The sequence below is a fragment of the Herpailurus yagouaroundi genome, unplaced genomic scaffold (genome assembly GCF_014898765.1).
Source record: "Herpailurus yagouaroundi ecotype Mexico unplaced genomic scaffold, PumYag 77, whole genome shotgun sequence".
Taxonomy (NCBI): domain Eukaryota; kingdom Metazoa; phylum Chordata; class Mammalia; order Carnivora; family Felidae; genus Herpailurus; species Herpailurus yagouaroundi.
This window is the reverse complement of record NW_024412388.1, coordinates 99,080,363-99,217,109: the sequence shown is the minus strand read 5'-3', so window position 1 is coordinate 99,217,109 and position 136,747 is coordinate 99,080,363. Positions and strand designations below refer to the sequence as shown.

General features: G+C 44.4%; 2 protein-coding genes and 1 long non-coding RNA gene across 3 annotated transcripts in view; 1 reads left to right on the top strand and 2 right to left on the bottom strand.

Moving 5' to 3' along the window:
* The first annotated feature begins 61,499 nt into the window (after nucleotides 1-61,499).
* Nucleotides 61,500-120,010, top strand: TSPAN2 (tetraspanin 2). The gene is made up of 8 exons (XM_040471401.1): nucleotides 61,500-61,636; nucleotides 77,250-77,352; nucleotides 89,596-89,693; nucleotides 91,202-91,276; nucleotides 92,534-92,632; nucleotides 93,891-93,962; nucleotides 114,890-114,973; nucleotides 117,471-120,010. Exons 1-8 carry the CDS (start codon nucleotides 61,568-61,570, stop codon nucleotides 117,534-117,536), a joined length of 666 nt encoding a protein of 221 aa, XP_040327335.1. The 5' UTR covers nucleotides 61,500-61,567; the 3' UTR covers nucleotides 117,537-120,010.
* Nucleotides 120,011-132,957: 12,947 nt separating this feature from the next.
* LOC121018721 (uncharacterized) lies at nucleotides 132,958-133,771 on the bottom strand. The gene is made up of 2 exons (XR_005785304.1): nucleotides 133,728-133,771; nucleotides 132,958-133,114 (listed from the first exon to the last, which is right to left on the bottom strand). It is a non-coding gene; the product is annotated as an uncharacterized LOC121018721 (long non-coding RNA).
* A 461-nt stretch (nucleotides 133,772-134,232) lies between these two features.
* The window catches only part of TSHB (thyroid stimulating hormone subunit beta), a 4,948-nt gene continuing 2,433 nt past the window's right edge, over nucleotides 134,233-136,747 (bottom strand). The window contains exons 2-3 of the mRNA XM_040471400.1: nucleotides 134,981-135,143; nucleotides 134,233-134,568 (exon numbers count right to left, since the gene is read on the bottom strand). Of these exons, the coding sequence (XP_040327334.1) occupies nucleotides 134,314-134,568; nucleotides 134,981-135,142 (417 nt within the window). The 5' untranslated portion in view covers nucleotide 135,143 and the 3' untranslated portion in view covers nucleotides 134,233-134,313. The remainder of the gene's footprint in view (nucleotides 134,569-134,980; nucleotides 135,144-136,747) is intronic.

Sequence of the window (136,747 nt, the reverse complement as noted above, 5' to 3'; positions counted from 1 at the left end):
GCCTCTGAGAGACCCCCAAAGCACAAGGCTCAGCTAAGCCACATCCTGAGTCCTAACCTACAGAAAACTGTGAGATAAGCAATGTTGCTGTAAGCCACTAAATTTAGGATAATTTTCCTACACAGCAATACGGATCTAACACAGAATGGGTATGGGCTTTTTTTTTTTAATTTTTATTTATTTATTTTGAGAGAGAGAGAGAGAGAGAGAGAGAGAGCATTCGCACATGCATGTGAGTGGGGAAGAGACAGAGAGAGAGGAGAAAAAGAATCCCAAGCAGACTCCATGCTGTTAGCACAGAGCCCGATACGGGGCTCAATCCCACAAACCATGAGATCATGACCTGCGCTGAAATCAAGAGTATGACACTTAACTAACTGAGTCACCCAGGTACCTCAGGATGGGTATCTTTGATAAGGGATGCTTGCACATGACTCTAGTTTCAAAATTTGTTGTTCTTAAGAATTACCTTGGCATCTGTCAAAATGCAGATTCTGGGCACCAGACCCAAAAATTTTTATTTAGGCACTGGGGATACAGCACTAACTTGACAGCACTCTTTGGAAAAGGACCCAAGAAATCACACCTGTGAAATACTGGGAATGATTCTGATACAAATGGGGAAGGAAAGGTTACATCCAGTGGGAAAAAAACAAAAACAAAAACAAAACACCAGGAGATGCAATTCAGAGATGGGGGTCTTGAGGTCCTAGAGCAGACACAGCAAGAATCCATGAGAAAGCTAGCCTTCAAGTCTTGACTTATTCCTCCGAAAAAGCAAGGAAGAACAAAACTATGGGGAAAGACACACAGAAATTTTGAGATGGGAAGGAAGAAAAGTCTCAGTCATCTCTGAAGGAAGGACACGGAGCCATCTACAAAGACTGAAGAAGTAGAAATATTGTAGAAGGTTTAAAGAGAGAAGAAAGGATTGGGAAGAACTAGATTCCTTGAGGAAGCTTTGGTGATTCAGTAATGATTTTTTACATAATAGATAGCAAGGACCAGAGGATGACTAATGAGCATAATTTGGAGGGAAATGAAAGAGCACACTCACTTCACTCTCCTCTCTCTATGAGCCATTCCTAGTGGGAGGAGGAAGGTCTCTGTTGGAGAAAGTTGCGGGAACAGTATCCGGGGAAAAGGCCACTTTCTGCTGTGATAAGGAGGCAGAAAGAAGGCTTTAAGAAAAGGTGAGGGAGGAGCTTGTCCTCAACAATACAAGGGTTCTCCTGGACTCGGTAGAAGAGTCCCATAGAAGCAAAGCAAAGGGGCCCCGGGTAGGCCTGGGACTGACCTGGATAGAAAAAGAGGAGGACAGGAGGCACTGCCTGAGGAGGTGAAGGCTGAAGATGGGCTACAGATTCCCGATCGTAATGGGAGGACACAGCAGATACCAGATACAGTCACTGAATTCACTTGTCCCCATAATCTGAGTTAAATATTGATCCATCATCAACGTCCTTGGCTCCTCTAAGAGCAGGTCCAAGAAGAGGGCTGACAGTGCATGCCCCTCGCAGGGAGGCCTGCCTCTGAGATCTGGTTCAGGCCTCAGGAGAACATTGAAACTGTCCAGACTCAAAATGTTTCAAGTCCTATATCTATTATTTACAACATCCCCACGCATCTCATACAGGTACCTGCCTGTAGTTAAACTGATAGGGAGGAAAGATCCCTAGGCTGAGGGTTTAGAGACCTGAGTCCTTGTCCCAGCTCCAGCCCGACAAGCTATGTGACCTTAAAAAGCTATTCACCTCTGACACCATTTGTAGAGTGGAGGGGGGCTGAACCAGATGTTCCCTCAAATCCCTTCCAGCTCCAACATTCTAGGAGCCCGAAAACACGCAAACCTAAACCAGGTCTAGGAATCATGTGGTTTCGTTTTTGGAAATTTAGCTTAAAAAAGAAAAAAAAAAAGGAAAAAGTTTTAGCCCTTATCTGTAAACCTCCTGGAGACTTTCTATCCATTGGTAGGATTCCCTGTGGGAGATGTTTTGAAATAGCGGACATTCCATGAAATGAAATTCTGGGGATTCATCTGCAATAGGGGCTGAAAATTTTCTGAGTGAGCTTTCCCAAATGTATGAGAAATCTTTATCCAATTGGATATGGGGCAGATTCTCCTCTGAAGCATCCTGTTTGCATTGTCAAGGCAGGGTTTGGTAGGAAAAAAGCACTGAGGCCCAGATATCTTGCCACTTACTCATAAAGCTGTAGGGGAAGATGCACTGACAATGATTGGTGAATCACGTCTGGGTCATCTCATGTCTAAGGTTTTAAAGCATCTCCAAGTATTGCCACACACACATCCACACACACCTCACACCACCAGAACCATAAGGCGGATTGTGAAAGAGCTTCCATCACATGGCAGAAGTGAAAGTGGGACTTTCTCCTGACCTCCAGCATCCCTGAAGAATGCTCTCTCCCGCCACCACTTACTTCTCTGATGGAAACCCTGAGGTCATTTAGTTCCATCTTACATCTTGGAAACTCAGGATAACCCAATAGATGTCCCAACTCATATCCCCAAACTTTACATGAAAGAAGGGATGAAAAACAGACGTGGAAACTTCTTTTGATTTCCCAATGCAGGAATTTTGATTACCCTGGCCAGGCCCTTGGGACTCTGTTTACTTTTTCACAATATATTACCCGTAAAAATCAAAACACCCTTTACAATGGTACACTGCATTTTTTTTTTATATTTTATCCTTTTTTTTTTCAATAATTCAACAAATACATATTTAGCACTGTGCTAGGTGCTGGGAGGGAACTCAGTATTGAAACTATGAATTAACTACAACGCAGTGAAATAAATTCTACAATAGTGGCATCTGAAAAGGGGTTGGTAACTAATTCTGCCTCAGGGCAGGGAAGCTGAGGAAGGCGAGTCTTAAACAGTGAGTAAGAATTTGAAGATGAGTCAGAACTAGCCAGGTGATGAATGAGACTGAAGGGCATTCAAGGCAAGAGAAATAGGGGGAAGAAAAAAAAAAAGACACAGAAGTGTGAGCCTACCTGAGCAGTGTTTGGAGACCTCCTACTAGTCTAATGTGGCTAAAGTGTAGGGTTCAAAGCAAGAACACAAAGGGATACAGAGGAAGATAAGCAGGTTTAGGCCAGCCTGTGAAGGAACAACAACAGACTAAGGGCTATGGTCTTCACTTTTTTAGGTAACAAAGAGACAAAGATAATACTGATCATGATCGAACTGTATATTAGAAAGGTCATTCTGATAGCAAGGAAGACAATGGATTGGGAGGGAGAGAATAAAGAGAAAGATCAAGATCTACTATAATAGCTAGCAGAGAAATGATAAATGTACAACATACCACGTGTTACTGTCACTCGTTTTTGTCTCCTTCCCCAACCCCACATACAGATAAATCCCTGTGGATACCACGTCCTATTCGCGTTGTATCCCAGCCCAGAACACAATGCCTGGCATACATAGCGTAGGCAGGCAATAAATGCCATCCATAGATGAATGGATGAATGGGGACTTAAACTGGGCAGCAACAGTGTGGATGTACAGAAAAGGACATATTCAAGAAATATTTTCTGGGGAAGATTCTAAAGAATTTGGTCTGAAAAAAATGGAAAAAATCCAAAGTTTCCGTGTTGTCTGACTAATAAGGTCTTTAAGATTTTTTAAAATATAGGAGGCTGAGTAGATTGAGAGAGAAAGGCAATGAGTTAAGAACATGTTGAGTTAGGGGCACCTGGGTGGCTCAGTCGGTTGGGCGTCCAACTTCGGCTCAGGTCATGATTCCGTGGTTCGTGGGTTTAAGCCCTGCGTTGGGCTCTGTGCTGACAGCTCAGAGCCTGGAGCCTGCTTCGGATTCTGTGTCTCCCTCTCTCTCTGCCCCTCCCCTGCTCACACTCTGTCTCTCTCTGTCTCTCCAAAATAAATAAATGTAAAAAAAATTAAAAAAAAAAACAACATGTTGAGTTGGAGGTATCTGTGGGCCAGGGTCCTAAAGTTCAGTAGACATTTGTAAATATGCATCAGGACATGAGAAGAGTTCATTGGCTGATTTATACTCATGACCACTCATAGACGCAGGTGAACCAAACTCTTCAAAATCTAGGTTTTTTTAAAGGTGTGCTGAAAACTTTGTTTCCAAAGAAAAAAGTAACTAAGAAAATGAAAAGTGTCTTCAAAGATCCCTGCTTCATTACTCATGAAACAAAAGCAAAGACGAGAGAAGCCAGAGGTAATCTTCCACCCTTTCATCTCTGAATTGGTCATAATAAAGTCCTCATATCTTCAGAATCCCAAGGGAAAGGTTCCCATGAACAGCAGTAGTCATCCAAACATTAGTTAGCTGGATTACTGCAGAGCATAAAAAACAATGAATGTTTCAGCAGAAAAGCCTAAGATTCTTCCCTTTGTTTTCTTCTCACGCACTGCCACTGAGAATTCTCAGATAGGAAATGCTTTCTTCAAGGCATGAACATGATAGAAACCTAAGGCTATATGGTACCTGGAATGTGCATTGAATAAAGAGTTGGAAGAAATGGATTTACTCCCTTCTCCACCACTAATTGGCCACGTGACCTTAGGCAAGTCTCTTTATCCTTCTGAATCACAGCTTCCTCACCTGTAAAATGAGCCCAGTCTTGATTTTCTGTGTGTGTGTGTGTGTGTGTGTGTGTGTGTGTGTTTTCTTAAACATTTACTACCGATCTAGATCCTTCCATATGTGTTCATCATTAACTCAGCCCTACATCCCTAGAGTTTTGCACATCCAACTCCAACTATTCAGGGTCTCAAGATGAACCCAGATGACCATTCCACTGAAAGAATCAGTGTATGCCAAGGCACTTCTCGATTATCATCCTTGGGTGTATTACACTGCCCCCCAAGAAGCCCTAAAAATACGCACCTTCTAGTGGTTGAACTGGTGCAAATGTTGGTACCTGGAAATGAAGTGCTACCATAATAAAAACATAAGATGTAGGAGCGGTGTGGAAACCACTCAATGGGCAGAGCTGGAATGGCTGTAAGGACGTTAGGAGAGCAGTACTGAAAGCCTAAATTACCTTGAACACACTTTGAGGAGGTAGCTGGTAAGGTGTTAAAGGAAAATGAGGAAAATCTTGTTGGAAGCTTGAGACAGGAGGGGGGAGGATCCTTGTTATTCGTGGCAGAAAGTTTAGCAGCACTCTCTCCTGCAGTCATATGAAGGGGAAGTTAGCTAAGAAGCTTTCCAGCCACAGTGTTGAAGGTGCCATTGGCTTCTTGTTACTGCTCATGTTAAAATGTGAGAGGTGACAGACGAGCTAAAGGAAGGGCTGTTAAACCAAAAGAAGATGGGAATTGCTGATTCTGAAGATTCTGAGGCTCCCCAAATGGGAAACAATAGTAAACTTAAGAAATTGCTCCCACGCAAAGATCAAATCCAGGACACGCTCAGGAAACAATGTTCCAAAGGTAAAGCCAAGAATATGTCTGTAAAATCCTTTGTTAAGACCTCAGAAAGTTAAAAGGTGGATCTTCAGGGTTACATTCAGACAGACAAAAGGCCCTCTAAAGAGTTTAAAGATTTGCCTCACAGCACCTATAAATAAAATAATATGGATCCTCGGAAGCTTACGGGCTTTGTCCCTCATCCATCTTAGCATAAGTCCAAAGTAGAGAGGATTTATCTCAAAGAGATTTGTAGGTGTGGATTTGTTGAATGGAGCAAACCTCAATGCGATTCACAGGAGGACCACAAAGTTTGAGAGAATTGTATGACCAGAAATACTGCCAGGTTGAACTGAAAGTGACAAAAATAGTATAAAATAAAAAAGAGGCCTTTGAACCCCCAAACTTCTACAAACAAGAAACAGGCTGAGAAAACCACTCAGCTGCAAACACATGGTAAGTTCCACGAAAAGAGAAGGATGATTCCAAAGGAGGACTAAGAGCCCAGAGAACAGAACCAAAAACTATGGAAAGTCATTTCCAGGCAGGCGTAGTGCTGAGTCCTAATCAAGAAACTTACAACATTTGTCTGGCTAGATTTCAGGGTGACTATGAACCAGTGTCTCCTTTGTGCCTCACTTGCCCCCTTTTTGAACAGGAGTGTCTATATAGGCTATCCTCTGCTGTGCCAACATTGTATGTTGTAAGGACAAGAGACAGCCAACTTGGTTCCATCATGCACAGGTCTACAGATTGAGAGGAATTATGCTCATGAAGCTGTATTTAAGGGAATTACATCCAAGAACCTGGATCTGCTTCAGAAGATTAGATTCTGAACTTGGAGCTAATGCTATAATGGGATGAAACTTTTGTGGGCCTGGGGAAGGGATGAGTGTATTTTGTATGTGTAAGGCAGATGGGTTACCAGGGACTAGAGGACAGACTGTGGTAGGCAGAGTCCAAGATGGGTCCTGCATGATGAGCTGCACTTCCTGGTATTCACATCCCATGTAGTTCCCCTTGCATGTTGCACAAAGGTTTGTCTGTGTGACCAATGACACGTGGCAGAAGTGATAGGATATTCTCTTGCTCTCTCAGATCATTCACTCAGGGGAAATTCAACTGCCATGTCATACACAATTTTATACAGAGGCCTATGTGGTAAGGAACTGACACTTCCTGCCAAGAGCCACTTGAGTGACCTTAGAAAATCATCTAGCCCCAGTTGAACCTTTGGATGACTGTAGCCTTAGCCAAGAGTTGACCGTAACTCATGATAGATTCTGAGCCATAATTACTCAACTAGGTCACTCCTGGATTTCTGACCCTCAGAAACAGTGCTTATTTTTTTAATATGCTAAGTTTGGGGGCAATCTGTTATACAACAATTGATAACTAATAAGGCCAATATATAAAAATCTGTTGTATTTCTTCTGTGTGGCTGGAAAGCAAATGGAAAATGAAATTTTTGAAATTTGATTCACAGTGGCATCAAAAAAACATAATATATACTCAGGGATAAATCTGAAAACCTATGTAGAATATACATTGCTGAAAGAAAGTAATGAAGATCTAAGTAAATGGAGAGATATACCATGTTCATATCTGGGAAGAGTCAATATTTTTAAGATGTCAGTTTTTCTCAATTGATCTATATATCCAAAGTCCTTAAAAATTTCTTTGTAGAAACTTATAAGCTGATTATAAAATTTATATGGAGACATTAGATAGCCAAAACATTCTTGAAAAAGAACAGACATGGAGAACTTATTCTACCTGATTTCAAGACTTTTTTTTTTTTTTTTAATTTTTTTTTCAACGTTTGTTTTTATTTTTGGGACAGAGAGAGACAGAGCATGGATGGGGGAGGGGCAGAGAGAGAGGGAGACACAGAATCGGAAACAGGCTCCAGGCTCTGAGCCATCAGCCCAGAGCCTGACGCGGGGCTCGAACTCACAGACCGCGAGATTGTGACCTGGCTGAAGTTGGACGCTTAACCGACTGCGCCACCCAGGCGCCCCTTCAAGACTTATCATAATCAAGACAATGTGGAAATGGCATGAAGATAAACAACTAGATCAATGGAATAAACAGAGTCAAAAAATAGACCCATACTATATAGTCAGTTAGTATTTATCAAGGTGTCAAAGCAAATGAATGGTGAATGGAAAGGTTTTTTTTTTTTAATGATGCTGGAAAAATTGCCTTTCCATGTCCGAAAAAAGAACCCATATGCAAAAATTAATTATATATGGATACACCTAAGTGTAAAGCGAAAGCTGCAAAGCTTTTGGGGGACAAGATAGAAAGAAATATTTACAGTATTTAGGTTTCTTAGACAGGACCCAGAAAACAGTAACCATAAAAGACAAAAACTGGAAGCGAAATTTTAGCAAAATTTAAAACCTATGTTCATCAAAAGACACTGTGAAGAAAATGAAAAGCAAGACACAGACTAGAAGAAAAATTTCTAATATGTATATCTGACAAAAGACTTATAACAATAATATATAGGAACACATGGGGTGCCTGGGTGGCTCAGTCGGTCAAGTGTCCAACTCTTAATTTCAGCTCAGGTTATGATTTCACAGTTCATGAGTTTGAGCCCTGTATTGGGCTCTGTGCTGACAAGCGTGGAGCCTGCTTGGGATTCTCTGTCTCCCCCTCTCTCTGTCACTCCCCCGACCACTCTCTATCTCCTTCAAAACAAATAAATAAACATGTTTAAAGAATATATAGGAGTAGCGCACCTGGGTGGCTCAGTTAAGCGTCCGACTTTGGCTCAGGTCATGATCTCATGGTTCATGAGTTCAAGCCTCACATGAGGCTCTGTGCTGACAGCTCAGAGCCTGGAGCCTGCTTTGGGTTCTGTGTCTCCCTGTCTCTCTGTTCCTCCCCTGCTCATGCTTTTCTCTCTCTCTCTTTCTCTCTCTCTCTCTCTCTCTCTCTCTCAAAAATAAAAAACATTTAAAAAAAAAGAATATATAGGAGTATATTTTCAACACACAACTCAATAATAAAAAGACAATCCATTTTTCTTTAAATGGGCAGGAGACTTGACAAATGACAATACATAAATGGCCAGCAAGTTCATGAAAAGATGCTCAAGATCATGAGTCATCAGAGAAATAAAATTAAAACCATAATAAGTTACAAATATATCCATTGGAATGACTATAATTAAAATTGAATAGCAATACCAAATATTGGTGAAGATGTGTAATAAGTGGAACTTCAAACATTGCTGATGGGACTGCCAAATGGCACACGCACTTTGGAACTAAGTCTAGCAGTTTCTCATAAAGTTAAACATAAACCTACCCTAAGACCCAGGTACTCCTCTTCTAGTATTTCCCCAACAGAAATGAAACATATATTCACACAAAGACTTAAACAAGAATGTTCAGATCAGCTTTATTCATAACACCCCAAAACTAAAAATAGCCTAAATTTTCACCAACAGGAAAAAGGAAAATCAAATTGTGGTATGTCCATTCAGTGGACTACTACTTAGCAATATAAAAGAGAAAGAACTACTGGAACACACACCAATGTAGGTGAACCTCAAAATATATACTGAGTTAAAGAATATGGATACAACAGAGCACATACTGTTTTATCCCACTTATATTTCTTTTGAACAGGCAAAAGTAATCTACAGTGAAAGAAATATGAACAATAGAATAGTATTACCTCTGGTGGGGGAGGAGGGAAGGATTGACTCAAAGGGAGAAAGGGGATCTCTCAGGGGTGAAAGAAGTGTTCCATTTCTTGGGTTATACTGGTACATACAATTGTCAGAATCCATCTAACCATACGCTGAAAACCTATGCATTTTACTGTTTATAAATTAAACCTCAATTTTAAAAAGGGAATGTGAGGGGCGCCTGGGTGGCGCAGTGGTTAAGCGTCCGACTTCAGCCAGGTCACGATCTCGCGGTCCGTGAGTTCGAGCCCCGCGTCGGGCTCTGGGCTGATGGCTCAGAGCCTGGAGCCTGTTTCCGATGCTGTGTCTCCCTCTCTCTCTGACCCTCCCCCGTTCATGCTCTGTCTCTCTCTGTCCCAAAAATAAAAATAAACGTTGAAAAAAAAATTTTTTTTAAAAAGGGAATGTGATTTATTAAGCCATTAAACATATCAGATATCTAGAAATTATTCTAATGACAACTGTGTGAACCTTTCACAGAGAAGAAAATGCAAATCATCACTGAGATAAACTGAAGAAGACCTAAATAAATGAAAAGATATTCCATGTTCACAGCTTGGGAGAACCATGTAAAGTTATCAATTCTCCGTAACGGATCTTTAAATTCAACACAGTTCCAATAAAAATTCCAGTATGATAAAGGAAATTTTCAACTTTTAACATTTGTGGGGCCTGTTCCTAGGCTCCCAGGGAAGCTATGCCTTCACATTTACCAAGGTCAAAATGATTCAGCAAAACCTCAAAGCATGGGCTCTATTTATGCCCCAAGAACACATTATACATCTGCTTCATTAAAGAAAATAATAAAAAAGAATCACTCTGAACACAAAAGATAAGAAAAAGTAAGAAACTTCCCTGGTTCCTATCAGATTAAAGGCATAGAGCCCTGCATATACTAGAAACTAAAGATAGGGTTTACAACTTTCTGACATGTTCTTTGTCTAATAATCTGCAACTTTTTATGAAAAAAAAAATGTATATAACCCTACCCCAAATGTTCCCTTGCCAGAGTACTTTCTTCTTTGTGAAGATTGTATATCCTGGGTAGCTGTCCTAACTCAGTCTTGAATAAAGCTCTCATCCTTTTTTTAGAAATTCTAAAAGTTTTGTCCATTTTGCATCAACAAGTAGGCTTTCTTTTTTCTTTCTTTCTTTCTTCCTTTTGTTCTTTCTTTCTTTCTTTCTTTCTTTCTTTCTTTGTGGAACTTAATAAGCTAATTCTAAAATAAGTATGGAAACTCAAAGGCCAAAAATAGCCAAGACACCCTTGACAGAGACAAAGAGGGAGGACATTTTTTCCAGATATCAAACTTATTCTAAAACCACAAAATTAAGAAAATGATTTTTGAGTAGGAATAAACAAACAGAACAATGGAATAACATAGCAATTTCAGAAATTCACACAAGAAAAACCACTTGATTTGTGACAAAATGATACTTCAGATAAGTGGGGAAAGTATGATATTTTTCTTTCTTTTTTTTTTTATTTTTTTTAATGTTTATTTATTTTTGAGACAGAGAGAGACAGAGCATGAACGGGGGAGGGTCAGAGAGAGGGAGACACAGAATCCGAAACAGGCTCCAGGCTCTGAGCTGTCAGCACAGAGCCCGACGCGGGGCTCGAACCCACGAACTGTGAGATCATGACCTGAGCCGAAGTCGGCCGCTTAACCGACTGAGCCACCCAGGCGCCCCTGATATTTTTCATAAATGGTGCTGAATTGATTGGATATTCATATGAAAAAAAAAACTGAACTCCACATCACACCATACACAAAAATCAATTCCAAGAAGAATGTAGCTTTAAATGGAAAAGGCAACATCAAGTTTCTAGACATTAATATACAGAATATTTTCGTGACTGTGAGGGATATATTTCTTAAACAGGAGGTTAAAGAAAAAGAATTGAAAAAGAATAAAGAAAAAGATTGATAAAATGGGATACATTAAAATTAAGAACATCTGTTCACCAAAAGACACAATTTAGAGACTAGAAAGGCAAGTCAAAAAGTAAAACAAGGTATCAGCAACTTAGGTAACTGAAAAGGTTTGCATTCAGAAAAAATATAAAGTATTCCTACATGTTAATAAGAAAAAGATATACAGCCCAATAGAAAAATGTGAAAGAGATCTGAACAAGCACTCTACAAAATATAATACCCAAATGGCCAGTAAATAGAAAAAGTTGTTCAACTTCATCAGTCATCAAGAAAATGCAAAATAAATGAAAATGTAAAAATTTTAAGTTAAATAAAAAGAAAATGTGAAATAAAACACTAGCACTCTACATTGCCACCAGCATAGCTAACGTTTAAGAAATTAAAAATAATTAGTGTTGGTACAAATTTAGGACAACATAATTTCTCATTTGCATAAATTGGCATAGCCACTGGGGAAAACAGTTTGACATTAAGCAATAAAAGTAAAGACACTGCTATCCTATAACCCAGGCATAGATCCAACAGAAATGCATGCATCTGGGCACCAAGAGACATGGTCAAGAATGTTCATGGTAACTTTCTTTGTCATAGCGAAAACTGAAAACAACCCAAATGTCCATCAACAGTCAATACGTATAGGTAAATTACAGCGTATGTATACAATGTAGCATCATACAGCCACGAAACTTATAAACTCCAGGTACCTTTAACAACATAAATGAGCCACAGAAGGCAGGCACAAAAGAAAAATTAGGGTGTAGTTCTAGTCAGATAATCTTTGAAACAGGCAAAAGTAAACTTAAAGCATTAGACGTCAATGGTTAATTTCAAGGAAGTTTCCAGTGTGCAAACAGAACAGTTTGTTTGGTGGTAACAGTGTTCTTTTTCTTGACCTGGTGGGGGTTACACAGGTATTTGCTTTGTTATAATTTATGGTGCACACTTATTTCTTTTTAAAATATGTATGTAGTATATATATTGTGTATATATATATATATATATATATGTGTGTTATATTTCTTAATAAAGAAGTTAAAATAAAATTAATTAAAGTACCTGTAAGCACACAGTAAGCACACAGAAAATAGTTTCTACTACTATCCTCCCAGGACCCCTGTCACCCCTGAGCTAATACACAGACTTTGTTCTCCCAAAACAAAAAGCTGTCGCAGGCAAATATTGACCTTCCTCTCCCTCTCCGTTTGGGACCGGGTTCTAGATGATGGAAGGGGCCCAGAGGCAGATTCCTTCATTGTTCCAGCAGGCCCAAACTAAGGGGGGGGGGGGGGCAGAGGGGGGCTCACAAGCGTCCTCACAAGCCTCTGCCTTCTGTTCCACAACTCTGTAAACTGGGGCAACCAACCTGGAGGATGACTTAGCTCTGCTGGTAAAGTTGAAGATGCACATCTCCAGTGACACCACAATTCCACTTCTAAATATGTATCTCGGAGGATCTCTTGCACAGTACCCAGGTACAAAGGTATGTCACGTGGCATTATTTGTCGTCGCAAAAAAAAAAAAAAAAAAGAGACAGAGAGAGAAAATATAAAAACACAAAACCTGGAACCACCTACATATCCACCAATCCAGGCACAGATCTATAAATCACAGAGCAGTCGCTGAGTGAGCAGTTGTTTCAATGAGTGAAATGGATCTAATTTATTAACAGGAATAAATCTCAAAAATATATAGTGGAGTAAAAAAGGCAAGTTGTAGTAGGATGCCATTTATACACGTTGAAGCATTTCAAGAGGAGGCATGTTGCTTATGAAGATGTAGCAAAATTACAGAGAGAGGGAAAGAAAGTGGTCACTTAAGAAAGGTCCTGGGACTTGGGGAAGATGGCTAGAGCTGAATCTCTAACGTTTTATTTCTTTCAATAAGTATCTGAAACAAATACGGGAAAATATTCACAATCTCTTAGATCTGATGGTGGGCGTATTGAGTGTCTATTACATTATTGTGCAGTATCATGTTTGAAATATTGTCTAACTTAAGAAAAATGATGGATGTAACTCACCACTCTGAAAACATTCTCCAGGCTCCTTCCTCCTTCACAAAGGATAAATTGTCTGATTCTGCCAGATTTTTCTGCTTCTTCAAGAAGCAAATGGAAATTTATGATGAACGAAAGTTGGCAGTAGGGTCGTCGACTCTCCTCCAGGCTGTTCCTGACACAGAAGCGTCTCTGACCTAGGCAGACCCCCCTCCACCCTGCTCTACACCCTGGGAAGCTGACCTGTAAAGACAACCGGTCCCTGCCTCTGGCTTCCGATGGCGCTTGGTAAACAGGAGGCAGAAACTGAGATGGCTAGACAGAAAGGAAAAAAAGGACTGGGTACTCATTCCCCGGCTTACTTCTGTAGGCCTACCGGTTGGAAGCTGCTGTCTGTCTCTACTGAAGGCCGTATTTCCTAAACGTGGGCCTCTCCTGGGCTCTGCCATGGCTCTCACTAGGTTGCACCCACCCCCACTTTCCCCTCTCTTCTTCTGACCTGGTGAGGGAGGCAATGGCTCCCTGCCATCACCAGCCCCGGTGGCTTCACCATCCCTTCGATTTCCCTTCATTCTGACCACTTCTTTATAAATAGTCCCCTCCTTAAGCTCTCCTTCATTTCCCAGTTGGATGTGCCTTCTCTTCCCTACGGGCACCCTGACCTCACAGAGCACAAGTGAAACACGTGAAGCATGAAGGACCGTGAGAGGCCAAGCCTCACAGAAAGCTGCAGACATAAGGCTCATACCTGAGCAAAGGCTTGAAAGAGGGCCAGAAATTTGTCAGTTGGTCAAAGAATTAGGACAGGGGTCGGGGAAGATGACAAGAGCAGCAAGAGTGAGGGAACAGCTTCGGGAAAGGCCTTATATACTAGGTTGACCACATGGAATTGCCAATATTAGACCATTTTTGGACATACCAAATCAAAAAGGCAATTTCATATGGTTCAACCTTATAATAGGATTCAAGCGATGATGACCTCAATGATGGTCAGACTGTGATGAATATGGCACCCCCTTGTTGGGGGCCTACAGGAGCAAGAAGAATGAAAAATGACCCTGTCCCTACAAGGGTAGATGTCAGGAAGGGTGCAGATAACATTAATCTGAAGAGGATGAAAATCATCTTTGCAAAGAGAGATAAAGTGTGCTCTCTGTGTTTTATTGTTATTCAAACAGAACCTCTTTGTGTTCTCCTTATATCTGCGTCTGCAGTCAAGTTCTTACAAAGAAGGTAAATGCATACAGGCTTCCACATCTTGAGCCATAGCCCTGAGACCAGACAGGCCCTTAATATTCTACCCTCTCATTTCAAAGATTAAAAAAAATAATGAGGCACCAGAGTTAAGAGTCTTGCTCACTACCATACAACTATGTGATCCTCCAGTTGGTTGTCTTGATAATGGAAAACTTCCAGAAGGAATGCGTTTGGGAAGATTCCAATGACACAATTCTACAGAGAGGGGGTGAAGGTCATTACAGGGAAGAGTCAAACCCTGCCAGAGGTGAAGGAATACAACGTTGTCTGGGGAAAGAGGCAGCTAAGAGCCAATTAGCTTGGCTGGAAGAGCAAAGAATGCATATGGCGGATGATTTTATTAATCTTATCCTTGGACCCAAATTAATTTTTTTCCTAGACTTGTCAGGCTGACCAAATTTATTAACCTTTATAAACCTTCCCCACTTTGGGCTTTGGGAAGAATTAAAAGACGTACGATACATTTTTCCTGAGCTCGTTCCCAGGCCCATAGTGCTGCTCTTCAGAACTAATATTTTGACATTTAATAAGCCAGAGAAATTAGATGTTAGGCCATGTAGTTGACATTAGCCAATTAAAAAAATAATAAATGCTGGCAATATTTCAAGTTGGAGTTGTATTCATCTCATTATTTCTTTCCTGACATTTCAGTTAATATATACTCTGGAACCAGATTTTCAGAAGCCTGTGTTGAGGCTGAGAGCAGCCTTTCTGTATTCCACAGTTTGGCAACCTTAACTAGCCAAAGTCCCAGGCTTTATCTCAACATCCAGCATGGCGTAGCGCCTGGGCCTTTTGTTTTGTTTTGTTTTGTTTTGTTTTGTTTTGTTTTGTTTTGTTTTTATGAAGGCTTCCCATCCACCCTGAAGCGCCAAACAGAGCTTGAACTCACAACCCTGAGATCAATACCTGAGCTGAGATCAAGAGTCAGTGGTTTAACCAACTAAGCCCCAGGTGCCCCATGTCTGGGCCTTTTGAAGCGTTGCCCAGACCATTATAAGCAAGAACTGTAGTGGAACTTTGTGCTTTGAGAGTAAAGAAAGAATAAGGCGAACTCTTAGAGGAGCAGGGGGCAGGGATAGGGACTGGTGGCTAAGCCCTACTCTAGGTTGAGGAACTTGCAGACGTACCTGTCTTGGTGGACAGCTACAAACATCGGCATTATTCCAAACCAGGAAGAAATGCAGATGAAAGTCCTCCAGGAGGATGTCACTTGTGTGCCTCCGTCTGTTAGCTCAACATAAACTGGCAGGCCTGTTGTGCTTATTATCTCTAGGACTTATATTTACAAATAAGCTACTGAGTTACTTATTTCAGAACTGAATCACCAATCATCACCCCATTCCTAAGCCTTTGGGCTTAGCAGAGCTAGAAAATGACCACAAGTCAATAATACAATAAGAGAATTCTCCTCTAGAAGGGACCATGGTGATGATCTAGGTTTTAATTCTCACCCTGAAAATGAGGAAACACAGGCTCAGAGATAGCGAATGACTTGCTCAAGGTCCTATAACCAGTAAGTACAGTACTGTGCTTGGTAAGTATGGTACTGCGCTTGGTAACTAAGTACAGCACTGCACCTGGTAAGTATAGTATTGCACTTGGTTGCAAGTGCATGGACTACGATCTTATAGTGCCTAGAAAGTTCTTAATCCTTTTCTTTTATACAAATATTTTCCCCTCCTTTGTTCAGTGATTTGTTTTATGGCTTTGTACCTGGCTTTGTGATTACTTGGGGGCCTATGAGTGCACATATTAAGCGCTCAGTCAATACTTATTTAACTGGACTATATATGGGAAGCCATTCTAGAATGAGCGCACGGAAGAAGAGAAAATGTGAGGGAGAGTAATAGGAAAGATAACCATGCTAGTGCACGCATCACAACATAATTTGGCCCTAAAAGAAAATCGTGGTGGTCACGATAGGAATAAAAATCATAGAAAAAAAAAGGTGGAATTCATTTCAGAGTAAAATTGGATGTCAGGAGAGGAATGATAAGAAAATTATATTTTACACATTTCAGATGTGAGGTACCAACTAGGCACGCATTTGGAGAAGTCCCACAAACAGGGGGAAATGATTTAAGCAGTAGAAGCAAAGCTTGCCTTTCCGGAAGTTAGCACATCTCTCTGCTAAAATTCTCCTGCTGCTTTGAAATATGTGAATAGATCAAGAAATGGCAAAGATAGCAGAAATAGAGAAAATGAATAGGAAAAGACCAGCAGCCCATGCAGGCTGCCCCAGACGCAAGGCCAACCTTTGCCCTTTGGCCCAGCCAATATTCTTTCTACCCATCATTCCAAATGCCTCATCTCCTCCAGGAAGCCCTCTTGTTTTGATAAGATGAGAACCACTAGCTTACCTGCCACTTTTCTTAGATTTCTTAGATTTTCTTAGTAACATCCCCATGTTACTATTAGTGGTATACTTGGGCACTTCATGCTAAATGATGTGATCTGGTGATACTGATGGTTACTACAGCAGCCACGTGCACAGTTCCCTCCTTTAATTGTCCGTCCTCTCACTGTTGCCCCTGCTCCCAACGCCTTTCCCCTCCAGGCTCCTTGAAGCCCTCAAACTGACCCGTATCCCTGATAAGTTCCAGCGAAGAACGAGTTTCATAAAACAAAATTTAAAAAACTGATTTATGTCACACAGGAGAAACCTGCTTAAAATAGACTTTGGCTTTGCAAATATTCTGCATATGTTAGAACCTATATTCCCTGAATGTGGCAAAGATCTCCATTTGATAAACCTCGAGCTCAATCTCATTTTAAATATTTGTAAAATTTCCACTAGAACATGCAACAATGACTGGTGGCAATGATGATCAAAATAGAAGCAAGGAAATTGGATAAAAACAGCAGACCACTAAGGCCACCCAAGTGGGGAAGCCAAACCACAGAGGAGCAGGAAACTTCAGGGACACAGCCCTCCGGGAAAACCTTCAGCTTCCTCTTCTCCAGAACAAAAATGTACTCATACGGTGGTTTATCTTATCATGAAAGGGGTGCCCGGCCCGAATACTGGAAGGGCAGGGGCCTTGTACCACGATCTACCACAAACAACCAGCAGTATGTTGGAATTCATCATACGTGGTCTTCTAGATCACTCAAACCTACAAAAACTTCACCAACAACATCCCATGACTGGGTCTGATGAGGAAGAGCTTGAAATCTGAAATTCTCAAAGCCCGTGACTTGAGGAGGTATCTTCCCATGCACTTAGAATTTCCTTGTTGATACAACACATCTTCGGTATACCAGAGTGTAACGAGCAATTTCACCATCTCAACCATTCCTTGGTTTGGAGCTTATATGAAGTCAAGGAGAGTTCCCCCACAGGACATTTCCCACCACCGCAGCTAACAATAGCATCTTGTCTCCGAAGGCAGCCCCTCCAGTAAGAGCCCAGGCCAGACCCCACCACACCCAGTAATGGGAACTTTGCGGACAAATGCTTCTCATCTGAACCCAATCAGTTTATAGGGCATTATACAGACCTACGAATGTATCCCATATGCGCTCCGTCTCTGAAATCCCGAGGCCTCGGCCCCAAACCAAAATCAGATTACTACCATTGTTGTTGTTATTTAACATTTGTTCTTTTTTACAAGTGCAAAGTGCAGCCCAATCATTTCATTAGTGTCTTATCATCTGGAGCCCAGCCCCTGTTCACTGCGGAGACTGGCAACAGAGGTGAGCTGGAGAAATGTATTGGCCTTGTTGTAGCCTTAGTACTATTTCCCCACCCTTCCCATCCGCCCACCATTACCTTCCAAAGAAAGGGCAGAAGCATGCCTGCGCTGCTCCAATCAAACATTAGCAGCTTTCCCAATGCACTAAAAAAATGTGAACATTGACAGACTTTTCTCAATTGTAGGCATTTCTCCCATAAATTTTTGCTCTGCCTTGCTGCCTGTTACCACTTGCCTATTAGCCAGAGCTAGCATAAGACAAAATAAATGAATGAGCAGAAACTATTAATGAGAAACTCCAAAACAAATACCCTTGCATCCTTCAACAGCTTGCTTTCTTGTGGCCCTGGCTGCTGGTGTTTGTGGTTTAATACGATCATGTTTGCTGGGGGAAATCGCCCCTTAATCATTTGAAGGAATTCGAGAGATCGTATTTTATGGCATTCAGAAAAAAAAAATAAAATAAAATAAAAACGGATAGACTCTATAACAAGACATGCGTGGAAGGGGAGTTTGAGCCTGGTCTGGTTCCCACCCAGGGCAAGCTCTTCAGTTGACCAGATCTCTTCCAGCTATGGTTTCCACATCAGTAAAAGGGAAACAGAACCTTCTGGGGACTAAATGTAACCGTGTATTAATGTGCCTTGTGTGAGGTAGGCACTCAATAAATGTTAGTGATTGTTATTATCAGGATAAATGAATGTGCATTTTAAATATGCGTAGCCCGGGGCGCCTGGGTGGCTCAGTCAATTGGGCATCCAACTTCAGCTCAGGTCATGATCTCATGGTTTGTGGGTTTGAGCCCCGCGTCGGGCTCCGTGCTGACAGCTCAGAGCCTGGAGCCTGCTTCGGATTCTGTGTCTCCCTCTCTCTGGCCCTCCCCCACTCACACTCTGTCTCACTCTCTCTCTCAAAAAATAAATAAGCATTAAAAAAATTTTTTTTAACAAAAAAATTAAATATGCCTAGCCCAATTCCTCACACTTGCAAAGTGATCCTCAAATGCCACTCCTTTCCCTTCCCCACAGCCATAGGGCTGTCACCCCACAGCTGCTCTGCCCTCAGACCTCCCCAAGCTCTGGGAAATGCTTTACACCACTTGGTTTCCAGGCTGGTATGGGAGCTCCTGCCCAGAACCACCAACTCACAGCAGCCACAAACAGCACCCCCGCCCCCCGGCAAAGGGCCCCAGGGAGCTGAGGCTCCAGCACACGTGAAGCCAGAGGGACAGAAAGTGTCTGCACACCTACAACCAAAGGGCTCCTGCTGTTTTCCTCAAAAGAGAGCCCAGAGCTTTCTCACATGTGGTCCACCCAGGCCCCAGGATCACCCTCTCACAGCTTTGCCTGGACCAGACCCAGGAGTCTGCCACTCCTGGAGTTTTAATCAAATGCAAAAAAAAAAAAAAAAAAAAGTAAACAGTTCTCCCTTAAACAAAGAACAAGTACCATGCAGAAAGAGCTAACCCCTTGGAAATGCACAGCCTGGTGCTTCATCACAAGGTGTTAATCAGTTGGCAGAAGGGCACAGATGGAAATGGCTCTTCTCGAAGAGAAAAAAAGCTGGCTGGGCAGGAGTGCGGGCCCCCAGCCCCCTCCCCAAAGTGGTTCCATATTTGGCTTCCTTAAGATGAATCTAATTGTTTAAACAAGATTAAACAAGCATGGAATTTGGGAGGGAGAAGGAAGAAATTAAAAAAAAAAAAAAAAAAGCGAGAGAATTTTTCTTACCAAAAGACCCAAAACAAATCTAAACTGTAAAAACAGCTTTGGCTCTTAGCAGCTAAAAAAAAACCAAACCAAACAAAAACAAAAACAAAACTTCTAGGCTGAAAGTGTCAGTGTCCAAAGGAAATTAATTTCCTGGGGTCAGCGTATTACAGAAGAATTACAAAGGAACAATGAACCCCGAGCCACCACGTTCGCTTTGCTTTAGAAAAAAAAAGACAAAGAAACACACAGAAAGCTTCCTAGCTCTAACATATTTCTACTTGGAACACCAGTTTCGGCCACTATAAAATAAGAAAACCATGTGCTGGGAGAGCCCTGAAAACTTCATAATAGAGCCCCACAAAAGGATTCAGGGTCAGACTCTTGATTCATACATGCATCAATTTCGTCATCCCACAGACATTTTCTGGACATCTACTCTGTGCTGGGTACCATGCTAGGCATTGGGGACTATAACCAGGCACCACATGGAAATGATGCCTTCCTTCAAGAAGCTTCAAGACTCATGGGGCAGAAGACTTATAAACCTGCCATACTGTGTGCTGTGCTAACAGAAGTAATACAATTGATTCTGCCCAGAGGGGTCACTGAGGTAACATACTGCTTCAGATAAGAGATGACCTCTACCCTGGACCTGAAAGAAAGAGTAGGGGTTCTTTAGGAAGAAGAGTATCAGGAGCTTTTTAAATGACACAACAGAGGTGTCCCTAGGCATGCTGTGTGCTGGGGTCCTCCCTGGGGAGGAAAGACGGCTGTGTCCAGACTGCCAAAGCTTTATCTACTATTCTCCAGAGCCCCAACTTTCCCCTGTGCATATTGGAGCTTCTCAGAAGGTAGAATGACATCATGAAGAGAACACTGGATTAAGAGCCAAGAAAACAAAGGCATTTCCTAGCTGTGTGACCTTGGGTAAGGGACTGTCCCACTCTGATCCCCAGTTGCCTTCTCTGTCAGTTGAGAGAATTGAGGGAAATAAAAATTTTTTTTTTTAATTTCATGAGAGGCAAGGGAAACAAATTAAGGACGGAAACAAATTAAGGACGGACAGTACATTGTCAGTCTGACCACTGGGAAGGCCCCCACATCCGTAGGCCTTTTGATTAATGTCATCCCGACCATGTACATCCAGATATGTGCATTCGCACTCAATCACACCTCTCCAAGGCGCCCTCCATTTGCTCACCAAACACTGACAGGATTAAGATGCTTCTGGGATCCAAAGCCCCAGTACGATAAAGCCAAAGTCCCTTAGCAAGGAAGAGAAAGACCTTTATAACCCCACAGTCTGACACCATGAACTTTGTAACTAGAAGTTCCAGCCTGGACGGGGCCTCTGCTTCCCTGGCCCCAAGGCCCCCAGTACATCATGTGGCCTCACATATCTGCTCCTTGGCCCATGGGACTTCATCTGTCTGGAATGCCCTTTCCCTACCTTTGCTCACTTGGTAAACCCTTGTTCACTCTTTAAAACTGGCTCAAGAATGATCTCCCCAGCAAAGCTTTTTGTCCTGCTCATCACCCCACCTTGTGCATACTTCTATCCATGCCCAGGACACTGAATGCAGCCACTGGCTTACGTGACTCTCCCCCCACGGAAGATGAACTCCTCTAGAACAAGGGTTGTGAGGAAATGCAAATCAAAACCACAGTGAGATACCACCTCACGTCGGTCAGAATGGCTGCTATCAAAAAGGTAGGGAATAATTAGTGTCGGTGAGGATATGGAGAGAAACTTCGTGCATGTTGGTGGGAATATAAATTGGTGCAGCCACCATGGAAGACAGTATGGAGGTTCCTCAAAAATCTAAATATAGAACCACCGGGGTGCCTGGATGGCTCAGTCAGTGAAGCATCTGACTCTTGATTTCGGCTCAAGTCATGATCTCATGGTTCATGAGTTCAAGCCCTGCATCAGGCTCTGCACTGACAGCGCAAAGCCTGCTTGGGATGCTCGCTCACTCTCTCTCTCTTAAAAATAAATAAGTAAACATTCTTTAAAATAAATATAGAATTATATATGATCCAGTAATTCTATGACTGTTTACCCAAAGAAAGCAAAAACATTAATTCAAATATGTGTGCCCCTATGTTCATAGCAGTATTATTTACAATAGTTAAGAAACAGAAGCAACCCAAGTGCCCATCAACAGACGAATGGAGAAAGAAGATATTCCATAACCATATCCATATCCATATACATACATACATACATACACACACAATGGACTACTACTCAGCCATAAAAAAGAATGAGATTTTCAACAACAAGGATGGACCTAGAATATATTCTACTAAGTGAAATAAGTCAGAAAAAGACAAACACCATATGATTTCACTTGTATTTGGGATATAAAACAAACAAAAAACAGGAACAGACTTATCAATACACAGAACAAATTAGTGGTTGCCAGAGGCAAGGGGAGGGGGGGTGAGCAGGGATGAAATAGGTGAAGAAGTTCAAACTTCCAGTCGTAAAATAAGGAAGTCAAGGAGATGAAAGGCACAGCATAGGGACTATAGCCAACAATATTGTAATAACGTTGTATGGTGACGGACGGTGATTACACTTATCATGGGGAGCACTGTGTAATGTACAGAAATGTCGAATCACTATGTTGTGCCCCTAAAGTAATATACCATTGCATATCAACTATACTTCAATAATAACTTTTTTTAATAACTAAAATATGTTAAAGAAGGGAATAAGGACTGTATCTCAGTGACACTCACACCCCTAGCTCCTAGGGCTGTCCTAGGAGCTAGAAGGCATGCAGCAGACCTCTGTAGAGCTGATCACTTGCCTCTTATTTAACTGTTCTGATTGCACGCACAATAACACAGGATGATCCTTCAATGGTCTTTTGGGAACCAGGGTCTCTTAGAGCTAAATTAGAAACCAGAAAAAAACCGCCCAGCATAGCTTGGAGGCCCATCATCTCCGTATATATTTCCACATATATATGTCAAGTATAAACTCCACATCAGACTGGGGGAGGACAGGTGAGAAGGTGGGCCCCCCCACACTTGCCCAGCGATTTGTCATTTTCATGTCACTGTCATTTCCTAGAAGCTACTGCAACGTTCCCCACCCTCACCCCAGCAGAACACCTCTCTGCAGCACCCTGAAGTGCTGCTCATCCCAATTCAGCACGTCCCACCACATCATGAGGGAGCCTATCCTATTCTTGACCAATTATTAGAAAATGCTTGCTCGTGTCACCCATATAATAATCATAGACTTTCCTGCGCTCCAGTCACAATAACATCGTATTCGAGTGAGACAGTCCAACAACCAACAATAGGTGAAGATACAATTCTAAACTGGCCTGGAATTTCTCAAAGATTTTATTAAAAGGCCATCAAGTAATCAACGACCATGTCTCACGGTCCTCTTTCTACATAATTCTCTTTCGATCTCCTACTCAGTGCAGAAACCCCCAAAACCCTCCCTTTGAACCATTCCCAGCAAGCCTGCCCGTGGACCTCAGCGCCCCTCCCCCAACTGCCTTCTGATTGTACAACTCTCGTGGATAATGTTAGCTTCCCTAGCTCTCTTACTTTCTGTTGTTTTCTCTCCTACCCACCACCCAGATTCTGCACTACAAAAGAAGGCCCAGAAGCTTCCTTGATTTTGAAAACACTTGTTTTCTATTCCTCTGTAACATGTTGGTGGAAACAGAAGCACCCCCACGCCGGGAATCTATCACATGTTCCCTACCTCTTTTCTTCTCCTGTCTACACAGCCCCCATGTCCCCATCAGACCCCCAAATGGCACAACCCCCAGAGCCTCCACCATTCTGATCACCCTCCTTTTGATATTATCCTTAAATAATCCCCATTGCCTTTAAAAAGAGGGGCTCGGAACAGAACGCAGTAATTGAAGTGGGCTTTCACAACGCAGAGCGCGGTGGAACTTTTCGTGAAGAAGAAACTCCCTCAGTGAAGCTAAAGAATGCATTGCTTTCTCAACATCTACGAATCGAAAGTACCGCCTGGTTCAAACCTGGATACTAACTGTCAGAGGTGGGCACAACTCTCCAGACGGCAGGCGTGCTGCGGCTGGTCCGCGGAGGGACGTGCGCCCTAGCACATCAGTGTGGATGGAGCACTGCGAAAGGCCGCCCTGTGGGTGACTGGAGGGGCTCCGAGAGCGTCCCGGTCCCCCCCCCCCCACCAAAATATGGCCACCACCAGGGCACCCACCATGTTACTCAAAGGCCTTGAAAGCAATTGTTAGGATGCAGCCACGTCACCAGGAGGATGCCCCCCTCCAACTTGTTACAATTAGGGTCTTAGCTGGGGTTACAGAAGATGCTACTGGCTACCGCCAAAGGAAGGAAGGACAGGTCCCCAATCTGCCACAGGTGAGGGTCGTCTACATCCAGGGGAGCAGGAGGTAAGGAAGGGTAGTACGCAAAATAAAGGATACATGTGACAGGAGTGACTGGAGGCTGGTAAGGGGCTGGCCCGAGCCCAGAGCCCCCGGGCCGACGGCACTCACCAAGACGCGCTGAGGCCACACTGCAGAGCCGAGCGGGGCCGGCGAGGCCGTCGGAGGCGGAGCCACACCCGCCCGGCTCCCAGCGAAGCGCACGGCGAGAGTGCCCTCTAGCGGGGGGAAGTAGCGCTCGCCACCCCTCAGGTCTGCGCGCCGCGGCGTGGATCTGACCTCCGTCACCTCCTCTCATCATTCATTCCGCAAACACTGCTTGCACCTCCGCTACGCGCTGAACACCACGGTAGACAGGCGAGCGGGACGTAATCGCTCCCTCGAGAGGGCTTCGGGCTGGTTGGGGAAGCTGGACAAGTCGTGGTAGCTGAGTGTGTGTTGAGGCCATGGCCACGCAGAGGCAGAAGTCGGGGCACAGGAAGGGCTTCGCCAGAGAGGCGACCCTCGGGCTGTGACGTTTGCCAGATAAGTGAGTGGGAAACAGGCCTTCCAGACAGGATAGCACGGACTGGAGGTGTTCCAGTCCCCCCCCCCCCCCCCGGGAGAAACAGAAGGTGGGGGCCACAGCCAGAGAAGAAGCTGGAGGGGGCAAACTGGGTCAGATAATGGAGGGCTTGGCCTTCATCCCAAAGGTGATAGAAGCCAGAGCGACATCAGTCAATTTTACAGATTTGAAAGGATTTCTCTGGTAAAGGGGGCAGATGTTGAACTTCGAGCAAAAAAACGAAAACAAAAAAACCAGGGCATAACTGAGGATGAAGATGGCACGGAAGAGGAGATGGGAAGGAAGGGAATTTACAGGACTTGGTTAGACGGGGTGCGGAGGGTAAAGGAAGCAGGTTAGCATGACCGTGACGTCATCTGTCAGACCAGAAACGAAGAGGAGCCGATCGGGAAGAAAGAAGGTGAGCTCAGTTCTGAACACCTAGAATTGGATGTGTCTGGAAATTCTGGAAGGTAGCTGTCAATTGCCTGGTTTAGTCTGGAGCTCCGGGAACTGATTTGGGGGTTGGCACTGGAAGGGAGTATGTCTGCAGGTGCACAGTCAACCCGAAGAGAGGAAAGAGCTGAGGGCAGATCCTTAGGGAAGCTAACTTGTAAGAAGCACGCAGAAGAAAAGCTGCCCCGCCCCACCACCAGGAGACCAAGAGGAAGGACTGAAGTTGAAGGAGAACCAGAAAGGACTGAAGCCATGGGAGAGACAGCTTCAAGAGGCATGCGATCAGTCTCCACCAATGACCACCAGGACCACAGGTCTTGTTGAAGAGTACCTGAAGCTGAAAGAGGGAGTGTGGTCTCACACTTGGCTTCCTGATCATTTCGATTTGCATTCTGAAAACATCGGTCTTGCCTCCTTCTACCACTCAGCATCCAGGAATACCCAGGTAAAATATTTCCAAGAGGATGCAAACCCTTGGCTTAATAACACCCCTCACAGGACCACCAGAATTCAATGAGATCATTTATATCGAGCACCTAGAAAATTGCCCCGCCTAGTAGTCACTCAAAGCTAGTTCCATCCCCCCATACACACTTGGATAAAACAATTAGGAAAATAAATCTAACAGAATACAGACCCACATTGGATTAGCTGGTGTCTAGGCCAACCAGGACATGACTCCCTCCTGAACAGAGTAAGAGAGAGTGGGCTCAGCTCGGATAGACGAACATCCACCAAGTAAGCATTGTGGTCAGATAGGGTCAGAAATTGGGTCCTGAGATATAGATCCATTAGTGACCTCAATGGTGGTATGAGGTAAGTGTTACAATTATTCCCTTTTTATACATCAGGACATTAAATTTAAAGATTATGTAATTCTCCAAATGCCACACATTCTTTCTCATGGACTGGGGTCTGTTTTTAAACTATGTCATTTCTGGGGCGCCTAGGTGGCGCAGTCGGTTAAGCGTCCGACTTCAGCCAGGTCACGATCTCGCGGTTCCTGAGTTCCAGCCCCGCGTCGGGCTCTGGGCTGATGGCTCAGAGCCTGGAGCCTGTTTCCGATTCTGTGTCTCCCTCCCTCTCTGCCCCTCCCCCATTCATGCTCTGTCTCTCTCTGTCCCAAAAATAAATAAACGTTGAAAAAAAAAATTTAAACTATGTCACTTCCAATGTCCTTTTTGAAGATTTAGGAGGACCAGAGAGGAGCACGCGCGCGCGCGCACACACACACGTACACATGCACGTGCACACTGTCCTGGATGGCAGCCCCTCTGAGCAGGAGCCCAATTTTTTCTCAGCTCTGTAGCGAGCTCATTGCCTGGTCCTTAAACTCCTCCCATTCCTCGGTTTCTCCATCTGGAAATGGGATGAAACAGTCCTATGCCTCCCGCGTCCCCCCAGGGAGTGGCCCTGATGAGATCATGTCTGGATTCTTGGCTTGGACAGAGGGAAGGCCGGTCCTCCTCCTAACTTCCAGGGGATGTGCACATCCAGAAGTGCAGACCAATGTCACATGGCTGCCTGATCACACTGCTCCCTTCTGAGGCCTAGAACGAATGGGAATGAAGGGGGTTGACGATGAGGCTCCACAACAGCAGCAAGGAAATAAAGCTCAGTTTCAATGATAAACCTTCAAAAGGAAAGGTGCTAGGCCAACTGGCTGGGTCTCAGCCAAATTCTAGTAAGATCTGTAAATCATCATATGGATCTTTGCACCCAGGTTCTTTACTCTGCCTTATCCCTGCTTCTGATTTTAATCTCACCCCAAGTCCAGGTTCTGAATCCAAACACAGAAGCTGGGACATCTTTATTAGACATAAAGATAGCTCTTGATGAGGTTCCTCTGAAATATCTCACACCTGGAGTTGATCAGTCTCACACTTTCTTCCTCACTCATCAATCTTTCTTCTCCCACCTCACAGTCTCACTGCCCTCCTCCTTGTCTGCTGCACACACGCACACACACACACACACACAAAGGCACACACGTGAGCATGCACACACACACACAGAAACACATACCTCTAGCCACTCCAAGGAGTCCAAAGGAGTGAACCACCCTGAGGGCATCTCAGCACCTCAGCCTGCGGAAACAACACTCATGTGCCTGGAATGTTCCCTGGCCACCTCTTCACCAAGCCTATCCCTTTCTCCAATCCATCTGCTCCTGAAGGCCCACTTCCTCTGGAAGGTCTTAGATTAATCACAGAAGCAGTTTCCCCTGCCCCACCCTGCACCAATCTGTGTCTTAAAGTGGTTCCCGCAAGCTACTTTCTTACCTCAATTATTCACTCATCGCTTTTTCTGACCTCCAGAATGCACTTAACCTTTAGGTGTAACTGATGTGTATTCTCTACTGGCGAGTTACGTAACTTTCTGATGCCTTCCCATGGTCATGTGTGCATCCATATTCATATGTCAGCATCGTAGGGTGGGAGAGCTCTCTGTGCAGCACCAGATGGACACTAATAAGGAATCTGTGAAGATGACAACAACAATGACCACGTTCAACAACTATCGATTGAGCTGCTCCTATCTGCTCGTCAGTGTGCTAATTGTGTTGGGGTTGGGACTGTGATAGAGCCAGTAGAAACTATAAAGCAAAATCCTTACAAGGAGAACATAATACCAATCCTCGGATGTCTTTGTTCCCATTTTACAGATGGAGAAATCGAGGCTCAGACATGGTCACAGTTTGCCAGAGGTCCCACAGCACAGAGTGCCCCAGCAGGGACTCCTGAGCCCAGCCCCAAGGTTCAGGGAAGCAAAGAAAGCTTTCAACTTGCCAACACGAACACAAACCCCCATGGGCAACGAACCGCAGGTGGTGGGGGCCAAAAGGGTATGTAGAGACAACACATATTCAAGGTATTTGAAGAACTACAGTGACGAGCAGTCCGCCACAGTGGAGGGTCTCAGGACAGCCGAGAGAAACACTGCCCACTGAGCTGCCGCCCTTCTGGCCACATGTCCCCTGCTCCGGGACACCATCACACTGCTGGGACACAGAGAACAGCGTTAGCATTCCCCAGTAAATCATTTGCTGGGCACAAGTATGAGGAAATAGTTTGACTTTAAATGACATCTACATCCTGAAGGAAACTAAAATTAGCAGTTTCTCCTGCCATGACCCATTTGTTCTTCCAACTGGACTATCCGGCCAGGGAGCCTTGCTTGCCTTGCTGATCCTGTCCATGCCCCATCACGGCTCCCCTGCCCCACACTTACAGCACTTCCGGATCGCGACCAAGTCTGTAAACGTGTGTATATTCATGCACGTGTGTGCATGCATGTGTACGCGTGTTCGTATGTGCACGCGTGGACGTCCACTGACCAGCTTGCTAGGAAGCTAGCTAGTGAGGCTAATGTATCTGTTGTTTGCATGAAGACTGAAACTGACCAGTGCTTCCTCTCATCATGGGGTTTTTTTGACAGCTACATGGATGCAAGAACCCAGGAAAGCCAAGCAGCCTGGCATCAGGGGAGGAGCGGCACCCTGGGGTCGGTCCTGGATCTGCAGCAGCCCTCAACGGCAGAGTTTGTATCTCTTCCAGCTCATGGGCCACCACTGACATGATTTGGCTTCCTTCTGTGCCTTCCTGTCATTTCTCACCACCGAGTGGCTCCTGGTTACCTCTGCTCTTTGCAGCTGTTCCCCACCTCACAGCTTCTGCTTCTCAGAGCGTCTTTTTTTTTTTTTTTTTAATGTCTATTTATTCTTGAGACAGAGACAGAGCATGAACAGGGGAGGGGCAGAGAGAGAGGGAGACACAGAATCTGAAACAGGCTCCAGGCTCTGAGCTGTCAGCACAGAGCCCGACGCGGGGCTTGAACCCACGAACTTTGAGATCAAGACCTGAGCCGAAGTCAGACACTTAACTGACTGAGCCACCCAGGCGCCCCTCAGAATGTCTTGCATGTGTCCATCCTGGCCACTCTCCAGCCCCACGTCGTGATCTTGCAGCTTTGGCTCTCACGGCTAGCCCATTCTTCAGCATTTACTGGCTCAGAGCAGTGAGAGGGTAATCTCACTTGGCCTGGCTCATCATTTCAAACAAACCAAGGTATGCACAGGGGTAGGGGTTAGTTGCATTTAAGGCAGATGCCCTGTGTGATTGGGACCAGCTTTGTGCAAAAATGAAAGCCTTGAGCTATTTCCCAGAGCAAGGAGTTCCCAGAGCAAGGCCAGAAGAGCAACACAGTGATGGCCATGTCCAGTGCACTCAGACTCAGGTGACCCACAGCCAGACCCTTTGTCCTTCTCACCCAGGACTCCCCAGCAGCCTCTCAGCCCCCACACTGGGCCAGGATTCAAACCCTAGCTTTGAATTTTTTTTCTCTCTCAGCCTTTAGATTATTCTCTGGTGCTTCCACTTGTCCATGTTCATTGTCTAGTTGACTCATCAACCGAACTGCAAAATCCTCAAGGCCAGGGAGGATCTCACCTTTCCTGCATATGACAAAGCACTGAATATAACATGCCATGCAGGCCAGAGGCATGAATGAATGAACACATTAATTTAGGGAGAGAAAAAAGACTGGCCAGATAACTTTCTAAAGCCAGTTAGCCTGGAGCTCCCTGGACAATGGCATGTTCCACTGGCCTGCTCTGGCCTTAGGCCCCTGCTCTGCTTCCCTGGGACCCTCAGGCTGCAGGCAACTGAGCCCTCACCTACCCCAGACACCCAAGCCTACAGGGTCCAAGGAAAAGGCTCCCTTGCCTTTCAGATCATGCTTAAAGCCCACGTGAAAAATTAGCCATCTAATTTGATTACTGGAACTCAGGCCAAGTCCAGAAAGAAAGGGGCACAAGAAAAGAACGTCCGGTGGGGTGTGGGGACGAGTTGGGGGCAACGAGAAGGCCACCCTGGGGAGTCTTCAGCTCAGCCCACAAGCTGGGCCTGGTCTTGTTACCACCCCAGCTGTGCACCCTCGGGGAGCCTCTCATCAGCAGTGTCGTTCGCCTCATTAGTCCTTCCTGCCTCCCAGGAGTGGCGGAGGGGGTGACTGGGGAAGTCAGGTGCAATCATAAATGTCAGATGGTTGCTCTTAGCGTCACTGTCGTCATCGCGAGGCAGATAATTGAGCCTGGTGTGGCCCTGAGTTCCTCCCGCTCTGCCATCTAGGACAGACACACTCATCCAGACATACATGTGGGAAACACAGACAGTGGGAAGAAATCAAAACAAGATGCAAACACTCGTGTGCATGTGTATATATCGTGTATCAAATGAAGCTACGTGGCTGTTTTTTTTTAAATGCAGGATCGTTTACAGTGTGAAGCCCGTACCTACTCCGAGCACCCAACTGACTTGAAGAGAAGAGGGGGAGTAATAGCAAACCACCATCCGAGTTTCAGGTGCCCTGTGTGCAAGGCTCCATTTATTCCTCAGAGCAGCCTTGATATTATTAGCTTCTCTCTTGCAGAGAAGGAAACCGAGTGTGTGGGAGAAGCGAGGCTTGAACCCAGGTCTGTTGGGCTGCAAAGCTGGCACCCGTCCACTCCAATGACTCCCCCGTAGAATCTCAGGTCAGGAAGCTCAGAGATTTTCCTGGCCAACCACCCTTCAGAGCAGTCAGTGAAAACCCCAGCAGGTTCCTCTGATGACAGTCAGCTCGCTGTGTCCTGGGGCAGCACAGACCACACTCGTGGACACCTAGGGACCGTTAGAAACATGGCTGTCCACCAGCACGGCACAGGGGCCACCTTCACCCGCAGGGAAAGGACAATGCTGTGGTCTTCCTCCACACTCTGTACAAAGGGACATGCATCAGTCCCAGGAGAAACCTTAACCATTTGATTTTCATGACTCCCAAGCAGCATGTTCTGTTTTATGAATGACCCTTGTTTTATTTCTAATTTTTGTTTAACGTTTATTTATTTTTGAGACAGAGAGAGACAGAGCATGAACGGGGGAGGGGCAGAGAGAGAGGGAGACACAGAATCGGAAGCAGGCTCCAGGCTCTGAGCCATCAGCCCAGAGCCCGACGCGGGGCTCGAACTCACAGACCACGAGATCGTGACCTGAGCTGAAGTCGGACGCTTAACCGACTGAGCCACCCAGGCGCCCCATGAATGACCCTTGTTTTAAAGAATGAGAACACCAGTGATATAAACACTTAAAGAAAAAAAAAAAAAACACCCAGGAAGGGAGGGACTCATGACCCAGTGTTACAGGATCTAATAGTCTCCCCAACAGCCAAAGGGGGGTTGGTGGGTGACTTGTGAATCAGTCTCCACGTCGGGGCCTTGGTGAAACACCTACATTCACAAACTGGCCCTTTTCATAGATCCTAGAGCCAAAGCCCTGCTCTTCTCCCCTCAGAATCAGGCATCTTGGGGCGGGAATGTGAGCCTAGTGGTGAGGAAGGTGCAAAGTCAGAGTCCAAGAGGAAGTTGGAAAGGTCAGACAAAGGAGCTTCTAAGGGGCAGCTGGAGGCACTTCACGCTGAGGCCCCAGGACTCTCGATCCAGACATGGCCCTGTGTGTTGTGTGTTCCTGATGTTTATCATCAGCAAATCCATTTTCATGGAGTTGGCTTGGTTTTGCTCAATCAACCAGCACCTCATACTTTTCAAATATGTGGAAAATAATGAAAATGGCTTTAATAACTGGGATGACTTTTTTTTTTCCCACAGCTTCCCCTCAAAAAGATGTCTGGAACCCACAGAGAATGATGGTCAGATAGGAAACAAGTGGGGACCCATTCAGGACCAAGATGCAGGACAGCCGGTCCCCTCTCAGGATTTGGCAGGCCCACTTGGGCCCCTGGCCTGCTCCCCTCAAGTGACCCAGGCAGAGGAACTTTCCATCAAGACAGGACCTGACTCAACCTCTCCCAAACAAACCAGACACCAGCCACCAAACTGCCAGCACAAGAGTTTCCATAATGAGAAGCTTCCAGGAAAGCCCCATAAAACCTTTACTGTAAATTCAATAAACTGGATTTCCAACATGGTGGCGGGGCTGGGGAAGCCTGGAGCCACACACCGCCCTCCACCCCCTCCACCATCCCTGCACACACAGAAGTAGGCCATTCCTGCCCTGACAGGGATGCTGCCCCACCCTTCTGTCCGCCAGTCCCCCAGTCTGCTTCTCCATGCTTGCCCGCACCGGCCGCAGCACCAGAGCAGCTCGGGCCAGGCACGTGGAGGAACCACCCAGTAGAACTTCCAAACAATGCTCAGCCACTCACGGTGTAAAACTCCTGCCCCTGGACTCCCTCAAGCACACCCGGGTGCATCAAGGACTTAGCTCCATGACACCTGTCAGAGCCCTGTGCCCACCTTTCCTGTGCCCCATGCCATTAGCCCTGTCAAGAAGCCAGCCATCTGAGACCATAAAAAGGACATACAGCCCCCAAATCACTGAATCTAAATCCAAATGACACCTGGCCCAGGATGACCAAGTGACAGCCTCTCCCCCTGTTCTGCTCGAAAACCTCTCCCCTCACCATGATTCTCAGATGGGTGCCTCACACCACCCCCACACCGAGACCCCGATTTTCCTTTCCACACAGCTTTCACCCCAACCCAGCCTCACCCTGCCATCCCAGGGGTCAGGCAAGAGATCTAACACTTGCGGAGTGGTGTGGGCAACCGGGCCAGGGCCTGGGTGGGCAGGCAGAGGCAAAAGCGGGCCTTGAGCCTCCAGGTCTGTGCTCAGCCCGCTTCACCAGGGCCAAGTGGGTACCAGGAAGGGTCACGGCAGAGTCTGTGCGGGACCAGTGACTGAATGGACTGGGGAGGTGATGGCTGCATTGGCAGGGGCTAGCCAGCATGGGTTTGAAGCGTGGGTTTGATCGGGAAATTTAGCGCCTCAAAGCTTGATAATGGGAAGGAGCTCAGACTTCAGAGACTATCCCACTCCACACTTAACGTTGTGCAGATGAGGAAACTGAGGCACGGAGAGATTAAAGTGACTTGCCCAAGGTCACACATTCATTCTTTCACACAATCAAGAGGCCACCTATGGGCCAGGCACAGTGCCACAAAGGTCAGGCTCCTGACCCCAAAGCCCTCACCCCCCAGCACCTCCCACTTCTGAGATAATGCAGCAGGGACCCATAGGGTGTCTAAGGTGCAAGACTTAGGGGCAGCACACGCATGGTCTAGGAGAAAGGACACTGGACTCACGGGAGACTGAGGTCTATGTGGCCCTAAGCAGACACCTCCCCTCCTGAACCTGAGTCTCTCTTTTGTACAACAGACCCAGTAGTATCCTGGGTCTATACCTCACCTCCTCACTCACAGCAAGTGTCAAATGAGATCATGTGTAAAGCGGTGAATCACTGCATAAGGTAGGAAGTGAGGATTGGTCACAGAGAGTCCCAGCATCCTTGAGAAAATAGATGCATGTTCCAGGTCCCCACTGAGCATCTGGGGACCAGAGCAGGTATCCTGACTCACCCACCCACTGAACCCCTGCCGTCCAAGGCAGCCCCTCAGGAGGCAACAACTTCCCAGCATGACCCATGCCCCCCCTTGCCTCCAAGCGCAGGCAGAAAGTGAAAGGCACACTGCGCATTTTTCCCCCTTCGGGTGATAGGGTTTCACATTCCTTCCCTGCCTCTTCGCAAGAGGACCGCGGAATCTCCGGCTGCAAGCCCGTCTAGGAGACTTCCCGCCCCCGCTCTGCAGACACTTGGGGTGTGGATATTTTCCACATTTTTTTAAGCTGCTTTTTTGGGAAACTATTTTCCTCCAGCCCTGGACCAAGGACAAACGAGTCAGCGCTTGCAGTTGTGAGCGCAGAGGGCAGCCAGGCATTTGCCTGAAGGCCTGTACTTTTCCATGAATGGAGGAGACGGGGCAGCAGCCAGGGCGGTCGTCCCTGCGGGCAGCTGCCCGAGTGGCCTAGCACCCTGGGGGTTTTCCCAGCTGGTTTTGGGGAGGTTACTCTAACCTGATCCAGCTGTGGCCGAGGCCCCGATGGGCACGAGGATTCAGACTGTCAGGCCTGCTCTCAAAGCAGGAGGTGGTCCTGCCTCCCCCAACCAACTTTCTCTCCCTGCTGGACCTGCGCGGTCCTCCATGAGCCTGGGGTTCTGGCATTTGTCTATCTGCCTTCCAAACACCTACCCCTTGTTTGCACGTCTTAAATACCCACAGCGTTAGGGCTGGTTCGGCCTCACCAGTAACCTGGGGTCATACCTCAGCCGGGCCCAGTCCCCGAGTCAGATGGAGAGCGGGCACTTCTGCCACCAACAAAACAGGATGATAACAGAGTGCTCTCGGGCGACACAGTCCGTGTGCAGAAGAGGTTAAACACATGGAGTGTGGGGTCTGACATCCTTAGGTTCACTGGCTCCGCCACCTTTCCGGCTGTTGTTACATCTCTGAACGTCAGTTTCCTCAACAGTCAAAGGACTGATGCGACTTACCGCAGAGAAGTGTAGGTTGGAGTAATTAACATGACACATATAAAAAGTACTTGTCACCATGCCTGGTACAAAACCGTGACATCCTGTAATTATGAGCAGGTGGGGTAGGCCGAGGTATGTGATGGGTAGCATCCTCTCACACCAGAATCGTGACCTAGGGAGCGCGGAAGAGAGGCCCGCAGAGCAGCACAGGACAATCTCCCACATTATGAGTCGCACGGCACAGCTGGGTCTTTGTGGAGAAGGCCTGCAGCGAAAGAAAAGGTGTTGGCTCTCTACCTGTTCCCTGGAGAACTCAGGGAGACTCAAATCTTCAGGGAGCTCACAGGTGTCTCTCAAGTGGAGCCCTAACCCCATGGCCCAGACCCTGACCCTGTCTTCCTGCTGGGAACACCACAGGCTTCTCTCCAGCCCCCAGCCAGCCCCTCAGGTTCTCCTCTGCTGGACCGAAACCACCAGGTGACACTCTCTGTTTCTTAAGGGCTGGTTGACAAAACAATGTGTATAGGGTGATCGTTCCAACTGGGCTACAGTTAGAATACAAACATTCATCGATGATTGGAAAGCTACATGCCAAGGTAGGGGCGCCTGGGTGGCTCAGTCGGTTGGGCGTCCGACTTCAGCTCAGGTCACAATCTCGAGGTCTGTGAGTTTGAGCCCCACGTTGGGCTCTGGGCTGATGGCTCAGAGCCTGGAGCCTGCTTCCAATTCTGTCTCTCTCTCTCTCTCTCTCTCTCTGCCCCTCCCCCTTTCATGCTCTGTCTCTCTCTGTCTCAAAAATAAATAAACTTAAAAAAAAAAAAAAAAACTATGTGCCAAGGTTAACAGCAATTACCTCTTGTCTTCAGGCAGTGGGATTAAGGGTGATTTTTATTTTCCACTCTGTGCTTTTCTGTGCATTCCAAATGAACAATGTGTGGGTTTTACAGCCATAAAATGTAATTCGTGTATTTTTCAAAAATAATAAAATTCATCACTGGCTTTTCTGGGGTGTTTTTAAGTTTTTAATTAAATTTCAGTTAGTTAACCCACGGTGTAATATCAGTTGCAGGTGTATGAAACAGTGATTCGGTGCTTCCCTACATCACCCTGTGCTCATCACAGCAAGAGCACTCCTAATCCCCCTCACCTATTACACCCCTCCCCACCCACCGGCTTGTTCTCTGTAATTAAGAGTCTATTTCTTAGTTTGTCTCTCTCTCTCTCTTTTTCCCTATGACCATTCGTTTTGCTTCCTAAATTCCACATATGAGTGAAATCATATGGTATTTGTCTTTGACTGACTTATTTTGCTTAGCATTATCCTCTTTGGATCCATCCGTATCGTTGCAAATGGCAAGATTCGTTCTTTTTACAGCACAGTAATATTCCATCGTATATATACACACCACATCTTCTTTATCCATTCATGTCAGTGGACACTTGGGCTGTTTCCATAATTTGGCTATTGTCAACAACGCTAGTATAAGCATCAGGGTGCACATATCCCTTTGCATTAGTATTCTTTGGGTAAATACCTAGTAGTGCAATTGCGGGATCATAGGGTAGTTCTATTTTTAACTTTTTGAGGAACCTGCATACTGTTTTCCAGAGTGGCTGCACCAGTTTGCACTCCCACCAACAGTGTAAGAGGGTTCCCCTTCCTCTGCATCCTCACCAACACCTGTTGTTTCTAGTGTTGTTGACGTTAGCCATTCTGACAGGTGTGAGGTGGTATCTGATTGTGGTTTTGATTTGTATTTCCCTGGTGATGAGTGGCATTGAACATCTTTTCATGTGTCTGTTGGCTATCTGGACGTCTTCTTCAGAAAAATGTCTATTCATGCCTTCTATGCACTTTTTTAATTGGAGTATTCATTTTTGGGGTGTCGAGATTTATAAGTTCTTTATCTATTTTGGATCTAACCCTTTATCAGATATATCATTTGCAAATATCTTCTCCCATTCTGTAGGTTACCTTTTAGTTTTGTTGATTATTTCCTTCACTGTGCAGAAGCCTTTTTATTTTGATAAATTCCTAACAGTTTATTTTTGCTTTTGTTTCCCTTGCCTGGGGAGACATACCTAGTAATTTCACTATGGCTGATGTCAAAGGGGTTACTACCTGTGTTCTCCTCTAGGATTTTAATGGTTTCCTGTCTCACATTTAGGTTTTTCATCCATTTTGAATGTATTTTTGTGTATGGTGTAAGAAAGTGGTCCAATTTCATTCTTTTGCATGTTGCTGTCCAGTTTTCTCAACATCATTTGCTAAAGATACTGTCTTTTTTCCATTGGATGTTCTTTCCTGCTTTGTCGAAGATTAGTTGACCCTATGGTTGCGAGTCCATCTCTGAGTTTTCTATTCTGTTCTATTGACCTATGTGTCTATTTCTGTGCCAGGACCATACTGTTTTGATCACTACTGTTTTGTAATGCATTTTGAAGTCCAGAATTGTGATGCTCCCAGCTTTGTTTTCCTTCTTCAAGGTTGCTTTGGCTATTTGGGGTCTTTTGTGGTTCCATCAAAATTTTAGGATTGTTTGTTCTAGCTCTGTGAAAAATGCTGTTGGTATTTTGATAGGGATTGCATTAAATATGTAGATTGCTTTCTGTAGTATAGACATTTTAACAATATTTGTTCTTCCAATCCGTGAGCATGGGTGTCTTTCCATTTCTTTGTGTCAATCAATTTCTTTCATCAGTGTTTCATAGTTTTCAGAGTACAGGTCTTTCACCTTTTTGGTCAGGTTTATTCCTAGGTACTTTATTATTTTTGGTGTAATTGTAAATGGGATCAATTCCTTAATTTCTCTTTCTGATATTTCATTACTGGTGTATAGAAATGGAACAGATTCCTGTATATTGATTTTGTATCCTATGACTTTACTAGCTTTTCTACTTGTACATGACATCATGCACTCTCCTGCTTAAATCTTTTCAATAGTTGTTCATGACAGAATAAAATTTAAACTCCTTTTCCATGGCCTACAAGGCTGGACAGGACCCGGACTCTCTTCCGAGCCCCAGCCCAAACCTCCTGTGGATCCTGTCCTCATTCTCCGGTTCCAACCTCAGGGGCCTCCTCCCGGGTAAGAATTGCAGCTCTACCATTCACTGGCTGTGTGACCTTGGTCAGCTTCCTTAACCCTCTCTAGCCTTGGTTTCCAATTCTGAAAAGGAAAAAAAACAAAAACAAAAACAAAAAAACCATAATACCAGTAACTACCTCACAGCATTGTTGTGAGAACTAACTTTTTTTTTTACATTTTTTAATGTTTATTTTTGAGAGAGAGAGACAGAGCATGAGTGGGAGGGGGCAGAGAGAGAGGGAGACACAGAATCCCAAGCAGGCTCCAGCCTCCGAGCTGTCAGCACAGAGCCCAATGTGGGGCTCGAACTCATAGACCATGAGATCCTGACCTCAGCCGAAGTCAAATACTCAACTGACTCAGCCACCTAGGTGCCCCAAGGACTAATTTTAAGAACGCCTGGCACATAGTAAGCACCACGTGTTTTTATTATTATCATTTTCTCCATTGCAGCGGCTCACATGGTCTTCCCCTGCCCAGATGCTCTCCATTCCATTCTTCACCTGGCTGACTCCTTTCCCCTCTTGGTCTTGGTTTATGTGTCCCTCCCCCAGAGATACCTTTCTGCTCACCTGCTCCCAAACCTGCCCCTCCTATTATTCTCTCATAACATCTTACTCTTTTTCTTCAGCACATTGAACAGAATTTATAATTACATAATTATATGTTGGCTAATTTCATGTAATGCTTGCCTCTCACCAGACTATGAAGCTTCATGACGGTTGGTATCATGGTGAGTTTATCCATCTATGAATAGCCAGAGCTTATAAAAGCCAGGCACACAGCAGGTACTCAATAGACGTTGGCTGAAAGAATGAATACAATGAATAAATGAATACTTGCCTTCAGGCCTCTCTGATGGACCTCAAAGGTTTACTTTTTTATTTAGAAATGCATTCGTACTTTGGTGCTCACTTTCAATCTGCATGCTGAAACATGGCTACGTGACATTCCTTAGTCACAAGGTGGATGTGTTCTCCCTAACCTTGTGAGGACAAGTGACAGAAGCCCAGCTGAAATGAGGCCAGGCCAAAAGGGAAAGTTATTGGGAGGATGCTGGAGCCACGTAACCAAAGGAAGGCTGCACACCACACCCAGGAGGGGCCAGCCTCAGGGGTGGCTGGCCAGGTCACCATCCACTGTCTGCCCTGCTTTTCTCTGCCTGCTGCTTCATTCTCTCGCTGACTGCACATCCCCCATGGGTGGCCTAGCGGCTGAGGGCCCAAAAGTTTCAAAACCTTTGGCTCCTACTACTAATTCCAGCTTGGAAACATTCTGAGGAATAACTACCAGGCCTGGCTTGGTGAGATGATCATCCCTGTGGTCAGAGCCAGGGTCTTATTCTCTGACAAGCACGGAGGGGTCAGGTGTTGACCTCTAGATCAGCCAGCCAGACCCTGGGCCTGAGACAGGGCCACCCGGACTCACCTCCGCTTGTCCCCAGAAAAGGAAGAATGGCTCTGAGTCGAGCAGCGCTCCCATGAATCTACCACAGTGAGGTATTCATGTCTCCAGAGAGCCCTTGAATATCAGGACTGCTCCCAGAAAGTGGCTCTGGGCTGCTCCCACAATGCTGTTGACTCTCTGACTGACTAAAACTTAGACTATTCTTTTCCCCTTTTTTATTTTGTGTATTTACTTTTTTCTATGTATTCATTTTATATTATTTGTCATTTTTATTCTAATAAATTATATTAACATATAATAAACATTTGATTTGTGAGCCCACCCAGGGTTGCCATCTTGTACAACTCTGGAAATACCACTCATACTATGATTTGGAGTGGTTCAAAATCTGGTTAGTAGATGACCCTCCCTACCACCCAACCCAGCAGCTAGAGCATTAAGCCAAGTACACACATGTTCCTTCTTATTCCACCTTTCTGCCTCTTCTTTCCTAAAGAGCTAACATAACCTTCTTGTGTAATACACTTGAATATGTTTGCCGTGGCAGATTGTATTTTCCAAAGATGACCTCAACAATATTTTCCACTCACAAGCTGTTCTTACAAAGTGAGTTCGATACTTCTCCCATCAAAGTGGGGGGTCCATGTCCTCTCCTTGAACCTGGGCAGATCTTTGGGACTGCCTCGATCAGCAGAGTATGACACAAGCTGTGTTGTGTGACTTCATACAATGCTGTGGGCTTCGTCTTGCTCTGCTCAGTGCAGTCCAAACAAGCCCATGCTGAGTGATGGCCTAGAGGGTTCTTCAAACCACACAGAGAAAAGGAGACACTCAGCCACCTCACATCCCCACCATCTCAGCGCCAGCCACCGGACGGCAACCTCACCAGAGACCCTGAGACAGAACTGCCAAGCCGTACCCTTTCTGCATCCAGAAGAGACAGAAAATGATTGTGATTTTAAGGCACTATGTTCGGGAGCAATTTTTTATGCAGCAGTGGTTAACCAGAACAGAGCTGGGTACCTGGAAGTGGGGTGCTGATCTCACAAAGCTAATTTTGCTCAGCAGTGGCTTTTTAACTGGGAAGTGGCTGGGGGTTGGAAGAACCTTGAAGATACTGTTCTCTGCGAAGCCTGATTGCCTCTAGAAGTCTGGCAGTGAGGGCTTAAAGGAAAACGCTACGGGCGCTGGAATAAAGGGCACTGTTTCTCTGCTGTGGCACAAATTTTGGTAATACGTTCACCTGCAGTAGCATGGAAACTAGGACACATACCTAACGAGCTTGATGATCTGCAATTTCCAGGCAGAATATTGGTGGTGCCATCTGGCTGCTGCTCATTCCCGGCGATTAAATGTGAATGGAGAGAAAGGAAGTAAAGGATGAACTGCACATATAATGGAGCATTTGAAAATAAAACTTCCTCACTCCCAAACTCTCCACGGCCAACAATTCTCATAATAAGAAATGCATCAGGGGTGCCTGGGTGGCTCAGTCGGATAAGCAGCTAACTCTTACCTTCAGCTCAGGTCATGATCTCAGCGTTGATGGGTTTGAGCCCCACGTTGGGCTCTGTGCTAACAGCTCTGAGCCTGCTTGAGACTCTCTCTCTCCCTCTTTCTCTGTTCCTCCCCCACAAGAATTCACACTTTCTCTCTCTCTTCTCTCTCTCTCAAAATAAATGAAGAAACATTAAAAAAAGGAGGAGGAGGAGGAGGAGGAGGAGGAGGAGAAAGAAATGCATCAAATCCAGGAGGAGGCTGTAAGGTCCTTTGTCAAAACTTCAGGAAGGAGCAAGATGGTGACATTAGACCAGTGTCTCTCCACCAGGGGCTTTTTTTGTCCCCCAAGGCACATATGACAATGCTTAGAAACATTTTTGGTTGTCACAACTGGGGGATGCCACTCGCCTTGACTGGGTAGCAGCCAAGGATATCACTGCACCCCCTCCGATGCACAGGACCAGCCACAATAACAAAGGATTCTTTGGCCCAAAACATCAATGCTGCTGAGTTTGAGAAACCCACCATAGACAGAAGAAAGAGCTTCTAAGGTTAATTTTTTTGAAGTATTGTTGATACACAGTGTTACATTAGTTTCAGGTGCCCAGTGTAGTGATCGGACAATCTGTACCTGATTGGACAATCTATGCATTTATACCCACAAGTGCAGCAATAAGGATACTTTTTTTCATCCCACCAAACTTTCAGGCCCTCCCACTGTACTAGGCACTGGAGATACAACAGAGAGTATAAGCGGGAGACTTACACTGTCCTCAGGAGACTAACACTCAAGTTGGGTAAGAAAAAAAAAAAAAAAAAAAAACCAAAACCAAAAAAAAACGCTCTAAAGGCTATAATAGGAGAAGAAATCCAATATTGGTGAGAGTGACAACGGTCATATGCTTGGCCTCACACTGCCTTCACTGTCACCCATGAGTTTGGGTGTATTGTATCTTCATTTTCATTCATCTCAAAGCAATTTTGTGATTTCTTCTTTGACCCACTGGTTACTTAATAGTATGTTACTTTATTTCCATTTATTTATAAATTTCCCAAGTTGGCCTCTGTGATTGACTTCTGATTTAATTCCATTATGGTCAGACAACAGATTTTATATTATTTCAATTGTATTAAGTTTATTGACTTTTGATTATTTCCAAGAGCCAAATTATGGAAGCAGCCCAAGTGTCCACTGACAGATGAATGGATAGAGAAGATACGTATACGTATACAATGGAATATTATTCAGCCATAAAAAGAATGAATTTGCAATGTCATTTGCAATGACATGGATGGATCTAAAGAGTATTATGCTAAACAAAGTAAGTCAGTCAGAGAAAGACAAACACCATACGATTTCACTCACATATGGAATTTAAGAAACAAACAAAAATAAAAAAAAAAAAAAAAGAGAGAGAGAATCAAACCAAGAAACAGACTCTTAACTATACAGAAAAAACTGATGGTTACTGGGGGTGAGGTGGGAGATGGGCTAAATTGGTGATAGGGATTAAGGAGTGCACTTGTTGTGATGAGCATTGGTTGTATGGGAGTGTTGAATCACTATATTGTACACCTGTTAATATAATACTGTATGCTAACTATACTGGAAATAAAATAAAATAAAATAAAATAAAAATTTATTGACTTTATGATTTTTTCTTATTTTTATTTTTTTTTAATTTTTTTAAAACATTTATTTATTTTTGGGACAGAGAGAGACAGAGCATGAACGGGGGAGGGGCAGAGAGAGAGGGAGACACAGAATCTGAAACAGGCTCCAGGCTCTGAGCTGTCAGCACAGAGCCCGACGCGGGGCTCGAACTCACGGACCGCGAGATCGTGACCTGAGCTGAAGTCGGCCGCTTAACCGGCTGAGCCACCCAGGCGCCCCAGGTCTTATTTTTAAATTAAAACCATATTACTTTATGGTTTTATGATCTATCCTGGAGAATATACTGTGTGAACTTGAGAAGAATGTGAATTCTGCTATTGTTAGGTGTAGTGTTCTACAGATGTCTGTGAGATCATGTGGATCTATAGACTCTCCAAGTCCCTTCAAATCTTTCTCAAATGTCACTTTCTCAATGACATGTACCCTGACCTACTCCATTTAAATTGAAACTTACCCCGCCAACCTCGCCAACCTGCTCCATTGCCCTTACCTTCCTCTATCTCCCTTGATACTAGATAACTAGCTAATTATTACTTTTATCGTTCATTGTCCCTCTCCCCCCAGAAGAATGTAAGCCACGGCAAAAACTGCCATTTTTATCTTTGTGTTCACTGTTATAGCCTAAACACCTAAAAAAAGGACCTCGTGCAAAGTAGGGTTGAAGGAGTTTTTATTGAATAAATGAGTACCTGGATCTTTTCCAATTCCCTATATTAACAGACTTCGTAATTGTTGCCAATTAAACAGATAAGTGTTAACCCACCGTTGTCTTAATTTATTTTTCCTTGATAACTAAAGATGTTGACTACCTCTTCATGTGTGCATTAGCCACACGTATTTCCTTTTCTGTGAAACCCCTATTCATGTGACTTCTCTATTTTTCTCTTGAGTTGTTTGTTCTGTTTGTATTGAATTGTAGGAATTCTATATAATCTTGATACCACTCTCTTGCAAGTATATGCACCCCAAGTATCTTCTCCCAGTATGCAACTTCTCGTTAAGATGTCTAATAAATGGAAATTCTTTATTTTAATCTAATCAATGGTGTCGTAAATCCTTTTTATGTCTTATTTAAAAATAAACTATTCTTCTCACACCAGAGCATCAGGGTTGAGGGTCAGTCATTTCTAAAAATTTCTTTTTAATTAAAAGCTTACTTTATTGACCACAGAGGGGTCCCATGCGTGAAACTCAAGATGTTACAAAGGACCCCGGTCGGGCCCCTCCAAAGAGACAAGCCCACGCACTCCCAAACCCAGGCCCCCCCCCCTCTCATTTAGCATCCTCTTCTCCCCTCTAGCAATGAAGCGAGAGACAACGCCATTAATCACTCTCTACGAGCTGCCAGGTGGGCAAGAGGTGGGGGAAAGTGGGAAAGAGCCCAAGGGAAGGGGCTGCAGTTGAAAAATACCAACCAGCACAGTAGCCCTCCCCCTGCCAGAGGAACTGGGCAAGTCCCAACACAGGATTCTGGGGGGGGGGGGGGGGCCCTTGGGGATTTAAAAAAAACAAAAAAAAAAAAAAAAGATGATAATAAAGGAGGGTGGGGGGTAACGCACTAAGGAAAGCTCAGGAGAAAGCAGGAGAGGCTATGCTTCTACATACAGAAAGAGGTACCCTTTCAGATGGGCCCCATTGAGGCAGAGGACAGTTGGGGTGACCTCCGTGCCTGTAAGAGAAACAGCATCGGGGTGATCTGCACATTGGCACAGGTTCCTGAAAATGAGCGGACATCACGGGCAGAGGGGAAAGAGGGAATGGGGTTGTCTGAGTCCAAAGGCTATCTATCAGTACTGCTCAGACCTGGACGTTGTCACTCACCCACCACAGGTTTCCAGAGGCTTCCTCGACTTCCCACCTAAGGATAACAGTCATTTTTCCTGCAGGGAGGAGAAAAGGAGAAATTTCAAAACGTAAGCACCAGAAAATGCCCCTGTCCATCTTCCTAAGATTAGCCGAGCGATCAGTGTATAACCTGCAGGGATTCTCAGAGTCCTGAGTTGCCCACGACCGATGAGTCACTAAATCTTATTTGAAGTGTTCAGACTTTGCCTCCAGTGAATATTTGGCTTTGACACCTTCTGTCATCTCTGCTGAGAAGAGAAGCAATCACCAGTCAGCGCTGCCAGAGCCTGGGCCTCGGGTAAACCTCCCCCGCTCAGGTCAGCGTCCTCGGCCTCCCCGTCCCCAGCACCCCAGTGAGACAGCCTCGTGCTGTGCACCGGACCGAGAGCCACCAGAGCCAGATCCTGGTCGAGCTACTTCCTCTCGTCCATATAAAGAGATTTTGAAATGAAGCACAAGCCAAGAAATTGAAAGGTCACCAGGCAAAGAACAAAGACCGGGCCTGATATTTATCCTACACCAGCTGCCACAGACGAGTGTAAAGGGAAGCTGTGAGCCCTGCCAAAATGACATGAGGCACCCAGAGGATGCTCGCTTAGCTCAGAGCTGTATCTCCCAGCCGGCGGGCATCACCAGACCTGTGATGGGGGGCCTCTCCCCTCCAGGCTTCCCTGCTGCTCACCAGCCCACGACCGTTTCAGGAAAAGTGGTCCCTCGAGCAGGCAGAACGCGTGTGGGCTTAGCTCCGATGGGTAACTCTGCAGGAAAGGGAGCCCCACACCCAAATTGCTCACAATGAGCCAAGCCCTCAGACCCTAGCTGGAGACCCTGCACACATAGCAGGGCTAACCTGGAGCCTCTCAAGGGTGGGAGTGGGAGACAGGGGCACAAGTCCTTTCTCCAGGGAATCCCCCCGTCTAAGGAAGACATCATGGGTGACAAGTCTCTTAATCTAAAGGTTGAGATGAAGCCCCTGCTGTCAGGAGCGGAGCCTCCCCCAGAAAGTTCCCAAGCCCCTAGAGGACCCCGATGGGGCAGACAAGAACAGAGTTGCGAGACTTGGCCAATAAAAATACAAGGCATCCAGTTAAACTTCAATTTCAGATAAACAGGGGATCTTTTTTTAGTATAAGTATGTCCATGCAATATATAGGCCACACTTAAACTAAAAAAAAAAAAAAAAAAAAAAAAAAAAAAAAAGATTCCTTGCCTATTCAAAGTTTAAATTTAACCGGACATTGCGTATTTTATCTGGCAACTCTAGAACAGAAGCAAGTCACAAGGCCCATACCTAAGTCTATGTTTGTGGCGACAAGCCAGCAGGTAGAAATTAACCAGCCACAGGGTCGTAATGCTGTGAGGACAGAAAAGAAAGGGTGGCTCAGAGTTAGTAGGGTGCTGCTGGGTCTGTGGGCTGCCCGGGAAGGCGTCAGACTCTGACCCGTCACCACGGGCGGATGCTGGCTGCGTCCCTGCGCGGTCGGCGGCTCGGAACCCAGAGAAAGAAGGCCAGGCAGTGGCCTTGCACGCAGCTGTGTCCGCTCAAGCCAGAGACGAGGCCAAGCACACTGGGAGAGAGATCGTGGGCGGGCCCCGGGGGAAAGAGCGCCAAGATCTGGGGGAATGCAGCTGAGTGCCCAAGGGACAGTGTGTGCTTTCAAAATGAAGAATGATGGGAAGTCTTCTACATCGCCAGGAAAGAAGCCTCCAGGAGACGGCTGCTGCGAGGGGTGCTGGTATCACGGGAACCTGACAATGGGGGAAGCTGGAGAACAGGAAACGGGCACCGTCCAGAGCTGATGCCACAGAGCCCGAAGGTCTGAGCTCCCTGAGATGCTAGGCGACCAAGGCCCTGGGATCCCGGCTCCAGGAAGCCCCCAGGCAGGTGTCTGCACCCACACCCACGGCTCCCCAGCACCCACCGTGTGGGGCCCACACAGTGAGGCAGAAAAGCAGTTCACCCAGGCAAGAGCTAGTTTGAAATATCTAACCTCTGTTCTCCATCAATCAGTTAACTCGGCATGCCTCCATCTAAGGAGGCCAGGGGTCCCGTCTTGTCAGAGAGGACCCAGGTGCAACCTTCAGAAAGGCAGAGGTAGTTTGAGCAACCTCAGCTCCCAGGGCTGAGGCCTGAGAATCACCAATACTAAACAGGTAACAGACCAGATGCTAATGTCCAGGGAGCTGCCTGGCACTCACCAGCCCAGCCTTCCTCCTCCTCTCCTCCTCCTTGGTGTTGGGCACCAGGCTCCTGGCTCCTGGTGCACTCCGGTGAGGAGGCCTGAGAACGTCTAGAATGTCCCCAGAACATCTGGAGTCAGGCCATCTCTCCCCACCACTGGAAGTGCCACCTAGGGCTGCCTCCTTTGAGGAGCTTTGAGAAGGATTGCTACTGTTATTACTACTTACCAATCACTAACTGCATACTCGACAACACTAAGAACTTTATTTCCTTCCTCGAAGAATGCACAACCTGCAAAATGGGCACTGTTGATGCTATTTCACAGATGAGGACCTGACAGCCACGGCCGTCGACCAATCTAGACAGTTAACACTCAGGGGTGGAGAAGACCAGTGAGACAAAATCCTCAGACTTGGGAACTGATCATCAGGGCTAAAACCCCCAATTCTTGAGAGAACACTGTCCAGACAGAAGATGCTAAGGGCAGGCTCCAAGTCCTTGCAACACCAATCGCTGACAGCAGGGGGCGACAATGTCTGTGAAAAGCTACTTGCCACAGAAAATGTAGGCCCAGTTGGTGCAGAGGAATACAGATACCAAAGGGAAGAAGGGGGAATGATCCCCTGATCCCCATGGGCCCCAGGAAAGAAACCTGAAACAACTGGCCTGTGCTGCAGGCCCAGATTTAGAGAGTGCTAGATTCCAGGGTTATTGAGACTTCTCATCAGCTTCCCCACAGCTCAGCAAATGCTCCACAGAGAAAACCAGCCTTGCCTTTGGGGCCCCTCTGGTTTCTCTGTCCTGCCAGCCTATCGAGATGGCCACAACCTCTGTGGTTTCCCTTTCCTTCAGTAGAGTCTCAGCCCACTCAGGTCAAGTACATGCCTGTGCTCAGACCGGGCAGATGCCCCCGGGGAAGAAAATGAGGCAGGATCAGCGGGCCAAAAGGTTCTTTTCTAGATTAATCGTTCCCGCTCATGGCTTCCAAGGCTCTCCACTGTCTCTCGCATATGTTTTGTACAACGCATCCAGTTTTCTTCCAGTTACTGCAATAGTTGTGGTGGCCTGTTGTAACTCTCTCTCCTACCCGGAAGCAGATGTCCAAGTTCTCTCTCTCTTTCTCTCTCTCTCAGCCACCGCTCCCTCAATTGTGAAATGATGATGACGGTGTGAACTTTAAATGAACAGAAAGTATGTCATGGTGGGCACTTGGCAGAGTATGACCCGGGGTCAGCCATCTGAGAGATTTGCAGGGGAGAGGCCCTATAGGTCCTGGGGAAGGGCACTAGCTTTGGAGTCCATGGGCTCAGCTCCCCAATTTATAAGCTGTGTGACCTTGAGTAAGTGGCTAAAGCTCTCCTAGCTTTTGTTTTCTCCTCAGTCAAACAAGGGAAACTAATGCCCACCTCACATTCTTGTACACAGTAAATGAAGCCCTTAGCTCTGCGTGTGCTGCTCTCGGTGGGTACTCAGCGGGAAACAGTAGTATATCTCGTTTCACTTACTAGGTGAAGTAAGGGCAGGCAGATGAAGGCATTCTAGTATCTGGAGAGTGCCTAGAAAAGACTAAATATTATCACGTATATCAGAAAGATACAAGGCAATGATAAACATTTCTCACATTTTGTATCCGTTTAGCAATTGTTCTAAGTGCTTTGACATTGTCTCTTCATGTTCTCACCACCACCGGGCATTATATAGTAGGACAGATATTATTATCCCCATCTTAAAGATGAGGAAACTACGCTTCGATGAGATTAATTGAATTAGCTACTCAAGCACAGAACCATAAAAGAATTAGTGCTCACATTCCTAATCGATGCCTTCAAGGATATGATAATCCTACCATCAAATGGGCCTCTCGAGGAGAATATAATCAGGTGGTATAAGGCGAACATTAGGCAGGGGTATGATAGAAGGTCAAAGAAAGGAGAGCTGCGGGAAAGCTTGCTAGCAAAGACTGTGTTTATGTGTGTGATGAAACCACTCCGGCCATCACTGCCCAGTACAGACCAGAGCCCTAAAGAGAACAGATGGAGCCAAGAAATCCTGATAAGTGGGAGACTGGAAGCAAATTCGTACCTTGGGTGGTCTGGCAAGGTCAGATTGCATGTTTTTTATGTATTCATTCCACAAAAATGTTTTGGACTCTTATCGCCTAGCAAGTGCCACGTTAGACACTAAAATACAGTCAGGGACAAATGTATAGTTCCTGTCCTCATGGAGCTTATGGTCTAGCGAAGGAGGTAAACAATGATAAAATATATGATTACACAATGCATGTTATGATGAGAAAGTATCAGGTATGTTGAGAGCCCCTACCAGGCAAGGGTTGGTAAGGGCACTGAAAAAGCCAACTCCAAGAGCCCCGCAGGCAGAAGGCAGCTTGGGAGATCCCCACACAGGAGTGCACGGAACACTCAAGGAAGGAGAGAAGGTGAGGGGGGCCCAAGAGAGAGTGCTCCCCAAGAAGGCAGGCAGAGAGGCCCCCAGAGCGGTGTGGGCTTGGCCTGCAGGCCACTGTGGGAGCTGGGTTTTGCTCTCATAGAAATGTGAAGCCCCCAGAGCTGTAAGCAGTGGAGGGAGCTACAAGAGACAGAGAGAAGGGAGCAGAGGGTGGCCTCTTCGGGGTTCTTTGATCATAAACAACAGCAACGGAGTCTGGCTTGCTTCAGAAAAAGCTAATTTATTGGAAGCAGATGCTGCGGCATCAAAGGCAAGGCTGAATCACAGGGCCTTGAAAAGGACGGGAACAAAGGAAGTGCCACAGATCCCAGAAGCAGGGATTATAGACAGTCACCACTGTCCCAAAGTAGCTGCCCGACCACTTTCCAGCTCTTAGGCTGTGTCGCTCACATTCCGATTCCCCAGGGACAGACTGACGAGCTCAGCTTGGGTCACAGGCTCACTTCTTGGCCACAACACACAACACCTACCCTGACAGACTCTCAACAAGACAGCTTCCAAGGGGAGGGGTGTTCCTCCAAAGAAAAATAGCAGAGGAACTGGGGCGACATTCCCAAAGAATTGAGAAGGGGGTTCTGGACAAAAAAAAAAAAATGAGGTGTCTCCTACAGATCCTGAAAAAACAGCTGAAGGATCATTAAGGACAAAGAGCATTTTCCTGGGGTTTTGCCTAGGAAACAAAGTCAGGCAGCATCCTGTCAAGGGGTGGGCCGGTAGAGGAGGTTTGGGAGATGGGAGGTTGAGAAAGAAGGTACCAGATGGCACCTCATATCAGGTTGCACACCACAGAGTCCTCCCCTGGCCTCATTCGCTGACTCATCCATAGCCTTCGGAGAGATAAGGTAACCAACCACTAAATAAATAAGCCACCAAGCTAGTGAGAAGTGGCAGAGGAAACCGAAAAGGATTGTATTCATTCCACCAACAGTTATGTATAAATACATTCATCTAAGGAAGAAGGCTGACTGAAGCGTCCCCTGCTTTGGGAGGATGAAGGAAGGGGTAAATGATAACCCATCGATGAGATTCCGGACGTCAGAAGAGAAAGCCAGGAAAATAAGCTGACAGACTACAGGCAGGAAGCAGCCAGAGCCCTGCCAGAGTCACTTCTCCGGCTCCTGAAGATCTATCCGTTAGAATAGCAATGTAGGTTCCTTCCTGGACAGGCAACTTCCTTCACCATATGCTAATTCAATGCTTCATTTCTTTTTTTTTTTTTTTTTTTTTAATTTTTTTTTCAACGTTTATTTATTTTTGGGACAGAGAGAGACAGAGCATGAACGGCGGAGGGGCAGAGAGAGAGGGAGACACAGAATCGGAAACAGGCTCCAGGCTCTGAGCCATCAGCCTAGAGCCCGACGCGGGGCTCGAACTCACGGACCGCGAGATCGTGACCTGGCTGAAGTCGGACGCTTAACCGACTGCGCCACCCAGGCGCCCCTCAATGCTTCATTTCTTACAGGAAGAATATTTCAATGTGCATTGCAGTGTCTTAAGAGATCCACAGTGCCCTGAAGAATGTAGACATCGCAAACAAAAGAACTGACGATTAAAAAAGTGCACAGAGCTGGACTTGGGGGGTGGGGGATGTGGATGGAAAGCCTTTGCTTGCCTCCTTGCAACTTTGTTTCACTGGACTAGAACTCAAGATTCTCTGCGCAATTTCAAGGCCTCAGCCTGACAGTTTCCGAAGGTCTTATTCCCCCTCCCCCTTCCCCACCCCCAGCTTTTTCACGCAAGACTTCTTTCGTTGCGCCGAGATGAAAATTTTTGGTGCAAAAAAGAGTGGCATTGACTCTAAGGAAAGGAGCTCAGACATGGAACTGTGACGTGTAATGTGTCAAAGCTTCAAAACGCAATAGCCAGAACCCAGGGATGTCTGTTTGCAGAGAGGCAGTGGGGAAAATTGCGGCCACTTCCAGCTGCACGTGTTGCTTCCACGTGAAGCAAGCTGATGAATTTACAAGAAGAACTTGAGCAAATATAGGAACGTGTGAAGGAAAAGCAGCAGCATGTTCCTTAAAGAGGAAACTCTTACTACTACCGCGTTACAATACTTTCCTTACTGGTCTCTGCCACCTAGATCACTTTTTCCACCTTAGTCCATTTCACACCCGCTCTCAGATGGACCTACCAAAGCCCCACCCTAAACACTTAGCGTGCCTACCCTCCTGAATCATTCTAAACTGAGCCCAATCTCCCTGCATTTTTCCTTGATGATTTTTGTCATGTCTGTGCACCATCCAAGTTATTACTTCCTTCTTTCTTTAATGATTTTTTAATTTATTTTGAGAAGGGAGAGGGGCAAAGAGAGGGAGCGAGAGAGAATCCCTAGCAGGCTCCGCACTGTCAGCGCGGAGCCCGACGCAGGGCTCGATCTCACCAACCACGAGATCGTGACCTGAACTGAAATCAAGAGTCAGACGCTTCACCAACTGAGTCACCCGGCCGCCCCCAAATTACTGCTTCCTGAATATTAAGTTGTCTCATTTTCTTTACTTTGCCTCATCGTGAGGAATATTATCATTACCGTTTAAATATTTCCAAGGTGCGTTAATATAAATGCCTAAGTGATAAACTCTAAACTGGCCATCACATGCCACCAAAGACCATCTCGTGCATCCCCTAGCGGCACCGCACTGTCCTGGGCTGCTCCTAAGCACCCTTCATTCATACCCCCTGCACTCAGGCCAAAGCGGGCAATTCGCTGTTTCCCCCACACGCATCACTCGCTCCGATGTTTGTCCCACCATCCAACTCTACCTCTCTCATCACACTAATCATTCAAGCCCCAGCCCTCCACAGCCAACCCCCTCTTGAGATTTTCCCAGACTCCCACAGCCTGAAAGGATCTTGGCTCCCTGAGCTCTCTCGCTGCACTTGGAGCACCGAGGACTTCTCACTTCGGACTCTAGGTTGGCTTCTTCAAAATACGACGTTTTGGTAGACACCTTTTCTTTTAGAACATCCGCAGGCTTCCTTAGACCAGAGGTCATATAAGCTGATGAATTTACAATAGACCAGAGGTTTGTCAGTGTATTTTTAGGCTTCTTCTTCTTCTTTTTTTTTTTAATTTTTTTGTTTTAATGTTTATTTATTCTTTGAGAGAGAAAGAGAGCACGAGCAGGGAGGGGCAGAGAGAGACACAGAATCTGAAACAGGCTCCAGGCTCTGAGCTGTCAGCACAGAGCCAGGCATGGAGCTCAAACTCACAAACTGCGAGATCATGACCTGAGCCAAAGTTGGATGCTTAACCTAGGGGGCCACCTGCCAAGGCGATAGGGTAGCCCGTGGCTACCAGAACTGGGTTCTAGTTCTATGCACGTCCTGCAAAGACAGCATGATGGTTAATTTCATGTGTCAACCAGACCAGGAACAGGGTACCCACACACTTGGCCAAACATTATTCTGAGTATGTCTTGAGGGTGTTCTGTAAGGAATTAACATTTCAGTTGGCAGACTGAGTAAAGCAGATTACCCCCCTAATGCGGGTGGGCCTCATCCAAGCAGTTGAAGATCTGACTAGAACAAAAGGCTGGAGTAAGAGAGACCTCCTCTCACCTGCCTGCCTGAGCTGAGACACCGGTCTTTCCTCGCCTTCAGATTTCATCTAAAAATCAGCTCTGTTTCCATCTTAAGCCTGCCAGCTTTCGGACTGGAACTACATCATTGACTTTGCGACTGCAGACTACAGATCCTGAGACTTGTCAACCTCCACAATCACGCAGGCTGATTCCTTATAATATATATATACACATACATCCCTTTGTTCTGCTTTAGAATGTAAAGGTTCTAAAGATTTTGTTCCCCATCTTTGAGGTCCCTGTCAAAATTTAGAAGCAACAAGAAAAGTCACATTAAAATTATGCCAGATTAGGGGCACCTGGGTGGCTCAGTCTGTGGAGCATCTGACTCTTGATTTCAGCTCAGGTCACGATTCCATGGTCGTGAGATTGAGCCCTGTGCAGGGCTTCATGCTGGGTGTGAGCCTGCTTAATATTCTCTCTCTCTCTCTCTCTCTCTCTCTCTCTCTCTCTCTCTCAAAAAAAAAATTATGCCAAATTATTATTCTGTAATTTTAAAAAATTTTCCCTAATTCAGGTGATGAAAATGGGGATCATCTATGAGATAAGATAAATATTCGGACTCGTAAATTAGACCTGAATGGGTTATGTTCTCTCCTTTCCCGACCCCCTAGAAAAGTGAAAACAAAAATGAGTAGGCTATTCCCACAGGGCCCTATGGAAACAATCAATTATCCTTTGTGTTTGCCCCCGCCTCCTGTGTCACGGTCCCTTCTTTTGCACCATACATGTCTACGCAAGCAGGTGTGCATGGCTTCCTCTCACCAGCAAACACCAGGAGCTAAAAAATGATGAAAGGAAGCTACTACTGCCTGAATGCTGCAGATAAAACATTGAAAGCGGAGAGCCCAGCAACCTGTGACCATGGAGATGAATTGTCATCAGCAAACCAAGGCCTCGCCTTCCATCTTTCTCTGGGCATCCAAGAAATGGTTGGTTTTAGAAACCCTGAGCCCACACACTATTTTCCAGCAACAACCACATAGCAACAGAATTAATACATCACAAGCTCAGCAGTCAAACACTGCTCACGGCCTGCTTATCAAAACCAAAGTTTAGATAGCAGGTACACCACAGTTCTTTTTCCAACACTAGGGCAGACTTGATGCCCCGAAGTACTTCCTCCACTGAAACTAAAGCACAGGATAAAATATATAAGCATCTTTTTAAAAACAGGTTGCTTAGCTCGCACAAAAGAAAAAGCGTCGACAAAGGCCAAAATGAAGTGAATTCAAGAACCCTGGGAAATAAAGATGCCAAGACCATCTCTGGCCCCGAGTTTCTGTTTCAACAGGTGCAAAGTCTCCAAGTTGATGAAATAAAGCGTGAAATCCCACTAAGGTAAAGAGTGTATTAGGAAACCCTTACCCAAACCTGGTGTCCCTTCCCAAGGGCTGCACTCTCAAGGTAGGACTAGAGAGGAAATAAACCCATCATAAGAAAGGGGGCAACAAGAAAATGGACATGTTTTGATCTTGAGGTTGCGGGGGGGGGGGTCTCCAGGTGGAATCTCCCCTGGGAACTTGTAAAGCCAGCCTTGAAATGGGTTTGCTGTCTGAATTAATACTCTGCGGTGGTGCCTTGAGATGATTGATTTGCAGACGTCAAAGTAAACCTTCGCCGGAGAAACAAAACCTCAACTCAGGACACAAGGCATTTCCACAATTTTCCATGGGAAATGAGCAGCTTACGGTAAGAAAAGAGAAAGAAATCACACAACACACAAGGAAACAAGACACTAAAACAAATAGGCAGAGAGTTCCACAGGTAGCAAAATCAGATCACAGAGAGTTCAAGGACTGAGATTAGGCAACACAGAATGCAAGCTTTTTCGATGCCACCGTCCCTTGCCTGCTTTCTCCCGTCTCCGTACGTAAACCCCCGTCAGTGTTCTGTCTCTCCGCACCTTTCTACTTCTTCCGAGTCTCTACTCTTGCTTTTCATCTTTTTCGACCTCTCTTTCTCCACAGGCACTGGAGGGACGCAAAGCACTACTACGAACATGTCCAAATCTTTCCACGAAGGAAGAAAGGAAAGAGAAAAGAAAATTCGTCCCCCCCACGCCACCCCTTTTCCTCTACCACTCTTGTAGGTGGGCTTCCTGAAGAGCAGCTACAGTGACTCCCCCACTGCCCAGTCACCCCTAAACTGCAGCCCAGCTTCCACAGGCCCCCCCCACCACGCTTCTGAAACAGCCCTTACCCTGATGTCCTGAGTTACCACATCACCAAATGCAATCAACTTTTATCTTACCTGCTCCTGCTGAGGTATGTGCACTTTGACTAAGTCCTTCCTTTCAGAAACTTTCTTCCTCCTCCAGCCTCTATGACATCACTCTCTTCTGATTTTTCTCTCACCTCTCTGGTCATGTCCAACTAGTCTCCTTTGAGTGTTACGTCTCCTCTGCTCCCTTCTTAAAATGTAGCTGTTTTAAAGTTTTCATTCTTGGGGTGCCTGGGTGGCCTAGTCAGTTGAGCATTTGACTCTTGATTTTGGCTTAGGTCATGATCCCAGGGTCGTGGGATCGGAGCTCCGCTCAGCATGGAGCCTGCTTAAGATTCTCTCTCTCCCTCTGCCCCCTCCCCCACTTGTGCACTCTCTCTCAAAAAAAATAAATAAAAATAAAAATAAAATAAAGTTTCCATTCTCAACACTTTTCACATCCTCCCTGGCCATATCATCCACTCTCAGAGCTCAAAACAGCAGTCCATCTCTGGGGCACGCATAACCTGGCAATATAAGACATCTTTCCAGAAGACGTTCCAACATGAATAGTTTCAAGAGGATCCATTTCCAGATCCTCAATTGCCATGTGTTTTCCTTCCTAGAATCAATCTGCCTGAGAATATGTGACACCTTGATGACAGGCGTCTTCCTTCATAAGTTCCTTCTTGCTCATCCTAAATCTGATAAGGGCACATTTCTTCAGAGTTTATGTAAAAATCTCTGGGCCAGCAACTTGAAAAGTTGCTGTAGGAAAGAACAACCTGATGGCTGCCAGAGGGGAAGGGGTTGGGGGATAGGTAAAATGGGTGAAGGGGAGTGGGAGGTATAGGCTTCCAGTATGGAATGAATAAGTCACAGCATGAAAGGTACAGCAGAGGGAATATAGTCAGTCAATGGTATTGTAATAACGTTGTATGGTGACAGACAGTAGCTACACTTGTGGTGAGCATGGCATCACGGTTAGACTTGTCACATCACTATGTTGTACACCTGAAAGCAATATAAGATTGTGTGTCGACTAAACTTCAATTAAAAAAAAATGCCATAGGTACTGAGACTACCTACAAGGACTATAATATAGTGAATGACTATAATATGGGTAATAAATGCTCTTGTAAGTTAGAAGGGTTCCAATCCTGCTTTCAATAAAATTGAACAGGGGCTCCTGGGTGGCTCAGTCAGCTCAGGTCATGATCTCGTGGTTTGTTGGTTTGAGCCCCCTGTGGGGCTTTGTGATTACAGCTCAGGGCCTGGAGCCTGCTTCAGATTCTGTGTCTCCCTCCCTCTCTCTCTCTCTGCCTGTCCCCCGCTCATGCTCTATCTCTCTCAAAAATAAATAAACATTAAAAAATAAAATAAAAATATTGGGGCACCTGGGTGGCTCAGTCGGTTAAGCGTCCGACTCTTGATTTCGGCTCAGGTCATGATCTCACGGTTTGTGAGTTCAAGCCCTTCACTGGGCTCTGCACTGACAGTGTGGAGCCTGTTTGATATTCTCTCTCTCTCCCTCTCTCTCTGCCCTGCTCTCTCTCTCTCTCTCAAAAGTAAATAAACATCTAAAAAAGTAAAATAATGGGGTGCCTGGGTGGCTCGGTCGGTTAAGCGGCCGACTTCGGCTCAGGTCATGATCTTGCAGTCCGAGAGTTCGAGCCCCGCGTCGGGCTCTGTGCTGACAGCTCGGAGCCTGGAACCTGTTTCAGATTCTGTGTCTCCCTCTCTCTGACCCTCCCCTGTTCATGCTCTGTCTCTGTCTGTCTCAAAAATAAATAAACATTAAAAAAAAAAACCTCTTAATTTCAAATAAATAAATAAAATAAAAAATAAAAAAGTAAAATAATAATAAAATAAATAAAATTGAAGAAAGACCAAATAGAGTTGTCAGCATATTGATCATTTGATGATAGTTTTTGATGATACATCTATATGTGAATTGGGGCTTCTAATTCAGAAGGGGGTTGAAGAACTAATTGGCAGTTGCTATAACAACTTCTTCCATCCTCATTCACTTATTTATCCAACCAGTGTTTCTCAGCATTAATATCAAAGCAAGGAAAAATATTAAGACAATTTATGCTGAGCCCTGTGTTGTTCTAGCAATAAGGAATATTCATCCATGGATAGGTAAACTAGTAGGAGAAAAATCCCAGCCCCCCCCCAACCTCATTAAAAGATGCAGTTCCAGTAATATTTTACGTTTGTGCTTAATGATTGTGTATTTAAACTATAATTGTGTGTTAATCAGTAATCAATTGTGTACTAAGAATAATTAATGATAGCTCAGGCGAGAATAAATTAATTAACACTTAGAGCCTTAGGGTCTCAGGAGGCAAAATTTCTTTTTTTTTTTTTTTTCAACGTTTATTTATTTTTGGGACAGAGAGAGACAGAGCATGAACGGGCGAGGGGCAGAGAGAGAGGGAGACACAGAATCGGAAACAGGCTCCAGGCTCTGAGCCATCAGCCCAGAGCCCGATGCGGGGCTCGAACTCACGGACCGCGAGATCGTGACCTGGCTGAAGTCGGACGCTTAACCGACTGCGCCACCCAGGCGCCCCAGGCAAAATTTCTTTTAATAAACATATAGTAATATTTACTCAGACAAGTATAAAAGCACATTCAAGAAAAATCTTTCAAGCATAAAAATTACTTTAGGATTACATCGCATGGAAAGATAGAATGGAAATACAAGTTCAAGGAGAAAAAGGAAAGTTGTGAAACCTTTACTCTGTTGAAGATGAGCTTGTTTATACATTTTTTAAATGGATGATGAATATGTAAAAATATTGAATCTTTATGTTGTATACTTGAAACTCATATAATGTATGTCAATTGCACCTCAATAAAAATTTATCTTGAATTAAGTCTTCTGAATTAATTTAAAAATTGAGAGATTGTCATGCACTAGACCTGATGAAACATTTCATATTGTCATTTCAAGTGTTAAACCTGAGACATAAAAAGAAATGGGTGATGGTCGGTAGCAAATGATACTGGCACTAAGTTTCTAGTGGATGCATTAAAATGAGGGATGTGACTGTTTTTTATGTCGATATTTAAAATACATTAGAAATGACATCTTTTGCAAATATTCTAACTTATAATAAAGAAATTTATATGTCAACTTAAAAATATGTGAGGGTATGGGACACCTGGGTGGCTCAGTCTGTTAGGCGTCCGACTTCAGGTCAGGTCATGATCTCACAGTTCGTGAGTTCAAGCTCCGCATCAGGCTCTGTGCTGACAGCTCAGAGCCTGGAACCTGCTTCAGATTCTGTCTCCCTCTCTCTCTCCTCCTCCCCTACTCGCTCTCTGTCTCTCTCTCTCAAAAGTAAGTAAACATTTAAAAAATTAATAAAATTTAAAAAATGTGAGGGTAAATACTGTAAAATTCCATTTATATGATGTTACAGAAGAGGGAAAATTAATCTATCATGAAAAAATCAGAACAGCGGTTGCCTCTAGAAGGGACGGGGACACAGACTGACTGCAAAAGAGTTCAAGGGACCTCTTTGTTATAAACGCAAAAGCATTTGTCAAACATCATCGAATGGGGTACTTAAAAATGTGTACATTTCACTGAGGCAAATTTTACTTCAAAAAAGAAAAACTACTAATATAGGTAGTGTCATGCATGCCAAAAAATTTAGAGGTGAAATGTATTGGTGTCAAACATGTATTTGGAAATGTACAAAAAATAAAATGGATTGAAAATGGACAGATGTAGAGATAAGTAATGTAACTAAACCAAAATGTTTATGGGAGAATCTAGGTGGTGTGTGTATGTTGCTCACTGCTCAAGTATTTCAACTTTTCTGTATGTTGAAAATACTCACAGTAAAATATTGGGCAAAGTGCACAAATGAGAATATTTTTTTCATAATTCTTTGAGGGACATGTGGGCAAAAGTTTGAGACCATTGGTTTCCATTATCACCATTTGCTAATGAATCTCTAACTTCAACAGCCCAAACCTCTCTCCAGAATCCCAATAATCTTTCCATCTTCTCCTGGACCACTCCATCTGGATTTCCCATCAGATCTAAAACTCAACAGATCCAAATGTGAATTTACTGTCTTCCTGTGTCAGTTAGAAATGTCATCAAGTGACAGAATGTAACAAACAAAACGAGGGCGATTTTTCTTACATAACAAGAGATCTGGAGGTGGATGGCTGCTGGCGTTGGCTCAGCAACTCAACGATCTCCTGGCAGGTCTGCCATTCACTTGGCCTTTCCTCATAGCCACAAAGTGTTCTACTGTTCCAGGCATCATGTCTGAGTTCAAGATAGGAAAAAGGGGAAGGAAGCAATGCCAGTGACAATTGAACTTTTATTAACACAACTTCAGATTTTCCAGAAGCCTCCAGCAGCCTTCCACATAAATACCATTAATCAGAACTGCAAAGGAAACCAGGAGGCAGGTACCCAGCTTCCCTGACCTCTAAATTGGATGTAGGATTGGGTGACAGGAAAGCCCAGCTACAGCATATATAACATTCTCCCCCAAACCTGTTCCACCTCCTATACTCCCTCTCTGAATTAATGGTCCCTGGACCTGATTAATTACCCAAGTAAGGAGGCCAGGAATCATCCTTACCTTTCTTTCCTCTCTACTCTTCATATTCACAGTCTTGATCTTTTCTCAGTCTTTGAGTCTCTCTCAGATCTGAACCTCCTTCCTATATCCACTGCCACTGTCTTGGTTCAAGTTCTCATTTCTTCCCTGAACTGCTTAGTCTCAAGTCTTAACTTTAAACCATCTTCCATGTGGCCCCAGCTTGACCATTCTAAAAATAGACATCTAACCATCTTATCGCCTGCCTAGATCTGGTCTGTGGCTTTGCATGACACCTAGTTTAAAAGCTAACTTCCTGAGTATGTCATGTATTGTAGCCCCCCATTTTCATATAATAATGGATTCTTACAAATGTGTTATCAGTCAGGGTGCCCCAGTCCTGTCAAGGGTCAGCTCCCCTAAGACACAACTTTATAGATGGGGAGGGGGGAGCTGGGAAAGTCAATATTCAAAATCTAAACCTGTTATGCTAGGTAGGGAACCATCTGTCTCTAATACATGTGAGCTAAAATCATAGTATGAAGGAATAATACATTTACATGTTATTATAAGGGTTCTGTTCTCAAGAGTTTTGAATATATCATCTCTAAATGCATTTTGTCTTAGAGACTTAAAATTCAACAATATATTTAAAATATATCATTGCTGTTCATTCAGTTCAGATTTATTGAATGCCCACTAGGTACGAGACCCTACCCTTTAGTTCTTTTCCTTCATAATAGAGCAGAAATGAGAGACCTAGAACAGTGTTTGATGGAAGCTATTTGCTTCTTTCTGCATACCTAATGACTCACATCTTTGTCTCTATTGCACTATTTGAGACTTATTACCAGAATCAGCACTTTCATTTTTCTGGCTTCTTACTCATTTTCATAAATAAAATTCACTATTCAAACAAATGTCCAAAGACACAGATGGAGGCAAAGATGGCAACATGGTAGAAACCGGTTGATTGATAAGAGTGTGATGCGGTGATAGCTTAGCTTTAGAGAGTACTTACTCTGTGCCAGGCACTGTTCTAGGCACTTTACAAAGAGTAACTGAATCCTCACAACTCTACGAAGCAGGTGCTATGATCTCCATGTTGCAAATGAAGAAACTGAGACCCAAGGATACTTTTGGACCTTTGTCAGCTGAGAGCTATGCCCACCACCTCCCAGATTCACCTCCTGTCTGTTCCACTTGAGCTAACTACATTTCTCGTAGTTGGAGATCGTGTGTATGGGGGGAGGGACTTTGGTCTCTCCAGCCCTGTGGTTTTGTACATGCTGTCCTGTCTGCCTGGACTGCTCTTCCTTTGTGCTCACCTCATTCTTGAAGACCAGGTCAGGCCCACTCTCCTCTGTAAAGTCTTCCCTGTCTAATGAGGTGAGGTCCAGATCTGCTGGCCAGCATCTTGCCCAACCTCCCCATCTTGCTGTAACTATGTGCTTACAGATGTCTCTCTACCACCATAGAAGATACTGCCAGGCCTAGCTGTCTCATTGTTGAGTCCCTGGGGCTTGCTACTATGCCTAGCCTATAATTGGCACTTCAAGTTTTGCTGAATTGATGCACAGGATTCCTGGATTTTACACTTTCTTGTCGCCCCCATACCGTCTGGCACCACATATTGCAGACTCTTAGTCAATGGGAGCGGGAGCCTGGTTTCCCTGCCAGCAGCCTAACTTAATAAAACAGCAACACAAAACCCACCCCCCCCCCTTTTTCTCCCGTGTCCACATCACAATTTAATACCCCAGGATCTGAATTCCTTTCGAAGCCCTCCCACCAGTCGAATCCAGCGTGACCTGAGGGGTCTGACTGACTCCCCCGTTCAGTGCAGAAGGGGCAGGGTGGGGAGCCATCAGGGCGCAGGGTAACCGCATCCCGCGCCTTCTGCCAGTTCTTGCCTATTAAGGTAAGAGTTCTCGGAGGAGTGCGGGAGCGACCGAAGCGGGGGGATCCCCAGAAGGGGCCCCGCGGCCGGTGCGCTCGCCCGGCGCCGGGGGAGCACAGCCCGGGTACTGCCAGCTTCAGGGCGGCCCCGGGTCCTACTTTTCTCTTCTGCCCGAGGCCACCTTCCTAGGTTTCCACAGCCACCGGGGCCGCGTCCTCATTCTCAACCGCCACCGCAGGCCTCAAATGAGTCTCTGCACAGGGCGCTGATTAAATGGGTCTCCGGTCCCCAGCGGACGCTCCTACCCGTCAGATGCCCGCGGAAGCACCGAGAGCGCTGCGCCCGCGGGGCCCCGCAACCGAGGGAAGGTCCCGCGCTGCGGGGGCACAGCGGAGGACGCGTCCTTCCGGCCTTCGGCTCTCCGCCCCCTCTGCGCCCCCACCCCACGCCAGTCTCTCGGGGTCCCCTAGGGCCCGCTCCAGCCCCGCGCCGGGCGCAGGCCCCGCCCCACCGCCCCGCCCCCCGCAGGCCCCGCCCACGGTCCCTCGCGCTCCGCCCCCTCCCCGCCGGCTCCCGCCGCTCCCGGCGCTCCGAGCGCGGGCCTGGGGACTCGGGATCCCGCCGCCGGGGCCGCAGCATGGGGCGCTTCCGCGGGGGCCTGCGATGCATCAAGTACCTGCTGCTCGGCTTCAACCTGCTCTTCTGGGTGAGACCCGGAGCCCGGAGGGCCGGGCAGGGGAGGGGCCGGGCGGGGGCGCGGGGCCAGGGTCCCCGGGGAGCTGGCCTTTGCGGCGTCCGAACCGGGCTCCTGAAGGCTGGGTGTTCAAACAGGCGGAGGTGTGGAAGAGGCAGACAAAGAGGGAGGGGGAAAATAAAAGGGGAGGGATGGAGGGGAAGGAAGCACAGAGGGAGGGAGAGGTTGAGCAACAAGAAACGGTGAGAAGGGGGGGGACACCTTGTGGATCTTACCTTTGAGGAACCTCTGCCTCAGCTGGTGACTCCAGATGCGGGGACACCAGCCCCTCCTCACCTCACCTCCTGAGGAGTGGGTCCCCCCAGCCTTCAGGGCACTCACCCCTTCTTGCTCTCCCTTTCTACCGCAGCGGGGGCCTGGCCAGGGCGCTGGAAGAGAACCCCCCCCTCCGGGCCCAGGAGGGGGCTGCCGGGGGGGGGGGTGGTGCCCCAAAGGGCGTGTGTGGAGACACCACCTGGCGAGGATGGTTTTGTTTAGGAAATTGGGGGTAGGAGTGAAAATGGTATGGGGGGGGGGTCGTCCTTATTCTGGGTGTTAGAAGAGGGTACCACGGGCTGGGAGGGGGTGGTGGTGCTCTTCTGCGAAGCGTATGGACGGAAGAGAGGGGCTTGCAAAGGGCATCGGCATCTCCCCACAACCCCTAGCCCGCAGCCTCTGCTAAATACCACAGATGATCTCATTCAACTTTGCATTGAACCAGCATTCCCCGGATTAGTGGTTCACAGAGAGACAGGGCCATGCCCCTGGTCTCCTATATTATTGGGACAAGGTTAGGGCCAGACCATCCCTAGATCCCCGGCTATCCTGTGTCAGGCCCTGGAGGACAAGGTCTAAAAATTGTTTTCTCTGCACGTTCCTGCTTGGGCTTTCTCAAGAAACTGTCGGTCAGTATAACTGCTCAGTTAGACCCTCGGGGAAAATAAAAATCTTGTTTTGGGTGAACAGGTTCTTAAAGCTGGGGTGGTGGGTTGGGTGGGGGGGGGGGGGGAGCAGCAGTGGCCCGGGTGCTTTGAAACAGCCAGGAAGGAAGAGGATGGTGATTGTCCTATGGGCTCTGGGGAGTCGGTCTTCCCATGGCTGCAACTAATTAATTATTGAGTGATGGGCTCTGCTCATGTCTGCCAACCCATTAGCCCAGATGGCTGGGTGACTTCAGCAACTGCAGCCTCTCAGAAGACAAGTTACCAGGCTCAGCATCCTGCAGCAGGGGAAGGTGTGAAGGAGGCACCCCAAAGACAGCCCCTGAATTTTAAAAATACACATGGTTTTTGTATCCCAGGCATTTACACTCAGCCTACTGTAGGGAGGGACATTTCTAAAGGCCCTTTATGTTGTGCTTTTTAATAGTGTGGCTTAATTTCAAAAGCTGTTAATTATAGATGTCATGCTTGGGTGACACCCTTCGCTCTCGCTGCTTACAAATTCAAAACAAGTTTCATATCAGCCTTAGAAGGAATTCTCGGGCTGGGCTCAGTGCTTACTTAGTGCCTGATGTTATGCCAGCCCTTCCAGGGATAAGAGGAAGCATTTCTTGAATGTTTTCTATGTGTCAGGGACAGTGCTAAGCACATTGCATTCATTATTACACCTAATCCTCACAACAGTCCTCACGTGTATAATATTGCTATCCCCATTTTTACAGTTGAAGAAAGAGGCTCAAATAGGTTGACTTGCCCAAGGTCAAATAGCTAGTGAGTGGCAGAGGCAGGACTCGAACTCCTAAACACTGTGGTACATCACACTCCTAAGCAGGGGTTCTCAAAGAGTGGTTCCTAGCCGAGCAGCATCAGCATTTCCTTAGAACTTGTCAGAAATGCATATTCTCAGCTCCATTCTAGGCCTGCTGAAGCAGGAACTCTGGGGCAGGGACCCAGCAATCTATTTTAGCAACCCTTCTAGGTAATTCTGATGCATGCTTGAGTTTGAGAACCACTGTTAAACAATTATTAAATAAGTATTATAAAGCTCATTTATCACATATAAATATAAATTAATATGTATAATTTGTCAATATAAAATGCTGTTCCCTAAGTTTGCTAATGTTGTTAAGGAAACAAGCCCAATGCATATAGAACAACAAGTTAAGTATATAATCAAGCGAAAAGTTCACACTTCTGGCCATAAGCACAATAAAGAAGGGAAGTAGGAACGAAGTGATGTTTGAGCGTCTACCATGTGTTAGCTACTGGGGTTAGTCGTGACCTTTTATATGTATGATCTAATTAAGGAGTTCAGAGAAAGGATCACAGCAATAGTGAGGAGTCAGGACTCTTGTCCTGAAGAATAGGGTGCTTAAGCTGAACCCCGAAGGACTGTTGAATGAAGGGAGGCAAGGCAAGGGAGCGATGCCACCATCCAGTCTGACAAAGCGGTCAGGCTTGAGTGCAGAGATCCCGGGCAGAGTGTGCTTGAGTAAGCTATTCTCATCTCTAAGAGTCTGTTTTCTCGTCCATACTATTGAGGTAACGGGGTTGTCAGGAGGATTAAAAGGAAATGTGTAAAGCGCCTGACCTCCTCTTCCTATGAGTCTAGTACGTAGTAAGTGCTCAAAAAGCGTTGTTATTAGTGCAGACAGGAAGCATTCGATAAAAATTAGCTCTCTTTCCCGAGTCCCGTGATTTGGGGGAATAGCCTGTCTGTTCGCCAAATGGCTTGCAGCTTGTCTTTGTTTTAGGATAACTACATGTTATCTTTTCAATTCGTACTCACGAATTTGGAGCGCTAGAACTCGGAGTGCTCGGAGAGCAGGAGTTTTTTGTTTGTTTTGTTTTTATGTCTCGTTCACAGTTGCACCTCCAGTGCCTAGAACAGAACCCAGCACGCAGGAGCCGCTCAATGAATAGTCTGTAGAATGAATTCATGAATCTGCAGGTTAGAGGACGTGGTACAAATAACCTTTCCAGTTTGCACAGATAATCAATGATCGACTTTCTCTGGATGACTGAGCCTATCTCTTCCCGCTCATTACCTGCCAATTTGTTCTGTCTTGGGCAGATTGAGCACAGGACAGGGGCAGGGATGGGTGCGGGTGGTATGGGGTCTTCCTCTCTCCCAACTCCATGGGAGGGTGGGGACTGTGGGTCTCAGAGCAGCAGCAGTTACAAGAGGCCTTCCCAGGTCCTCTACATGCACAACCACAGGGAAACGGCCAGCTGAAACCAGTACATAATGACTTAGGGGAAAATGAGTATTTGGGATAAATTATCTAGATGTCTACCTTCACTGTAACTGAGGGAACCTGATTCCAGAAAAGCCCCACCCTCGTTTCTGAAGTTGTTTTTCCTGGTTGGAGGGGTTTGTGGGGAGGTTGGGGAATGGGCAGAGGGTGGGGGCCAGTTTTCCTGGAAGGCTGGGCTTTAACTGTGATATTCAAGTGTAATATTGCCACACACTGTTGGATGTTTGGGTGTCTGCCCCTCTGAGATAGAAGGTCCCCCTCGGGGACTACACTCTCTTTCCTATCAGGCCTTCAACAGAAGGCAGGCAAGGAGGTAGGGGTGGGTGTGTTCTGTGATCTGCAATTTGACAAATCAATTTGCAGCCTCCTCTGGCAGTTTGGTTTAAGTAAGCCTCCCCAGGCTGTGCTCCTGATTTTATAAACATTCAGCTAGATCCTGCCAGAGCCAGCACAGCACTGCCTGGCCCAGGGCCGCTGACTGTATTCACCACTGAATTTTTAAAAACAGAAGTACAGCCTAGCCATGAACCCCACCAAATTCATGTCTGTTATCATGGTCGATGTCTAACATGGAACCCCTCCCAACATCTGTCATGTCTAAATTCGGACACTGCAATCAGATAGCACAGTATATTCCCATGCCTTTCACTGAAATCACCTTTATTTTTTTCTTCTGTTGCATAGCAATATAAACAAAACACCACAGTCCACCACACTGCATATGTTGGTTTCAAGAAAAACCTGGGCGCTGTTTATTCCTTGGTTTATTGTTGTACGCTCAGCGTTTTCCTATCATTGTGCTATACCGAGCAACTTGGTGTTAGCGACCGACAGGAAGCAGGACTGCTCATTGTTGAAAGTCACATGCCATATATGGCTTGTCTGAAGTTTCTCTCCTTTCCTTCTCACCACTATTCGTGCAGCTTTGGGGTTTCAGTCGGTGATGTCTAGCAGGTGCTGTTGGGAAAGACTGTGTCCCGTGGGCTGGGGAGTAAAACATATTTGACCCTACTGAAGCTTACACAGGTTGCCTCCTCCACTTTGTCAAATTGAATTCAAACAGCGACTTCAGAGCTACCACCTGTTCAGAACACTGGTTTAGAAAAATACCTGAAGAAAGTATTCTTTGGAGTCCACCCAAAAGCTAGACCACCCCAGAAGGCAGACAGGAATTTCCTTGGCCTTCTTGTAGGATAGTCTTTGTTTCTGATTTCTGTCTAGGGGGGGAAGATAGCAGTGGAGGCCAGCCTCCCCTAACGTGGACAAGAGGGGCCTAGCATTGCTGGAGGGGGCAAGGAGTCTATGACAGGGCCAGTGTGTGGAGGCTAGAGGTATAGTGCCAGTAGTCGGGTAGACCTCGGACAGGTCCAGGCACTATGGCCATTCAAATCCAGGAACTCAAAGCCAGGAAGGTGGATACTGGCATCACACTGCCTGGGGTTGTTCTTGCCTGTATTATTTACTAACTAGGGGACCTTGGACAAGTTGTTCAACCTCTTTGAGCCTCAGTTTTCTCATCTATAAAATAGACATAATTGAGTACCAACATCCATCTGTGATTTTCGTGCAGATAAAATGAGTTACTATAGGCAAAATAGTAAGTATAGTACGTGTGCATAGGTAACACTCAATAACGTAAGCTATTAGCAGCAGTCATATTTAAGCATTAGAAGTACAAGTAGAAACCAGAATCCAAGAGGTTCATAAAGGTAAAGAGAAGTGGCAGATAGGTGGCCTAGGTCCAACCGACCAACTAAAAGGGCAAGAGTTTCATAGCTTCCGAAAGGCACGGAGTCCAAAGGACAGATGTCCTCCTCTGCAGTTACTCAGGAGACATATGCTGACGACCTACTGTGTGCCCGGCACCCTGCCAAGTGCTTGGGCATTCAAAAATGATTAAGACACAGTCCTTGACCTTGAGACGCTCATGCCTCTATGTTAGCGCTCCATTTTCCCTTTCACTGTGGCTTATTTCCTCTCTAGTGTCTTTGCTCCTCGAGGGCAGTGACTGTTTCTTGCTGGGATCCTCCTTTGTCTCTCCACACCTAGAAGAGGTTCAGCGGTCACTGGCAAAGCTCTGGCCAACAGGACTACGTTCACTGATGGCAGCACAAGGGCTGCCTGTTTGTGCCCTGCTCTCACTCTCTACTACCAAGGGGAAAGCTTTGAGAAGCGATGGGAAAGCCTTTGGTGATTGCTGCCCCTCTAACTTCAGTGTGTCTGCGAATCATTGGAAGATCTTGTCCAAATATCCACTTTGCTCAGTAGGTCTGCATCTCTAACAAGCCTCCCAGTGATGCTGATGCTGCTGGTCTAGGGAATACACTTTGGTTTAGATGTGGCCTGAAGAGGTCAAAGACCTACTGGTGGCTCTCATTTCTGAACGGGGCAGAGAGTACCCTTTGTTTTGGCTTCCTTATGGCATTTCTCTTAAAAGACTTTTTTTTTTTTTCCACATTAAGACTTGATGGTTTCTAGAATTACCCAGTGACCCTGTGTCCATTGTTCACTTCATTTCACTGTGCAATTCTAGAACATGCATGCAATATCCTTATGTCTCCAACCATGTGTGACAAAAAAGAACATAACCTCCATCCCCTACGTTAATATTGACCATTAACATCACAACAGGGCTGTTCTCCTGAAGTAAGTGATGCTGTACTGACCACTGAGGCAAATCACATCATGGTTGCTAAAGAATTCGGAGAAGGAATTGAGGGAGAAGCAGGTAAAATGAGAATATCCGATTGGCTGAGAGCATGTCTTACAGATGAGTAAGGGTTACCTTGGCCGGCCTTTTTCATCCTTTTTGGATTTAATTGGACACAAAAATAATAATGCTAATTAACATTCATATGATGTTTTAGTTTACAAAATGCTTTCACATGCCTTATCCCATTTGATCACAAATTGCAATGGGCCCATGACATAATGTAATTATCCCCATTTTACAGATGTGGAAGCCGAGAGTCAGGTCCAGTATATGAGAGGCAGGAGAGAGGTTGAGAACATGACTGATCAGTTTAAGACAGAGGAAAAGCAAGATGGGAATCGAGAAAGGGTATATATGTATCAAGAGACAGTTTTTAAACTTAATTTCAGGAGCAAAACCTTGAGGAAGAATAGTAAGCATTATATAAATGTAAGCTGTGTGCCGCTGCTTTCCTGAGCGCATTTTCTACATTAGCTCCTTAAATCCTCACTCCAATCTCCGAAATAGCAGCTATTGTTACCCCTAGTTTGCACAGGAGGAGACAGAGGTGCAGACACTTTAAGAGACTTGGCGGGGACTCCGAGCCAGCCAGCGACAGAGCTGGGTTTCCGTGTGTGGCCCCAGACTCTCTGGTGTCAACCACTCTAAGTCTGCAGACCAGCAGGAGAGAAGGTTGGAGCTGTGATGAACGTGTGCATTCCAGTATGGTGACCGTGCTACTAACCATATGCGGCGACTCAGATTTAAATTAGTTAGTATTAAAAGAGACTTAATATTCAGCTCCCCAGTCATAGTAGCCCCATGTCAAGTGCTTGATAACCATAGGGGGCTAGTGGCTACAATACTGGACAGCACAGAGAGGGAACATCTATATTCACATCACTGGGAAAAGTTCTATTGGATAGCTCTAGCCTAAGTATAGTTATTCTTTCTCTCTAAACCATTTTTTCTGTTTATCTCTCATTAGATCTTATAAAACTAAAGAGAGAGGGGAAGTATAGTTTTTAGAAAGGGGCACTGACGTCTGGAGTATCGGATGATTGAGAAAACTCAAGGGGATTCTAGCTATCCTGGAAAGAGCATAGAGCTAAAATAAAAGTGAGGGGAGACAGGTAGCAGAAGACTTAGCTATTGGTACTATGGGACTGGTGTTTCCTACCTTGAGTAGGATTCAGTTTTCAGTTTGACTGTATGTAGTAACATTAGCACGTCTATCACCATAATGAAACTAAGTGCCACTCCCACTCCTAACACTCACTCCCTCTCCTAAGTGTGAACCGTGAACTCATTTAACCTCTTAGGGAGGCACTGTTATTACCTCCACTTTGCAGATGAGGAAGCTGAGGGTTAGAGGGATCAGGTGTCTTGCTCAGGATCACAGACTTGTAAGTGACAGAGCCTGATTCCAATCTAGGATGCCTAGAACCTCCGCCTGTCGACACCGCAGCACTATATGGTGGATGTTTTTGTTATGATCCAGCCTGAGGGCATCACTATGCAGTCAGAATACTCAGAAGCGGTAAAATTTTCAAGAAGAATCGTTGGCAGTGTTCCCAAGTGCGTGCCAAGCCCCGTCCTCCCCATTGTAATGGTGGTTGGGAAAGAGTCAGCTTATAAACTGGGGCACGGAAGTTGGGCGAGGATGGCAAAGCCCCCTGTGGAGCAGGGCCTGGTGCCCTGAAAGTTGCTGTTGCTCAGCCAGGAAGCCCATTCGCTCTCCCTGCACACGCTCGAATCTGTCCGGTCCCCTGTTAATGCCCCAGCGCTGTCTGCCTTCATGGCACAAATGGCTTCTGGCAATATTGCTGTTAAGTAAAAGCTCTCTAGAACACCAAGCTGGACTTTCAGGATTTCTCCGGGATTCCATCCAAGCTAACTTTTTAATAAACCAAAGCTTTTAGGCTTGTTCCAGTCTGACCTGAGTTCTACCTGAAACATTTATTTCCTCCTGTTGTTTCTCTGTACCGTCTAAAACTGGATGGAGAGCATTATCATAGATTGATATTTAAGAATCCTATGTATCTCAAGAATAATTCTTGAGATACCTTGAAAGATATTAGGCTCTAAAACAAATATTGCTTCATGCCCAGTCTTTGCTCATATAAAGCTTGATACAGATGAGATATCACAGTAGGCATTGGAGCCCTCAAGGTATATGTCTACTCAGAGGGCGAGCCTGGGATAAGAGCCAGCCAGGTGTTGTAAGGAGGAAGTCAGAGGATGTAGAAAAGGCCATTACTGTGCTCCTGGGAAGTCATCCGCTAGGTGAGCTAAGGCAGACAGCGGATTTCATTCACTTCAGTGACTTGGTGGGTTGGATGTTAGTTCTGTATTTGATCTTCCCTTGATGAAGCCATCTGCTCACTGGAATCATTAGCCAGCAGTCTGTGATATTTGTGTTGCTGTCAAAGACAACTATACGGCCATCACCTTTCTCCTAATCCTTGCTGATCCTTCCCCCCCTCCTCCTTTGCCCTGTATCTCTTTAGAGACAAGGCGTTGTGTAGAACCACTGAGTAAATGCAACACACTTTCCAGCACCTGTCTTGTATCTGCTTTGGGGTGGAGGAAAGCTCCACCCCAGGTTAGTTTCCTTCTCCTGTCCCCGGGGTGACCCAGCACTTCCACACTCCCTCCCACACAATGCCATGCTGGTTGAGCCACACAAGTTAACTTCCTAATGACCTAAACAAGCACAAGAAGGTGTGTTTGGCTCAAATCTATAACCCGGCATTCTTTCCAGAGAGGACATGCTCCTGATTCTGTCACGATGTTGACTGCAGAACATTACCATCAGTGCAGAGAATTCAACATGGATTGGTTTTAAAATATATCCTTACCCGGAGGCAATCTTTCGGGAATTTCTGAAGCACAAGCTTGTTCTAATGAAACCGTTATGAGAAAAATAATAGGGAAAATCAGAAACCCTGGTATCTAACCGGCACATTTCCAAGCTAACATACACTGCTGCAGCCCTGCCTCCCCGTTACACCTCACCTGCTCCGGATGTCAGGGCAAAGGCAGCGAGCTTCCTCAGATCTCCTGTGGCCTTTGGCTCTTGGGTTTCTTCTGACAAAATCCTCGATTTTGAGAAAGTGCTGCCTGCCTCCTTTCACTGAATAAGGGGATGAAAATCTTGGGAGCTGGCTTTCCTCCTTGAGAAAATTAGTGTCACCGTCCAGAGCAAATGTGCTTCTGGCGTTTGCCTGCTGATAGGATGAAACTCCATTACCCTTATGGTATCATAATGTGGTTTGCAATCACATCAAAACTGTGAGTGCTCATTACGTGATTCCATCCGGGATGAGAACTGCCCCCGAGCTTAAAAGCTTTTAATGGAAACTCTGGGGTTCAAGTGTCATTTCCAGCTTTGCGTGACTTCATCCCAAAGAAGAGATTTGCAGATGAGTTGGGTTGTGGGCGCACATGGGGTTCACCCTGGAGAAGCAAGAATACAAAATTGCTTTGGTTCAGTCTTTCATTCGAGTCCTTGATTGCTGCTCTAATTGCAGTCATATGTCCCTGCCTGTAAAAGGCGTGTGGAGATGTACCCTGTGTCCACGCATGAGGGGACAGCACACATCCGCACAGGCTTAGGAAACACGGAAGTGGATAACTACCTGCGCTGGTTTTGTTTTGGTTTTCTGTGGGAAAGTGTTTTGCTGAGTATATTCAGCAGTGTGTTCACACAGTGCCTTCCAAGGTGTCTGCACAGTGTTTCCCAGGCTCAGATGTTTTTGAAAATAGTATTTTGCAAAGTATTCCCTTGGGGGGCAATCATTCCTGTCAGCCTGTCTTAGTCAACTCAGTTTGCCATAAAAAAAATACCATAGATTGGCTTAAACAACAGAAATTTATTTCTTACAATTCTGGAGGCTTGGAAAGTCAAGATCAAGGTATTGGCCGATTGGGCTCTTGGTGAAAGCTTTCTTCCTGGAAATCAGATGGCTGCCTTCTCACTGTGTCCTCACATGGCAGAGAGAGAGAGAGAGACAGAGAGGGAGAGTGCGGGCTCTAGGGTCTCTTATAAAGGAATCCCATCATGGGGCTCTCACCATCATGACCCCATCTAAACCTAATCATCCCTCAAAGGCCGCACCTCCAAATACCATCACACTGCAGGTAGGGCTTCAGCATATGAATCTGGGTGGTGGTGGAGGACACAGTTCAGTCCACAGCACAGCCTAAATGGTAACCTTGTGAAGGCCCTCCACTCTTGCACGTAACAGATGTCTGTTGGGAGCCTGCTCTACAAGGCTGAGGGGTAAATCAACATACACCCTGTCCCTACCCTCATGCAGCTCAGGCCTTAGTTTTTTTCAATGCCAGAAATATTTACAACGGATTATGTTTTTAATGTTTATTTATTTTGAGAGAGACAGAGCGGGGACGGGCAGAGAGAGAGAGGGAGAGAGACAGAGAATCCCAAGCAGGCCCCGCCATGTCAGCAGAGACCATACACGAGGCTCGATCCCAAGACTGTGAGATCATTGACTTGAGCCAAAATCAAGAGTCAGGCACTTAACCAACTGAGCTACCCAGGCACCTCTGAATTCCAGAAATATTTAAATAGATGGGTTACATGAGACATGAAGGAAAATACATACGCAGGCAGCGTAGGTTTCCCAGAGGAAGTGACAAGAGAGCTGATAGCTGGGGGGTGGAGATGGGGGGCAAGTTGGGTTGCTCAGGGGATGGGGAGGGGAGGAGAGGGGAGGAGAGCTTTCTAAGCTAAAGAAACAGCAAGAGAGTAAGAGCGGAGGCCCTCAAGTGTGACGAGGAATTGAAACTGTGTCTCCCATATAGGTGAAAAAATATGTACTGAGAACTTCCCCAAGTGAAGCTTTTTTTACCCAAATAGGGGACTTTCTGCTGGGTTTAGTTATCAGATAGCAGAGTGGCATGTATTTGCTTTTTATGATCAAGGTTTGGCTGGCCGCCTCTGGGTGTGGGTGTGGGTGCAGGTGGGAAGCTGGGCAGCCCTGGGCACCAGGGTCTGGGGAGTGATCTTTGCATTTTCGCATCTCAGCACAGCCCACTTTCCAACTTAGTGCCTTCCAAAGAACCATGTTTGTGATCCATGGAATCTTTATTTTCTTTAAGTGAAAAAAATATGTCCTCAAGATGGAACATTTCATCAGCAATCCTAGGAAAGTAGAAATAAATACAGCAAAGTAAAATTGAAATCCTTTGACAAGTTCTGCTTTGTGCCAGATGATCTGTTTCTGACAGATAGCCATTCCTTAAAGGAAACTTTTTGCTCATCCACTTTCTTAAATGCTTTCTGAGCAGGTCTGGAGACCTCTCCGCTGCTACTTCAGTTTTAGAACACAAACTGCCTTCTCTAAAGACATATGCTTACAATTTGCAACTTTGTGTCCTGCAAATGCTCTGGAGTATGGTTAGATACTGAAACCACTTGCCTGTGAAGATGCATAATATAGGTGTATCTGGTGACCCCCTATTTAATGACATGGATGTATATGTCACTGTTCCCTTCACTGTTACCTTTTTCCCCCTATTTGACTCCTGTCCTCTTTTTAAATGGTGGGCACACTTTTGCCCTCAAAATTCTGTTTCATCACATTCTCTGAGTTTGTAATGCACAGTTCATCCTCAGAAAAGAAATGTGACACAAAGGATAATGATATCTGGCATCTTCTCGTGGGCTGGTTCTGTGATTGAATTCTTACCTGCAAGGTTTGTGTCTGTTGTGGACCACCCGGTGGGAACCAGCTTCTCCATGAGCCCCTGAGATCCTCCTGAGAAGGAACTGGGTCTTCCTTTCCTATGAATCTTTGGCTCCTGGCTCACGATAGATGTTCAATAAATGTTTAAGTGACCAACATCAAAGTCCCACTCATGCTGCTGTAGGAAAACATCCATTCCTAGAAAAAATAACATCTCTAGTGAGAATTACTCCACAGGCATGAGGATTGGTACGAGTCCTGGACACAGGGGCAGCCCTCAGGAAAGTTCTTTAGTTAGGAGAGTCGATCCTTTGTGGTCCTCACCACTCAACTACATCCACTCTCTAGTGTCCCTGCTCCCTCCTTCAGCCATCGGATCTTTATCTCTGGCTTCTCACTGTCTGGCATGAGGAAGCACTCATGCTCCTGATTGTTCCATCAAAATGAGTAGCTCCCGTCTCCCCTCCCCTCAAGGCCCTGCCATGGGCTTTCCAAGATGGCAGCAAGCTAAGTAGAAGCCATGGGCCATGCATGGTCTGCCCCAATGTGCTTTTCCAGCCCCAGATTTCTCTCTCTGCCCAACACAGGTTCCAGGTAAGGAAGGAAAGCCTTACCCATGCTGTTCCCTCTGCCTGATATTTGCTCCCCCCTTCCAGTCCTCCCTGGCTCAGTGACTTCCAGCTCATTCTTCAAGGTGTAAATCAAAATGCCTTCTGCCGAACACCGGTTGTCACGCTTTGCTCTGACCCCCCAGGGCAGTGTGACGCTCTCCCATGAGCACACTTCCTGCATTACGTTTCATGTGTCCATTCATGGGATTATCTTCCATGTGAGACTGTGAGTCCTGTCTTTCAGCATTGATTTCCTAAAGCCTAGCACATCCCACTGGGACTGCAGTTGATTCCTTGAAAGATGGGAGGAAGGGGAAGGAGGTGAGGGCAGGGGCAAGAGAAGGAAAGGGCGGCCTCATTCCTTGTTTGTTCCAACACTGGCTGAGGTGCATGTTGTGGCTGAGATTAAAAGGAGAAGAGCGGGAAAACGGAGGGTTTGGGCCTAGAAGGGGTTAAAATTTAAGCTTAGTGGGCCTGAAGTCTTCTCCCTCATCATTTAGTGAGATGTCTCTTCCCGGGTTTGGGACACACAGAGCAAGGGGACTCGCTGACACCTGCCTTGCTCTCTTTGCCCCTGGCTGCACTGGAATTGGGGTGAAGTTTTTCAATTTAATTCAGTTTGTAGCATGAGTTAGATCAGTCAGAGTCCAGTGGTCAGAGTATTACAAGAGCCTTACCGGAATGGTGAGTCTGAAAAAAACAAAGGGCTACGTGGTCTGTGTTGATGTCACTTTCCAAAGCAGCGATCACTGTTGTCACGAGCAACCTCAGGCCTGACTGGTCCTCACCCACGTATTCCTGACACAGCCAGTGGCTATGTGCTGGGAGGATTCCCTCCACACAGTGATGACATTCAGTTAAGCCACAGTTTCCTTGACCCGGGAGGAAACCCGTGTGGTTTGGGGTTGGGGGCGTGGATGAGCAAGCCCAGATTTTTTTCTCCTTGCCCCGTGGCTTTAAATTGCAACTTCTCTTTTAATTTTCCATTATGCAGTGAATACATGTGTGCCAGAAGTGGACAAATGTGTTCCGTCTGGGAGGGTGATCCCAGACAGCAATAAATTAAAGTCTGTGTACAGACATGCCAAAAATGTGGCCGCGTGGTGGGGTGTCCCTGGGACCAGTCACCTCCTCCACAGTCTGCTTGGTGGCTGCAGGCCTTTGGCCTGACGCCTCTGTCAATAGATTTTGCTTTGTATTTGGAAACTGTCTTTCCATCAAGTCGCCGCAGAGGCAAGATGGGAGGGTTGCCTGTGAGGCTTTGCTGGGCACGTCTGTCCCAGGCAGCCTCGGGGAGCTTCTAGGACAGTGTCCTCCCAAGGGCATCATTCTCTTTCCTACACCAGAACAGCAATGACCTCAAAGCTGGTTCCCTCCCAAACTAAAGCACGGCCCAAGAAAAGCCTCCCCGCTCTTTCAGGGTTGAGCAGATAAACTACCTATAATGCTTTAAAAAAAAAAAAAAAAAGAAAGAAAAGAAACAACATTTTTAAGCTTACAGGAGTAATACATGCTTAATGCACACAACTTAGACGGTAGAGTGGGAAAAAAAAGCCACCCATAATCCCACCTTCAAAGATACATACTGTGACTGTTTTAGCATGACTTCTTTCAATATTTTTCCATGCCATGCTACCCTTTTAAACATGCAAAACCCCTTTTAAAGCTGTCAGACTCCGGGGTGGCTCAGTCGCTTAAGTGTCTGACTTCAGCTCAGGTCATGATGTCTTTCTTCGTCTTGGGAGTTGGAGCCCCACATCGGGCTCTGTGCTGACAGCTCAGAGCCTGGATCCTGCTTGGGATCTTATGTCTCCCTCTCTCTCTGCCCCTCCCCTGCTCACGGTCTGTCTTTCTCCGTCTTCCAAAAATGAATAAATGCCATAAAAAAAAATAAAAAAAATAAAAAGCTGGCAGACTCCAGCTCCCTTAGCTGTCCCTCACATTATCCAATTAGTGCTTTCCCCTAAGTACTGGAAACTTTTACTTATTCCACATGAGAGAGTCCAGCTGGTGGAGCGCTAGCGCCTCTGACTCCCCATGCTCTTCTGAAGAAGCCAGCCACAGAGGGAAGTGGCCTGGAGACAAGGGAAGGACAAAGTCCTTACATAAGTCGAGCCAGAGAGCCCCAAACGGGAGCACCAGGTCCTTTAGCAGCAGCCCTGCGAATGGAGGGATGCTGCATCCAAAGGGCTCTGGTCTGACCCTGACTTTGATGCCCTTTTCCTTCGGAAAACCTCTACTGCCCTGACCGCATCCTGTCCTGTTGCTAGCATGTGTGGGTGCTCTTCCCTGTCGGGCCAGAAGCAGCCTCTGAACTGCTCATGTGATGATGGTCTCGGGCGCCCCCACACCAATGAGAGGGGTTGGCTGACCCAGGAGGCGATCTTGACATCTGCTTGCTTCCCCGAGAGCCTCCGAGCCCAGCAGGTGCCCAGCGAGTAGCTGTTGATTGACTGATAGGACGCAATTCGAGATGGGTGTTTGTGGCAGGAGTTGTGACAGTCCTGCGACAGGAGGAAAGACTCCCAGCGTTGATGCGGAGCCTCACAGAAGCCCTCAGAGTGGCCGAGAGGAAGCAGGCAATGAGTCTACCAGCCGCTGCCTGTGCCAGCCACACGGCCTCTCCATGAGCCGCACAGTACACAGACCGTGCTTTTTCAGAAAATTATTTTTTCCTTTCTCACTTTCCATGGAAACTCAAAATAGCAACCAAAAAGAAAAAAAAAAAAAACACACAAAACAAAACAAAAAAACAGCTGAGCTCCCTCTCTGCCTGCAAAACCATCCCCAGGCCGTACTGTGATCATAGAGGCCCTGGTGGAGACAGGGTTCTAGATCCCTCTAAAAGAGCTTTCCAACTGGGCACTGCACACTCATGAGGTGAAAGCGGGTTCTGAGGTGGTGTGCTTTCTTCCAGTTGAGAAAAGTGGGTTTCTTCCAGGTCTTAGAGCTCAGCTTGCTGTTGTGGTGACGGTCCCCTTTCACTGTGATGTCGGTGAGGAGGTGCGGACTGCCCAGCAAGGGACGATGTGGCAGAGGGTAGATGCCTTCCAGGGGGACTTTGATTGGAACATTCTTTTCGAGATGCCTCCCAGGGTGTGCTGTTATGCCCAGTCACCGCAGGGCAGCCTGGCAGAATGGGGAAAACTCTGGGCTTGGAATCAGGAAATCCCAGTTCTGGTATCACATCAGGTACCTGAGAGGCTTTGAGCACATTGTTTCACCTTCCCTAGGAAACGTGAAGGGCGGACAGGCTGGTTTCTGAAGGGATATCCTCATCCAGCCTCAGCACTCTGTGCCCCCAGCCCACTCCCAGATTATGTGTACACCATCCCTTTCCATTCCCTGAAAAACCAGGTTGTTTCCCTTTCAGCTGGCAGGGTCGGCTGTCATTGGTTTTGGACTATGGTTTCGGTTTGGAGGCACCATGAAGGACTTCTCATCAGAGGACAAGTCCCCGGAGTATTTCTACATGGGTGAGTGACCCCAGCTTTCTCCTCTAAGCTTTACCAGAGCTGCCCCGGAGGCTTAGGGCAGAACCCGCACCTGGACTTATGGAGGGGAAGTGAGGATGCAAAACCTGACCCCTGTAGACTCCACCTGGCCCCGAGGGTGCAGGGGCCATGTGGCCCTGGCAGGCGAGGACCCTGCACCCCTACCCTGCCCGTTCCTCACATGGATCAAGAAAGACCAGTGTGGGAGGACCAGGACCGACCCACTGTGCTTCTCTCAGCCACATCTCATTTCCAAAGAGTTAGAAGGTTGCCTCTTGCCCTCCGAATGAGGTGGGTGCGCCACAAAATCGGTCACCCGCTTGTCCGTCTGGGCTGATGGGGTCCCTGCCGAGGCAGGTTTTTTTTGTGTGTGATCTGCTATTTTAAATTGTCATAAGAGAGACACAATTCAAAGTGAGGAGACATCTCAAAGTTTGGAGGTGCTCAGTCCATCCCTAACTAGGGCCTTCAGAAGGCAGGGCTCCCTACCCAGGGAAGAGGCTGCCTCCCCCACCCAGCAGGAGGAAAGGGATGAGGGCTTCGAGGGCAGCCTGCAGTTCTGAGACAGTGTGGTCAGTAATCGTGGCTGAGCATTTCCCCGGGTTTAGTCCCTCTGATCTACTCCTCATCCTCTTCTGGGAATGTCCTCACTCTCCAGCCACGTGCACCCAGACTCTAGACTTCAAAAACCTCCAGACCGTTGTCACTGCAGGTCATAGCCCCGTGTGACTGGCCATTTCACGGTCTGTAGCAGCCACACGGTCCGCGTCAGTTGCTGGGGGAGAAGCAGGGCCCTGTGCAAGTCCTTTGCTCCCAGCACGGAGAAGAGCAACGTTCACTGCCGGGCCGGGGGGACTGAGCACCCAGGCTCAGTCCACACCGGGAAGGGCCACCCACAGCTGTGTCACCTCCTGTTCCTGGCACCTTTCGCACACTGCCTCCTCCTGCAGAGAGCAGCCAGATCGGCGAGGATACTTCCAGGAGCAAGGAACAAGAAAACCTACTACAAGACGGGTAACTGTAAGGACACTCCACATTCATCAAATCTTAGATGCAGTCTTTTGTAAAACACACAATTATTTTAAGTTCCACCTCGAGGTGGGAAAGAAGAAATGCTGCCAATTCAGCCATGACCGCCCCTAAAATATGCATGCTGATTTTAGAAACATTAAAGTGTAAATATGTAAAACGTATATCGAAGGCGATGAAACGTGGGGAGGGAAGAGTGGCGGTGGGGAGTCTCGTCTCCAGAGCTAGTTCTGGGTCCAGCAAAGTCATCAAGGAGCCAGGGTTTTTCCGTCTTTCCACCGGCAGTCCTTGGGATAGCCTCAGACACCTCCCCTCGGGTTTAAAAGACAGCCGTTGTGGCTGCACGTCTCATGTCCTCATACGGCAACCTCCAAAAGAGAAAAAAAAAAGAAGTTTCACCTCGCGTGGCCCCTTTTAGGGATGAATGCCACCTTTGTCAGAAGACCCCCAGCAGACCTCTCCTCGCAGCTTATTGGCCAGGACTGTACCGTGTGTTCCAGCCTAAGCCAATCACGGCCGAGAAGAGAACTACTGTGACTGGCTCTCTGACTAATGGGGAGGCACCCTGGGCTTGGGAAGGGGCCCAGGCTCCCCGGAGGGCCTCTGACCCTTGGCCAAAGGCAGAGTTTTGTGCCAAGGACGGAGCGGAGGAATCTGCCATCGTGCTTAGCACCGAAATGCTCTTTTCCACTCACGTGGTTTCCAGGGAGTGCACGCCCGTCCAGAGCCAGCACGCACATTTAACATATTTCTCCTTGAGGCACTCCTGGCTCTGAAAACCTCGTCTCCATCCCAGGGCAGGCCCCAGTGCCCCAAGACAAAGTTCGGCCTGTCCTTGTCCTGTGCCACCTCCCCGGGGATGCGCAGAAACAGTCAGGGGAGGGGAGCAGAAGGAATGAATCTCCCTGCCCCCTCCCCACCCCCATATGCTGCTGGTAGTCCAGGACCTGCTTATTTCATACTTGTTCCCCGCGATGTCTGACTCGGTTCAGCATAGTCACACCTCAGCACCCGCTGGATTAGCCAGCGTGGTTTGATCCTGTTGTCCTGGGATTCTTGCCTCTTAGACATGTGCAGTAATAAACAGCAGACAACAATCACAAGCAAACTGACGAGTGGCACAAGCATAACCACTGAATTTGGAAGTAGAAGGGGCGCCTGGCTGGCTCAGTGGGGGGAGCATGCAACCCTTGATCTCGGGGTCATGGGTTCAAACCCCATATTGGGCATAGAGCCTACTAAAAAAAAAAAAGACGAAAAAAAGAGAAAAGATTGTGTGCGAACAGTGGTGGTGTATGTGCCTGTGACTTTAGCAGTCACATGAAACCAGCGTCACAGATTTAGGAGACACTTCTAATAGCCACCTGGCCGACCCAGTGAGAAGAACATGCTACTCTTGATCTCAGGCTCATGAGTGTGTGCTCCACGTTGGGCCTAGAGCTTACCTTAAAAAAGGAGGAGAAGAAGAAGAAGTGAGAGAAAGCACCAGGGGCCGGCAGGACAGTCTCAGGTGGAGGGGGGCTTGAACGAGGCCTTGGAAGACAGGTGGGTTTCAGACAGACTGAATGAGTTGGGGAGAGCTTTACTCATGACTCGGAATTAGCACTGGCAAACATAAGGCAAGCAGTTACCCATCATTTCCCTCTCCTGGGGAAGTGATGGCTAATTGTTCCGGCTGCTCTCTTACCACAGTCTTCCTAACCTAGCCCCTCCAACCAACTATAGCTGATGCCCAGGGTCAACAATATTTTCTCTTCCTACTCTGAAGCCAGTAGTTACCTGGTGGCGTAACATGACATCCGTCCCAATAAAACAGCGGAAATCTTTTGCTCTTGAAATCCAGGCACGCAGTGGTTCAGGGTTATTAACATTCAGTCTGTCTTCTCTTCACGTGCTGTTGGCTTCGCACTGGCACCCTATTTATCCCCTCTTCCTCGGGAGGGACTCTCAAGACTTTCCATCAAAAGCTGCATTTCTGCCTTCAAGTGGAAGCTGGGGGGAGCCCGCCCTTTGCTAGAACCAAAACATGGGAAACATCAACCAGTTCACTTACAGGCAGACCTTCTCCTTCAAGGTGTTTGGCAATAAGTAACTGCCTAATGCCCAGCCACCTACCTACCTCCTCACCAAGTTTGAGGTTGACAGATGTATATCTCTATAATGCAGTTTCTGAGCTTGAACTGGAAATTTTCAGCACCAGTGAAGAAAACCCATTTTAAAAGGTCACGAAGGCCTGGGTTATGTGAAACACATGTACGAAAAGCTGTCTCCCTTTCAATGATGATAAGCGTCTGGTTATCTAGTGATCTCTTCCTGGCTGTTTTAATTTGGGGATTTCATCAACTGTGGGTTTATGCAAACATAGGTATTCATTCAAGCAGGAGTGCCTCTATTCTTTCCATTTTTTTAGAGGTTTCTCCATTTGGGAAAAAAATATAACCTATTCATGGATGCATCACCCAGCATCCATGTAGACTGTAGAGTCGTGGGCACTGGAGTCACACAAAAAAGGATGAGAACGCTGTACTTTCTCCCACGTATCTTTGCAACCTATTCGAAAAGACTCACGGAGTTAACAACTCAAATTCTAATGGAAACTAGCACGTAAATGCCAGCTAAGTGGTATTTGCAGTGGGTGAATCAGGGGGCATTCTAAACTGGTGAGGCAAGGATCTGATGTAGGTTTGAAAGACCAGACTGTAATCAGTAAGTGGAAGCAAAATGAGGACGGTGAAGGTTGTAGGGCAAGACTGCACAAGGCATGTCCACAGGACAGTGACCAGTGAACCCAGGCTGGGCAGAGAACTCTGGTTGGAGTGTAACAGGTTGGGGCAAGGTGGGAAGTAGGACTCGAAGGGCCAGGGAGGGGGCGCCTGGGTCACTCGGTGGGTTAAGCATCTGAATCTTGATTTCAGCTCCAGTTATGTTCTCATGGTCTGTGAGATTGAGCCCCACGATGGGCTCTGCACTGACAGTGAGGAGCCTTCTTGGGATTTTCTCTCTGCCCCTCCCCTGCTCATGCGCTTGCTCTCTCTCTCTCCCCCCCTCAAAATAAATAAATAAACGTTAAACAAACAAACAAAAAAAGAAGTGCCAGAGAGGGAGGAGGACAATCACAGAGGACCCTGAATGTCAAAACTTGTTAATTTGGTAAGCAGTAGTGGAATAATTCAGGGTTTGGGGGAGGCATGATCAGCGCTGCGTTTGTTTTTAAGTTTATTTATCTTGAGAGAGAGAGAGAGAGAGAGAGCACAAGCAGGGGAGGGGCAGAGAGGGAGGGAGAGAATCCCAAGCAGACTCCATGCGCAGAGCCCAGCGCGGGTCTCAAACCCATGAACTGTGAGGTAATGCCCTGAGCCGAGATCAAGAGCTGGACGCTCCACCAACTGAGCCACCCAGGTACCCTGGCAGGTCATTTTAAAGAGATTATTCTGGCAGCGGCAGAGTGAGAGGGGAGATAGCCCATGCTAGGTTATTGACATAGGCAGACATAGGACATAACCCTTGGGGGTTGTCAATAGTAGGGACTGTGAAGAAAGAGACAGGCAGATAAGAAATGTTATTAAACGTTATTATTAAGCATTATTAAAGTCAGGAATAGAAAGAATCAAAATGACAAAAGATATCAGTGATAGAAGAGTCAAGCCTAGAAGTAATAATTAATGATTTTCAGTGGAAACTTGAGCTGCAGAAGGAAGGGATCTTGCTCAGAGAGAGGGGGAGGGATGTGGACCTGAGGTGAAAGCCAGTCTCGGGGAGCAGCCTGTGTATGTTGTCCCGGAAACAAAGTGCTGATAGCAATTTCACAGGTGTACATTTGGGGCCAACAGAAGAGAACCTTTTTAATGATTTTGTAAACCAAAGAAGCTGAGCAGATTTCCACAGATAGAAGTGAGCTTTCCTCTACATCAGTATTTAACCACGAACGTGGCAAAAATCATAATGGAGTGATTATCAATTCGGGAGATTTCCTGTGCTGAGTAAGAGGGTGAAGAGGCTCCATACAGACATTCCTGATCCTATTTTTGAAACGAAAGCAAAATGAACTGCTCAAGATGCAAGAAATGTCATATCTTTATGGACGTATCTGTCAGGACCCTTTTCAAATCCAGTCACAGAAACTTGACTCCCACTGTCTTGAGCAAAACAGAAATTTCTTGACTCACAAAACTGAAAAGTCCAGGATCAGTACTCATCTCGGGGGTGCAGGTGGTGCGGTCGGAGCCCAGCCTGTACCCATCTCTTAGCCCTGCTCCCCTTTGGCTCCATTCTTGGGCGGGTTCCCATTAGACGTGACAACATGGCTGCTCCCAGCTCCAGGTGCCATCTCCCGAGCAACACTGGCAACGGAGGTACATACTTCTTTCATTCCAGCAGCTCCAACCAAAGTCCTGAGCCTCACTCTTACTGGCAATCTTGGGTCCAGTGCCTGTTCCCACACCAGTTACTGGAATGGGCTTTTTGGCCGAGACCTGGGCTTCATGCCTGCCTTAGAGGTTGAGGTGAGGCAGACCACAGGGACTGAGCGGAGAAGGTGTGTGTCTCTCACAGAGAGAGGAGGAAGTGAATTCAGGTTAGGGAAAACAACAGGCTATAAACTGGGCCTGAGGTCCATCTTGTGTGTTTTTAGTGGCCTGGGGCATGGATGTGGGTCTGCCCACCCTTAGTTCTTCCTCAGCCACACTTCCCTTCCCTGTGTCTTCCCTTGAGTGGCTGGTGAAACGCTCACGGTCAGTGCTTGAAGTTCAGCGAAATGTGTTATCAAGAAACTAGAAACCAGTGGGTAGAGCAGCAGGGGTTGGCAGTCAGCCATGGTTTTCCAGCTCTTCGTGATGGGGCCCAGCCCACAACCCAGGTCTCCTTGTTTGTTTCCCCAAGCTGCTTCTCTGGTTAGAGGCAACAATAAAAAGTCCTGTGAAGTCAGAGATCTTTTCTTCACTTTAAATATTCCTTCTAAGTGAAGCAATATAACCCACGTTATAGAAGGTGATAACTTCCTTCCTCAATAAATAATTTTGCAAATCGGAAAGATACCTGCTCTCTGGCAATCAAATGAGGAGAAAAATACACCCAGACACCATTTATGGACTTGCATAGCAAACAGTGTGAGGTAATAGGACTTTCAAAAAGAAGCAGGCCCAGCTTTTGGAAAATCTCACTTCATGTCACAGGGTACCTAGTCACTAATCTGTGTGTTTTCTTTGCAGAGTAAGTTCCAGAGCAATCAGCCCACCAAACTCTTATCACCCCTTTGTTAAAGAGCGTCAGTGAATGGGCTTGGCACATTCAAGTGGTTCTGAAAGAAACAGGGCCTCACAGCCTAGAGTCTGTCCCCTCTGAGAGGGACCTTGGGAGGACACGTGGTCTAGCTGCCTGTTTCTGGGCAAATGACTGCCATGCTTTGTAGGAGAACTTCCTCCATCTTTGGGGGGATGCTTTCCTGTCTGGGATCCTTAGTTCTTTCTTCTTGTGATGGAAAGAGGCTCCCTTCCCGTGATAAAGATCTACCCTGATGTGAGCTGGGGACAGGGTGGAAAGGATCCAGCCGCAAGCCCTGGGGGGAACTGGCACTGAGGGCAGGGCGTGAGGGTGGTCAGACTGTCTCCTGCTGCCCCTTCTCCATGTCCTCTGAGTCCAGGCCGGGGTCTGGAGGCTGACGCAGGAAGTCTGTGTTCCCTGAGTGCTAACATGGACAAAGGAGAGCCTGGCAAGAGAGGCTTGGGTGGCTTGGGGCTTCCTGCACTCTCTCCACTGTAGTCTCTCTCAGTGAGCTCCAAGGGGAAGCTCTCCCACCCCCGTGTCTTCCAAACTCTACCCATCTGCCCCTCTGACTTCCTGTCAGTCTGTCTCTAGGGCTGCCTCGTAGAGGGGCAGATACCGCAGGGGGCTTCTTGGGGGGGCAGGGAGGCCTCCCCTAAGCCCTTGGAAGCCTGGACAGATGGCATGTGCTGGAGAGCCTGAAGTCGTGTCCCGTGAGCAGAGGACGTTGGCAGGTTTTCTCCACGAAGGGGCTGCCCACACAAACAGCAGTCCTTTGGCCCTTCGGGGTCACAGGCTGACTGCCTACAGCTGTGTCTCCCTGTTGAATTCAGAGTCCGGGAGCCTGGCTCTGATTGCGGGCTGGACGCAGTGCTGAACGCTGAGAAGCCGGCCTGCCTTTTCTCAAAACTCTGACTCACCCCACTAATATTTTTTTTTTCACTTCTTAGTTTTCAGTTGTACATGACGGTCATAGTGGCTGCAGAAGAGATGTGCCGTAGCTCACGTTGTTGAGACAATTTCCCCGAAGCCTTTTTTACAAGTTATATTGTTATGCATACTGCAGATGACAAAACTGAGGACTAAGGAGAGGTACCTAAAGCTCAGTTGACAGGCATGGGTCTCTGGCTCCCAGCCCTGTATTTTCAGAGGAAAACCCAGACATCATCCACTAGAGACTCCTCAAGCCCTTCTCTCAAGGAAGAAGAAAGAACCCCCCTGACATTTATAAGTTACAAAGTTAACAGACTTCCAGTTGTGAGCCTTTGTTCTCCTGCATTCCTACCAGAATTGCCCTGTAGGAGTTGGGGGGGGGGGTGCCCTTTGGAATAGACTCCCTAGTTCAGTTCCAGTTTTGCACCGTCCATGAGCTGTGCAGTCGCAGGAAAGTGACTTAAACTGTCTGTGTCTCCGATTCCCCAGCTGTGAAATGGGAGTACCAGCACCACAGACGTCATAGCATGAGATGATTTAACACGTGAGCGTGCTTACACGCAGTACCTGTCGTGTAGCTTTGTTGTTTTGTGTAGGTAGGTTACCGTGTTCCTCAATCAAGGAAGGAGCCGGCCCACAGCCCACGGGACGCGTGATTCCATGGGACGAAAAGAGAAGGAAAGAGAGAGAAAGGAATGGTTTAGGTGCTGGTAGTCAGTGAGAGAAGAGTTGACAGCATTGAGGCTTGTCAGGCGGCAGGTTCCCGAGATGATGCCTGTCAAGGTCACAGTGCAGAGTCCGCACAGAGCAGGCTGAGGATCCAGGAAGTGGCACCTGTTACTCTAGCCCTGAATGACTCCATGACTAATATATGTTACGCTACTTAGAGCACGACTCGATAACCGATAGCTGTTGTTATTTAGATAGAACCTGAGTCTTTACTGTCCCCATAAGCCAACTCCCATGCAATATTCCAGACGACAAACGGTCATTAGCCGAGTGTGTAAAACCATCTGCTGCCAGAAAGCCACTATAATTGATGACCAGGCCACTCTCCAGTCCCTAAAAGGGGAAGCCGTTTTGAAATGAGTTGATGCCGACAAGGCTTTTTGAAGGTTGCTGTCTCCTTTCCATGTTAACTAAATGGTGCTTCTGGCTTAAAAAGAAGAATCTGGGGGCGCCTGGGTGGCGCAGTCGGTTAAGCGTCCGACTTCAGCCAGGTCACGATCTCGCGGTCCGTGAGTTCGAGCCCCGCGTTAGGCTCTGGGCTGATGGCTCAGAGCCTGGAGCCTGTTTCCGATTCTGTGTCTCCCTCTCTCTCTGCCCCTCCCCCGTTCATGCTCTGTCTCTCTCTGTCCCAAAAATAAATAAACGTTGAAAAAAAAATTTTTTTTAAAAAAAAGAAGAATCTGGAATGTAAGAAACGAGCGATGGAATCGTCAGGGATTTGGTGATAGTGTGTCACCTGAAGATCACTTGCATCACAAGGCCCAGCTATTAATGATAAAAATGCGTTTTCAAGGTGTTTACTCTTTTTTTTTTTTTCTCAAATCGAGGGAAATAGGACTTGGAAGGCATAGGGGATTTTAAGAAATCGGTAATACACTTGTCACACCAGCCACCTGAGAGGGAAAGGGTTCTACAGATACCATCTTGGAATTCAAATGTGACTGTCAAGTAATGTATTCATTCAACAGCTATTTTTTTAATGTTTATTTTTTGAGAGGGAGAGAAAAAGAGACCAGGCATGAGCAGAGGAGGGGCAGAGGGAGGGGAAGACACAGAATCCGAAGCAGGCTCCAGGCTCCAAGCTGTCAGCACAGAGCCTGATGCGGGGCTTGAACTCACAAACTTTGAGATCGTGACCTGAGCCAAAGTTGGATGCTCAACCCACTGAGCCACCCAGGTGGCCAACAGCTATTTTTTGAGGGCCAGATCAGAAAAAGGATGAGGTGTCCTTGGAAGCCACAGGTGGCCTTATGGTGTGCAGTTTTACAACCAGACTGGGAACTGCTTTCCAGAGGCCTAAGGAATTCGTCTGATTTTCCCTTAAGCTCCAACAAGCAGTGCTCATTTGGCACTGGGCTGAGTCATGTGGCCCACGCATACACAAACTGAGGTTTGCTGGGGAGAGGCCTCTGAATTTGGAGCTGCCGGGTCAGTTCCAGGGTGTTTTTGCTCTGAGCTCTAGACTCTGACAGCCTAAGAATGGACTACTATACCAATCAGCAGATTTTCTTGGCGAGCTCGTATTATTTCAGAAGGGAGAGGATTGTTGCCCGAGGAACCGAGTGAGCCTGTTTGCAGTGGGGAACAACTGTGTCCTCCTCAGGCCCCTGTGCCTCTGTCCACTGCACCCCCGCTCCCTCAGGGGCACCCCTCTTTCCTACATCCCAGACTCTCAGGAACCCTTTCTCAGAGTGTGCAGCCATGCACTCATCTGCCCGACCTTGAGAGAGCCCACCCTGTGGCAGCTTCCTGGAGGTTGGTTGAGATGTATTCCTAGCGTGTATCTCTAAGCAAAGATGGGCGATGGCAGGCAGCCAGTCCAGAACTTCAGATTTGATATGTTCTTTCTTTATCCCCTCATCCAACAAACACTGATCAAGAATCCCGCCTTGTGTCGGCGTAGTCTAGATAGGGTGAATAAGGGTTGTTTGTGGACTTAAAATCTACAGAAGACAGACAAATAGGACAGCCTGCAAAAGCACAAAATGGAAAAGAGCTGGCCGGGTCAGATCACGATAAACTCCCCTGTGGCCAGAGCGTAGGCTAGATAAGGATCAAGGTGAGCCCAGTCCCTAGGCTGTTACTGTAAGCGGAACCTGTAGAGTAGATCTTGTAGCAGTGGGAGACCATGACTCTTAAAAAAATTTTCTAATGTTTATTTATGTTTTGAGAGAGAGAGCTCAAGGGGGGCGGGGCGGAGAGAGGGGGACAGAGGATCCAAAGCAGGCTCTGTGCTGACAGCAGACCTGGGGCTCGAACCCACGAACTTCGAGATCATGACCTGAGCCCAAGTAGGATGCTCAGCCGACAGAACCACCAGGTGCCCCCACAGTGAACATTTTAAATGGGAAATCAATATATTAAGGTAGCCCAACCATGAGATCTTCTGTGAGGGAACTGAGTACGGTGTTGCTGCCTTCCTGCAGCCTGTTCCAGTAGGGTGGGGATCAGGTCTCCAGTCCCGGGTGTCCCGCCTGGAGCCACCTTGCCTTTCTGACCCCCGTCAGCAAAACAGAAATAGAACACTCGCCTTACCTTACGGGCTTGTTTGAGAAACCAGTAAGAGGATGAAAGTGAAAGAGCTTTGAAAAATAAAATTTTTAAAGCAATAAGGTGTGTAGGCAGTGGAGCCAACAACAGTATTGTCTTTAACATGGTGTCATTTCTCATTCCCACGTCCGTTCCACACTAAGTCAATTCTTTTAGCGAAAAGGGAAGGGGAGGGAGTGGCAGATCTGGCGTAGCAGGAAGTAAATAAATAACCTGCCACAGGACCGCAGCACGGCAGGGCTTCCCCGTCCCAGGGGCCCCGAGAAGAGCTGGGGTGCTACAGGAAGCGGAGCTGCCTGGGTGTCACCCTGTCTGTGTCAGGGACCAGACAGATCTGCCCACAAACAACCGTCAGCACTGAGAGGGGCCCCCCGGAGGCACCCGGCTCAGGCTTTCCCCACGGAGGTGGGACACCGGCTGGCTCCCACCCTTTCGGTGACTGGGAGTGGTTTCCAGGTGACTCAGATGAATACAATGCAAAAAAATAAAATAGGGACAATTAGCATTACTCTAAGCAAGTCAAGTGCCAGGCCCCCACATTGTGTTCTGACTTATCTCCGGATCAGAAAAGGAAATAAGAAAGGGCTTGGCTTTATTTGTCTCCGAACAAGAACATTTCTGTCCTTTTCTTTCTCTGTGAGAACAGTGGTTCCTGTGGCTTGACTTCAGGACTAAGTGGGATTAGCGCCAGCAATGAGGCTGCTGGTATTACCGACGAGACAGGGCAGGGTAGGCTAACCATGATGAGCTAGCTTTAGAGGCACATGGGTATTTTTATCCCAGCTCTATCTTCTTGAGCAAATCACTTAACCATTTGGGGACTAGATTCTCTAGAAAATGGATATAATGGTACCTGCCTCAGGAAGATAAAATTAATCAATCTGTGCCAGGTGCTTAAAACGGTGCCTGGAAAAAATAAGCCCTTAATAAATGTAGCTACTGTGGTATTAGGAATAGTATTTGGTGTGTATTAGCCTGTCACCTCCTCTCATTGGCTATTTTCTTGGAACATTGCCACCTCCCATGTGTCCAGTGTTCGTGGTGATGCCCTCTACAGTTGGTGATTCTCAACCAAACTTGACTGCCTTATTCCTGTGTCTTCCTGCCCCTCTTGGTAACCAAAGACCCCCTGTTCTGCCCCACCCTGTCCCTGCTTCCCCATCTGTGCCTGGGCAGACCATCAGCCCTTTTCCCTTCCAGACACTTTGTCCTCGCAGCCTCTCCTGTGATGGAGACAGCTATTAATTCCAGAGTGCCGTGACGGCCCAAGGGTCTCCTGGAAAGGTGTGGGTTTGTGTCCCAGCTCCAGCACTGACTCCTGACCACCCCTGGACTCACTGTACTACTTTCCCGCAAATTATAGTGATACCCACTTTCCAGGGAAGGTAGAAATCTGAAAGGTAAAGTGCCCAGCATGTAGGAGGCACCTGGAGGGGATTAAGAGCATGAGCCGTGGAATTTGGACTAGTCACTGCCGCTCAAGTGACAGTGAGTAGGTCCCTTCATCTCTGTAGGTGTCAGCTTTCTCTGTCCACCGGGGATAATCGTACCCCCTACCTCCCAGGACCCTGGTGCGGGTTCTGTCAGGTGCACACTCAGCAAGCATTCAGCAAGTGCTCCCCATTATACTGTCAGCAGCCATGCTCTGCTCTGCAGGGACACCTGGCGCAGCAGGGGAGCAAGCGGGCTAGGTGCTCAGTGTCCCCTCTGACCTCTTCCCTGCAGGACTGTATGTACTGGTTGGAGCAGGAGCCCTGATGATGGCTGTGGGCTTCTTCGGATGCTGCGGAGCCATGCGGGAGTCGCAGTGTGTGCTCGGATCTGTAAGTGGGGCATGTGGGAGGGGACTGGTCTGAAGGGCACTGGAGATTGGGCCTCCAGCGCCAGCTCCTCGGGCCCACTGAGACCTTGGCACTCGCTCCCTCCCCCTGAGTCTCCGTTTTCTCCATCTCTTGCTTAAGAATAATATTATCTTTGTCCCTGCCTCATATGGAAAATATGAAAAAAAAAATGAGGTCATTAGTGTGAAGATGTTTTGGAAGGAAAGGTGCCTAATAATTGTAGTGGGGGGGCGCCTGGGTGGCGCAGTCGGTTAAGCGTCCGACTTCAGCCAGGTCACCATCTCGCGGTCCGTGAGTTCGAGCCCCGCATCGGGCTCTGGGCTCAGAGCCTGGAGCCTGTTTCTGATTCTGTGTCTCCCTCTCTCTCTGCCCCTCCCCCGTTCATGCTCTGTCTCTCTCTGTCCCAAAAATAAATAAACGTTGAAAAAAAAAAATAATTGTAGAGGGTAATTATGATTGTTCTTTCAAAAGTACTTCCCAGTGAGGCAGCTAAGATTCCTATAGCCAGGGAAGTGCTGTTATCTACAAGAAAAGAATTGCTGTTTGAGATCAATAAGTTAGCCAAACATCTCTCTTGTGGATTATTTTAACAAGCAGCCTCTGTCAAAAAAAAAAAAAAATGAATTTCAGTTACTGCTGTACACATCCAATGCCAGAGCGACCTAAGAGAAACAGGGAGAAGGAAGAGGGGTCAGAAGAGAGAAGGATTTCGTATTTCTCCATGAGGGGTCAGAAACAGCAATTTCAGAGGGCAGTCTCTCCTTACTCGTTGCAATCTTTGATTTTTAAACCGTGCCTGCTGCTTCTGATCTCTTGCTGTGTAAAATCTCTTAACTCATTTCCTCAGTCCTGCATTCTGCCTGTCTTTCCCCTGCTGCTGAGCATCTCTCTCATTTATCTCTTAACACAGAGCCGACCCAAGAGACCGGAACAGAAATCTGTCCGGGAGGCCATCCCTCACCACCACCCCCACTCCCCAGAGAAGCCCTCACAGGCCCCAGGCCCCACCAGTTGCTCCCTATCTCCTGGCCTTGTTTTAGATCTTCGTAGTATCTCTTTTGTTCAAGAATTCATTCGGCGCATAGGTGCCAGGCACTGTTCTGAATGGTGGGATTTCTTTACCAGTGTCTGAAATTATCCAACTCACCTTTTTTTTAGTGCTTTACTCCTTTATCATATTTACCATTTTCCAAGATGAGGCCCATGATCGCAGAGACGTTGGGATCTTACCTTATTCACCATTGAATACCCAGTGCCAAGGACAGTGCCTGGTGCAGAGTAGATGCTCAATAAACAATCACTGAATGAATCAATGAGCAAATGAACACATAAACAAGCTCCAGGGGAGGGGGGGGGACAAATACTTCCTACTAGATCAATTCGAACGAATAATCTTGCCTCATGTTTTCCAAATGGAACTAGAATTAAAGAGGCCGAATACATTGAAAAGGTATTGAGTTAATGAAGTGAATGTTTTCTCTCCTCTATAGTTCTTCACCTGCCTACTGGTGATCTTTGCTGCTGAAGTAACCACTGGAGTATTTGCTTTTATAGGCAAGGGTGTAGTAAGTAGAAATTACATGCAATTTCTTTTTATGATGGTTAAAGGGTCTCTTTATGGCAAAGGATATGAGAATATTACACCCACAATGGTATTACAAAACTAAATAACCCCCACGTTTCAAATTGGCGCAGAATGTCTTAACCTGGAAATATCGTGCAGACCTATGCACGGGTGTATATACGTATGTGCACACATTTTTCTGAGGAGATAGTTCATAGCTTTCATTAGATTTATGAAAGGAGCTATGATTTTTTAAAGGATATTTATCTTAAGATTATCCTATTTGTAATGGGGAAAGGGGATAAATTGCATTCGTGAGAAAGAGGGATCAAGAGGAACATGCATTTTCATCCCTTGTTGGACTAATATTTGTCCATAGGGCTCGGCCTGGAAAGAGGCCACATCATCCTTGAAGACTAAAGCCTGACCTGCTGTGTGCTGGTGAAGCCAGTCTCTTTAGATTTGTGCTCACACTATAGGTGTCCAAAATAGGTTATCAGAAGAACCCACAGAGGAAATGTCCTTTTAGAAGGTTAAAACACACTGTGGGAAAGAGGGGAGTGAAAAGGAGGAAGAATGGAGTCTTAAACGTACTGTATTTCATGTAAATTCGTGTGCTATCAATATTGTGTTTATGAACTTACTTTAGATGTAAAAAAAATGGTGAACATGTAGAATAAGTAAATATCACCTCCTTTGGAATGTTTCTGAAGTAGCTGGCTATATTTGCAGGTTGGAGGAATTGGATCTAATGACTTTTTGAGATCTTTATGGATGTCAGATCACATGCCTTTATATCAGAAAAAGCATTCTCTACATTTTCTACGATATTTATATGCTGAAACAGCGTTCCTCAGTCATGAGCATCTTTCAAACCATGTAATGAATAGACTTGAATACTTTTAACCAGTGGGGTACCAAGAATGCCTAAGTCCCCACTCCCTGTATGTCAGAAACTCCTGGGGAGGCCCCAGAGTCTGGGGCTCGGTGGATGCTGATGTCCATTCAGGTTTGAGAACCTCCACTTAAAGAAATCTTTCTAGTCTATGAAAGTTATTCTTGGTTAGTCTATCCTCCCATCTCCAGAAGTATCTGTGAAACTCCAGAATCTATAATCTATTCTGTAAATGCAGAATTGACTTAAAATACAGATAAACACAGGGACAGGCTGTATTTTCCAAGGGTAAGGAAGAGGGGGTTTTCCTTGATGAAAGGAGAATGTTCGGAACTTCCCACAGTTTTCCTGGTATTTTTTCAGGCTATACGGCATGTTCAGACCATGTATGAAGAGGCTTATAGTGATTACCTGAAAGACAGGGAAAAGGGAAATGGGACCCTCATTACCTTCCACTCAACAGTAAGTAACTTTGCTTCTTCTTTAACATCATATCTTCTGAAGACCATGCGTTAGTCAGGACCTCTGTCTTCACTTGGCTTAAAGATCAGAATAACTTTGGTGAAGCCATGCCGCAGCTGTATTTCAGCCCTCATAGGAGCCGCCATTGGCATTACGCGTAGAACCTAGAAGAGTAAGGGGCCTACCTGGCACCCAGCGTTCACAAGAGGAAGTCAGGGCATGTGCCCCAGAGAGACAAAAGAGCACAAAGAAGAGCGCCCAGAAAGCAGCCCAAATCAGTTCCAAGCTGTCTCGGAAGGTGGCATGGTGGTGTAATAGAAGCGACCATGACCTTCAAGTCAGGAAAGCTCTTTCTAGCTGCAGCTCTGCCACTGAGCCTCTTTGCGACTTGAGCCACTTCCTTGCCTCCCTGATAATCACTCAGCTCCCCCATTTGTAACACAAAAGGGCACGGAGACAGCTATGCTCCCTTTATCCTAGAACGTTCTGTGGGACTGTGCCGTCAGTGCAGTGCTGAGGGCTGCACACAGCTAACCAACAAGGGCTTATGGATGATGGGCCAGGTCAGAGTCATCCTGATTTATTAACCACTGCCGTATGGAGAAGTATCTCTGAACCCCTGGGCCAATTGCTTCCGGGTAGCCCCATTCCTGTTTGTCACAGGAAATGGTTGGAAGGTGCCAACCATTTATCCTGTTCAGCCTCAGCTGCCCCAGGGACATCAAGCAACACACAGTCTCCTTTGTCTTTGAAGAGCCAGCCCTAAGGCAGGACACCTATTTGTTGGCCTGACTTCATGCCCTGGCCTTTCAGCCCCTGGGGTTTATTTACTGTGGCCACTTCTCCTCTCTGTCCCAGACTGTCCCCAGTTAATGAGCCCTTCCTGAAGCTCATAAAACTTGAGCTACTCAGCAGGGTAAGTTACTCCCAGGCTGAAATAAAGAATCTAAGGACCCAATTCCTGTCTAAAAAACAGCAATTTACACAAGACACTGTCATTGGCTTCTTGCTTTGTTTGGATTGCCTTGAGTCACTTCCCATCGTAAAACTCAGACAACTTTACCGAAGTTCTCTTCTTGTTTTGCTAGCATGGTTATGTGACTCTTCACTATCTTCCTAGAAATGGCAGTTTGGGTTGCAGAGGTTGGCCCCACAGCTGCTTTGCTGCCTCAGTGCCCCAGTCCTCCACCGTGATGCCCAGACTTATAGCTCCCACTCCTCCTTCCTGTGCCCTAAAAGCTGTTCTCTGACTCTCTAGTTTCAGTGCTGTGGAAAAGAAAGCTCTGAACAGGTCCAACCCACATGCCCAAAGGAACTTCTAGGGCACAAGGTAAGCTTCTCTACTAGGGTTCCCATCCTATCTATACTGTAAGATGGCTCTTGCCCTTGGGTATGATTCTAGAAGGCCATCTCCCAGTGGCTTCTGAGCCTCAGCTTTATTCTATGTAAAATACATGAAGCAATGCTGAGTCCTAGTCTCCCGGTCCCCTGGGAAATGATGGTAAGCTGACCTGCCCATAATGGTGCAAATGCCATGGCATTAATTAAACTCACCAGGGCCAGAGGTGTGCACCCTGAGAACGTTGCCCCACCCACCTCTCCCTGGAAGTCACTGATGAATGCTTCATTTAGCAAGTGAAGGTGCCAAGTTCTGAAAACCTGTGCCAGGTTTTATGCCAGGTTCTGAAAACTCTGAGATGAAACATGGCTCCTGCCTCAGTGGCCTTGTAGACTAGTCAAGGGAGATGGTGTATGCCCGAAGCCTGTAAAGAATACAATGTAGACACAGAAAGCTTCACAGAAGTTGAGATCCTTGAGCTGCATTTTGACAAAGGAAGGTCATTCTGGGCCCATGAAGCAGCAGGAACAGAGGCATGGCAGTAGGGAAGTCCAGGACTGCAGGACAGTAGGGAGTCCAGAGGGGATGGTGAGGGACATTCTTGGGCAAGGCAGACAAAGGCGTGATTTTACACCTGGAAGTTTGGGAAAGGTGTTGCTTTTAGCAGAGGATTATCATAGTCCGTTTTGCATTGTAGAAACAGTACTCAGGCTGCTGGGTGTGACAGGTAGAATAGAAGGTTGGGGAGTGTTGGAGGGAGGCCACGTAGGTGCCACTTGTGGTCACCTTGGTAAGAGAGGATGAGGAGCTAATGCAAGTCATGAGCAGTAGGGATGGAGAGGAGGCAGCCGATTCAGAGATGTTCGGAGGGTAGAATCAACAGGCCTGGCCAATCTCTTGTGTGTGAGTGGGGAGTGGGAGGACGAAGCTAAGACCTCAGACTTCTGCTTGAGCAGAATGGGTGGATGGAGACTCTGCTCCCCGTGAGAGGTGCATGGAGGGAAAAGAGCACATTCCGGGGCAGTTTTGGCCAAGTTTGCACTTCAGGTGCCTGTGGGACTTACATGTAATCTGAGCTGAAGACGGGTGTAGGAATCCCAGCATAGTGGTGGTAGCTGAAGCCGTAGGAGTGGCCTCACCCAGGGAGAGTGTGTGGAATAAGGCAGAGGTGGGCTGAAAACCCTGTCATTTAAGGGTAAGCAAAGGACAAGAAGCCGAAGAAGACTGTGAAGGAGGAGTCGAACTGGAGAGAGTCCAAAGACAGTGGCGCCTGGGAAGCGAGGGAGGAGATGGTTGGTCCATAAAGTTCAATGCTGGGAAGAAGACCAGGCAATGAAGGCTGGAAATAATGTGTTGGATTTGGTCTTAATCATTAATGATGTTTGCTCTGCAGTTTCAGCGAAGGGGGTGGGGGAAGCACAGATGCGATGTGGGACATTAGGGGAGAAATATGAGAATATGGACACAATGACATGGATGCTTCTAAGCATGCAGCTGTGAGGAGACTGATGAGATCTTAGCTCCAGCCTGTGTCCTGAGTCCTGCATTGGACACTTAGTGACTCCCTTTGAGTTGGAGGACATGAACAAGGCACAGCCACTGCCCTCAAAGTGCTCAGCGGCTGCCGGAGAGACCCGCAGGGGAGCCGGCACCACCACTCGGTAGCACAAGAGTAAGGCTGCGTGAGAGAGGCATGCGATTGAAGGGTTGCGGGAGACCCTCCTGATGTGTGATTCTTTTTTGTTGGTGTTCAAGTATCATTAACGTAACAGTCTTCACTTAGTTTCAAGTGTACAATATAATGATTCAACAATTCTGTGCATTACTCGGTGCTCGTCACAGGTGTACCTCTTGGGGCACCTGGGTGGTTTAGTCGGTTAAGGGTCCGACTTAAGCTCAGGTCATGATTTTGCGGTTCGTGGGTTCGAGCCCCGTGTCGGGCTCTGTGCTGACAACTTAGAGCCTAGAACCTGCTTCGGATTCTGTGTCTCCCTCTTTCTCTCTGTCCTTTCCCTGCCCATGCTCGCTCTTTTCTCCCACTCTTTCTCCCTCTCTTAAAAATAAATTTAAAACATTTAAAAAAATTCTAGGGGCACCTGGATGGTTCAGTCAGTTAAGCATCCGACTCTTGTTTTCAGCTCGGGTCATGATCTCACGGTTTCGTGAGTTAGAGCCCCACCTCTGGCTCTGCACTGACAGTGTGGAGCCTGCTGGGGATTCTCTCTCTCCCTCTCTATCTGCCCCTCCCCTCTCTCTCTTAAAATAAATAAATAAATAAACTTAAAAGTTAGTTTTTAAAAATTTCAACAAGTGTACATCTTAATCCCTGTTATCTATTTCACCCATCTCCCTACCCACCTCCCCTCTGGCAACCACCAGTTTGTTCTCTGTATTTAAGAGTCTGGTTTTTGTCTTTTTGTTGTTGTTGCTTGCTCATCTGCTTTGTTTCTTAAATTCCATACATGAGTGAAAGCGTATGGTATTTGTCTTTCTCTGTGTTTCTCTTTTTCACTTAGCATTATACCCTCTAGGTCCATCCACGTTGTTGCAGATGGCAAGATTTCATTCTTTTTTATGGCCAAGTAATATTCCATTGTGTATCTATACCACATCTTCTGTATCCATTCATCTGTCAATGGACACTTGGGCTCCTTCTATATCTTGGCTATTGTAGGTAATACTGCAATAAACATAGAGGTGCATATATCTTCTTGAATTAGTTTTCCTTGGGTAAATATCCAATAGTGGAATTACTGGATTATAGGGTAATACTTCATATTGTTTCCACAGTGGCTGCACCAACTTACATTCCCACCAACAGTGCGTGAGCGTTCTCTTTCTCCACGTCCTCATCAGCATTTATTTCTCGTGTTTTTGATTTTAGCCATTCTGACAGATGTAAGATGATATTTCATTGTGGTTTTGATTTGCATCTCCCTGATGATGAGTGATGTTCAGGTCTTGCATGTCTTCTTTGGAGAAATGTCTATTCAAGTCCTCTGCCCATTTTTTAATTGGATTATTTGGGGTTTTTTGGTGTTGAGTTCTCCAAGTTCTTTATATAGTTGAGGTATTAACCCTTTATCAACTATGTCATTTATAAATATCTCCTCCCATTTGGTAAGTTGCCTTTTCGTTCTGTGATTGTTTTCTTTGCTGTGCAGAAGCTTTTTATTTTGATGTAGTCTCCATACTTTAATTTTGCTTTTATTTCCCTTGCCAGAGGAGAAATATCTGGAAAAATGTTTCTATAGTCAATGTCAAACAGATTCCTGCCGTGTTTTCTTCTTGGAATTTTATTTTTCAGGTCTCACTAAGTCTTTAATCCATTTTGAGTTTATTTTTGTGTGCAGTGTAAGAAAGTGGCCCCATTCCATTCTTTTGAAAATGTAGCTGTCCAGTTTTCCCAGCACTGTTTGTTGAAGAGATGTCTTTTTTCCATTTTGTATCCTTGCCTCCTTTGTCATAGATTAGTTGACCATAAAAGCGTGGGTTTATTTTTGGATTCTATTCCGTTCCATTGATCTGTGTGTCTGTTATTGTGCCAGTACCATACTGTTTTGATTCCTACAGCTTTGGAGCATATCTTAAAATCTGGGATTCTTTCTTCAAATCGCTTAGGCTACTTAGGGTCTTTTGTGGTTACAAATTCCAGGATTATTTGTTCTAGTTCTGTGACAAATACTGTTGGTATTTTGATAGGGGTTGTATTAAATCTGTAGATTGCTTTGGAGAGTATAGACATTTTAGCAATATTTGTTCTTCCAATCCATGAGTATGGAGTATCTTTTCATTTGTTTGTCATCTTGTATTTATTTCATTGGTGTTATATAGTTTTTGGAATATAGACTTTTCACCTCCTTGGTTAAGTTTATTCCCAAGTATTTTATTATGGGTGCAATTGTAAATGGGATTCTTTTAATTTATCCTTCTGTTACTTCATTATTAGTGTGTATAAATGCAACAGATTTCTATATATTGACTTTGTATCCTGCAACCTTACTGAATTCATTTATCCGTTCTGGTAGTTTTCCAGTGGAGCCTTCAGGGTTTTCTGTGTATGGTATTACGTCATCTGTAAATAGTGAAAGTTTTACTTCTTCCTGACAAATTCAGATGCCTTTATATATTTTTGTCTTCTAATTGCTGTGGCTAAGACTTCCAGTACTATGTTGAATAAAAGTGGTGAGAGTAGGTAAAAAAGAAAACAATGGTAAGAGTGGATATCCTTATCTCGTTCCTGATCTCAGAGGAAAAGCTCTCAGTTTCACCATTGAGCATGATGTTAGCTGTGGAGTTTTCACATATGGACTTTATTATGTTGAGGTATGTTCCCTTTAAACCTACTTTGTTGAGGGTATTTATCATGAATGGATGTTGTACCTTGTCAAATGCTTTTTCTGCATCTATTGAGGTGATCATATGGTTTTTATCCTTTCTCTTACTGATGTGATGTATCGCATTGATTGATTTGCAAATATCGAACCACTCTTGCATGACAAGAATAAATCAATCCCACTTGATCGTAGTGAATGGTTTTTTTTAATGTATTGTTGGATTTTGTTGCTAGTATTTTGTTGAGGATTTTTGCATCTTTGTTCAACAGAAACATTGACCTGTAGTTCTTTTATTTTGTAGTGTCTTTGTCTGGATTTGGTATCAGGGTAATGCTAGCCTTATAGAATGAATCTGGAAGCTTTCCTTCCTCTCCTATTTTTTGGAATAGCTTAGGAAGAATAAATGTTAACTCTTCTTTAAACAATTGATAGAATTCACCTGTGAAGCCATCTGGTCCCATATGTTTGTTTATTGGGAATTTTTTATTACTGATTCAATTTCATTTTTAGTATTTAGTCTGTTCAAATTTTTTATTTCTTCTTGATTCAATTGTGGGAGTTTATATGTTTCTAGGAACTTATCCATTTCTTCTAGGTTGTCCAATTTGTTGGCATGTAATTTTTCATAATATTCTCTTATAATTGTGTTTCTGTTGTGTCAGTTTTTTCTCCTCCTTTGTTTCTGATTTTATTTGAGTTCTCACTCTTCCTTTTTTGATGAGTCTGGCTAAAGTTTTACTGATTTTTTTAGTCTCTATTTCATGTATTTCTCCTCTACTGTTTATTATTTCCTTCCTCTACTGGCTTTGCTTGGTTTTTTTCTTTTCTAGCTCCTCTCAGTGTAAGTTTAGGTTGCTTGAGATTTTTCTTGCTTGTTGAGGTAGTCCTGTATTGCTATAATCTTCGCTCTTAGAATAGCTTTTGCTGCATCCTAAAGATTTTGAAACCTAGTTTCATAGTGTTCTGGTCAGAAAATATGCATGATACGATTTCAGTCTTTTTGAATTTATTGAGATGTGTTTTGTGGCCTAACATGTGATCTATTCTAGAGAATGTTCCATGTGCACTTGAAAAGAACGTGTATTCCACTCTTATTGGATTGAATGTTCTGAATGTATCAGTTAAGTCCATCTGGTCCAATGTATCATTCAAAGCCACTATTTCCTTGTTGATTTTCTGCCTGGATGATCTATCCATTGATGTAAGTGGGGTGTTAAAGTCCCCTACTATTATTGTATGACTATCAATTTCTTCTTTTATGTGTGCTAATATTTACTTTATGCATTTAGGTGCTTTCTTGTTGGGTGCATAAATATTTACAATTGTTATATCTTCTTTTTTTTTTTTTTTCAACGTTTATTTATTTTTGGGACAGAGAGAGACAGAGCATGAACAGGGGAGGGGCAGAGAGAGAGGGAGACACAGAATCGGAAACAGGCTCCAGGCTCTGAGCCATCAGCCCAGAGCCCGACGCGGGGATCGAACTCACGGACCGCGAGATCGTGACCTGGCTGAAGTCGGACGCTTAACCGACTGCGCCACCCAGGCGCCCCATACAATTGTTATATCTTCTTAATGGATTGTTCCCTTTATCATTATGCTGTGATCTTCTCTGTCTCTTATTATAGTCTGTCTTTTAAAGTCTATTTGTTCAATATAAGTATTGTTACCTCTGCTTTCTTTTTGCTTCCATTTGCATGGTAAAGGTTTTTCCACCCCTTCACTTTGAATCTGCCTGTGTCTTTAAGTCTGAAGTGAGTCTGTTTTAGGCAGCATGTAGATGGGTCTTGTTTTTTATCCATTCAGTCACCCTATGTCTTTTGATTGGAGCATTTAGTTCATTTACATTCAAAGTAGTTATTGATAGGTATGTATTTATTGCCATTTTGTTACTTGTTTTACATTGCTTTGGTAGTTTTTCTTTGTTCCTTTCTTCTCTTGCTCTTTTCCCTTGTGGTTTGATGGCTTTCTTTAGTGATATGCTTGGATTCTTTTCTCTTTATTTTTTGTGTATTACTGCAGGTTTCTTATTTGTGGTTACTATTAGATTACTATTGTGGTTACTATTAGGCTCATATACAACATCTTATACATATGGCAGTCTATATTAAGCTGATGGTTGCTTAAATTTGAAACCATTCTAAAAGCACTAAATTTTTACTGCCCCCCCCATTTCATGTAATGATGTCATACTTCATATTCTTTTACTTTTTAATTCTTTGACTGGCTTTTATAGATGTAATTGATTTTACTGCTTTTGTGCTTTAATCTCTGTATTGCTTTTATAAGTGATTAATCTACAACCTTTATTGTATTTGTATTTACCTGTGAAATCTTTTCCTTTCATAATTTTCTTACTCCTGATTATGGCCTTTTCTTTCCATGTAAAGAAGTCCCTTTAATGTTTCTTGTAAGGCTGGTTTAGTGGTAATGAACTCCCTTAACTTTTTTTTATCTGGGAAACCCTTTCTCTCTCCTTCCATTCTGATGCTAGCCTTGCTGGATAGAATATTCTTAGTTGCAGGTTTTTTCCTTTCAGCACTTTGACTATATCATAGGGGCCTTCTGGCCCTCAAAGTTTTTGCTGAAAAATCCACGGGTTTACCTTGTCTGTAACTATTTACTTTTCTCTTGCTACTTTTAAAATTCTCTCTTTATCACTATTTTTTTTTTCTTTTGCCTGGTGTGTCCTGGGATGCATCTTTGTGGGTTCATCTCATTAGGGGCTCTCTCTGCTACTTGGGCTTGTTTCTTTCCCCAGGTGATTAGGGAGGTTTTCAGCTATGATTTCTTCAAATAAATTTTCTACCCCCTTTTTATTTTTTTCTCTGGTATTCTTATAATGTGAATGTTACTGCATTTGAATGTGTCATTGAGTTCTCTTAACCTGTTCTCATTTTTTATTGTTCTTTTTTCTTTTTGCTGTTCAGTGTGGTTGCTTTCCATTACCCTGTGTTCCAGCTCCCTGATCCATTTTTCTGTTTCTCTAATCTACTATTGATTCCCTCTAGTGTATTTTTAATTTCAGTTATTGAATTCTTCATCTTTGATTGGTCCTTTTTTATATTTTCTCTTTGTTGAAGGTCTCAGTGAGATCCTCCACTCTTTTCTCAAGTCCAGTGAATATCTTTAGGACCATTGCTTTGAATTCTTCATCAGGAATATTGCTTACCTCTGTTTTATTTAGTTGTTTTGCTGTGTTTTTATCCTATTCTTTCATTTAGGACATATTCCTCTGTTTCCTCATGTTGTCTAATTCTCTGTATTTCTGTGTATTCGTAATGTCAATTATGTCTCCTGCTCTTGAAAGTAGTTACCTATGAGGAAGAGGTCTTACGGTGCCCTGCAGTGCAATGTCCCCTGTTCCCCAGGACCAGGAGCTTCAGGGGTGTCTTCTATGTGAGTTGCACAGGCCCTACTGTTGTGGCTGGGCCTTGTTTACCTTCAGTCCAGGTGACTGCAGTGGTCCACTTTGCCTGTTGTGGGCAGGGTTTGGTCCCTGTGCCAGTCTGGGGCCACAGTGGGCTTGTCGTTAGGCAGTATCAGCAGTCAGACCAGATGTCTGCCCTCATCCCATCTTCTGGGGCTGGGGTCATACCAAAATGCAGGGCACTGTCTCTTCCCTGTCCCCTGAGAGGCTTTCATTGGTGGCTTGGGCCTCCAGTCCATCTGCTGAGGGTGCAGTGACCCCAGACTGCAGGACTCTCTTCCTGTGCTGTCTTTGAGAGGTTTCTGTCGGTGGGCAGAGCCAGTAGTGAGATCAGATGTCTGCCCCAGTCTATCTGCTGGAGCTATAGATGCACCGATTGTCAGGGCACTCCCTCTGCACTGCCACTTACAAGGTTCAGCTACTAGAGCTGCAGCGAAACTGGTGTGTATGGTTATCTTCCCTTCTTCCCAGGGCAGATGTCACTTTGGAGTGGCAGGGTCCCTGCCTGGGCTGATTGCAGGGTGAGATGTGGCCGGAGCCATTCTGGAAGGACTCTTGCCAAGTGGGGCTGGTTGGATGGAGTGGACCCAGATCCATAGGAGAACACAGGGGCAGGCAATGTGGTGTTAGCAAGCTAGGTGGCAGGTGTTCTCACTGGTTCCCACAGGTCTCTAGCTGTCTAGGCTGGAGAGCAGGGAGAGAGAAATGGTGCCCACAAGCTCTTTTGTTCTTAGAAAAGTCTCCTAAAGACCCCTGCCCCTCCAGCACATGTTCTGTGGTTAATAAATAAATCTTCCCATATACCCCAGCCACTTTTCAAACTGCTGCTTCTGTGTTATATCTCTGCAGGCCTGTTTGTTATGCTGGCTCTTTAAGGATAGCAGCTGAGTTTCCTACCACCCTCTGGCTCTCCCAGAGCGGAGCATGCTGATTTTTAAATTTCCTGGTGTTAAGCCCCCCAAATTGTAAAACCTCTCAAAATTAAGCCCCTCTGGTTTTCCAAACAAAATGTTATGGGGACTTATCTTCCCAGTGCCAGTCCCCTGTGAGTGGGATGACCGGTGTGGGGTCTGTCTCTCTCCCTTCCCCATGCTCCCTTCCCTCCTGTTCGTGGTTAGTCTCACCAAGAGTTTGGTTCACCAACTGCCTCTCTGCCCTCCCTGCCCTTTTCCATGTGGCCTCCTTTCTATGATTAAGTGTGGAAAATCTATCCTGCTAGTCTTAGGGGTTTCTGGGTTGGCTGCACTGATGTCACGGTTCCCTAGGTGTGTCCATGGGAGGAGGTGACTTGAAGATCATCTACTCTGCCATCTTTCCGGAAATCCTCTCCCCTGATATAATTCTTAGGATGCGTTTTAAAGGATAAATCAGAGCCTAGCAAACAGACAAAAGAGAAGGGTATTCCAGGTAGAAGGGATACGGGGTAAAGACAGTGAAAACAAGGGAATATGATTGTATCCAGAGAAGTGCCAGTAATGGGTTTTGGCTCACGTACCTGTGGGGATGAGTCCTTCAAGGAGGAGGGACCTGTTCTTGAAGGGCCTTGAATACTTTCATGAAGCCAAAAGTCTACATCTCCTGCTGTATGCTTAGGAAAGTACTAATGTTAGAATCTGGGATGGGATTTACATTTTCCTGAGTTTCCTATAGTAGCAGTTTGGAGGATTGATGGGAAATGAAAATCTGGAGCCCGGAAGGCCAGTTGGGAAGGCTGCTGTCCTCGTTGTCGTCCAAGAGACGTTAACTGGTAACAAGCTGGACTGAGCACCAGGAATGGAGAGAAAGCCATTTAGAAAGGAAAATCTACAGGATCTGGTGACCAGTTCAGTATGAGAGAAGAGGGAGGAATCCATTGCTGCTTTTGGCTTTACTAGCTGGATAGATGGTATCATTTAATGAACTGAGAAACAGAGAAAAAGGAACAAATTTTGGAGGAAAGAAAGCGAGTTCAGTGCTTAACCTGGTAATTTTGAGGAGCTAGTGGAACTTCCAACTGGAAACGTCCAATAGACGGTTGCAAAATCTGGCCTGCGGCTCAGGAGAGAGGTTCGGGTGTCAGGACTTCATGGGAGTCTTAAAGCTGTAGACAAGAATTTAATCCACTAGGTTTAGACGAGAAAATGGCAAGGATAGAATTCCAGGGAACAACAACATTTAAGGACGGGAAGAAGAAGAGTTGCCAAATAAGAAAAGTAGAAAAAGTAGACAGACACATGTGAGGAGATGCATGGGGGGAGGAGGGAATAGTTACTAGGGTCAGGTGCTGCCATTGAGGTCAGCTCAGCATTTATCCATCCCTACCCTACGCCTGGCCCTGCAGGTAAAAAGATGAACGACACAAAGTCGCTGCTCTCAAGGAATGTGTGGTCTGACAGGACAGATGGACACAGAAGTGGACAAAGTGCAGTAACAGAAGTGGGCACAGAGGGTGCAAGTGCTTTGAAAGCACAAAGGGTTACTTAGTGAGGCCAGAGGCTGGAAGGGTCGCGGGAAAGCTGACTGGAGCAGTGATGTCTCAGCTAACTCTTCAGGTGTGAGAAGTAACTATGGAAGCATTAGGCAGGAGGAAAGAGGAAAGACCATAAGCAGAGGCACAGAAGCAGAAAATATGAATGGGGAAGTAAAAGTCCAAGGAGGTCCACTGAGATAACTACTGCAATGTTGACAGGATTGAGCATTTTAAAACGATATCTTGATGTCAGGGGGAGTGAGGACAAACCCCATCCTGCATGACATTTGCCTAGTTTGGGGCAAAGGACAGGAAAAAAGAGTTCAGAAAAGACGAAATCCAGGGGCACCTGGCTGGCTCAGTTGGAAGAGCATCCAACTCTAATTTCGGGATCATGAGTTCGAGCTCCACGTTGGGTGCAGAAATTACGTAAGTAAGTTTTTAACAACTTAAAAGACAAAATCCAAATTACCATTAAACACATAAAAAATACAGGCAGTGAATAACAATGGTAAAATATTGCAAATTAAAGAGCTGACATCGTTTAACCCATGAAATTGACCAAGTTCTTTCTTCCTTAATAGTTATATACAGGGTTGACAAAAATGATACGAAGTGAGCATTTTCAGAGAAATCAGTACAAAATGTTTAGAGGTAGTATGACTGTAGAATACTAGTGAGTTAAAAGAGCTTAGGAATGTGATAGAGTAGGAGGACCCTGACCTCACCCCATCCCATGTTTACAACCAGATATCACCCACATCCAAGTCAATAAACTAGAGAGTAATCCACAGGCTTAGAAAACAAACGTCACAACTAAATATAGAGAAGAAGCTGCTTCAGGAAGGTTAGGAAGGTCAGAAAGGCAAAGGGAGGTTGCCTGGAGGAGGGAGGGAGCCACACACGTGGAGAGGACAGAGAAATGGGCCTTTGCACCAGAGAACTTAGCAGGGAAAACTAATCCCCGTAATGTTTGGCTTTAAAAACCAGAGAGGCTGAATTTTGGGGGACTTGGATCCTGGAACTTTAAAAGTCAGCTGACTCAGCACAGGGCAAGCTGGGAAGGTGAGTGATAGCCGGGTCACTGCCCTTAAACAGCAGCCTGTATGAAGAGGCAACATGAAAAAGGCGGTTTACACAATGCCAGGGGCAACAGGAGACAGATCTGTTCATACTGATTTCAGAGCACGTTGGAGGACTTCAAACTAAGGGAGCTGGCAGGTGCCGTCTTCCTCCTCCACCCCCCAGCATAAACACAGAGCCACTTGTAGGAGGCAGGACTGCACAGACACTTGCTGCCTAACCTGCTAGCAGTTCAGGTGCATGCCCGTGAGATCTCCTGAGGACTCACCCACTCCAAGCCTGCTAACCTTGGCCCTGGGCTCAGGGAAAATTTTGTGAAAGCCGCCCATGCACCCCGCCCAGCCTCCGAGTGCCCAGTTGCCACCATGTTCAGTGCCTAGCCACTGCACCAGGCCCAGCTGAAAACCCCCAGCTGCCAACACATGCTAAGCACAGCTGGATGCCAAGTTCAGCCTCACACCCACAGCCATCCCGGCACAGCCTCCAGCCTCCACCACAGTGCTTTGGGGGATCTGGCATGGGACAAGTAGCACAATGCAAATTTTGCTAACACTGCCACCCTGCTCCCAAGTTCCCTGGCAGGCACACCCACTCAGAGCTGGCCTGCGTGGGACCCGGGGGTCCCACTAACACCACAGAGAGCAAGCACAACCCACACCAGGCAGAGAGTCAGTGCAGATCACTGCATGGAAAGGAAAAGTGACCCAGACACAATAACAGAGCATAAGCCACACACATAGGATACTATCCTGAACTGCCAGGACCTCTTTGTTGTGAAGTCCCCATTTTCAAGAGCAGAAGACGTAGCCGACTTTCTTAACACAGAGAGACAGACAGAGAAGCAGACAAAAGGGAGACAGAGAAATTTATCCCAAATGAAAGGACTGGACAAGGCCACAGCCGGAGATCTGAGCAAAACAGATATAAGTAACATGCCTGATGGAGTGTTTAAAGCAATGATCATAGGACACTCATTGGGCTTGAGAAAAGAGTAGAAGACATGAGAAAGATACTTAACAGAGATAAGGAGTAACATAACAGAGATAAAGGTTCAATAAAGGAAATGGAAAACATGCTTGATGGATTGAACAGCAGGATGAAAGAAGCAGAGAAATTAATTAGTGACCTAGAACACACACTATTTGAAAGTAATCAAGTTGAACAAAAGAGAAAAGAATTATGCAAAATAAGAATAGACTTAGGAAATTCAATGACTCCATCAAAAATAATAACATTTGTATTATAGGAGTCCCAGAAGAAAAGGGGGCAGAAAATTCATTTGAAGAAATAATAGCAGATAACTTCCCTAATCTGGGGAAGGAAACAGATACCCAGATCTAGTAGACACAGAAAACTCCCATCAAGATCAACAAAAGCAGGGGTGCCTGGGTGGCTTGGCTGGTTAAGCATCCAACTTCAGCTCAGGTCTGAATCTCAGGGTTCTTGGGTTCGAGCTCCACATTGGCTCTGTGCTGACAGCTCAGAGCCTGGAGCCTGCTTCAGATTCTGTGTGTGTGTGTGTGTGTGTGTGTGTGTGTCTGCCCCTCCCAAACTCATGCGCATGCTCTCTCTCTCTCTCTCTCTCTCTCTCAAAAATAAACATTAAAAAAAAATACTTTTAAAAGAATCTACAAAAGCAGATCCACACCAAGACATATTGTAATTAAATTGGCAAAATATAATAATAAAGAAAAACATTTAAAAGCAGCAAGAGGGGCACCTGGGTGGCGCAGTCGGTTGAGCGTCCGACTTCAGCCAGGTCACGATCTCGCGGTCCGTGAGTTCGAGCCCCGCATCGGGCTCTGGGCTGATGGCTCAGAGCCTGGAGCCTGTTTCCGATTCTGTGTCTCCCTCTCTCTCTGCCCCTCCCCCGTTCATGCTCTGTCTCTCTCTGTCCCCAAAATAAATAAACGTTGAAAAAAAAAAAAATAAAATAAAATAAAAGCAGCAAGAAAAGTCCATAACTTACAACAGAAAACCCATAAGGCTAGCAGGGAATTTTTCAATAGAAACTTTCCAAGCCAGAGGGAGTAACATGATGTATTCAAAATGCCCAATGGGAAAAATCTGCAGCCAAGAATACTCTATCCAACAAGAATACTCTTATCATTCAGAATAAGAGAGATAAAGTGTTCCCAGGGAAACAAAAACTAAAGGAGTTCATGACAACTAAACCAACTCTGCAAGAAATATTAAAGGGGACTCTTCGAGTGGAAAAAAAAGAGACCAAAAGTAAGAGTATAGAGGTAAGATATACAAAAGGAGTAAAAAAATGAATATTTCTGTAAAAAATCATTCAAGGAAATCACAAAAAAAAAGTTATAAAATATAATAATATATACCTAAAACCTGAGGAGGAAAAAACAATGGGTTCAAACTTAAATAACCATCAACTAAATATAGACCACTATGTGCAGAAGCTGTTATATACAAACCTAATGGTAACCATATATCAAAAGCCACTAGGGGCACCTCAGTGGCTCGGTCACTTAAGTCTCTGACTTTGGCTTGGGTCATGATCTTGCAGTTTGTGGTTCAAGCCCCACATCAGGCTCTGTGCTAATAGCTCAGAGCCTGGAGCCTGCTTTGCATCCTGTGTCTCCCCCTCTCTCTGCCTCTCCCCTGCTTACACTCTGTCTCTCTCTCAAAACTAAATAACCATTAAAAAATTTAAAAAACACTAAGGGTACTTGGGTGGCTCAGTCAGTTAACCCTCTGACTCTTGATTTCGGCTCAGGTTATGGTTTCGTAGTCATGAGATCAAGCCCCGTGTCAGGCTCTGTACTGTGTGGAATCTGCTTGAGAATCTCTCTCTCTCTCTCTCTCTCTCTCTGTCCCCACTCCTCTCTCTCTACCCTTCCCCCTCTCTCTGAGAAAACACTAATAAATATGCAAAGAATAAAGAGAAAGAAATCCAAATATATCACTAAATAAAATCAGCAAGCTATGAAAGAATGACAAGAAAGGATGAAAGAAAATCTTCAGAAACAACCACAAAATAAAAAATAAAATGACAATAAATACATACCTATCAATAATTACTTTGAATGTAAATGAACTAAATTCTCCAATCAAAAGACATAGGGTGACCAAATGTTTAAAAAAAAAAAAAGACCCATCCATATGATGCCTACAAGAGATTTTAGACCTAAAGACACATGCAAATTGAAAGTGAAAGGACAGAGAAACGCCTATTGGATGCAAATGGATGCCAAAAGAAAGCTGGAGTATTAATACTTACATTGGACAAACTAGACTTTAAACACTGTAACAAGAGATGAAGAAGGGCACTATATCATAATAAAGGGGACAATCTAATAAGATATAACAATTGTAAATATTTATGCATCCAACAAGGAAACACCTAAGTATATAAAACAGTTAATAAAAAAAACAAAGGAATTAATCGATAGTAATGTAATAATAGTAGGACACTTTACCACCCCACTTACAACAATGGACAGATCATCAAGGAAATAATGGCTTTGAATGACCCACTGTACCAGATGGATTTAATAGATATATTCAGAAGATTTTATCCTAAAACAACAGAATACACATTCTTTTCAAGTGCACATGGAACATTCTCCAGATCACATATTAGCCCACAAAAGAAGCCTCAACAAATTCAAGATCGAAGTCATACCATGCATATTTCTGACAGCAACACTATGAAACAAAGTCAACCACAAGATAAAATCTGGAAAAACCACAAATACATGGAGCTTAAATAACATGCTACTAAACAATGAATGGGCCAACTAGGAAATAAAAGAAGAAATTAAAAATTACATGAAACAAATGAAAATGAAAACATAATGGTCCAAAACTCTGGGGTGCAGCAAAAGTGGTTCTAAGAGCAAAGTTTATAGCAATTCAGGCCTACCTCAAGAAGCAAGAGAAATCTCAAGTAAACAACCTAACCTTACACCTAAAGGAGCTAGAAGAAAACAAACAAAACCTAAAGCCAGCAGAAGGAAGGAAATAATAAAGATTAGAGTAGAAATAAATGATACAGAAACTAAAAAAACAAGAGAACAAATCAATGAATCCAGGAGATGGTTCTTTGAAAAATCAATAAAATTGATAAACCTCTAGGCAGACTTATTTAGAAGAGAAATGACTCAAATCTCAAATGAGAGAGGAAAAATAACAACCAACACCACAGATATACAAACTCATAAGATAATATTATGAAAAACCGTATGCTAACAAATTGGGCAACCTAAAAGAAATGGATAAATTCCTAGAAACCTATAAACTCCCACAGCTGAATCAGGAAGAAATAAAAAATTGAAGACTGAATACTAACAATGAAATTGAATCAGTAATTTTAAAACTCCCAAAAACCAAAAGTCCGGGACCAGATGGCTTTACAGGCAAATTCTACCAAACGTTTAAAGAAGAGTTAATACCTGTTCTTCTCAAACTATTCCAAAAAATAGAAAAGGAAGGAAAACTTCCAGATTCATTCTATAGGGCCAACATTACCCTGATACCAAAACCAAATGAAACGCCACTAAAAAAGAGAACTGCAGGACAATATCCCTGATGAACTTGGATGCAAAATTTCTAAACAAAATACTAGTAAACTGAATCAAACAATACATGTAAAAATCACCATGATCAAGTGGGATCTGTTCTTGGTTTGCAAGGATGGTTCAATATTGGCTAATCAATCAGCATGATACATCACATCAATAAGAGAAAGGATAAGAACCATATGATCATTTCAATAGATGCTGATAAAGCATCTGACAAAGTACAACATCCATTCCTGATAAAAATCCCCAACAAAGTAGGGTTAGAGAGAACATACCTCAACATAATAAAGGCCATCTATGAAAAACCCACAGCTAACATCATCCTCAATGGCTAAACACTGAGAGATGTTCCCCTAAGGTCAGGAAGAAGACAAGGATGTCCACTCTCACCACTTTTATTCAACATGGTGCTGGAAGTCCTAACCACAGCAATCAGACAACAAAAAGAAATAATAGGCCTCCAAATCGGCAAGGAAGAAATCAAACTTTGACTATTTGTAGATGACATGAAACTATACGTGGAGAACCCACAAGACTCCACCAATAGATAGATAGGTAGGTAGAATGAAAAACTGCCAGAACTGATAAACGAATTCAGCAAAGTCAAAGGATACAAAATCAGTGTACAGAAATCTGTTACATTTCTATACACCAATGATGAAGCAGCAGAAAGAGAAATGAAAATGCAATTTCTATCAAAATACCAGCAGCATTTTTCACAGGGCTAGAACAAACAATCCTAAAATTTGTATGGAACCAGAAAAGACCCCAAATAGTCAAAGCAATCTTGAAAAAGAAAAGCAAAGCTGGAGGCATCATAATTCCAGACTTCAAGTTATATTACAAAGCTGTAGTCATCCAAACAGTATGCTACTGGCACAAAAATAGACAACGCAGATCAATGGAACACAATAGAAAATCCTGAAATAAACCCACAGCTATAAGGTCGATTAATCTTCAACAAAGCAGGAAAGAATATCTGGTGGGAAAAGACAGTCTCTTCAACAAATGATGTTGGGAAAACTGGGTTGCAACATGCAAGAGAATGAAACTGGACCACTTTCTTACGCCAAACACAAAAATAAGTTCGAAATAGATGAAAGACCTAAATGGGAGACATGAAACCATCAAAATCCTAGAAGAGAGCACAAGCAGTAACTTCTTTGATATGGCCATAGCAACATTTTTCTAGATATGTCTCCTGAGGCAGGGAAACAAAAGCAAAAATAAACTATTTGGACTACATCAAAATGAAAAGCTCTGCACAGCGAAGAAACAACAAAACTAAAAGGCACCTACAGAGTGGGAGGTGATATTTGCAAGTGACAACTCTGATAAAGGGTTAGTATCCAAACTATGTAAAGAATTTACAAAAACTCAACATCACAAACACAAATAACCCAATTGAAAAATGGGCAGAAGGTGTGGACATTTGTCAAAGAAGACATACAGATGGCCAAAAGGCACATGAAAAAATGTCCAACATTACTTATGAGGAGAATGCAAATCAAAACTACAATGAGATATCACCTTATACCTGTAAGAATGACTAAAATCAACAATGCAAGAAAGAACAGGTGTTGGCAAGGATGTGGAGAAAAAGGAATTCTCATGCATGGTTGGTTGGAATGCAAACTGGTATAGTCACTGTGGAAAACAGTATGGAGGTTCCTCAAAAAGTTAAAAATAGAACTACCTTATGACCCAGCAATCCCATTACTGGTATTTACCCAAAGAATACAAGAACACTAATTCAAAGTGATATATGCACCCCTCTGTTTATCGCAGCATTATCAACAGTAGCCAAAATATGGAAACAGCCCGTGTCCACTGATAATTACATATATATCATATATATATATGTATGTATGTATATATATATACACACACACACACACATATACATGTCATATATATACATATATATACATGTCACATATATATACATATATGTCACTTTTTATATATATACATATATATGTACATATGTATATATATATACATTATATATATATACATATATAAAAATAGAATGAAACCTTGCCATTTGCAATGACATGGATGCAGCTGGAGAGTATAATGCTAAGCAAAATAAGTCAGACAGAGACAAATACCATATGATTTCAATCATATGTGGAATTTAACAAAACAAGCAAAGGAGAAAAATAAGAGAGACAAATCAAGAAACAGACTCTTAATTATAGAGAACAAACTGATGGTTACCAGAGGGGAGGTGGGTGGGGGGGATGGGTGAAATAGGTAAAAGGAATTAAAGAGTGCACTTGTAGTGATGAGCACAAGGTGATGTATGGAAGTGTTGAATTACTATATTGTATACCTAAAACTAATACAACACTCTATGTTAAGCAATTGGAATTAAAATAAAAACTTAAATTTAAAAAGAAATTTAAATAGACTAATGAGTTGAGTATGTCCATGCCCTTTATCCAGAAATTCCACTCGTCAATTTATTTTAAGGAAAATAAATCAGAGATAGGGAGAGAGGTATAGTATCACTGCAGTGTTAGTCATGAGAAAAAATACTGAATAGGCCATTAATGTGTAACAAGAGGGGACTGTCTAAATTATGTACTCTCATATGATAAATTATAGCCACTAAAAACCACTATTGCAAAGAATTTTTGATGAAAGTAGTTTTGAAGTCCTAATGTTAAGTTTAAAAAGCACATAGTTGTATATAAAGAATTACCTAAGTGTGTGTGTGAGTTTAAAAATACACCACCTGAGTCATCTAGCTGGTTCTGTGGGTAGAGCATGCGACTCGATCTTGGGGTTATGTGTTTGAGCCCCACGCTGGGTGTGGAGATTACTTAAAAAAATAAATATTTAAAAAAGGAATATACTCACAGTGTTGATGATTATCTTTAGTGTAGTAATACAAGTATGCCTTATTCTCTTTATTTTTTAATCTCCAGTATTGCTCCCTTACCCACAGGGGATATGTTGCCAGACTCCCAGTGGGTGGCTGAAACACAAATAACACCAAACCCTGTATAAAGGGTCTTTATATAAACCCTATATATGTGGTATCATACATACCTGTGATAAAGTTTAATTTATAAATGAGGCACAGTAAGACGTTAACAATAATAATAAAATAAAACAATAATAATGTAATGTAATAAAAGTTATGTGACTAGACTCTTTCTCACTCAAAACATCTTACTGTGCTGTACTTACCTTGTTCTTGTGATGTGAGATGATAAAATACCCATGTGATGAGATAAACTAGGTGAATGACAGACGTTGTGATGTAGCATTAGTCTACTAATGACCTAATGGTATGTCACGGGAAGGATCATCTGCTCCTAGACCCATGGAACCATGGGTAACCAACTGCAAAAACGAAACCACAGATAAGGGGAACTACTGTATTTCCCAAATTTCAACAGGAAGCACCTATTTCTTTTATAAGGAAGTAAACCAGTACAAGTTACTTTTCCAAAAAGAAGCTGGCTTTGAAAGGAAGGATGGAATATGGGTAGTGCTAGAGGAGGACAGTCTTGGAGGGGATTGTTTTGTTTTAGACTGAGGAACACGGGCATGGTGTCATAACGATGAGTGGGCACGTCAATGGAGAAGTAGAGGCAAAATAAGAAAGATAAGGGACAGCACAGGCTTCCTGAGGAGATGACTGGGAAAGAGATCCAGCCCCAGTAAAGGGATTAACTTTCAACAGAGATGCGTACTTGGCTTTGATGAGATAGAAATAAGAGCAGTGTTGCCTTGTTCACTCTGCGTGCTCACTGCCTACAACAGTGCCTGGCACTGACTGAATGGAGCGTGTAAGTTTTATAGGTGAAGGAGGGGAAGGTTGAGGAATTTTCTCCAACAGGTGCAGTCGTGTATTATAGTGTATTATTTTTTCTGTGGGTCTGTATCCTTCTCTAAACTGTGAGCTCCCTGGGGTACCTGGGTGGCCCAGTTGATTAAACGACTGACCCTTGATTTCGGCTCAGGTCATGCATGATCTCACAGTTCATGAGTTTGAGCCCCGAATCTGCACTCAAACTGCAGAGCCTGCTTGGGATTCTCTCTTTCCCTCTCTCTCTGCCCTTCCCCTGCTCGCTTGCTCTCTTCCTCTCTCATAAAATATATCAATAAACTAAATAAACTGCCAGCTCCCTAAGGGCAGAAGAAGTCATGTCTTATTATCTCCATATCTACCACACCATTCCAGTGACTGACTGATGAAGGTAGATTGCTCAAGAAATGTTTGTTGAATGAATGAATGATGAATGAATACGGTATGATAGGAGACCTGAAGATTGTGGTAAGGGTTTCATATAGCTTATGTGGGTATTAGAGGGAACTAACCAGTGACAAGTAAAAGGGCCTAGGCAGCCTAAAGACAAAATTGAATAGAGAGCATACCTCTGTACTTAAAAGGATTCCAGAGAGAAGCTGGAGAAACTAATTATAAGTGATCTGTTCTTTTCCCTGTCCAATTATCCCCCTTTCTTTTAACCTGCCCTGCACAAGTCTCTGTGGGCACAGATGAAAGGATAGAGACCCACCCAGCCCAGCCATCATTGAGAAGAGTTGGTCCTCTAACTGCTAACATTTGGTTTCCCTTTGTTTAATTCAAACCTGTACAGTCTTTTAAGCCTCTTACTAAGTAATCCCTACCTTGCATAGTAAATTGGACCAAGTATGTAGAAAGTCTTTTAAACTATTAATGGCAATAAAAAAAAAAAAAAAGCAAGGAGCTATTATCTGGGGGATATTTTACTTATTTTTATATGCTGAAAGTGAGAAGATGCCCCAAATTTTTAAATGCTTCACGTCCTAGAATCGCTTCCCCCAGCCAGGTTTCAGGGTTCTGAAGCAGCCATTGGCCTAAATAGGAACATTTTACCAAAAGTAGAGGATTATATGTTTTCCCTAATATACATTTTTGCTTTAAGGTTATCAGAATGATGCTAAGAGGAGTGGTTTGGATGTGAGCTGAAGCTGACATGGAAAAACTGCTCTGTAGAGAAGGAAAGGGTTGGATCAGAGTGATGATTCACAGATACAATCATTTGTTATTCCTTTTTTTTTTCCCAAAACAGAATTGCATTGATGAAATTGAGGCCATAATCAGCGTTAAACTCCAGCTCATCGGAATCGTCGGCATTGGAATCGCAGGTCTCACGGTGAGAAAGTTCCAGAACTTACCTCTTTTGCGCTCTAAGAAGCCTTTGTATGTTGTTTGTCTTCCAGTGTGATACGGCAATACCTTAGGAGAGATTTCTCATAAAAGACAGACACTGTTGACAGGACATCTTCTAAGAACAAAGCTTATTAGATATATCAAGACTTAGTTCTCTAAAATATGATACAGGTTTTTGTTTTTTTTTTAACATTTATTTATTTTTGAGAGACAGAGAGAGACAGATCATGAGCAGGGGAGAGGCAGGGAGAGAGGGAGACACAGAATCCGAAGGAGGCTCCAGGCTCCGAGCTGTCAGCACAGAGCCTGATGTGGGGCTCGAACCGACACACTGCGAGTTCATGACCTGAGCTGAAGTCGGACGCTCGACCGACTGAGCCACCCAGGCACCCCGACACAGATGTTAACTTTAACCAAATTATGACCTTGAGTTTATCATTGTAATAACTTGCTGCTTTAAGGCCACCAAACTTACACTAGACAAGTGATTTTCAATTCTGGTCTCTTCTTACTCTTAGAAATTTATAAGAGCATACCACATTAATCCCTCTCACTTATGATTTGCAGATGTGGTGATTAATAGTGTAAACTCTGGCGTCACCCTGTCTGGATTCAGCTCCTAGCTCCACTACCTGTGAGCCCTGGGATCATGGGGTAGTTTCTTAATGTCTCTATTCTTCAATTCCCTCATCTGTGAAATGAGAATTTTAATGTACCAACCTAAAGTATTCTTCCAAATTAACCCCTATAAAGTGTCTGGAACATAACACTCATAGATGCTCCCTCTATACATAGTCTGAGGGTTCCCAAGCCCAGAATCCAGGCAAAGGGAGTAACACATGCAGAGTGTGAAGCCGAGTGCAACCAGCACCTGCAGGCAGCTCAGTGCCTCGAAAGTATGTGTGTGCAAGAATTGAGAGACCGAAGGATGTAAGAGGAGCAGCAAGAGATGACACTGAGGGGCGTGTGAGGGTCCACACAACTGTGGTCTCTGTGTGCCCTTTAGAAAGGCTGGGCTTCATCCTTAAGGTAGAAGGAAGCCACCGAGGGTTAGAAGGGCCTGTGGTTGCCAGGTGGAGACAAGTTGCAGGGAAATGAGGTTGGAATCAGTCCAGTAAAGAGGTGATTTCCACTGTCCAGGAGTTGAGTGATATTCGCTAATGCCAAGGCAGTACTTACCCTCTGGCTCTCTATGTAGATTAATTCATGGCATGAGCATAAGGGAATTACGAGGAAAATCAATGAATTGGCGGTTTTCCAGGACACACCGGCATCTGCCCTCTTTTCTGTATTTCGAGCGCAGAGGGGTGGGACGTGTGGGTGAAACACTATGCTGAGGACCCCCCAGTCCAGGGCTGTCTCTCAGGCCCTCCTCGCCTGCACTGGGGCTAGCCCGGTTGCTCCTCTGTGGCTTCCTGAGGACAATTTTTAGGCAGAAGACTTGAAAATGCACTGCATCACAGAGGTATCAGATAGATGCTCCTAACAACTCTACAGTCTCAGTGAGCGAGCATCCTACAGGCAGTCACCCCTGACTCGTGACAGTGGCAGGACAAGGCTGAAAAAGTTCTTTAGAGTACAGCCAGGATGAAGCAGGGGTTGTAGCCAACCTTCACAACCACACTCAAAGGGGAACGCCTTCTACTGGTCGTCTTGAATCAGCATCCCCGGAGTTTCTTCTTAAATTCCTTTCTTCTTAAGTGTAATCAGTTAACCAGATGTCCATTAGGTGTCTCCCCTGCCATGCGCTGGTACCATCAGCGAGAAGCTTGGAGCCCTGCTGCTGGCTCTTCTCCTACTTAAGCCTACCCCTTCCCTTCCAAAAGAACAGATGATACGTGTCTTTTTAAACTTAGCATTTATAGATTCTGGTCCGATGTAGGGTAGGATCAAGGAGGGAATGGTATGGATTTCTTGAAACAAACATTGACAGTCATTTATCAACATTGCACCCACAGATAACATTCCATAGGCTCTGCAAAACTGTAGGGGCAATGACTGAGAACAAGAAAGATCTTTTGGCATCTTTCTATTCAAACCATACCAGTGGCTGTTGGTTTGGCCAAGTGTTTGGCTTTTCCCAGAATTATCCAAGAGGTAGAAGTAATATCAGAATTCCAACACCTCAGTTTATGCTTTGGGGAAACTGTGGAGTTAAATAGTGAAGCATCATTTGTACCTTAAAATGGACCAAGAATGAAGAGACGCTTCACTTTGTCATATGTGGTCAAAGCTGCAAAAATTCGAAACTTTTCCAATGACAGAAAATTCTTTAGACCAAGGCGTAAACAACTAATAAATAGTTGATATGTTAATATGGAAGCCTTTAACCTGCAGCCATAAATAAGTATTATATATAAAACTGCCATTTATAGCCAGTAGTGGTTGTAATTATTTGTTAGACACCCAGGCAGTTTGCTGACCTTTTCATCAATTTTTATCATTCGAAAGTCATTAACAAGTGGTTCCTTCTTTTTCAGATCTTTGGCATGATATTCAGCATGGTCCTTTGCTGTGCAATCCGAAACTCACGAGATGTGATATGAAGCTACTTCGACATGAAAACTGCAATCGAGAGCTTTCATACAGCTGTCACAGGACCTGGCTCCTGGCTCATTTTTAATACTCAAAGGACATTAGGATCTTAAAATAATTTGCTGTCAATTGTACATTTGCACATGTATGTATGTTTGGCTCATTCCTCGTTTACCCCTTGAGTGAATGCTCTGTGTGTTGACTGACAGCATATTCATGTGTGATCTGTGTGTTTCTGGTATACGCATTATACAGAATGAAATCTGTTGGCTGAAAATTCCTGGTTCTTGTTATGTTAGAGGAACAATCTATTTAACTCTCAGAAAAAAGATCATAAAACTTTGATACACTTTAAAAAACTTGGCTATTCAGAAGAAGTGATAATGGGTCATTCTCTCAGATTCTAGCCATAGAAAGTTAGATACAGAGAATTCAGGGATTTCTAGTTAACAGAAGCAGTAAGTTATGGGAATTGCGAGATCGTGGCGGGGTGCTAAAATTGACTGCCTCTGAGTTGGGTGTCAGGGTTTCCTGGGATTTTTTTATATACATACTCTCCCCAGAACACAGTAAGCCACAGTTTTAGAACTAAACACATCTGTAAAACTAAATATAGCATGGAAAATCTTATTTGAATAACTCATACTTTCCTAGTATTTAAAAACAAAAAACTCCCTCTGGAAAGAGTGGTCACACAGACAATCATGTGCCCTATAAAAGTGAGTGTTTTTAGGACTTCAAAAAAAAAAAAACCTTTTAATAACTTTTTGAAGACATTTTTTTTCTTATGTAAGTACATTTAAACATTGCTTTATTACTTACTTTCCTTTTCTGACTCTGTTCTGAACTACAGCAACCCTCACACAAACAAAAGGGCTTTTATCTCAAATTTTTCCGTGTTTCTCCAAATGTAAAGATAGAAAGACTAAAGCCAGAGATCTGGCAGTTGCAATTAGTGGGAAAGAGAATTTTCATGGGCACTGTATCCTTGAAATACCTCATAACTTGAGTTTACATATTTTCCTAATTTTTTCTATTTTTCTTACTCACCTAGAGAATTCTTCATAGATTATGAACTATAGATTCCACCACTTAGGAAAACAAAACCCTTCCTAATTCAAATATTATAAGCATCCTTGGCCAAACCAAAATAGAAAAAGAAAAGCATCTACTAGTTGTGTGCACACAGCAGAGACAAGCTAAGGAAATTAAAATATTTAAACACACAGAACAGAAATATGTTTTTTCTGTGTTAAGTTGCCTATAAAAATAAAATTTTCGTATTCTTTATGATCTTGATGCTTTCATTTTGGTATGTAAACCCAAAGATAAGATCTAAACTGACATTATTTGTCCATTTTTAACAACTTGGTACCTTTAGTAGATCATGGAGGGTTTTTTTTAATTATTATTATTACATTTGAAAAGGCCACCCAAAAGCGAAAGTGCTGGGGACTTTGGAAGCCCCTGAGTAAGTTCACAGGCCTGTGAGAACACAATCTTTGGGTGCACACTAAAGCAAAGTGCTCAGTCCCAAGAAACTTTTACAAAACGATTTGCTGAAAAGACCTAATTGCTACAAATAGTCTCAATCACATAGAGAACCACTCTTCCACCATACTTGCTACTGGTACTAACTTGGGAGGAAGCTTTTCTAGAAAAAAAGACTGGAAGCAAACTAATTTAATCGTACGTGGCTACTTTACAGTGTTTATAGCTGATGCAAAGATGATTTTAAGAAAGTCACTTTAACTTTAAAGATTATTTTAAGAAAGTCACGTGTAAACGTGAAATAGATGTTTATACCCCAGTAGGTGACAAATACAACCTTTGAGGCAAAGAACAAACAGTCCATCTCTCTTGCTGGCTTTAGTTCATCCGTCTACCTGAAGACAGGCCCAAGTGCATACTCGGGTTTCTTGCAGTTCAGAATCATCTCTGATTCAACAAAACTGAGTTTCACTCCATATCTGAATTAACAACCTTAAAGAAGACGACAGTGGTTAAAAGAGGAAGAGTAGAGATCTGTTCCATAAATGATTAATGTACCCCTTTGGGGAGTAATTTTTCAGAAATATGTGCCATGAGTAAAACTAGAGAATTCCACCTCTGAGTGAGGGTAGATTTATATATATCCTGAATCTATATATATCTTGAATTCCTATATATCTTGAATCTATATATGTCTTGAATCTATATATCTTGAATATATAACTCTTGGATACATACATATGTAACTTGAATATATGTATACATGCATGTATGTATAGACATACATACATGCATGTATATATATGTGTGTGCATATATATATATATATATACACACACACACATATATAAATTTTTGGTTATGTCTGTTTACCTGAACTGACTTGAGATCAGACTCAAACATATTCTTAAGCATCTGGTGCCAAGTCACTGAATTAAAATTTCTTGATGAACTATTTTAAGTTATTTCAAATTAAATTTTCTACGTACTGGAATTGTTTGTTTGATTTTATCTTAAAATTCTATTCTATCTGTATACACCCCTTTACACAACCTTTCCAAATGTCCAACTACCAAACAATACGGTTAAAAAAGGCAGGAGTAGCAATCCTTCTATAGTTTATTGTGAGGAGCTGGACGTAAAAGCAACACCCTAAGGACATTCAAGCAAATAGCACTATTTCCTTTAACGTTGTTTCATCTCTTCCCCAGAGTCGCTCCTTTGTTGTCCATGGTTCAATCTGGGAAGCCAGACACTGCTCCTGGGGCCATCACAGTCCCCCCCGCGCAGTCATGGAGATAGTTCTTTGCCCGTGTGCCTTGCTAATAGGTTTGCTTGATGAGAATAAGGCTGGTGGGAAGACAGCAGTGAAGGAAATCTCTTCCCTTCTGAAGTAAGTATCAAAGGTTAAAAGGAAGAGGCACCCTTGGAAATTCAGGCAGTGCACCCCAACTTTCCTGGTTCACTGCTCCATTGACATCCCTTTGAGGGAGCATTTGTGGGCCCTCAAAGCTAGTCACTTAACTACACCATCTTAGTTTGGACTCATCAAAATCAAATTTGTATTAAGGTATGTTTTAAGGGGAACAAACGTTTTCTACTTTCTCTCAACATGATTTTATTTTTTCCTATAAAATGTACCTGTAAATTATTATATGTAGGTGTCCACTGAAAGGTAAAAAGGACTACACTACTACCAAATACTATTAATCATTCTGTTGGTAGCCTCATTGCTAACAAAAGTTAAATGCATTCCAGGAAACCACTATTCCAATGGCTATCTCCTGGGGACACAGAAAGCATGACATAGAGAAGCAGTATGTCATGACAGTATGTCATGTCAAAGCAAACTCTATGTTGATTTCATAAAGTTTTTAGCCAGAAACCCATCTGAAGCTTTGGTATTTGTTTTTTGGGGGTTTTTTCGTGTATAATTTAATGATGGTTTTACTTACATTAAACAGAAGAAATTTAAAGAAATAACCAACGAAATGCTTAGCAAACCTGGCAACTAATGAGTATCACCTGTATTGTTATATTTATTACATTGGTCAGGACTTTTTGTTAATTACAAATCAAATATGCATCACCGTGCACAACTGAATATAACTTCTGCATGATACCAAATACCTATCTGAACACATTCATTTGTTGAATTAATCAATAGTCTTTGATCTAGTTCCCCATTCTATTTTAATTCAAAGACTTGTTATCAGTAGCCAGAGCCAGAGTCCCTCTATATTCCCCTCGGCCTGCTCTGCCTTACAAGACGCAACCCACTCTAATATTAGAATTTTTTTCTTTACTTTATTTGGGGGCTACTATTTTATACGTTTGAAAATCTCTTTGCAACATACTGATATGCTAAGATGAACAAGAGAAGTCTCTGCCTTCAAGAAGCTTAGGGTGGAAAAAAGGCAGGCAAATAGAACCCCCGTGAGGTTAAGTGTTGTGATAATCGTTAACCACGCGTGGGCCTTCTTGACCTTGGAGAGGATGGTCGGTGAGAGAGGTTTCCTAAGTTCTGAGGTCTCTAAACTGAGTCCTGAAGAACTCCTAACACATTAGCCAAGTAAAAAGTAATAGGAGTCGAGAAGAAAAGGGGATCTTTGGTGGAACAATATACAAGAAGACCCTGAAACAGCGAGCATGGAAGCTTTCCAAGAGGGCATGTCAAGAAGACATGAAGAGATGAAGGGCCCCGTTAAACTGTACCAAGGTGTCTTATCTCTGTACAGAGATCATAGGAAATACTTTATTTTCACATATTGTGATCTTTATTTTTGCTTTTAATTTAAATTTGAGTTAACATAGAGTGCACTATTGGTTTCAGTGCAATTCAGTGATTCATCACTTACATACAGCACTCCATGCTAATCACAAGTGCCCTCCTTAGTACCCACCATCCATCTAGCCCATCCCCCACCCACCTCCCTCCATCAACCCATAGTTTGTTCTCTATCATTAAGAGTCTCTTGTGGTTTGTTCCCTTCTCTTCTCTTTTCCCCCCTTCCCATGCGTACATCTCTTTTGTTTCTTAAATTCTACATATGAGTGAAATCATTTGGTATTTGTCTTTCTCTGACCTATTTCGCTTAGCATTATAATTATACTCTTTAGATCGATCCATATCGTTGCAAATGGCAAGATTTCCTTCTTTTTACAGCAGAATAATATTCCATTGTATATGTACACATCACATCTTCTTTATCCAGTCATCTGTCAGTGGACACTTGGGCTGTTCCATAATTTGGCTATTGTAAATAATGCTAGTATAAGCATCAGGGTGCACATATCCCTTTGCATTAGTATTTTTGTATTCTTTGGGTAAATACCTAGTAATGTAATTGCTGGCTCATAGAGTAGTTCTATTTGTAGCTTTCTGAGGAAGCTCCATACTATTTTCCAGAGTGGCTGCGCCAGCTTGCATTGCCACCAACAATGCAAAAGAGATCCTCTTTCTCCGCATCCTTGCCAACACCTGTTGTTTCTTGTTAATTCTAGCCATTCTGAGAGATGTGAGGTGGTATCTCATAATGGTTTTGATTTGTATTTCCCTGATGAAGAGTAGCATTGAGCATCTTTTCATGTGTCTGTTAGCCATCTGGATGTGTTCTTTGGAAAAGTGTCTATTCGTCTCTTCTGCCTCTTTCTTCACTGGGTTGTTTTGGAGGTGTTAAGTGTGATAAGTTCTTCATAGATTTTGGATACTAACCCTTTATCAGATAGGTCATTGGCAAATATCTTCTCCCACTCCATAGGCTGCCTTTTAGTTTTGTTGATTGTTTCTTTCACTGTGCAGAAGCTTTTTATCTTGATGAGGTCCCAGTAGTTCATTTTTGCTTTTGTTTCCCTTATCTTCAGCAATGTGCCTAGTAAGAAGTTGCTCCAACCAAGGTCAAAGAGGTTCCTGCCTGTGTTCTCTGGATTTTGATGGTTTCCTGTCTTAAATTAAGGTGTTTCATCCGTTTTGAATTTAGTTTTGTGTATGGTGCAAGAATGTGGTCCAGTTTCATTTTTCTGCATGTTGCTGTCTGGTTTTCCCAACACCATTTGTTGAAGAGATTGTCTTTTTTCCATTGGATATTCTTTCCTGCTTTGTTGAAGATAAATTAACCGTATAGTTGTGGGTCAATTTCTGGGTTTTCTATTCTGTTCCATTGATGCATGTGTCTGTTTTTGTGCCAGGACCATACTGTCTTGATCACTAGCTCCGTAACGTAGCTTGAAGTCTGGACTCGTGATGCCTTCAGTTTTGTTTTTCTTTTTCAGGACTACTTTGGCTATTCAGGGTCTTTTGTGGTTCCATACAAATTTTAGGATTGTTTGTTCTAGCCCTGTGAAGAATGCTGGTGGTATGATGAGAGGGATTGCATTAAATGTGTAGATTGCTTTGGGTAGTATTGACATTTTAACAATATTTGTTCTTCCTATCCAGAAGCATGGAATGCCTTTCCGTTTGGGTCTTCTTCAATTTCTTTCATAAGTGTTCTATAGTTTTCAAAGTATAGATCTTTTACCACTTCAGTTAGGTTTATTCCTAGGTGTCTTACTGTTTTTGGTGCAATTGAAAATGGGATCGATTCCTTGATTTCTTTTTCTGTTGCTTCATTACTGGTATATAGTAATGCCACAGATTTCTGCACGTTGATTTTATATCCTGCTACTTTGTTGAATCATGTGTTCTAGCAATTTTTTGGTGGGGTCTTTCAGATTTTCTTTTTTTATTTTTTTTTAATGTTTATTCTTGAGAGAGAGACAGAGCATGAACAGGGGAGGAGCAGAGAGAGAGAGACAGACAGACAGACAGAATCCAAAGCAGGCTCCAGGCTCTGAGTTGTCAGCATAGAGCTGAACTTGGGGCCTGAGCCCACACACCGTGAGATCATGACCTGAGCCGAAGTCAGACACGCAACCAAGTGAGCCACCCAGGTGCCCCCAGATTTTCTACATAGAGTATCATGTCGTCTGCAAAAAGTGAAAGTTTGACTTCTTCTTTCCTTTCTTTTTGTTGTCTGATTGCTGAGGCTACGATTTCCAGTACATGTTAATAGTCGTGGTGAGAGTGGAAATCCTGTCTTCTCCTCACTGTAAGGGAAAGGCTCTCAATTTTTCCCCACTGAGGATGATATTAGCTGTGGGTCTTTCATATATGGCCTTTGTGATGTTAAGGTATGTTCCATCTATCCATACTTTATTGAGGGGTTTCATCAAGAATGGATTCTGTATTTTGTCAAATGCTTTCTCTGCATTTATTGACAGGATCATATGGTTCTTTTATCCTTTTTTTAAATTAAAGTGTGTATCAAGTTAATTGATTTGTGGATACTGAACCAGCCCTGCAGCCCAGGAATAAATCCCACTTGATCATGATGAATGATTCTTTCAGTGTACTGTTGAATTCGGTTTGCCAGTATCTTCTTGAGAATTTTTGAATCCACGTTCATCAGGGATATTGGCCTGTAATTCTCCTTTTTTAGTGGAGTCTTTGTCTGGTTTTGGAATCAAGGTAATGCTGGCTTCATAGAATGACTTTGGAAGTTTTCCTTCTATTTCTGTTTTTTGGAACAGTTTGAGAAAATAGATGTTAACTCTTTAAGTGTTTGGTAGAATTCCCCTGGGAAGCCATCTGGCCCAGGTCTCTTGTTTGTTGGGAGATTTTTGATTACTGATTCAATTTCTATACTGATTATGTGTCTGTTCAAATTTTCTGTTTCCTCCTGTTTCAGTTTTGGTAGTTTGTGAGTTATTAGGAATTTGTCCATCTCTTCCAGATTGTCCACTTTGTTGGCATATAATTTTTCATAGTATTCTCTTACAATTGTTTGTATTTCTGTTGTGTTGTGATTTCTCCTCTTTAATTTGTGATTTTATCTATTTGGGTCCTCTTTTCTTTTTGATAAGTCTGGCTAGAGGGTTATCAATTTTGTTAATTCTTTCAAAGAACCGGCTCTTAGTTTCATTGATGTGTTCTACTGGGTTTTTTCGTGTGTTTGTTTGTTTCTATATCATTTCTATTCTTTATTATTTCCCTTCTTCTGCTGGCTTTAGGCTTTATTTGCTGTTCCTTTTCTAGATCCTCTAGGTGTAAGTTTAGTTTGTGTATTTGGGACCTTTCTTACTTTTTGAGATAAGCCTGAATTGCAATATACTCCCTCTTAGGACTGCCTTTGCTGCATCCCAAGGGTTTGGGATTGTCATGTTTTTATTTTCGTTTGCTTCCATGTATTTCTTTAATTTCTTCTTTAATTTACTGGTTAACCCATTCATTCTTCAGTAGGATGTTCTTTAACCTCCCTGTATTTGAGGGCTTTCCAAATTTTTTCTTGTGGTTGACCTCAAGTTTCACAGTGTTGTGATCTGAAAACGTGCATGGTATGATCTCAGTCTTTTGTACTTGTTGAGGGCTGATTTGTGACCCAGTATGTGATCTATTCTGGAGAATATTCCATGTACACTCAAAAAGAATGTGCATTCTGTTGATTTGAGATGAAATGTTCTGAATAATATCTGTTAAGTCCATCCAGTCCAGTGTGTCATTCAAAGCCATTGTTTCCTTGTTGATTTTCTGCTGAGATGATCTGTCCATTGTTGTAAGTGGGGTGTTAAAGTCCCCTACTATTATTTTATTGTTATCAGTGAGTTTCTTTATGTTTATTATTAATTGATTTATATATCTGGGTGCTTACAAGTTGGAGGCATATTACAATTATTTGATCTTCTTGATGGATAAGCCCATTTTATTATGATATAATGTCCTTCATCCTTTGTTACAGTCTTGTCTTAAAATCTAGTTTGTCTGATATAAGTATGGCTACTCCAGCTTTCTTTTGACATCCAGTAGCATGATAGATGGTTCTCCATCCCTTCACTTCCAATCTTCAAGTGTCTTTAGGTCTAAAATGAGTCTCTTGTAGGCAGCGTATAGATGGATCTTTTTTTTTTTTTATCCATTCTGATACCCTATGTCTTTTGATTGACCCTATGTCATTTAGTCCATTTACATTCAGAATGATTATTGAATGATTGGACTTTAGTGCCATCATGTAACCTGTAGATTTGATGTTTCTGGTGATGTTCTCTGGTCCTTTCTAGTCTTTGTTGCTTTTGGTCTTTTTTTTTCTTTTTTCTCCAAAGAGTCCCCCTTAAAGTTTCTTGTATGGTCACAAATTCCTTTAGTTTTTGTCTGGGAAACTCTTTATCTCTCCTATGTTGAATGACAGCCTTTCTGGATAGAGCATTCTTGGCTGCACAATGTTTCCATTCAACATGTTGAATGTATCTTGCCACTCCTTTCTGGCCTGCCAAGTTTCTGTGGACAGATCTGCTGTGAACCTATCTTCCCTTGTAGGTTAAGGAATTTTTTCACCATGTTGCTTTCAGGATTCTTTCCTTGTCTGTGTATTTTGTGAATTTTACTATGATATGTCTTGGTGATGACTGGGTTTTGTTGAATTTAATGGGAGTCCTCTGTGCTTCTTGGATTTTGATGTCTGTGTCCTTTCCCAGATTAGGGAAATTTTCCACTATAATTTGCTCACATAAACCTTCCTTTTTCTCCCTCTTCATCTTCTGGAACTCCTCTGATACAAATGTTATTACATTTTAATAAACACTGAGTTCCCTAAGTCTGCCTTCATGATCCCTGACCTCTGTTTCCCTCTTCTTTTCAGATCCATTATTTTTTATAATTTTATCTTCTGTATTGTTAATTCACTCCTCTGCCTCATCTATCCTTGTTTTTGTGCACTCAATTTGGGTTTTTGCATCTCAGTTTTAGCATTTTTAATCTCGGCCTGACTAGATTTTAGTTCTTTTATCTCTGCAGAAAGAGATTCTTTTGTGTCTTCTATGCTTTTTCAAGCCCAGCTAGTATCCTTATAATTGTTTTAAATTATAGTTCAGAAATCTTATTTATATCTGCATTGACTAAATACCTGGTCATCATTTCTTCCTGTCCTTTTTTCTTTTTTAAAAAAAAAATGTTTAATATTCATTTATTTTTAACAGAGACAGACAGATTGTGAGTGGGGGTGGGGCAGAGAGAGAGGGAGACACAGAATCTGAAGCATGCTCCAGGCTCTGAGCTCTCAGCACAGAACCCAACACAGGGCTCAAAATCATGGGCCATGAGATCATGACGTGAGCCAAAGTCAGATGCTTAACCAACTGAACCACCCAGGCACCCATCTTCCTGTTCTTTCTTTTGAGGTGAATTCCTCAATCTTGTAATTTTGGATGAATATAAAACAACAACAATAATAATAGAATAAAATAAAATAAAAATTAATTTTAAAAAATCAAGTAAAGGAAGCTAGATCCTAGGTGTGTTTTGGTCTGCATGTTAAGAGAAGCTTGATAGAAAAAAGAGGAGAGAAAAAGAATAAAAAATTACAAAAATTAAAAAAATGAAAATAAAAATGAAATAAAATTTGAAAATAAAAAATTTTGCTCTTTCCATAACCAATAAACAAAAGAAAAACAACAAAAACAACAGAAGTGACAAAAACAAAAAAAGCAAACAAATGAACAAAAAAACCCAAATGAAGCTAGATCCAGTTTTCCCTAGAGCTGAAACTTCGCAGCAGTAGGGTCAGTAGACTAATCTCGTGGAAGGGACTTGTCCTGGTCTCCTAGGGGAGGGGAATGCTGCTCTCTCAGGCTGACTTGCCCTAGTGGAGATGTGCCTGGAGGACACAATGGGGAGGGGCTTGCCGTAATAACTCAGTTGTCCACTTGGTGGCACTATTTAGCTCACTGGGGTCCATCAGTGTTGGTGGGCTAATGGTGAAAATGGCTTCACCCCACTCTGTATTCTCCAGCGTGGGAAGTTTGGGCCATCACCTCTCCTGTGTCCCCTGCTTCCAGCTACTAGGCAGTGACTCTCTCTAGAGTTTTAGGCATTGCTGTGTTTCAAAATCCACATTTCAGAGACCTCCATGGTTCGGACCCACAGTGATCTGGGGGAGTCTCGTGGAACTGTAGCCTGCTTGTTCCAGGAAACAGTTGCACCACCACACAGTGGCTTAGGGTTTATGGTGAATCAAACACAGCCGGTACCAGGGTTTGTTACCCTCAGCTGGGGTCTTTGTTCCTATATGGGTGAATATGGCAGCTTGATCGTGCCCACCAGGTCTTTTGCCCGCGGAGAGGCCATATCACCTCTATTAAATGCACTGCAAGCTGGGGAACCACTTCTCCCTGTAGGACCCAGGGGATCCTCAGACCGTGCTTCCTGCTCCTGGGCCTCTGCCTTGCTTCCTCACCAGAGCACCACCAGGGGCTGACCTCTGACTCTGTGCTCTACTGTTTATTAAAAACTGGCAGTATTGAAACCCTGTCCTTTTTCTCCTATCAATGGTTTTGGGGAACAGTTTTCTTGTATAGTCCCCTGTGCCTGTTTTCACTCTTCCTTTCTAGCTGCTTTCAGGGGGATTGCTTTCTTGCACAAACCCAATGCATTGCCCTCTCCCTTGAAGTGCAGGTAGCTGATAGAGACTCTCCAGCCTGAGATTAAGGAATGGATGGGGAATACGAACTGTTTTGGGTTTTAAACATTACTGAATTCTGGATTGTAGTTAGAAACATTACTGGATTCTACTTTTTGCAGCTTTCTCACTGAGGTCTTCGATGTGAAAAGCTACTCATATTGTTCAAATATGGGCACTACTACTTGTATGTTGCAGATTCCTAAACTATAGTTCTCGTGAGACTCCCTCCTTGAGCTTCAGGAATGTATATATCCTTCACATGTATTCAGTGCCTGTTTATGTTTCCTCTTGGATGTCCTATAGTCTTTTCCAACTTGCTTCGTCACTGTAGTCTGCTTTCCTGCCTGTGTGCCACCATCTTCTAGCTGTCAGGAAACCTGGGAATGATTCTAGTTTCCTATTTCCCTCAATTCCCTCTCTCTGTCTACTTCTTGGTAGGAATTCCAGTATATTAGTTAGAAATCCTCATGAAGGGGCGCCTGGGTGGCTCAGTCGGTGAAGCGTCTGACTTTGGCTCAAGTCATGATCTCACGGTTCGTAAGTTTGAGCCCCATGTCGGGCTCTGTGCTGACAGCTCGGAGCCTGGAGCCTGCTTCTGATTCTGTGTCTCCCTCCCTCTCTGCCCCTCCCCTGCTCATGCTCTGTCTCTTTCTCTCTCTCTCTCTCTCTCCAAAATAAATAAACATGAAAAAAAAATTTTTTTAAATCCTCATGAAATCCTCTGACTTTGTCCTCCAGTCACTGTTCATACTAAAGCTAAGTGATCTTGAAAGGTTCAAATTTGATTTTGTAACTCGTTCAAAATTTTTTCAGTGTGGGGAGGAGTTAAGATGGCAGAGTAGTAAGGGGACCTTGGGCTTGTGTCATTCCTTGGACACAGATCAACATCAACCCATTTTGAACACCTATGAAATTGATCTGAGGATTAACAGAACAACCTGAATAATTTGAGGCAGAGAACACAGCAGGTGTGTGCCAAGAGGTGAACTAGGGGAGTGAAGAGCTGCAGTGCCACAGAGCGGAGGGAGGGAAGGAGGAGAGAGGGAGGGAGAGAGGGAGGGAGGGAGGGAGGGAGGGAGGAAGGAAACAAACATGGGGAGAAGCCCAAAGGAAAATCGAGGTGCACCGACCAGAAGGGACATGAATGCTAGGCAGACAAAAACAGCAGGTGGAAGGAGGGTAACAGAAGTAGAGAATGTGAGCCAGAGTTCTTTGAAAAGATAACTAGGAATTAGCCAGGAGAGATGAGAGGGTAGGAAAGAATCCAACATTGAGCAATAGGGGGTTAAAGTGGAAGTTACCTTGATAAAAAAAATTTTTACTGTACTTAGACTTGCTACTGAGAAGTGGGAGAGGGACAATTTCTTATATAAATGAGAACTTTTTTTTTCCTGAGGAGATACTGTATAATAGACATACAACATTAGTTTCAGATGTACATTATATTTGTATATATCCTGACATGATCACCACAATAAGTCTAACATCCGTCACCGTACATAGTTACAGAATTTTTTTTCTTATGATGAGAACTTGTAAGATTTACCTTCACTTAGCAACTTTCCCCTATGCAATACAGCATTAACTATAGATGCCATGCTGTACATTACATCCCCATGACTTATTTATTTTATAACCGGAAGTTTGTACCTTTTGACTCTCTTCACCTATTTCACTCACCTCCAACTCCCCACCTCTGGCAAGCACCACTCTGTTCTCTGTATCTCTAGCTTATTTTTCTTTTTCTTCAAGATTCAACATATAAGTGAGATCATACAGTATTTGCGTTTCTCTGACTTATTTTGCTTAATATAATCCCCTCAGGGTCCATTCATGTTGTCCTACATGGCAAGATTTTACTTCTTTTTTATGGCAAAACAAAAAATAAGTGTTGATGAAAATGTGAAGAAAAGGGAACCCTTGTATGTTGTTGGTGGCAATGTAAATTGGTGTAGCCACTATGGGAAACAGTATGGAAGTTCCTCAAAAAATTAAAAATAGTACTCTCATATGATCCAGCAATTCTACTTCTGAATATTTATCCAAAGCAAATGAAAACACCAAGTTGAAGAGATATATGCACCCCTATGTTCCTTGCTGCATTATTTACAATAGCCAAGATACGGAAGCAACCCAAATGTCCATCAATGGATGAATGGATGTGTGTGTGTATATATATATATATATATATATATATATATATGCAATGGACTATTACTCGGCCATAAAAAAGAATAAGATCTTGCCATTTGCAACAACATAGATGAACCTAGAGGGTATTGTGCTGAGTGAAATAAGTCAGACAGAAAAAGACAAATACCACATGACTTCACAAGATGTGAAGTCTAAAAACAAAGGAAAAAAAAAAACACAGCAAGCAAAATAAAACAGACTCATAAATACAGAGAATAAACTGGTAGTTGCCAGAGTGGAGGGGAGTGGCAGGATGGGTGAAGTAGATGAAGGGGATTAAGAGGAACAAACTTCCAGTTATAAAATAAATAACTCATGGGGATGAAAAGTACAGCATACAAAATATAGTCAATATATTGAATAACATTGTATGATGACAGATGATGACTACACTTATTGTGGTAAGTACTGAGTAATATATATTGTAGTGTATACAACATATGTCATATAAATATGTCTTATATTTAGTTGTATGTATAGTGAGAATTGTTGAATCGCTGTGTTGTACATCGGAAACTAATATGCTATCATATGTCAACTACACTTCCATAATAAAACAAAAATATTTTTTAAGGTTGTTTTGGTTATTCAGGGACTGTGGTGGTTCCACACAAGTTTTAAGTTTTAGAATTGTTTGCTCTGGTTCTGTGAAAAACGCCACTTGCGTCTTAATAAGGATTGCACTGAATCTACATGTAGATTGCTTTGGCTAGTGTGGATTTTAACAATATTCATTTTTCCAATCCATGAGCAGAATATCTTCCCATTTATTCGTGGCTTCTTCAATTTCTTTCATCAATGTCTTAGAGTTTTCAGTGTCTTTCACTTCCTTTGTTAAACTTATTCCTAAATACTTTCTTCTTTTTGATAGAATTGAAAATAGGATTGTTTTCTTAATCTCTTTCTGATAATTTTGTGGGGTTTTTTAGTGTTTGTTTTCAGTGCAACAGGTTTCTGTAGATTGATTTTGTACCCTGCAATTTTACTGAATTTATTTATTAGTTCTAACAGGTTTTTGGTGGAGTCTGTAAGGTATTCTATATGTAGTATCATGTCATCTGCAAATAGTGACAATGTTACTTGCAATTTGGATGCCTTTTATTTCTCTTTCTTACATACTTCTGAAGAGTTTGGCTATTAGAAAAGCAGAGATGGCGGCTGCACTGATCCCAGATCCATTTACTTATGAAAAAACTCTTTATATTTCAGAGTCAAATGAGGAACAAAAGGGTTTTTTACAGACCTGAGTCTCAAACTTCTGTCAAGAACTGACTCCTTTAAACTTTAGGTTGAATTAAAAACCACTTCAGAAGATGTTCCAAAGTCTCCATCTTTCCCTTATTCCACCAGCAATGATTCTTTATTTCCCATTTCTGAACTCTCTATTCATTCCGCCTCTCTTAAACCCAAAGAACATCGATATCCTCCAAAAGAGCATTTCCATATACACGTGTTTCTAGATCCAGTTGAGGCAAATTGTTGATCGTGCCGATCCCGAACCCTTCTCCTAAGGATTGTCTTAGACTACTTCACTTTTAAAAATAGTTCAGTATAACTTATACGTGCCCCTATTCTAAGTGGATTGCCTTCAGTGGGTGGAGACAAGTTGTCTCTGATATGCCATTCTAGGGTTCTGTGGCCCATGATGGTATAGGCCCACCACAGCCATGTCCAGGCCTAGCCTCCTCCCTACAGGTATAGGAAGCTAATTTATGCAATGTCTTCTGAGTGGAAGTCTGTTTAAGGGGCCTCCCTAAATCTCTCAGCGTAGTCACAGTTCAAGTCGCTGGAAAATATCTTTCAGGTTCCATGAAAGCCATGGAATCACGTGATTAGTGCCAGTTAGGTTTGAACATTAAAGAGTTTACTCATTAATCAGAGATCTATGTTTGATACACAGTTTTCAGAGGGGATGTTATAATCCTGCAGCTTTAACGTGTTCATGTTATAAAGTGATATAAGAACCCAAAGCCCCAGATTAATACTTGGAAACTGTACTGTCAACCTCAAACACAGTAAGGTAAGCATAATGTGGATTCCTGACTTTGTCTATAAATGTGCAACTATTCCCTCCCCATTGACAGAGCACGGGCTTGGTGGTAATCCATCTATGCCACCTGAACACCTGCACACATGCGCACTCGCACACACACGCACGCGCACTCGCCCAGCTCTCCCGTGTCTGCATGCGGGCATTTACAAGATGCCCAACTGAATGTAGCCGGTGTCTGTGGGATACAGCAAAGGTAACCATCCCTGCTGATAATTGATTTTTACCCTGAGGGTAGCAGTTTAGATGGAGAGAAATGGGCAAATACAGGATAAATCATCTTTTTGAGGTCAAGTCTTTTTGAGGTCAGACTAGGTCTGTCTCACATCACACGTGTGTTGAAACCAAACTCATGAAAGAGTACCTAAGGAAGGAAAAGAAAAATAAACGGCCACTTACCAAGTGCATTTTCCAGATAACAGTGTTTCAATATTGATGAAGGTTTAAAATTTAGGATGATTCTATGTTATTGAATCCCTTAGCATTCTCCCCCTGTCCCTGAAATCTTTCAAAATCCTTCTAGTTTTTTAGGACATCAAAAGCCAAAGCAGCACAAGTTACTCTTGGTATAAATGCTGAAAAGTGTCTCCTATTACTTGAAAGAATACAAAGGATTTAGACTTCCACATGTAAAATGATCATGGCCTCTTTTCTAGGCTTTTGGGCGTATAACTTTCATAAGTCAGTGGCCCATCAGAGTAATTAAATTAAAGAGAACAGTTTTTAGAATGGAATATACTGTCCTCTGAGTTTTGGTGAAGTTTTATCACATGCATTTGAGTAGCCTAGAATAAAAGGCTATATTGCAGATTTCACATATTCTTTACCCACCATTTCCACTCCAGTCCTGCTTCTAGCCTTTGGAAGTCAGTGTCTCCAGTACCCTGTTGCCATATATTCCTTCACTTTCTGATCACATAACCCTCTACTTATAACTCTGCAGCATCCCCACATTCATTTTCTATATCAAGACAAACCTCATGGCCTTCTGTTAAGAAAGCCTGCTCAGGGGGCGCCTGGGTGGCTCAGTCAGTTGAGCGTCCGACTTCGGCTCAGGTCATAATCTCACGACTTCAGCTCAGGTCACAATCTCACGGCTTCGGCTCAGGTTATGATCTCACGGCTCATGAGTTCGAGCCCCACGTCGGGCTCTGTGCTGACAGCTCAGAGCCTGGAGTCTGCTTCGGATTCTGTGTCCCTCTCTTGCTGTGCCCCTCCCTCACTCATGCTCTCTCTTTCTCTCAAGAATAAATAAAACATTAAAAAAAATTTTTTTTAAAGCCTGCTCAAGGCTGGCTTTCATCAATGTCTGATATCCCTGTTCGCCATTTTACCTGCTCTCTGCCCTTCCATGTGGAAACCATCTTTTATACGAGCTCAAAAGGCTGTTTCATTGACCTTTTCTTCTAAATCCCCTAAGCTCTCTAATGCATGTGTGGGTATAGGTTTGGATGAAAGAGTACTCAAAATGTACACAGTGTATTGTGAAACATATTGGTATTTTATTAATTGTATTCCAGGTAAACACATTGAACTGAACCGCAAGTGACCTTGCTATTGAAGTTAGATAGAAACTCCTACCGCATCGGACTTCCGGGGTTTGGTACAATCATTTGTCTTGATGGCCTCATGTATGCAGTCGCTATAGTCAGTATTACACTTGCCACATTTACAGCTTAGAGCTACCGGGTAAGAGAAATAGGGAGTAACATGGTGTGGGCATCCTGGTATTTCTACAGTCTTGTACAGGAAGTCTCTGTAGGTGCAAACATCTTGGGATAGAGCATATTTGGGAAGAAACAGTTTGCCATTGATATCCTGAGGGAAGAACAGAAGAGGAAGCAAAATGTTAATTCGCTTACATCCCATAGATACAAATAGGACTGGGGGAGGATTCCTTAGTCCCATTCCCCAATACCGATTCAGCATATCCACACTGAATCCTATAGAGACAAAAATGACATACACACACACCTCTTTTATCCTTGATCGTGGGAACAAGATAAGGTTTAAATAAACTTTGGGAGTAAAACTATTGTAAAAATTATCTGTACCACCTGTATGGAGTAGGTCCGTATATTATAACCTAGGAACTCTACCTCTAAGGAGCCAATGACCGTTAGGTCTGCGAAATGAGGTTGTGATTTATCTCATTTCCTTTCTGGATAGAAATGGACTGAGTCTAGGTTTATCTAATTTTCAGCTAAAAGAAGTGAGATGAACTACATACCCGTGTCATACAATATCCAGCACAGATGGTGGTGTTGATGGTTAGGCAATAAGCACACTCTTTCCTTTCGACATGCATCATATACTCAGTTGGAAAACAAAAAGACATCGCTTGTCCACATGCCAGGCCAAAAAGCACGGACATCACGTAGATTGCAGTCATGCTAAATCAAAGACAAAATTAAAGAATCTATTACATGAATCCTTTAGGACATTCAGAAGGGACATTTAGAAAGAGCTACAGTGCGTGTGCATATGTGTGTGCATGTGTGTGTGTGTAAATATATATATTTATCGAATGCCTACTTTGTCCTAGGCCCTATATTAGGTGTTTTTACATACTTAGTACTCTCAATAACCTTTCTTTATAATGTGGCCATGAGCCATATACGTCATAGTGTAGGAACTCACATAGCAAATGTCCTGCTCGCAAGTGCCACTTAACAACACTGGGCAGTGAAATGGAAAGCCTGAAACATCACAACAGAAAAGTCACAGACACATAAGGTCAACTCAGCGCAAAACAATTCATTCAGTAGAAACAGTTTAAATACCTGCCTCTAATTATAGGAAGTGACTTAACAAGCCTCAGTAGGGGCTTTTCAAAACAGGAGTTTTCTAAAATCTTTGGTTCGATAGTTTAAAAGGCCAACAGACTAGTCGTAATTAGAAAGCATATAGAAACCAAGAAAATGTATAATCAAACTGTAGTGCCATCTCAGTGCAAATAAGCTTGCATACAATTCTATCCAATGTCTGTCAAGGAAGATGAAGCTAGAGAAAGCCTAGAATGGGCCAACTATTCTAGTGTTATTCTAACCGGTGTTAAAGGGTTAACCCAGAAATCTAGAACCCCCCCCCCTTTTCCAACCCTGAGAATATTCTCTGATGGTTGAAAGAAGTGGAGTTGGACAAATAAAAGTTATTTTACTAAGAAAATGTATGGAGCGCACTATCTTAAAACAAATTATAGAAACAAAAAATATAGGTTGACATAGTGAGAGTAATACCATTCAAGGACAGATCTACTGTGGGTTAGCCGGGAAAATAAAATGAGGTTTGACTACCTGGAAGATAACAGAGGGTCCACGGTGCCTCAAGTAGAAGGAGAATATGTATCTCAATAGAACCTGTTTAATGGAGAGTCTGTTCAATATTGATGGGTCATTCTAAGCAGATGGATAATATTATTATGACTTATAGCAGATAAATTAGGTAAACATATACTGAGCATTTGAACCAGACGATGAGAAATACAAAATGGATAAGCTATGGTCCATGACTTCAAGGGCTAACAGTCTAAGGAGAGAAGTGTGAACACTAATAATAAAAGCATTGTTCTAAGTGCTCTGAAAGAGTCCAAATCATGACTCCAAGATACAAAATTATATAAAACGTCTTCTGTATAAACAAGGAAGTGAAGTAACCCATTTAAAAGGGTTTTCTGGTTAACTCTTTTGGATAAAATGTTGCATATTCAAGTATTCTTTGGAATTTTTTGGTATTTCAGTTAAGGAGTGAAAATATAAGAATTTCTGGCTCATGGGTCTGGTTTTCTCAAGTGCTTCACAAATGTGAGCTCCATCTATGGTAGAGAATTGGTTCCATTATTTTAAAACCACAGATTTAGAGGATTCTCTAAGAATGATATAAAATATTCAGCCATCATGATCATATGGTTCTTGCCTATCTAGCCAACTACTGGGTTTTTGCATAAAAAATAATTAACTCGGATATTTTAACTATTAGCTCTGTCTGTGATTCTATA

Bases quoted from the DNA above. Each gene is read 5' to 3' on its own strand.
- TSPAN2 (XM_040471401.1), top strand. From the start codon at position 61,568: ATGGGGCGCTTCCGCGGGGGCCTGCGATGCATCAAGTACCTGCTGCTC. The intron at 91,277-92,533 runs GTAAGTAGAAAT...GTATTTTTTCAG, and splicing joins CTTTTATAGGCAAGGGTGTA to GCTATACGGCATGTTCAGAC. The intron at 92,633-93,890 runs GTAAGTAACTTT...CTGACTCTCTAG, and splicing joins TCATTACCTTCCACTCAACA to TTTCAGTGCTGTGGAAAAGA.